Below are 144179 nucleotides of genomic sequence, written 5' to 3' on the forward strand. Positions count from 1 at the left end.
CTGTTCAATCAATACAACAAGTACTTATTTGCTGCACTTTTAACAATTATCTGGACCTTCGTATTTAGTGGCTGCACAGATTCTTGTCACAACTCTGAATCGAAATGCCCAGCCGATGGAGACTTCTTACATTGGAGACTCCTGTTGCCGTTAAGGTGATCCAGAAATTGTACATCGTTACATATTCAACCTGAGGAAAGAATAATACCTCAAATTTTGTGAGAGCAGAAAAACGCTATAACCCTGAATTTATCGTATTGGCAACTACTTTTTGGAGCTACATCCCACAGTTTTGTTGGAACATGAAACGTTATGTCTTTATCTCGTTAGTTAATAATGTTACGGAAATCTGTTGTTGGCCATTTTTTTGTGAACCTTTTAAATAATTACCGTAAAGTCTTGTTGTACAATCAAGTTATTTGACATCAATTTAAGTCTTTCATCGCGGTCAACAGAGAGTATATTGAATTGAACAAATTAAGGAGTCCATGAGATCAGAATCACTAGGCTACATAGCACACATTCTAATTATATGGATTCATTGTGAAAGGTGCCATGCAAACTTGAGGGCTTCGAACGTATTATTGTCATCGTAGATTAATGCCTTTTCTTAACAAACTCATATAGTATGTTAGAACGTCATCTAGCATATACACAGTTATAATATAATGGTACCACGAGGAACTATCGGGGAAACGGTAGAGAATAGCAAACTCCAAAGTGCTCTTCTTGTGTTAAGGCCATGACAACTTACAGGAAGATGCATTTAGTTCACAAAATTCCCCTGAGAATTTTTGTCGTTACAGTAAAGAACATTATTGCAGCATCCGTGCGAGATGCCTCATAGTGTATACGCAGGCGGTGAAGGCAGTTGGAGAAGGGGGCAGACATTACGATTAATTCGTTTTACAAGATCAGACATGGTGAAGTTTGTGGGGTGCGCGATCTTAATTTTCAGTAAAAGTGATTGGCCTTGACCGTAGATTTGCGAAATGATGGCCGGCTTAGAATGCAGAAGCAATCGTCTTCAGGTCTAAAACAGACTGAAAAAAGTGTTTGTAAAAAGTTCTACCTACTTTCAGTACGTACTATATAAAATGAAATGAAAGTGAGACAGAAGATAGGACTAAAATTTCGTTACAGTCACATGTAGTAGAAACACGTGCTATGTCATTCAAACTAGCGTGTGTTCACTGATTACAGTATTTATTATAGGAGCAAACGTACATATGGAAGAGGTTACAGTTGTGTCCAGAGTTATATCAATAAAATTATTGTATAAGCAAAGCTAATAAAAATACACTCAAAAGAATGTTGGTTGTTTGACTAAGGACAATACAAGAACTCTTCAGCTGACTGTTATGAAATACGAAATAATTTAACAAAAAAAAGTGCAAGGTATAAAATGACAGACGGAAAGCGTCGGGGGACAACGAGTTCATAGAAAGCTGCTGGGTCACTTTGTTCAGACGTGGTCTAGCTTTTTGCTGTCTTCAGTCGCTGATGTTGAAGTTTATGGCAGAGTGGCCATGTGGTTCCATTATGAGTTAGTAAGCGTCAGAATTACTCTTGTGTATAATGCATCATAATTGAACACACGACGATGAAATATCTGATCACTGCAGCAGTCCCTACTCATTTTGGTATAACTCATTTTTTTATTTAAAATCTCTTCCGGAGAGTCGGCCGGTGTGGCCGAGCGGTTCTAGGCACTTCAGTCTGGAAGCGCTCGACCGCTACCGTCGCAGGTTCGAATCCTGCCTCGGGCATGGATGTGTGTGATGTCCTTAGGTTAGTTAGGTTTAAGTAGTTCTAAGTTCTAGGGGACTCATGACCACAGATGTTAAGTTCCATAGTGCTCAGAGCCATTTGAACCATTTTTCTTCCGGAGAAACCTTCCTGTGCTTAAAGATTACTATCTCCTTTACGACACGAGCAGTCTTACCTTGGTTTCTGTATGTAGCACTTCCATTTTCCGTTTTGTGTTTGTTGTGGATTGCTTATTTTCATAAAGTAGTGTACCAAACGCCGATTTATTTTGGAAATATTAATGCTGTTCAAAATGTGTTTTAAATAAACGTCGTCTTTGAACTGTGAAACGCTGGTCGTAATCACTGCAGTTCGTATTATAGATACTTGAATTTAAGCAGTTATCACGATTAGGACCAGTTTTATGACGAGATATAATGCCAAAGTGTCATTTGTTTGGAAATCTGTTGTAATGTTTGATTTTTTGAAACATTACTCAATGTTTATCTATATTTGCCGTTATATGTCTAAGCGAAATACTAAATTTTTCTTTTTTGGACTCTGTAATGGCAGACGTACTAGGCAGTGAACCACCAAAAAGTTGTGGACGACGCGAATGAGCATTTATTATCAGGTCGGTGACCAGTTGCGTTTCTGTAAGTTTCCGGAAATATGTCAATCATGTTTTCGGGTTGCATATCAATTACCACGTTCAAATTAGAGAATGAAGTTGATTTTAGGATATATCGAATTCATCGTGTAAAGTTGATATGTCTGCCTTATTGTCTTTGAAAAACAGAATCGTAACACAAATATTTTATTATCGTAATTTTACATGATGCATTCACTTTTTAGGTGCTGCACTCCTTTTTTAGAAGTTACAAAAGATTCTCCGACAGATTAAGGTTATTTTCAAACGTGAAAACTTGTTCCAAGATACAAAATGGTCATGCAGCTAGGAAGAAATGTTCGATTGGAATTTAAAAGCGTTGCAATTGAGAATCTTGTCAACACTGTAAAACAATAGTCTATCTGTTGCATTATAACTGTACTACACACCAGTAATCTAGTAATCAGTAGGTAAAACCAAATTAAGAAGTGTTACTAAACACAATGTACACGTTCAAGAAAGGTAAAATTGTAAGACATTAATAAACCTCAATTTATGTATGTTTCAAGGTAAAAGATCTTCCTCTTTTTCACTACAAGATGGTACATGTCCGACGAAGTATTCCTTAACTGTACACATGTTATCTAAGTAATTCTAAAATATATAGCATTTTACTCAGCATGACATTCTGCATCTGAAGAATTAACAATATATTCCGAATATCTTTAAATATTATGCAGGATTTAAATGTGTACAACGCTAAATATTTAAAGTGCTGTGCAAAGCACAACCTCATGTCTAACAGCCCCAAAACTGTAGAAAACGGTGGAAATTACGTACGGCGTTCTCTAGTGGGCAATCCACCATGTGATTCTAAAACCAGACATTACATTGACGTACCGGCCAAAAAACATCGTGTGTTTCTGGGTACGCTATCCTCTAGGTAAAATAACTCATGCTATTTATCTGTTTCTGTGGTAAAAAAATTTCTTTTTATAGTGTGCATGGTTTCTTCGACTGCCACATAGCTCTATGTGCTAGAGAAAATAGAAACATTTAGCAACAAAATGGGCGCTCCAGAAGGGATTTTAAATGAACAATGCAAATTTAGTCAGAATGAGTATTGTATCATTTTTATGGTGCTACTGTAGTGATCTGACAGTGGAACGTCATGTCGTCAATTGTGGGAAGTCACGTAGCACTAAGTCAACAAAGGACAACGAACTATTGAGAACGGATGTGACCGAACGTTGATCGCCTATGCATTTGCGTTCGGCTTCGCATCCATACCAAACGAAAGGCTTGGAGCCAAGGCATTCGGCCGTGTGGAATCACAGCTGACGCTGATAACTTGCCGACGTTCCTCCCGCTCTGTTATTCTGAAGAAGTGACGTCTTGAACACAATTTCACCGAACGATATTATGAGGGAAAAAGTGGAATTAGCAATGGTCGCAGGTGCTGCATTTCTTTTATTGCAAGAAACTGATCATTAGAAAAAGAAGAAGAAGAAGAAACGACGCTGGTGGACGTCATTTAAAAACTAGGGAGCAATGTTGTGGACAAAATTTATACCTACCTTAAAGGTAAATAGGAATGTGGTCTATTTCGTACTTTTTCCTAATGAAAGGTACAGATTTCTAACTGTTATAGAATTGTGTAGGCCATAGAATTTCCAAGGATGACACACTTCTTAGGAGAGCTGTACCTGCAGATAAGATATTAATGGTCACTCTCAGTTACGTTAGTTTCTCTTTGTCGTTTACGGCAAATTGATGTGAACAAAGACGCCATTTTCTTTTCCACATCGTGCACATTTCCTTCTAACGGCTCGCTTATGTCCCACAAAGCGTCTTATCTTTTCTATTTGTTTTACAACATTCGCATTCACGATGAAACACTGTCAGCTTTAAAGCTATTCCACTCCATACTCTCGCATTTCGAAGCACAATAAATAAACACCCTTAGTCTGAGTGGGCATTGGCCTGCAGCGGAAGCAGTGACTGTTTAAATCAAGTTTTTCAAGACAGCCAGTTTCCGCACTTAGTACGATTAAGTGATCGGTTTCGCTCTTTAATTTAGTAGCTAGCTACTTTAAACTGCAAATTTCCGCGTTTCTAACGACGTCCTTCTTGAATTAAAGAGCGAAAGCGGTCTACAGAACGTTCTAATTGCGACTTGCGTCTTTACTAATAAACTTACACACACTCATCCTAGAGAAAAAGCAAGTTGCTGCTGAACCTAAGAACATTCGACCTGGCGTCCACACTAGGAGAGAGGTCCAGAGGCGAACTAATCGCTGGCGCTTTGATGTTACAGCCTGCAGGCCAAACTGCAACCGAAGCCAACCGCTTCGTTAAATCCGATTTAGCGCGTATGCACACTGTGCAAATCTCGGTCAACGAAGCGAGTGGCTTTTGTTCGTTGGCCTTCTTTTGCGTGGTGTATACGCGCCCTTTGAATCAAAGGTTAAGTGAGACAGCTTCCACGTGGGCCATCTGCGCTCGTCTACACACATCAGCAATTGAAGACAAGAAGTAGTTAGAGCGCTCCAGAACAAAACGTCGACAGTTCGCTGCAATACAGACTCATCCGCGTTGCAACGTTTAACCTCTGTCATTCGTATCTAGCCATTTATTTGCTAAATTACTTCATATTTTATAATTACCAATTGAGGAATTCCTTTACTGCCTTCAGCTGAGCTTCTAACATACTTTTCCATGTATTTTGTTTAATTCGTTTACGATAAATTTAATCCTACAACTCTGCACACTCATGTGCTGTCTAGCAGATGTGAGTTTGTCTCCATTTTAAATACTACCTTCACAGAACCTTTCGATGGTATGTTCTCCTTCACTTTCTTTTATTTCTATCCATACTGTAAGTAGGTAGAACTTTCTACAAACAGCATTTTATTCTATTTTAGATGGGAAAATAGTTGCTCGATTATTCGAAACCAGCCATTATTTTGTAAATGTACAATCAAGACAAATACATTTTTGGTTGATTAATCTGTTTGTTAGGACGGGAGCCGATTTTGTGAAGACTGATAGAATACGATGACATCCAGGGATGTAACAAACCATCATGTGACTAACGTTTACTGGAGCATCAGTAGCTCTACCTTCTAGCCTGTCTGCTTTGTATACAGACCTATAACTGCTTCTCCAGCTACAAAACTTGCATTCCTCCTCTGGGAAGAAACCTAGAATTAATTGATTAATTATTGGCCTTAACAAAGTGTAGACAGGTCATCAGTTACAGGTCGCCTCTTGCATTGTTCGTAACCTCCCAGTTACAAACATATTACTGGTATTTTCCACTGCACAGTTTTTCGTTCAACCCTTTGTGTCTGTACCAGAGGTATCTTGTCAATCAAGGGCCACTTTTCGCTCAGGAAATATACTGTTCCATGCGATAATTACAGCGCAGTGCAGAGCGTTACCTGTGGGACAAAGAATAAAATGTAGAGGGGCTCTTCCTGTAACACTGGTACCTGAACTACAAACGTGATCGGTAAATAACCCTTTTCTCAAGTACTGGTGCTCCACGGATCTCGGTGTTCTGTAGACATGTGTAGACTTGTCCAGTTAAATGTAGCATAATGTCATAACAACGTGATTTGTCGGAACCGGTGGCTCTTGACCTTATTGTAAGAATTACTATGTACAATTGAAGCACAAAGCTTCATTGGCACATACTAAAGGATATCAATTGCTAATACTGGAACATATGTTATATTCACATGATATGGCATCCTCTGACTTCCACCAGTTCCCCGTCCTAGAGCATCTGTGGTTGCGAAACATTTAAATTCTACTAAGATGTTATGGCAGCTGGAGACAGGTATTTTTCAGAACTTCAGTAACAGCACTGGAAGCGCATTGTCGTAAACAGAGACCACCTCGAAAGCTGGAGGACTTGAAAGCTTAGTATAGCACTGTGCACTGCTCTAAAGCGTAATTTTGTCCACTGTGAATAGTTCAAGATGCTATTGTACTTCAACGTTATAGCTCTGTCACATCGTTGACATGTCATTACTATTCATGACGACAGCCTTATCAGCATGTGTTTCCGACGTACACCGTCAGTTGGGATAGACAGTGCATAATCCGTGGCACCCCGGTGTTATCTATATTCATGGCTCATGTTATTTCCTCATAAAATGGATACGATACGAAAATTATGAGGAAGGACACGGTGTATGTTCACAGCTTGAGCGACGAAAACGTAAGACCAGTGCGCTGTATCTACAAGGTATGACTACATTTGTAAAATTATAAATCATTATTTATTAATAGCACTTATCACTCAGTCAGATTAATACACTCCTGGAAATTGAAATAAGAACACCGTTAATTCATTGTCCCAGGAAGGGGAAATTTTATTGACACATTCCTGGGGTCAGATGCATCACATGATCACACTGACAAAACCACAGGCACATTGACACAGGCAACAGAGCATGCACAATGTCAGCACTAGTACAGTGTATATCCACCTTTCGCAGCAATGCAGGCTGCTATTCTCCCATGGAGACGATCGTAGAGATGCTGGATGTAGTCCTGTGGAACGGCTTGCCATGCCATTTCCACCTGGCGCCTCAGTTGGACCAGCGTTCGTGCTGGACGTGCAGACCGCGTGAGACGACGCTTCATCCAGTCCCAAACATGCTCAATGGGGGACAGATCCAGAGATCTTGCTGGCCAGGGTAGTTGACTTACACCTTCTAGAGCACGTTGGGTGGCACGGGATACATGCGGACGTGCATTGTCCTGTTGGAACAGCAAGTTCCCTTGCCGGTCTAGGAATGGTAGAACGATGGGTTCGACAACGGTTTGGATGTACCGTGCACTATTCAGTGTCCCCTCGACGATCACCAGAGGTGTACGGCCAGTGTAGGAGATCGCTCCCCACACCATGATGCCGGGTGTTGGCCCTGTGTGCCTCGGTCGTATGCAGTCCTGATTGTGGCGCTCACCTGCACGGCGCCAAACACGCATACGACCATCATTGGCACCAAGGCAGAAGCGACTCTCATCGCTGAAGACGACACGTCTCCATTCGTCCCTCCATTCACGCCTGTCGCGACACCACTGGAGGCGGGCTGCACGATGTTGGGGCGTGAGCGGAAGACGGCCTAACGGTGTGCGGGACTGTAGCCCAGCTTCATGGAGACGGTTGCGAATGGTCCTCGCCAATACCCCTGGAGCAACAGTGTCCCAAATTTGCTGGGAAGTGGCGGTGCGGTCCCCTACGGCACTTCGTAGGATCTACGGTCTTGGCGTGCATCCGTGCGTCGCTGCGGTCCGGTCCCAGGTCGACTGGCACGTGCACCTTTCGCCGACCACTGGCGAAAACATCGATGTACTGTGGAGACCTCACGCCCCACGTGTTGAGCAATTCGGCGGTACGTCCACGCGGCCTCCCGCATGCCCACTATACGCCCGTCAACTGCACATACGGTTCACGTCCACGCTGTCGCGGCATGCTACCAGTGTTAAAGAGTGCGATGGAGCTCCGTATGCCACGGCAAACTCGCTGATACTGACGGCGGCGGTTCATAAATGCTGCGCAGCTAGCGCCATTCGACGGCCAACACCGCGGTTCCTGGTGTGTGCGCTGTGCCGTGCGTGTGATCATTGCTTGTACAGCCCTCTCGCAGTGTCCGGAGCAAGTATGGTGGGTCTGACACACCGGTGTCAATGTGTTCTTTTTTCCATTTCCAGGAGTGTAACAAGTTTACTATGCATTACCAGAGCTCAGATGGGACACACTGTGAATGATTTGACTTTCAGTGTGATCTATTGTCATACATTGCAGACATTTGTTACAGTACCGGTGCATCTACTATGACGGCCTCTAAGAAAACTGTTCGTCTGTTACTAGCGTCTTTAGAAATCCTGCTCGCTCTGTTCGCCCACGAAATAAAGAACCTAGTAAACGGCAGCGCCCAGAATGTCGCCGTATTCCGTTAATTTTGGAAGGCGTTTGATACAGCTCTAAATTGCTCCGTAATGAGGAAGTGTGAGCATAGCGGATATGAGACCACCTTTGGGACTGGACTGGTGAGTTGATAGTTAATAAACAACAGCATGTTATTCTTCAAGGAGGGGAATCTTCAGATACTCTCTTAGTATGTACCTCAAGAGAGTATTATAGAACTGTTACTGTATGTCCGGGATCTCCTCCAAAATCTCTGAATCGATTTCAACCAAATTTTGCAGACAAATAGTAAAGTTCACGAGATCATCTCTGTGGCGTTTATAACCTCGTATCTTCAATAGGAGCAGAGACAAGGTAAACAACTCTTTCCTTGGTGCCTGCCATGTAGGCTGCCTTGGAGAACAAGTGTGTTCGAGTAAAATTTGTCTCTTTTGCTGATCTGCTTCACACTTGCGAATGGATATGGCTGAACAGAGTAAGGCGTGGAGGAGATAGATAGTAAGAGAGGGGGCAAGGATGAGATGGGCTGTGAAAATGGCGAGGAGTGGATGGGCAGAGAGAAAGAGGAGGAGGTTTTGGAGAGAGAGGGACAAGGAGGAGATTGACAGAGAGAGTGGGTGGAGGTTGATCTGTGCAGAGAGAAGAGGTAGGGCGTGGAGGCAGATGGAAGATAAGGAGTGATTGTGAGCAAGTGGAAAAGGAAGTGCAGGGAGGAGGAGACAGAGAGAGAGGGGGAGGAGGATGGGAACAGAGGGAGGGTGGAAGACGAGATTTGTGCAGTATGTGTGGTGAATTGGTACACAAGCGAAGCTGTGTGGGTAAGGCAACACACACACACACACACACACACACACACACACACACACACACACACACACACAGCTTTGGCTTTCACAGGCAAGTGCTCTACCATCTGAGCTCCCAAAGCACGATTCAAGCCCCGTCCTCACAGCTTTATTTCTGCTCGGATGGTAGAGCACTTGCTCGCGAAAGGCAATGGTCCCGCGTTCGAGTCTCGGTCCGGCACACAGTTTTAATCTACCAGGAAGATTCATATCAGCACACACTCCGCTGCAGAGTGAAAATGTCATTCTGGACAAACATTCATAATTATATATATAGTGGATATTGACAGGTGCTCCATGGGGCTGTTCGCAGATGATACTGCTGTACACACAGGTGTCGTAACACCAGAAAGAAATAGAGATATTCAGGAAAACATTTAGATGCTTGACAACTGTTGGAGACATTGGCAGTTGAACCCTAAAGATGAACAAAGATAACGCGCAGTAACAGCTGGGAAGACTCATGACTGAACAATTATTGAAAAATCCGTGGAAGCAGTCACATGCATTAAATACTTTGCAATACTCACCCCAAGCGATTCAAAGTGGAACGAAAGTATAAGGAGGAATCAAAAAGTTTCGGTTTGAGAGCGTTGCTGTCTTCCCCAGGTGTGTGCCGTGCGGTAAATACTGAATCGTGAACTATGACTACGTTATTATCAGATGTGTCCAGACAGGACCAATGCGCTATTATTATTTTTTTGGCTACCGAAGGTCAAACACCAATAGACATCCACCTAATAATGAAGAAAGCGTTTGGGGCAGCACATCTGTCGGAAACCACCGTTGTTGAACGGTATTACAAGTTCTGTGCTGGTCGCAATACAACAAAAAAAGCCGCATTCGATCTGGGGTTATGCAGAATATATGTCAACTCAAGTAGGATACCTTCGAACACACGACCTAGGGTCCTGATCTGTCTCCATGCAATTATAACGGTTTTGGTCTCTTAAAAAAGACCTTTAAGGGTCGACTGTTTGTATCGGACGAGAATGAACAGCAGGCAGTTACAGATTTGCCTACACAGCAGAACACTCTATTTCACTAACTAGTACCTTTAACCTGGTACTTAGTGGCATGATTGCCTCAATTCGCATGGCGATTTTTCCTTGCTAGTGTACAGATTCTGCACTGTACGGCCTTTAAAGGGAAACCTTTTGAAAGCCTCTTATATAAATGTAATAGTAACAAACGCAAATACCAAAATGATATGCGTTGGAAAAATCCTCGGGAATTGTAGTTCATCTACGAAGGAGGCATGTTTCGAAACTCACATTAGTGTTCATCGTCAGTGAGGGACCATTTCCAGGAAATAAACAGAGAAGATCCTAAGAAGAGTATTGCGTTTCGTCACGGATTCGTTCAGTAAGCGCGGAAGCGTCAGAAGTGCCCATAAAACTACAATGGCATGTGATACCAGACAAGCGTTACTTGTAAAATTACAAGAGCGTACATTCCTGGAAGAGAGAACCAATGCATTCCATCCTCTGAATATCTTTCGAACACACCGTAAGGCTACAATCAAAGAGATTCGCGCTTATGTGGGGGCTTGCCAACAATCGGTCTTCAAGCACAACGCTAATCACTGCAAGATAAACGGGAGAAAACGACAGTGGTATATGAAAACTGTCAGCCACACACTCTAAGGTGGAAGGCGCCTTTCTGAGTATGGGTGTAGACTTACTGAACAGCTCCGTGCACATACGATTTTCAAAGGGCTTACAGTAAGCTTGTTCGCCCACTGCTTGAATACTGTTAAGCAGTGTGGAATCCGTACCAGATAGGGTTGATAGAAGAGATAGAGAACATCCAGCGGAGAGCAGCGCGCTTAGTTACAGGATCATTTAGTATTCGCGAAAGCGCTTCGGAGATGATAGATAAACTCCAGTGGGAGGCTCTGCAGGAGAGACGCTCAGTACATAGGTACGGGCTTTTGTTGAAGTTTCGAGAACATACCTTCACCGAGGAGTCAAGCAGTATATTACTCCCTCCTGCGTCTATCTCCCGAAGAGACCATGAGGATAAAATCAGAGAGAATAGAGCCCACACAGAGGCATACCGACAATCCTCCTTTCCACGATCAATACGAGACTGGAATAGAAGGGAGAACTGATAAAGGTACTCAAGGTACCCTCCACCACACACCGTCAGCTGGCATGCGGAGTATGGATGTAGATGTAGATGTAGATTTGAATGATATACAGTTCGAACAATTACAAATAGTGAAATACAGAAATAGAATGTGTAACAGGAATCGAGGCCATTCATCCTGTTAAAAGAAAGAAATGAGGCAGTATTTTTAGAAGGCATTAGGAACTCTCTCCAGAAGTCTGTGCCACTGTTTATCCAACATCCTACGTCGTAATTAGCGGTTCTCCAAGCGAGGACTGAGATAAATTTAGATCTCCATTTGGACAGGAACGGCGTAGTTGGGGCCGCGCGTGTCATCTGCTGCGCGTCACTTACCGCAGGCGTACCTCGTGCCGCTCAGTGACGTCAGCGCGAGGCGAGAGGGTGGAGGCAGGGCGCCGAGAGGCCTCGGCGGCGTCCTCTCGCAGGTGGGGGCGTGTGCGGAGCCTGAGCACCCGCTGACGTCAGGCGCGTTTTATTGGCTGCGCGCCCAGCTTCTATACCAATGCTCGCCTTCCTGCCACTTGCCAGGCTACAGCCACGCTAAATGGCTCAGCTGTCTTGCTCAGACGACAACAATGAATACCAGAACTGCTCGCATTTAATCACACACAAGCTACTTCCATGATGCTAGCAGCATCTCTAGCGGATGTTTTGGTAGCAAACAAGAAATTAGGAGCGCCGTTTCACCATATATTATCGATTTGTTCAAGTCGCAGCAAATGAGAATGCACTCACTGATAACAATGACACGATCCAGTCACATGCTCGACGTCAACATTCAATAATCACTCACAGACGCCAGGTGGCAGCACTAGCAGATGAGGACATATAAAGCGTGTCGGTGGTCGTGCAAAACAGTGCAGTCGTTGTTGTAATGCGGAATCGTAACTATTTATCTGATGTCCAAAAGGGCATGATCTTGGCTTTTGGGCCAAGGGCAGAAGCATTTCCGTTATAAATTGTTCGCGTGCTGCAGTGGTTAAAGTTTACCGTGCATGGCAAATTGGCCTATCCTAAATCGATGCTGCACCATTTGCTGCACTATGGGCCAGAGATGACCGGGGTCAACGATAGCTACGAAGATGTGTACAGGCGAAGAGACGTGTAACTGTTGAGCAGCTGACCACCCAGAGGAACCAAGGGGCTACCAACGGTGTCTCCTCAGCCCAGGGATCCTTGCTGACTACAGGCCTTCGTAGCTGGCGCCTGGTTCATTCAGCCATGCTGACTGCTCTTCGTCGACGACAAAGGATAGAATTTTATAGGCAGTACGGCAACGTCCACTAAGTGGAGTCAGGCGAGTTATTCAGATGAGTCGCCTTATATGCTCCAACCGACAACAATAGAACGAGGGAGCGTTCTCTTCTGGGTAATGTTTGGTGGCTTTTCCTAGGTGATCTCGTCATTCTGGAAGGCACTAATAGATCAACAGAAGCATGTATCTGCTCTTGGACACCATGTCTGCCCCTATTTTTTCTTCAGCACGATGGCATCTACCAACAGGACAATGCAGTGTAACCCAAAGCTTACAGTGTACGTGTTTGGTTCGAAGAACAGTAGAATGAGGTTAACGTAACCCCCTGGCAACAAACTTCCCGGATTGAAGGCTGTTGTGACTGATAATTCGCCATTTTTCACAACTCAACTTTTATTGATGTAAGTTCACAAAGTAGATGACTGAAAATATAAACGAAAGGTAACAATAACGAAAAGAAGTCACCTAATTGAGGCAAACAAAAGTTCACTTCTTATTTTCCACAAAGGTTCGTGGTAACATGCTCACACACTAGTAACGGTCCAATTCTGAGACGAAGGCACTGTCTCCAGCCAATCAGATTTCGGCGTAGTGGTACTTCCTGCAGGCCGTGGCTCGAGCTCCCTCTGCAGGAAGTAGTGCATGGAATGTCTGTTTCCATTATCTTGTGTGTAAATAGCCGGTGTTTACCATGATGCTTTTGGGTACGCCTTTGGGCATAGGCAAGCTCGTCCTCTGTAGTGTTATATGGGTTGCCGACCCTCAGGGGCTACCTTGGCTTTGGTATAACAAAGTCTAATCGAGAATCTGTGGGACAAACTCGATCGGGCTGTTCTTGCCATGGATCCTCAACCGAGACACCTAGTGGAACTAGAAATGGCACTGGAAACCGCATGGTTCCGTAACCCTGTTGGTACCTCCCAGAAGCTAACTGACTCTCTTCTGCAACGTCTCGCAGGTGTGCACGATGCAAAAGGTAAGGTTGTTATCTTGGCCTGAAAAGTAGTGGTCACGTTAATGTGACTGGACAGTGTAGATAATGTTCCTATAACGAATGACCCGATGCAGATACAAATACGAATTATCAGCGGATAGTAAATGCTTCCAATTACCTTCGATGCATAAAAGAGCCACCACAGAGCATTTGCACAGTCGCTATGTAATCTTAGCAACAGGTCTGCAGGAAATATCATACACTGCACAGTATCCGATCTCTGCTCTAAACAAACATAGGATTCTGCAAGTGTTGGCAAATGTGTGTGTGACACCGTTTTGATCATCCACGTATCCACCGTAAAGAAATGGCTCTGAGCACTATGCGACTTTACTTCTGAGGTCTTCAGTCGCCTAGAACTTAGAATTAATTAAACCTAACTAACCTAAGGACATCACACACATCCATGCCCGAGGCAGGATTCGAACCTGCGACAATATCGGTCGCTCGGCTCCAGACTGTAGCGCCTAGAACCTCACGGCCACTATGGCCGGCACACAGTAAACATCTCCATCTGGGTGTCACTGCCTATACGAACAACAAAATTCTCTTGGACCTCCCATTAGGTGCAGAAGTGCTTCACAGGGAATACTTATATAGCGAAATTACCATATTGTGATATTAGTTCGCAAATATTTCGATGGCTGCCTCGCTCTCTTTCTCTCATGAATCGAATTATTTGTTAGCAATTTCTGCACACCCGCGAAGAATGTTCATTCTCTCTCTTTTTGTTTTCACATGGTGTGCACGTGCTGTACCACAGAAGACTGACAAACTCCTTCAATTTTGGTGTCTATCTGCAGCCAGGTTCAGTCCTATTGTTCCTTCTTGGTTCTTGTACATACTGGATAATACCCGTCTTTGTCTATAACTTACCCTTATTTTTCTCAGAATTTCGAACATCTTGCACTATTTTACATAATCGAACCCTTTTTTATAGGTGGACAAATCGTATGAAGATGATTTTTCTTCAGTCGTTCTTCCGTTATTAACCGTAACGTCAGAACTGCCTCTCTCATGCCTTTCCCTTTCCTAAAGCCACACTGACATTCATCTGACAGATCTTCAGTTTTCTTTTCCATTCTACAGCGCATCGACTCTCAGACGTAATTATGCGAGCTTGTGCGATGTCGAAGGAAAACTTTTCTGGACGTGTCAATGCCACCGTCGCTCATTCGTCGTTGCTTCTTGCTGCAACTATGTTTACTTTGGTTAAAGGTGGACATATATGGGTGGATTGGACATTTGTTTGCGGATACCTTCAGAATGAGTGGAACTCTGATGTTACGAGAGCGAAGCAGTCACGTGTGACATCTGTGGAATATCGACTTAACGGCAGTATCTTTGAACTTGTGTATCTTTGGCTCAGTTGTACAGCGAAGAGTAGTCGAGTGTTGCAGATGGAGTTTGCTGGCAGAACTTTTATCGTGGTGCCTATTGGAGGAGGATTTTGCTGAAGAAAATTGTTAGGAATTATGAAGCTGGTAGAAGGCCTTACAGACGCAGCATTTATGGAACAGAGAGACTGGATTTGCATTATGGATAGCTTTTGAGGCTAATAATTTTCGCTGCCAAGTACAGATAATGTTAGAGATTTTTGCAACAGAATAGTCCGCTCCCCACCTCATTTAGGGTCATTTCAATTTAATTTATTTCAATTTCCAGAATCGTAAGAGCACTGCGTTGTAAGCCTTTTGTAACGAAAGTAAAGTTTTTGGTTTTCTGTGAGTTTCATTTTCTTGTGAAATAAGACTTTAAATTAAAGCATTGTCATTATGATGAACAGATTAGCATTTTCATTTCAAGTAAGAAGTTTTTTTATTATTAGAATATCATCCCAGTCTCTCTCGCAGCAGTTTAGTTTTACTTCAGTACATTATGGTTGGCGCGATTTCTTCATGCTGTGCTGCGGCTGCTGATAATGCAGTAGTTTTCGAGGTGAGATTCTTGTCATATTTTATTGGCTCCTTCGTCACTCATCTCGCGTTTCAATTGCGCAGATTCTAAGCATTTTCTTTATAATCCCGAATTTTAATGGGCCAGTGAAGAGCGTGTGTTTCGTAGTGCTACTACGTAATTTCAGTGTTTCAACTTTTTTGGGCAGTGCACAATTTGCTTTTGGTAGTGGTCTTTGAGTAACAGTTTTGATTTAACTTCTTGCACAGTAAACGCCAGTTAGTATTTGTCTTTAAGTGTAAGGTGTCAGGCAAATCCAACACCTTCCATGAAAACCCTGACATGATAAGGAAATCCTATAGTACGTCACATACCTCCGAATAAATCGTGACATTAAATTAACCGAAGTAATACGAGTAACGAGTGAGCAAATGGAATACCACAGACTAAAACAAGAATGCCTAAATGCATGTCGTACCTTCCCACCGACGCAGTTCCGAGGAGAGAAACGAGAACACAAGCCGAGAGCAGAACCGTGTTAAGCTAGAAGGTCCTACTTTAAGGGACGGACTGGACACCCACGCCGCGAAAAGGGCCACTACCACCCGCAAGTTTTAGCGTGAGCCTTTTCGCGTGTCTTTTACATTAGGACCACTCCCCAGCCCATGTTAAAAGATAGACGCCTCCAGAAGAACAGTATAGATCTTACGATAACGCTAAGAGGACCACACCAGCTGCAGGTTTTAGCGTGAGTCTTTTTAGCGTCTCTTTTACGTTGCAAACTTTAAAAAACATTGCCCCACCACGAAAAAAATAACGTTTCTCATTGGATAGACAGAATTTTTATAGGCGGAGCTTAAGGTTAACATTGAGACCCTGATTGGTCAGATGAAAACATAGCCAGATAGTTTTTTTATACCAACTTCGGTAAATTGTAGTAAGGAGAGGTTAGGAGAGAGTTGCTTCCGGGATGGCGAGGTGAGCAGAGCTGTGCTGCCCGCCGCTGCCCTGACGCTGCCTAAACACCGACAAGGTAATGAACGCACGTGATGCCGCATTTTGGAGCGCATAAGGCTTCAATCAGAACTGCAGAAGTCTCATCTGTTACACCCCCTTTTTGCATAATACTAGTGGCGATCGTTAATTAAAACTCATGGTGTTCACATTTGCCACTTGAAGAACAGATCTGTAACGCGATGATCTTTCTTTTATATAGTTATTGAGAAGCCACATCAGCCACTGTAATTTACGACATGTTAGATAAGTAATTAAAGATAATTGAGGGTCACTGTGGACCATTTTGATAGTTTTCTCTCTTGTGAAACTTAAATTAAACCTAGATTATAGATGTGAAATGGCATAGGTCATCCTTCCAACGATTGTATGACTTGGGAACCCATTAAGAGAATATTCGTTCACAGTTTTGTGGAACGCAGTTGGTTTTTACCATCCTGTATTAAAACATTTCCTTTTATCAATAGTGCAATTTATAAATGATGTTTTGTGAGTAGAATAAAATTTCCAATGGTAAACTTAACTGCTTTTTCGACGTTATTTTACCAGCTAACTAAAAATAGGAAAGCCTTGAACCCTTTCCACTATATTTAGTTAGTATTAAGATTCTTTTACAGGGAGTGCAGTGGAACTGACGCTGAGATCATTTAGTATTTGGTTATATCATCGCTAGTCTCACTGAACTCTTCTGAATTCTACATGTCATGTGTGGTCTGGCGTCTCCTTACCAGCAACAGGTCCCAGGTTCAAACTAGTAAATTCACTAAAAAACATGCTCAGAGCGTCGTTGCGCGAAAGTGGTAGGGAGACACGATATAGAACAAAGACACCACCATGAATGTTTAGAAAATGGCGACCCTGTCAGGACGGTAAAATACCATGATTGAAGGTCGGCCACATGCCTAACTAGGTCAGAAAAATATCGTGCTGAAAAATTTTCGTAGTAAAAATTTTTTTTCTTAAAGTTATACATAGTCGAAAACAGTAGCTGCAGTGATAGATAGTAAGAAAGTATTCAACAAATAGTGAGTCATTGTAGCAGACGCAGTACCATAATTAAGTTATGAATTTTAATATTGTTAGAATTAAGTTTTCTCTCAAATGCAAGCGCACAGGTGGCGGATACATCGTTGGCAAGTTGGTTCTGACCCAACAAGTAAGTGAATTGTTTGTCAAATCGTGTGAACAAGAAGTTTATGAAACGCGTGAGATCGTATGAGCGCATGTTGACGCGAAGTAGGGCGCGTGAATCGCTTTTAAAACAGAAAATAAGGGATTCGGAATGATTAGCAATGACAGATCGAGATCTTGACCAAATTGAGGTAGAGATCCAGCATGAAAATGCACAGAGAATAGAGGACAGTACAACAGACGATGCAGTATCGAGAGAAATAGGACAGATAACGCACCATAACGAGGATAATGTACATCAAGGCATAGAAAACATAAGTCAGCATACGACAGAGGAGCAGGTAAGTAGTGAGACAGGCGATTGTTGAAAACAATGTGTTACACAAACGTATCACAAAAGCAGTGCTGAAAACATATGATAACCGCATAGTCGCAATAGAAGCGCAAACGAAGCGACAATTTCAGAAATTGCGAACAGAGTTGTTGCAAACCATTTAAGAGCTTAGTGAACAGGATCGAACAAGCACAGAGTCTGCAACCACATCCGTATCTGTAACAGCACCGGAAAAAACAAGCAATTAACGAAGATATTACGCATTTGCGATTCCAATGACAGGCGGAAATTGACAATAGGAAGCCAGGTCGCGAAGAGTACAATGCAATGCATTCAGCTACACGTTCACAACGGACGCAAGTAAATTATTGCGTACCACTCCAACGATACTACGCAAGGATAGGCGAAAGTTACAGTTGGCAATATCCAATGTATCTACCACAACCGGAAAGAACGAAGGGAGAAATGATCAGAAACAAAAGTGGCGAAGAATCGCGAATTTCATATGGAACTATGACGAAGTACGACAATGATCATTTCCTCAAAGTCAGAAAATGTCGACACTTTCGAGAAGGAAACTCATTACATCCAAGACCTTTTATTGATCAATTCCGAGTAGGATTACTAGAACACTGGAGGCTAGCACACAAATTAGACTTAATATGTGCACACATGTCAGGAACAGTCGCAGAAACCATGCAGAATGTTGCAGCGACATGCCGATCGTACGAAGATTTCAGAGAGAAGTTTCTCTCACGATATTGGTCCAGCGAATCACAGAACAGAGTGAAGTACGAATTATTACAGAACCCATATTTTGAAAATTCAGGAGAGAAGAGTCCCGTGAAATTTTTCGAATTAATGGCAAACAAAAATCATTGCTTAGATGTACCATACTGTGACGGAGAGTTGATTAAATTATGCGCGATAAAGCTACCATTGAAATACCAGCAATCATTAGTAGGTTGCGGAGGCAATGACGTCGAAGCATTTAAAGGTATTCTAAGGGAACTAGAGTTCATATTTTCGGAAGATGACGCAAGAAAAAGACGAAGCGTACGTGAACAAGAAAGCAAAAAGCAGTGGAATTCACAAGACACAGTACGAAGAAACAATAATTACGAACCACGTGATAACTTCGCACCCAGAAATGACAATAGATTTCAACAAAGAACCGGTTATGGATTTAGAAGAGAATATGACAATAACTATAATTCACCCAGGAACGGCAACAACTATTACAGAGGGAATAACGACAACTGGAACGGGTACTGGAGAACCAATAGACCGTCAAATTATCAACAAAGAAACCACTATCTACAAGCTGAACAAGAAAAGCGAATACAGATAGAAGAGGTGGAGGTAAGGCCACCAAACCCCGATAAACGTTCGAATTGACAGCTAAGCGCCCATGCCAAAGAGAATGACGCACCGACCCAGGACAATTGCAGTACCTTGAACAGAGAAGTAAATACCTTAACACGACAAGAGAAGAAGGAAGAAACAAAACCGCAGGTAGCAGATAAAAACGAAGACAAGAAAATAACATTATCGTGTTGGGACGAAATTAACTGGGAAAATACTGACGAGGAAGATGAATTACCAGAGGCTTTCACAACGAATGTAGGAGGAAAGAACGAAGTAATGAGTATTGCAGAGCTATTTGAGATGGAAACAAGGGAAAGCGAATTCAATGTGGATAATGTTCAATCGACAGACGTTGAAAATAAGTTAGAAGTGGGCACACAACCGAAGGAAGTTATGAAGCGATAATTAGAGCATTTAGATGCGATTATGTGGAAGTAACGAAGAAGGAGAAGATAGAAGAGGATGAGGAAAAAGTAGAAGATGTTGAAGAAAGCGTAAATGGAGGAAGAAATAGAGAAGAGGAAATAAAAGAGAGAGAAGTAGCAGAAGAAGCTTATCCTACAGAAAGTTCGAATTCACAAGGGAAATTCCTAAAAAGACTCATGTATGATTCAGTGGAGGATTCGTTGATGCAAGAGGAAGAAGAACACAACCAACCCATTCAAATTCAACCAATTGTGAAGGCCCTGGTAAAGCATATCCCAGTCAAAATTGTAATTGATAGCGGAAGTGAACTGACTGCGATCTCAGAAAATTTATTCATGCTGTGTAATGCCCATGAGGAATTGCCAGTTCTGAAAACACGTAAGATTAAAGTAAGAGATCCTATTAGAAACAATGCTGCGGAAGTTACGAGACAAACAAGGTTAACTCTTTCGTGCCAAGGTCAAAAGATCGAAGCCAACTTCTTGATTATACCTAAACTAACTGTAGATTTGATTATAGGTGCAGATTTTTTAAATGAGAGACGAGGGAAAATAGATATGGGGAAAGGTAGCGTAACATTCGGAAATGTCACACTTCTTTTTGAGCAAAAGCTAAAATTAGAAGAAATACCAGTTATAAACAAACAATTAAGAATGACGCGAGATAAAGAGGATGAAGAATTAGTATGGTATGCATAAAAGGGGGAATCGCCTCAACTCATGTTAGAAGTCCACAAAGAATTCGACGAAAAATTGCAAGAAGTTCAAGGTATTTCGGAACACAATAAAAGAGAATTAGAGGGTATCTTACGAGATAAAGCAGAGGTATTTTTACCTACGACTGGCAGTCATAAACACTTTCAGGACACGTTTGAAGTAAAATAGCACAAACCATTTAGGGTGCCACGCTATATAATCCCATTAAGGTACAGGAATAAAGTATTCCTGGAGATATCTAAAATGTTAGATGACGATATTATTGAACCAGCTACCTCCACATATAACAGCCCGCCCCATATTGTACAAAAACGAGATGGGAGCATCAGGTTAGTGCTTGATTCCAGACAGATCAACACAATCATAATCACTGCGACAGATCGCCCAGAAAAATTAGAGGAATTGATACAAAACTTCCACGGTTCTAAGATATTTTCATCAACTGATTTACGGAGTAGTTTCTGGCAGATAGAATTGGCCCCAGAATGTAGAAAATTTACAGCATTTATCGTATTCGGTAGATGTTACCAGTTTAAACGATTGCCATTCGCTTTAAACATATCATCAGCAGTGTTTATTAGGGGATTTAATACTATACTCAGTCCTGAAATTTTACAAATAATTACTTGTTATGTTGATGATGTTATTATAGCAGAACCCTCTTGGGAACATCACAACGACACATTAAATCAGTTTTTACAGATCATGAAAGTGCATGGGGTCACGGTAAATATAACAAAATCCAAATTTGGAAGGCGAGAGGTCAAATTTCTAGGACACATAATTTCCGAGAAAGGGGTAATGCCCGACCCAGAAAAACTAACGGCAATCAAAGAATTCTGTACTCCATATAATAAGAAAACTCTCAGAGGATTTCTAGGTCTCACCGGATTCTATAAGAAATTTAATTGGATCGACTCTCTCGCAACGCCACGCCTATGTGCATTGACTGGAAAAAACACGCCATGGGTATGGGATCAACAAGCCAATGAAGAATTTTTAAAAGTGCAAAACACACTAAAAACAGCACCGATTTTAGCACATCTTGATCTAACACAAAATTTTTGTATGGCCACTGATAGCGCGAAAACAGGTTTAGGAGTTGTGTTATTCCAAGAATACGAACAGGCAGGGCTAAGACCATATAGAACAATTGTCTTTGCCAGTCGGGTGCTCACAAAAAGCGAGAAAAACTATTCAGTCACGGAGCTGGAAGCACTGGCCATTGTATGGGGCTTCCAACGTTTTCGATACTTCCTATTCGGGAGAAAAACAAAAATATATACTGACCACAAAGCATTAGAATTTCTGTTATCCGCCAAACTAACTCATTGGAGGTTAGCCAGATGGATGTTAATACTACAAGAATTTGTCTTCACTATAACACACATACCAGGACCAGCGAATGTATTGGCAGATGCTTTATCACGATGTCCACAGGGTGCATCCAATAACATAGGTTTGGAAGCAGCAGAAGACCAGTTTACGATGTACTATATGAAACAAGTACTTTTCGAAAACTACATTACGACAGCATTGAAAAACATAGGCAAAGAACAGGACAAGGATCCCGAAATACTAGGAATCAAACACAAGTGGAGAAGTAAGGATTTTCCAGACATTCGACAGCACTATCTCGTAAAAAACAATGTTTTATTTCTTAGACGAAATGTTGCAACGAGTGAATGGTTAATTTATATCCCAGATGAACTCATTAATAAGTACATATGGTATGCACATTTAAGTAATGGCCACTTTGGACCAAAGAAACGCTTTTTAAAAATAAAACAAACAAGCCATTTTCCTAATATGGAAAGACGAATTAGAACAGTATTAGTCAAATGTAAAAAATGTATGAGGGTTAAACACGTCACTTTCCAAACCAAACCACCTATGTTTCCAATAATCTCTAAAAGATTAAAACAAATAGCTGCAACAGATTTGATGGGGCCCCTACCACGCACAAAAAATGGATGTGTTTTCATATTTCTCGTTTTGGAACTTACTTCTAAATATGTTACCTTGACACCATTAAAACGGGCAACAGGTGTTGCTATAAGTAAAGTATTTAGACAAGATTTTCTCAGACAAGTAGGTCGAGTGGAACGAATAATTTCTGATAATGGCCCACAATACAAATCAGTGCAATGGCAGAACGCGTTAAAACAACACAAAATAAAACCCATTTACATATCTAAATACAAAACTTGCGTAAATCCAGCAGAACGATCTATGAAGGACATAGGCACTTTATGCCGATTATATGCAGGCAAAAGACACAACACTTGAGATATATACCTTAAAGATTTTCAAGAAGTAATAAATGAAATGCCACAGAGCACTACACTACTACCTGCAGTTACTGTACTTAAAAATATTGAACCCCCAAACATAACCAGAGAAAATATTAGATTTCCTATTGTACCACATAGACAGCACAAACAAGTCATAGCAACAGCACTCTCCAACATCAGAAAGGCAGCCATTAAAAGAAAAGAAAGAGGAGATAGAACAACAATTAAAAGAACATTGTCAGTAGGCCAGAAAGTATTTGTAAAAACACACCATCTCTCCAGCAAACAGAAACACAAAATAGATAAGTTTTACGCTGCATACAAAGGACTTGTCATAATTAGCCGAATTGCTCATTATAATGCTGTGGAACTAATGAACCCAAAAACAGGGAAAACCTTAGGACTTCACCATGTGAGCCATATTAAAAAGATTGAAGATTAGTTTTATTACTGGTAAATAATCAGCACAATATTGCAAGATTATGTTGCAGATAAGATCGTCAGGAGAAAGAAGAATGAAGAGAGAGGAAGGTGGGAAAAAGAAAGTAGTTTCAATAATAACACCAATAGTACCACAGATTAAGGTGAAGGGATAAAGCATAGATAGTCTAACAGCATGAAATACTAAAATGCTATACACCACGACACTACACAAAAATAAAAAACGAATTTGAGGATTCTTGAGTAGACGCTAAGATTCCAAATATCTTAGAATTGTAACATGGAAAGGGCGCCGAAATTTGTAAAGCTTTTTAAGAAAGCGTAAAACAAGTAGGTAGTAGATATATGTTAGATGATTATAAGTGAAACTTTTTGTAAGAACCGTTGTAAAAACTCCAGCAAGGAAGAGACGCAACGACCCAAAAGTTGCAACGCGAGATGTATCAAGAAAGAAAAGGACTTAGTTAGCAAGACACGATTCCTACATAGCAGGAGCGTCTAGAGAAGGGGAACGACAGCGGAACCAACAGAAGGTCCTTGTATAGAAAGTGGGCAATAAATTTGCCCGCTAGGGAGAACCCTGCTGAAACGCGATGGGACGTCGTTGGGACGGCGAACGCCGGAACGGTCTCTGAGACCCGAATGAACGGAGCGAGCAAAAAACGGCCCGACGAGAAGACCGCTTGGGCAAGCCACCACTAGCAAAATATATGCGTAAAAGTCACACTACTGCTATTAAACAGCACGCTGATGCTCGAAACTGAAGAAAACTTCCACAAAGTAAAAATGACACGCCCAAACAGTTTGTCAAACTGTTACTAGGAGGACAACTTCAAAGCGACTAGTTATCAATAAATATTTCCATATCCTGCCCAGAGAAGAACCAAGAAGCAAATAAGAAGCAGAGAAAAAGCAGGAAGAACAATAGTTGAAGATTCGCTAGATTGAGACCAAGAAAGAAGATGGATGAAGAATAGACGACATGCCTTCCCAAATCCCTATCCTATTGTAAACTAGTCGTCTGCGAAGTATTACAACGAAAAACGACCGCATTCAGCGACACATAACGATGACTTTCACGCATACAAAGCCAGGAAACCACGAGATTCTGCACTCACAGCTCCATTCCATTATGGGACCTCCGCAAGAGCAACACACACTTGCAAAGCCAACAAGGAACGACGAACGAAGCTGTACATCAAATACTTGCCCACATCCATCTCGCTCAAGTCCATCACCTTCGTGCAAAAACATTCGCCAACCTCATGCTTAAACATTCATAGGATTGTGTGAATGTGTGAAATCGAATTATGTGATGTAGGAATTGTGCAAAAGAAACGTGTGAAAAACTAAATAAGTTAGGCACACCAGACAGCTAATAAACTACAAAATAACAGTCACTGACTATGGACGTAAGTAAAAAAATAGACTATCGACAAAAATAAGTCATTAGTTCTGAAATGGACAGTATATAAAGAAACAATATGCCACTTATTTTCTCCTCATAAAAATAAAAGAATAACTATATTTCACTTATTTTCTCCTTATAAAAACAAAGAATAAAAAATTATCTTGTTGGATGTATTCCATTTTTTTTTACATTTGTCCCATTTGTTAGCATAATATCTCAATACTTGTGTATGTATATTTCTTTGTCAGAGCAATTCTTGGAAATAATTCTTAATTTGTTAGTGTAACAATGTTGAAATGAGTGTCTAGAAACAAAAACATTTTACTTGTACATGATATTTAGAAAATGTGTTAGGAATAGATTTTATTTAATTACTATATTTATAAAAAAAAATATTTCTAAGAAAATCGATGTCAAAGACTCCTCACTTTCGATAACAAACTTCTTAAAAAACAAACTTCACACTTAAATAAAGAAAGAAATGAATTAAAAATTAATAATAGCATAAAAATATTCTTCTGTTATCATTTTTTATAATAATAAGGGAGGAATATTAAAATATAAATCAGTAATACAAACTAGCATAGAACAGAAACAACATGGCTGAAAACTACGAAACAAAATTTAGATAAATTAGAAAATTTTTGACTGACTTAGACAACGATTCAATCATTGCCTACATTCAGTGCAAAAATTAAGTTCGAAGAGTGGTGATATGTAAGGTGTCAGGCAAATCCAACACCTTCCATGAAAACCCTGACATGATAAGCAAATCCAGTAGTATGTCACATAGCTCCGAATAAATCGTGACATTAAATTAATCAAAGTAATACGAGTAATGAGTGAGCAAATGGAATACCACAGACTAACACAAGAATGCCTAAATGCATGTCGTACCTTCCCACCGTGAGACCGACGCAGTTCCGAGGGGAGAAACGAGAACAGAAGCCGAGAGCAGAACCGTGTTAAGCTAGAAGGCCCTACGATAAGGGACGACTGGACACCCACGCCGCCAGCCTACCTGTAAGACTACCACCCGCACGTTTTAGCGTGAGACTTTTTCGCGTCTCTGTTACGTCAAGGACCACCCTCCAGCCCATGTTAAAAGCTAATGCCCTCTTGAAAAACAGTATAAATCTTACGATAACACAAAAAGGGCGACTACCACCTGTAAGTTTTAGCGTGAGCCTTTTCGCGTGTCTTTTACATTAGGACCACTCCCCAGCCCATGTTAAAAGATAGAGCCCTCCAGAAGAACAGTATAGATCTTTCGATAACGCTAAGAGGACCACACAAGCTGCAGGTTTTAGCGTGAGACATTTTAGCGTCTCTGTTAAGTTGCAAACTTTAAAAAACATTGCCCCTCCACGAAAAAAATAACTTTTCTCATTGGATAGACAGAATTTTTGTAGGCGGAGCTTAAGGTTAACATTGAGACCCTGATTGGTCAGATGAAAACATAGCCAGATAGTTTTTTTATACCAACTTCGGTAAATTGTAGTAAGGAGAAGTTAGGAGAGAGTTGCTTCCGGGATGGCGAGGTGAGCAGAGCTGTGCTGAACGCACGCGATACCGCATTTTTGACCGCATAAGGCTTCAATCAGAACTGCAGAAGTCTCATGTGTTACACCCCTTTTTGCGTAATACTAGTGGCGATCGTTAATTAAAACTCATGGTGTTCACATTTGCCACTTGAAGAACATATCTGTAACGCGATGATCTTTCTTGTATATAGTTATTGAGAAGCCACATCAGCCACTGTAATTTACGACAAGTTAGATAAGTAATTAAAGATAATTGAGGGTCACTGTAGACCATTTTGATAGTTTTCTCTTTTGTGAAACTTAAATTAAACCTAGATTATAGATGTGATATGGCATAGGTCATCCTTCCAACGATTGTATGACTTGGGAACCCATTAAGAGAATATTCGTTCACAGTTTTGTGGAACGCAGTTGGTTTTTACTATCCTGTATTAAAACATTTCCTTTTATCAATAGTGCAATTTATAAATGATGTTTTGTGGGTAGAATAAAATTTCCAATGGTAAACTTAACTGCTTTTTCGACGTTATTTTACCAGCTAACTAAAAATAGGAAAGCCTTGAACCCTTTCCACTATATTTAGTTAGTATTAAGATTCTTTTACAGGGAGTGCAGTGGAGCTGACGCTGAGATCATTTAGTATTTGGTTATATCATCGCTAGTCTCACTGAACTCTTCTGAATTCTACATGTCATGTGTGGTCTGGCGTCTCCTTACCAGCAACAGGTCCCAGGTTCAAACTAGTCAATTTCCTAAGAAACACGCTTAGAGCGTCGTTGCGCGAAAGTGGTAGGGTGACACTATATAGAACAAACAGACACCACCATGAATGTTTAGATAAGCAAATGTGTGTACCGAGACACACTGTTCACAACAGTAATTTCAGTTCAACATTTTTACGACGGAGGACAGCACATTCAATTTTGAGTAAAAAGAACGGGCAAACTTTTTAATGCTCTTGTACGAACGAACGATCGGGTCTGAGCAAATAACTTTCAGTGGTTCCATCGCGAGGCACTAACCACTGCTTCGTTCTTCGGACGACATGACAGTATTAAAAATACAAGTTCAGAACTTTAAAATCGTTGCGTAGATCGTTTGAATACGGCCGCCGCTCCACTGCGAGAAACAGGAAAAGTAGCGTGGCCAAATGCAGGAAGCCGTGAATACGAGAGTATAATACCACGACAATTTGCAGCGCCAGCGTGAACGTGTTGAAGCTGATAACAATAAAAGAGGACCTGGTAAACGGAACGTTAACGGCAGAAAAAAATTGTAATATTTCAACCACTACTTTGTTTATTTCGTTATTTAAAATATTTTTCTTCGGAGCTTTGCAACTAGGAAGCTGCAGCGTTTAATGTGATCAGCTATATACAACCGTGGATAAACAACACATCATTCATTCGTCTGTGTCACGTCACCATGAGTGGCGTTAAACTGTACTTTTCAGTAGAGCGCCACGTTCTCTTGCTCATACGATGACTTTGACTAGTTTCTCGGTTAGTAGCGCCGAGTTTTGTTATTCTTATAGCGTGGGTAAGCAATGTGCTACTTCTGTCATGTACGCATAAATGATGTACGATTACAGTATTTTTAACCTTTTCATTGCTGAGCGCGCCATAGCGTGTGGACATCCGTGTGCGGTCGGGACGCTGCATATCACTGCTAGGTCTTTCGTATTTATTCTCACGGGTAACAAATTAAGTTGTACTTTTAATGTTGGTTATTTCCGAATTTCTAAAAACTGGTTAAGATTACAAAGAAGCACGTTTCTGAAAGACTTATTGTTTGATATATCTTGAGACGAGGCTCAACATACAGTCCAACCTAGCATCGTTTACAGTAGTAGCGCGATCCCTGTCGTTACTTTGCATTTCATGCATATACGCATCTCTTTACAGTTCCTTTCTGTTTTACTGACGATGCAGCGGCGCTTGGAAAGTGCCTTTCTCAAAACGGGTATGAGCATTCGTCGTCTGATACACGGTCTCCTGATCCTTTCTTTCTTGGTGTTATATCTCTGAAATCTTACAAATGAAGCTGAGATGAAATTCGGTGACTGAAGCATTGTTTCCGGTATTATCCTCAGAAATAACGTGTGAACTTGGCACGCGCGAGTCTGAGGAGTCAACGAAGTGTGTCTCAAGGATTTTGTACCGTTTCAGTGTTTTGTAAAAACATTGCGTTGAGCTAAATGACATGTCGTATTTGTTCTCTGCACCCGTACTTTTGTAGTAATCCAACACACATTATGGTTTAAATTTTTCAGTATTAGTTTGGCGGTCCGTTTTCGTAGCTGATTTCATTGCACCTGCATGGCTGTCGTCAACAAACATAAGCCTCTTTTGCTATACAATTTCAAAGCCATCATAGTGACTGTTGACCTAAATTCCATCTCACCTCTAGGCAATCTGGCTTCACGTTTTGGCGTACCTTTCCTGTTCATGTGACTAACGCCTACCGCACCTGTTCTTATATACAAATAATAGAAGAGAGATAGACTTCATATATCAATTGGCCACATATTACGTTTGTTTCCTATTGTGAATTTACTATTAAACGTATACATCCGACGTTAGCGCTCCTGGCAGCTCAGCTCCTGTCGTATACATAATCTTTAGGACTGAGGACGCGAGTTGTGGCTGGTCCCGGAGGAGGTTCGAGTCCTCCCTCGGGCATGGGTGTGTGTGTTTGTCCTTAGGAAAATTTAGGTTAAGTAGTGTGTTAGCGTAGGGACTGATGACCTCATCAGTTAAGTCCCATAAGATTTCACACACATTTAAACTTTGGAAACGCGAGTACTGTGCACGGATACGTCGCCAGAAGTTATGTGGTGAAGGAAACCACCTTTGTTTACGTTTTCTACTGTGCACAATAAATACCAGAATACATGAAATCTCGAAATGGACCAACTGGATTGCACAAGCCTTTAAAAGCTGCAGCGTTCACTTCACCAAGAATAGTTGGGTTAAACCGTTTTAGCCGGCCGCGGTGGTCTTGCGGTTCTAGGCGCTGCAGTCCGGAACCGTGGGACTGCTACGGTCGCAGGTTCGAATTCTGCCTCGGGCTTGGATGTGTTTGATGTCCTTAGGTTAGTTAGGTTTAAGTAGTTCTAAGTTCTAGGGGACTGATGACCTAAGATGTTAAGTCCCATAGTGCTCAGAGCCATTTTTTAAAATCAGTTTTACAAAATAAGGTTCAGTTAATAACCTACTGACTTTGGACTTGTTCTGCATAAATCTAAAACTAAATACATTCAACAAATTCTATTCTCTCTCCAGTGACCATCGCTTCCTGAGCTGCCAGCTCCTTCTTCAGTGACAGTGGCACCTCTGGTGGGAGACTTGTCTGGTGTAACAGACGACAGGTGGTGTGTTGCATGCGCCATCTATCGCCCCTGGCCTAGCACAAATTGTAATTAAATGATAAAGTTGAGTTGCGGGTTAGGATTTGTTAGTTATGTGCATAAATACTGCGGAAGTATTTGGTTTTTATATACGCTGATAATTCAAACACCGAGCCAGCAACCGGCGCTGTCTTTCGTTGACGCGGCAAGTAGCGGGCCTCCACGGAGCAAACACAGTGAGGCTGATGACGTCGCTCCATCGAGGTCCAGAGTCGCGGCGGCGGGATACTCCAAGGCGGTTGTTGGACTTCGGAAAAAAACAAACTAAGACTGTATAATGAGGAACTTTGTGTGTAGCAGCGTAAGTAGGAAGAAGCAATTTAACGGCCGGTAACGCAGTAGGCGGTGCCTCAAGAGCCGACTGTACATAGGTATCAGAAATAAACCGCTGTAACTACTGTAAAAAGGGAGTTCTGAATAAGAGTTATTAGGAGAAGCAGTCAGACAGCGGCAGTTACTGGTGAGCGATCGCCACAGGCGACATTTTCTTCGTCAGCTGAGCCGTGCTTTCTTTCACTCGACGAATTTAGTCAACATTAAGACAGAGCCGAACTACTCAAATAACGAAACTCAACAGTGGGGCGCGGACAGCGCACTTGTACGACGCAGATATACTTTCACAGTATAATAAGTAAACCACTGAGCAGCGGTCAGAGTACCAGTCATTATTATCTTTGGTGTCAAACTTTTTCCACAGACGTGCAGAACCTAACTTCTATGCTGCTTCTGTGGCAACGGATCCATTTTCTTCATTGGGCTTTGAAACTACAGCGTCAGTTGGATGGGATGCTATTATACAGAAGACAGCAACAGAAAATTCACTCTGATCTAGGCTTTGGTACTAAAAGTTTGTACAAAGTGAACCTCAAGATACAGGTAGCGATAGTAAAAGAAAAATATGGCAGAATGCGTCCACAATTGCTACATTATATTTCCTTTGAATGATCACGTTTATTTACAGTGCATATGATAGTTCAACATAAAATACAATAACCACCAAATATGTTTGGACATGAGAGGTTGTTAAATAAAATAAGGTTTTTTTAAATTTTAACGGCAGATTGATACTACTAAACTTTGAATTCTTGCTACGCTGAGGAATCAGTGCCAGCAATAAATAAAACATAAATCATAATAAAACCTATATTAAACAATAAGTAAGTAAAAGATGACTGTGACACAATCTTCCTAAACAGTCACAGTTGTTAAGTTAAGAACTGGCAATTTAAAATAAACACCCAAGTTTGGGAGATCTGATAAATATTCTGACATCCATCGAATGGATATACTGACAATTTTAGCTCAAGCAAAGAATAGTAAATATAATTAAAAATAGAAATCTATCAAAAAGGCACATAGAACGTAAGTTACATTAAAATTTTGTTCAGCACACCAAGTGTAATGGGCGTTCAAATAGAAACGAGCTGGAGGCGTAATTACAAAAACCAATACTTGTATGTTATAAGTACTGATCCTGGCTGTGGACACACTTGTCCCTCTGTGACACAAGGCGGTGGATAGCTGCCTCATAAAATTCCCGGGGCTGCGATGTTAACCTGTTCCGCACGTACAGCTGGATGTCGTCATGCGAAGTAAATCGTTGGCCCCTCAGAGCCTTTATAAGGGGACAAGAATGGCGCAATCATGGGGAGAGAGTTCCAGACTGTCTGGAGAGTGGCCGAGAACCTCCCATTTGAGTTTATGCAGGAGTGCCACAGCTGTGTTTGACGTATGAGGCTTTGCATTGTCGTGGAGCAAAATGCCCTACGGGTGATATTGCCTGATCGTATTGATTTGATCGCTTGGTGGAGGATGGTCAAGGTTTGCGAGTAACGCTGGGCATTCACTCTTGCCCCGTCCTGCAGGAAGTTCCTGCAGGAAGTGAATCAGAAGGGGGCCATCTTGGTCAAAGAAGAACGTCAGCATAATCTTTCCTGCACTAGTGTGGACGACGACCCCTAGCTGTACGTGCGGAACTGGTTCACATCATAGCCCTGGGAATTTTATGAGGAAGCATCACTGTGTCACAGTGGGAGAAGTGTCTCAACTGCCCGGGTCAGTAATTCTGACATACAGGTTCTGGTTTCTGTAATTATGCCTCCGTCTCGTTTCTTTTTTAAAGTCCCTTATGTATATATACAAAATATTTGATAAAGCAAAAGAACTACCTCAAAATTTAATTACAATATCGCTCAAATGTAGAACTTTAGGCTGAGTGTTTAGAATTTGAAGCAAGTACATCAGAGCCTTAAGAAGGGGAAGGCCAAAAGTTAACTCGAAGACGGGAAGCAGCCGAGGTGAATGGTTCCACTGCAGCCTCCTCGGACACGCCTCAAACTCAGCCGGAAGACACGTGCACGGGCACAACAGCAACATGCCGTCGCTGCCGACAGCCGCCAAAATTTCGGGGCAGCATTTGACAAGACAAACAGCCAATGCTACCAAACACCACATATGTGAGGTGTAGGCTACAGAAATGCCAATGGCAGAAACAACAATCGCCACCTTTTTAAGGGATCACGGCTATAACCCCTAAAAACGCATCATACGGTCACAGGTTCGAATCCTGCCTCGGGCATGGATGTGTGTGATGTCCATAGGTTAGTTAGGTATAAGTAGTTCTACGTTCTAGGGGACTGATGACCGAAGAAATTACGTCCCATAGCGCTCAGAGCCATTTGAACCCATCATAATTTAAGGTAAGAAGTAGTACTCCCAAAAACTTAACAAAGGCTGTAGAACTTATATAACTGGTCACGAAGTACAAAAATAAGATAATTAATGTCTCCACAAACAATTTACGTAAACTTTCCTCGGAAATCGCACGGCTAGGTGCCTACTTGAATCAAACAGAACAAGTAAACGATCAAGCTTGCTCCTTCAACGGAATACTTAGTGACTAGGAATTACAAACAGTGTTTGCCTGGCTTGGGAACTATCTACAACCTAGTTTCAAAACATACATATTAATACAGGGAATTCCCCGTAAAATAACTGAAAGGTAAAATTACAAACTTTACATAATGTAAAAAAGTCTCAAACACAGTGAACAGGAATTATACCACACGACTCACAACTAAGTTAATAAGACTGAGTTAAGAAATTGATTAAATACTAGAGCAAACTGTCATACACAAGAGGCAAAGTTCCGCTAGGAAACCACTGAATCTGAATGTGCTGCACAGCTTACTGCGTTGGTAATCCACACCAAGTGAAGGTCTTAGAAGCACACTTTATCGCCAGTGCAGGGACAGTCACTAATTTACACCCAAAATTTACACCAGTGCAAGGATACAACATGGTTGCGGCTAAGATTAATCACAATAAATTAGGATATTCCAGTGTTCCACGTGGCACCAACAGCAGGGGCATTGATATCAGAGCGCGAGCAGTACTGATCGCAAAATTTTCCAGTAATGGTTCCTGCATACGTGGAAACAGTCCGGGAAAAACTGCAAGCGTCCATGATTGCACACCGTGAACAAACAGGGAAGTGCAAATCCACTGAAAGCCGTAGGAGCACACCAATGTGATTACTACTACCCAAACGGGCGACAAGTCGATATCGGCAGAAACAGAACTAACGTCCGAAGGAACCGTGGCGCGCGGAAATCCACGCCTGACACCTTTACCTTGTGCCCCCCCCCCCCCCCTACCCTTTCTCATCTCACGGTCCACTGCTGTCCTGTTTCAGATTCTCTGGGACAGAGATCGTCTACGAAAATTGCAAGGTAAATTCGCGCTGCCTATCGGGGTGCCAGTGAAAGAAGGTACCGGGAAGAAAGAGAGATAAAATAAATTGACACCTCCACGGCTCACAAAGCTTCAGTTGTTCTTTCGAAAGAGGTAAACATCATCACAGTGTAAACAATCTGTCTCCTCCACACAGCGGGAAGACACTTTTGTAGAAGATATTTAATCTTTCCCTTCTGTCCATTATAGGCATAGTTTGTCTCAAAGTTGATACAAATCGTGGCTAAATTTGAATCCTAACCCATACAGCTTCCACTATCGGCAGAAAGATGTTCAGAATCTGACACAATAAGGCAAAGTGATGTGCGCCCTAAACATGTTTCCTGTCTCTTAAAATTCCCGAATACAAAACTTCGAAAATGTCATAGAAGCTAAATTTACAAAGACCTCGGATCGAACATCCAATAAATATTGGTGTCCCTCCTTTAGCCAAACCTTGCGTTCCGTTCTCTTTCAACGTCATCTGGAAACCGTTAATGATCGATCGATTTATATTTCGCGGGGTTCAACTGAATACTACATTTAACCAGATGAAATGGAACCGCCATTTTGTGTGTGAGTCCACCAAGCCCATACAATGCAAAATATTTTGGTGAACCAAATTCACACAACACACTAACAGGGAATTCTGTAGATGTCGCAGCAGTCTTCCTTGCATGTTTTACGCCAACGGTATAACGCACGACGCACTTCCTAAAAGAAACCCAAAGGAATTTCCCTCCACAGCTTCTAGCAAAAATTGAAACATTATTTGGAACTTAGTACCCATTGAAACCTAGGTAGCTTATCCTGGTCCCTGTCTCCGACTACCACCGAGTTTGATCCCTGAGTTACGAAGGCCCGCATTTCCTCTCTTTCTGGAGGAAATTTCAGCGATATCAGACATCGAATAGTTACATGGTTTCTATGATCGAAATGTCATGTGCGGCAGACGAAAGAACTAAGAGCTGTCTGTATTGCTGTATTAATATGGCACTCACTTGAGTGCCAATTTTCTCGCATAGAGCGCTATCGTTCGGTACTAGCTACTTGAAACAATACTACATCTACATCTATATGATTACTCTGAAGTTCACGCTTAAGTGCCTGGAATTCATCGAATACTTTCAAGCTTTTTTCTCTACTTTTACACTCTAGAACGGCGCTCGGGGAAAACGAGCACTTAAATCCTTTTGTGCGAGATCTGATTTCTCATATCTGATCATGATGATCATTTTTCCCTACGTTGGTGGCCTCCAACAGAATGTTTTCGCAGTCGGAGGAGAACGTTGGTGACTGAAATTTCAAGAGAAGATCGTGTCGCAACGAAAAACGGCTTTGCTTTATTGATTCCCACGCCATTCACGTATCATGTCCGTGGCACTCTCTGCCCTATTTCGTGACAATTCGAAACAAGCTGCCCTTCCTTGAACTTTTTCGATGTCCTCCGTCAGCTCCATCTGATGCGGATCCCACACTGCTCAGAAGTACTCCAGAAGAGGGTGGTCTATCGTGTAACGGAAATTTGGTAGATTTCGTTTACAATGTATTTTCTTTTCCGTACTTCTGTTACTATGACGTAAACAGAGTGGATCTGCCGCTGCGTCGTAGACTATATTTCACCTAGCGGCCTAAATAAGACTTTCTAATATCGCACAGCAGAACCGCTGTGAACTCATTAAAATGATTAGGAAACGCAGTAATGATAAGTTCATCCACGTCTGCACGTACCGGTGCTTACGTGTAGAGGGCCATTGACAACTAGCGTGTGGAGGGCTGGCGTCTGCGGCCCTTCGCCCTTAATGAGCGCTTTCCCCTGCGGTCTGTCCGATGCCCTGGAGGCGACGACGTCGACGGCGGCGCCGTTGGTGACGTCACGCGCTGTGACCATGGGGCGTGCCCGACGGACCGGATGAAGCGATCACACGGCCGGCACCCACGTGGGTGAGTATTTTTACCGCCGCCTCACCCCTTCTCATCTTTTTTCGTTTCCACAAAAGACCCTGAGGCCAGCGGGCGCAGCTCTGCGATTTATGGCTGGCGCCAGGTCCCTGTATGTGTGTGTGGGTGTGTCTGTGTGTGTGTGCCATCGACTTCGCTGCTGGCGTCATCGTGATAATAAAAGACATGCTTTGATTCCCCTCACTTTCGCCCCAAAACCGCCGTCGCAAAAAGCTTTGTACAGGAACTGCGTCAATGAAGCGAACGAAGTACTTTTGTAAATAAATGAAATCAACAATTCGGTTTCCAGGATGCTAGTGGCCAATAGACCTGTATCCGAGACAAAAATCATCATTGAATCAATCATCAGTCAATCAACCTGAAATCATCAACGAAGCTGAGACTCTCGCGACATGTTCAGCGTAATTAAAGACGTGTTCTGATGCTTGTCTCACGAGTAATAACTTTCTTTATCGTCCTGTCTATGTGGTGGCTAAAAAGAGAAGCAATCTTCTCTCCGCAAACTTCTTACAAAAAGGTTAAGTTTAAATTTCATTCAGCCTTCAGCGTCGCAAGCTTAGAGGCACCTACACCCTCAAATATTCAAATTACAGAAAGAATATTATACCACCACTACTAGAATATGGGTTATATTTCCATACACATCTCGTGAAGTTCGGTTCTCTCTCTACTTCAGTGTAAAATTATGACTAGCTACACTAGTATTTGCCCCACGTAGATTAATGTGCTGCTCCGACTCGAAATTAATAGTATACACTTGACAGACACTCCATAAAAGATGCACCTTTCATACAACAGCGGTTTAGAATTTGTTCTACCAGAATATTTTGTTTGGTTCTGAAATGAATCTGTTCCATTTACGGTAAAACCAAAATCCTGTAATTACTCGTTAGCTCAAGAAATCATTATCTTCAAAGTCTACGAACGGAATCATCCAAAATAGCCGGTTGCATTCTCGAGAATAAATTTAACCTTTTTCAATAATGTACAATATAGTGCACTATAGAACAAATCAGAAGATTACAAAGCACCACTAGAAATTCTGACTAAAGAGAGTGTTTTATCGTTGCTCGCAACCCCTATATACATTGAAACTAATGAAAATACTTTGCTATAGGTCAAAGAGGCTTTCTTTATAACATCACCTATGCCGCAAAACTAAACTGTCTCTGGATCGCTTCCCAGAATTTTAATTTTCCATCGCTCACGGCCAAATACCACTCGCGCCTTTCTTTTGGGTCATCTGTCTCTTACTACGCATGACAGCAGTTTTTTGGCCTCAGTGAAAACAATAACAGAAAAGACAATAACTGACTTGGACTCCTTTAATTGCAAGCTAGCTTGTAGTGCAAAACTTTTAAACTTAAGTTATAGTATTTTCTTATATTGAGAATATACAATATCTGCTTACCGCACGGAGAAATACAGACAGATTAAGAATGAAACTCCCTAACGCTCACCAGAAAAAAAAGGCTTCTTGTTTACTCACCAGGAAAAAGAAGTCACATTTTCTGTATCCATAAAAGCCCGTACAGGACCTGCAATATGCGGTCGTGCATTATCCTGCTGAAATGTACGGTTTCGCAGGGATCGAATGAATGGAAGAGCCACGGATCGTACCAAATCTGAAATGTAACGTCCACTGTTCAAAGTGCCGTCAATGGGAACAAGAGGTGACCGAGCCGTGTAACCAATGGCACCCCATACCATCACGCAGGCTGATACGCCAGTATGGCGATGACGACCAACGCGAGCATCAATGTCGCGATACGATAAACCTCAATCGCGTTAGGCTACAATCCGACCTTTATCAAAGTCGGAAACGTGATGGTACGCATTTCTCCTCCTTACAAGAGGCATCACAACAACGTTTCACCAGGCAACGCCGGCGAACTGCTGTTTGTGTATGAGAAGTCGGTTGGAAACTTTCCTCATGTCAGCACGTTGTAGTTGTCGCCACCGGTGCCAACCTTGTGTAAATGCTTTGAGATCCTAATCATTTGCATATCACACCATCTACTTCCTGTCGGTTAAATTTCGCGTCTGTAGCAAGTCATCTTCGTGGTGTAGCAATTTTAATGGCTAGTAATGTAATTTCAGACCTGTTCGAAACTTTTTGTCTCTTACTTCCCACGCAAAATGATAAATGGAAACATTAATGGTTACCATATTCTCGCTGTTCATGCAGCAAAACTGTCGCATTAGGCGTGACGTTTTAATTTATTTATTCTTTACTATTACCTCTATTCGCAACACATATGGCAGGCAGCATCCACAAATAGCATTGAATTTTCTCACAAAATTATATCACTCTATGGCACATAGTTCTAGAGATAAGATGTTTAATACAAGAGAGTTCGATTATTTAAGGCGAGGGGTCGGATTTTACTGGTATCTGTCCAATTTATTACTTTGTGGTAGCTTATTTATTATGCTTCACACCCATATCAGTTGAAATGTTATAGAAAAACTACCAGCACGTTAACGAAATATCATTCTGTTAAAATATTCATATCGTCGAACGAGTCAATTCAGAAGAAAATTTGTACTTTGCGTTGTGTGGTCACACTTGCTTACCAGCTATACGGATGTCGCATCAAGAGTAAGAGTAATGTTACTTATTTGTTAACGTCCGTTTTGATCACACTAGTTTTACAATTCACAATTAACGGTTTCGGGTACTGCCATCTTCAGATCATAAAATATTCCAATGTAAGTATCAAAGTCAAAATCTATACACGAGGGTTGCCCAGAAAGTATTGCACCGCATTTTGTTTTCTCTGCTGAAAACAACGCTAAGAATCCGAAACATTACGTATGTATTATTTAAAGTCTCCTGAGTGAGCGCACAAAGTTTCCGTCACTTCCGACACATACCGAGCTGCAGAACAGTTTCAAAATGGCGTTTGTAGGTGACATGTGTTACAAGCAACGTGTTGTTATTGAATGTCTCACCGAAAAAAAAAAAAAAAAAAAAAAAGAAAAAAAAAAAAACAACCTGAGGGAAATATTCGCAATTGCTGGTGCAAAGTCTATGGAGCATCTGCCGTCGACAGAAGTACAGTTAGTCGCTGGACACGGAGACTGCGGTTATCAGAAGGCGGTTCGGCGGAACTCTACGATTTGTAACGGGGTTGGGGAGACCATCCACGGCTCTCACACCTGACACGTAGCAGCGAGCGGATGTTGTCATTCGCCATTAAAGGATGCCATTCGTGGAAGATATTTTGAAGACGATAAAAAGGTGATTTGACCAGTGAAGCACCGGCTCCGCCACCGGGAGAAGGACTGGTACCGACAGGGCAGACACGCCCTCGTTTCGCGCTGGAGGAAGGCCATAGAACAGGATGGAGATGACGTGGAAAAATAGTGTAGATTAAACACCATTCTTTCGTGTGTGTGTGTGTAATTCACATTATGTTTAATAAAGAACTGTTGAAGGAAAAAATGCGGTGCAAACTGTATGGGCAACCGTCGAATGTAGGTGCATAGTAAGTGAGCACTTAGTATGTAGCTACGTATGTAAGAATATTTTATGATCTGACGATGGCAGTAGCCGAAACCGGTAATTGAGAATTGTAAAATTTGTGTGTTCGAAACGGATCTTTACAAATAGAGTGTCATAACATGATTGTAGACTCGTTTACAGACTTTGTCTTCAATTGACAATGTTGTTTAGCATGATTAGACGATAATGAATTTGGTTTGTACCGTTACAAAATATTCACTGTCCACCATCAGCGGAAACGGATTGGATAATTCGGGAAAGAATTTCACGTGTATCAGAATCAAACGTTCTGGGAAGAAATAACTTGTATCAAACAGAATCTGTAGGCTTCCTCGAATATCAGCTCCTGCATGTATACATTATTAATGAGCGAAAGGGATAATACCTGTTTTAAGCTGAAGGAAGTATATCACCATTTCGTCGAAACTTGGATTGGTTGGTTTGTGAGATTGAAGGGACAAGACTGCGATGGTCATCGGAAATTTGGATTAATTGCAACTGTCGGGTTACTCGTCATTTCAGTTCATAGTGTAATTTATTTTGCATCATCCATAATTTATTATTATGTAAAAATTGTTAATCTTATTTCGTAGCTTGTTCCTTAACATCTTCTTTAAAAAACCCCAGTGAGGTCGGTAGATTATACTTCTGTTTGCTATCATCCACGTATCATGATCTTTTGCGTAATTATCTCAAACAGTAACTGAAATTTTATCTCCTTTCTCCGTGATAGCGTTTATTAGCTTTAGAATTTTGGAAAATCAGCTCATACATATTCTATTGTGAGCACTTCTTTGAAAACTGCTGTTAAATTTATTGTTGATATGTAACTTGTCAAAAGTATTTGCTGTTACCATTCTGTATTTATCAGGGCCGTGGAATAAGTAGTGCAACATTTTCTCTCCTCTCCCAATTTCGGTTTAAAAAAATGTGCAATTTGTTGTTCGACATGGTGGAATATTCCTGCATAGTTCCGATAGGTGGCAGCCGTATGCGTTCTCTTCAAAATGGCGTCTGTGATGTATTTTCGTTCCAAGCAAAGAACTGTTGTTGAGTTTCTTTTTCTGGAAACTCAGAACATCGCAAACACTGACAGAATGTCTCCAAGGCCTTCTACAGAACAAAACAACGGCGACTCGTTGGAAGAGGCGAGTGTCATCATCGCAGAAAGATCGCGCAAACCTGTGCCACCTCCCGCTTGATGATCGGCCGCACACAGATATGAGTCCTGCAAAATGTGTTGTGCTGCTCGCAGGAAACTGGAGAGACGACTTGTTCGTCGTCACAAAACTCAAACGAATTTTACCTTCTCCATGACAACGTAGGGCATAGAATAAATACGCACACTCGAGAGGCATACACAAAACTTCATTGGACTGTTCTTCCTTATCCATCCTACAGCCGGGACCTCGCACCTTCCGACTTCCATGGGTTTGGCCCAATGAAGGATGGATTCCGCGAGAAGCAGTACGTGGATGATGGGATTGATGCATCAAGACGTCTTTGACTCCGACGTCGCCCAGGAGAGTGGTACCACCCGGGTGTACGGGCCTTCTCAGTAAGGTATTGAACGAAGATTATTGTTGAAAAAAGGATTTTGTAGCTAAAAGAGTGGGCAATAACACGATGCATTGTAATCCGAAATAAAACCACAAAATATTGTTCCTCTTTTGCACTTTGCGCTTAACTGAATAGGTTTTTAGATGTTTGGAATAGTTTCCTGTTGATAGCGTTTCTATTTGAGTATGGCTTGAAGGCTTAGTTGCTTGTTCTGTATTGCTTGTTCGGTATCCCATTACAGATTGTTTTTATAGGCGAAAATAGACGTCTTTCAATTCTAAACTACGAGCAAGGGTGTTATTATTTGATTACATTCATTCTGTTGGCGGTTATTTACTCGTTCATTTACTTTCGAAATCCCGATTTATTGTCTGCACAGTAATATTGTACTTGGCGGCCTGGAGAGGTTTCGTCTTCTATTATCAGAGTTCGATTGTCGTCCCGGATGGATTGTATCTCGTTCTGTCGCTCCATTTCATTCGACATATAGAAGTAACAGACTTTTTGTTGGGTTTGGTGTGATTAGCCAGTGCGTCAGCCAGGATTATAATTCTTGAATGAGATGATCTGTTTAGTTTCCTTTCATCAGGAGGCCTGTGTTCATCATTGGGGCGTCACACCATTACGACACCAAGTTGATCAAATGAGGTAGAATACAGTACATATTCAAGATTTTGTATATAAAATGATAAACGTCGCACTATATTAACGATAAAGTAACCAGAGTGTAACAACACAAGAAACTGACAGAGGACGTGGCCGCGTCCCCTTTATGCTGTACCCTATAGAGCGGACTACTGTGCGATTTGTTTTGGACCCCTCCACTATCTTGGTATCTAACAGTTTATAATACATGACATAATATATTTCAGTGATGTATCGTCTTGGCAGACAACGAAAGTTTGGAAAACAGATTCTGAGCCTTTCGGCTCTAATGTTTAAATCACATGTTGACTTGAAGACGTGGCTTTTTAGCGCCACGAAACCGGTAGTGATACAGTAATAAAGGACCAAATACAGCTGAAGCGGTTGTTAATACCGAAGCCAAAAAAGTGTAAACTGCTCACGCGGAACATTTCAGACGTCGATGTCATTGGGGCCCGTCGATAGTTCACTGAAATTAGATGTGCTCGAGGGAGTATCTACATCTGTGCTCTGCAAACCACTGTGAAGCGCATGACAGAGGGTACGTTCGATTTTTAGGGTTTTTACCTGTTCCATTCACGTATGAAGTGTGGCAAAAATTATTTTTGTATCATGTGGCTTATGTTAATAATGAACTGACATGAAAGTATTTCCAATTTGTTCTCAGTAACTTCGCGCAATGTTCAATTTCTTTTAATCACTGGGTGAAGCTGAGACGAACTTTAACTCTCTGATTGTTGGTTCGGGCACGGCAGTTCGTTCCAAAAAGACGCCCGCAAAAAAACGATTTTTCGGAGGGGGAGGGAGTGTCATATATTAGGTTATACTGTTCACTTAAGGAGAGTCATGTCAGAACAATTTTAGAGGCATTCTCTTTCCGACACAACAAAACGTTAAATGTTAAGTTTATTCATAACGAGCATGATGGAGATACTTGAAATGCACTGCCAATTAATTATATGCATGAGGTACTCATTGTGACATGAGGGATACCAATTACAGTGTAACAGCAAAGAGAACGGCTAGTCCATGTTACTAACCCAGCTGAATAGGTGACAGAGGTCCAATCTAATTATCACCTTAGATTCTAATTGCCTAAAGCCTGATTCTTTTGCAAGCTGTTATCCTTCAACGTACCGTCTTTGTAATTTCAGTCAGCTAAAATCACGCAGTGTAATTTGCTGATTCTTATATAACAACCCCTATATATTCCTAAGAATTATTGACAGGTAATAGCGTCAGAAATTTTTTTACCATTCTGATGAAAATAACTGCAAACTTTAAAATTGAGTTTGCAATTACCTACGTTCATAAACGCTAAGCTGCATTGCATTGAAATATCAAATTCTATTTACAAATTTGGCACATAATCGCACATAATAGTTAATTCACGAAGCTCATTGGACTATTCAGTCTCACTATAACTGTAGCATAGCACATTCACTTACATTTATTCACCTTGCACGACTGTATTTGTAAGTAAACTGTGGAACTAGTGACATGAATCGAAAAGCGAGAAAGAGTGTATGGTTTGTGTGGTATCAATGTTCGATACCACACTTGTTTGGGGTTGTAGTTATCGACCGCGTTCCCTACTAGTATCGAACGACCCGCGAGTCGAGTCTAGGGCCGCTCCGCGGCTTGCAACATGTGTCTAGGGTGCGCTCGGCCACTCTTGCTTGGTACGTCAAGTAGGAAAGTAGTATAGCCTTCAGCTGATAGTAAGTAACCTCTAACAAGGCCCTCAGCTAATGTATGGCCTATGTGATGCCTCTATAGCTCTCTGTTTATAATTATATTCCTCCTGACTATGAAGACTCCTGTACCACCAGTCAAGTACAATGTATTATTTTTTACCCACGACTTCTGATGATTTTAGACGTTTCAGACCCAGACCATGCATCCAGTTCCTTATCGACTTCACTGACAAACCTGCTGTATATACAAAGAAGAGATCTGTATGTTTCTATTTAGCATTGGACACCAGCCATTCACATTGGCGACGATTCGTTCGTTGTCATCATAACAGTCTGTAGTTGTTTTCGTCTGCTTCCCAATATGTTGACTGACAAGAGTATTTATATCTGCATTCTTCATCTACATCTACATGCGTACTCACGGTGCAGCGTACGGCGGACATACCACTTGTAGTCAGTACCTTTCTGTTCCACTCTGAAATAGAGCGAGGAAAAATTGACCATCCACACGCTGCAGTGCGAGCGCTAATTTCTCACATCCTGTCTTATCGGTCCTTACACAAGATGTACTCTGGCGGCGGCAGAATCATTCTCCAGCCAGTTGCAAGTGCTAGTAATTTAAACTTTCCCAATACTCGTAAATAATGCGTTAGCTGTAACCTTCTGAAGACGGGCACCATTAAGTGTCTGAAACAGATAAAGAAATTAAATTTATTTTATTATTTCGATATATAGAACTACATATGCTAAAGAAGGATAAAATACTAAATGGTATGTACAGTCCTCCTACTGAATGATGTTTTTTAAACGTTTAATTTAAAATTTCGGCTTTGATTTTCGCCGTCTACTGATGCCACGTCTGACTGGTTGACGAAGCCATGGATCAGCTTAGCAATTTTAAGTAGGGCCAGATTTATTTTGGGTTCTAGACAAAATCTTTCTTTAATTTCAGACAGTGGAAGTCATTAAATGCTATGTTCATCGACAGTTTTCTAAATATTCGAATCTCTGTTAACTTTTACCTGTCGACATTTCTTCGAGCGTTTTTGAACTGAGAGCACAACACTCTCTATTTTCCCTGCATTTTCCGAATTTTGTTATTGAATCACAGTACCTCTAGTGCCTATTTAATCCACTTAATCTACACATATTTCTCCAGAGAGCGATTTTCAACCAGTTTAAACTGCACCAACTATTGCTCGGCGTCTATCGTATTGGAAGTAAGTGTTGTCCATTCATTGCCTAAGTGGGGTACTAACATCTCCTTTCTAGAAAAAAAATGCTCTCCTGGTGTTCTTGGTTGATTTATTTACTTTCCTAATCATCTTCGGTGTAATACCATGATCGCTAATCTCTGTTTCTGTGCTGACAGTTTCGATAAGATCAGACCTGCCTGTAGCTACAATAACTTCAATATTTTCATTGTAAGTCGTCGAAGCAGCTGCTCAAGATAGATTTCGGAGAAAGTATTCAGAACTACCTCATAAAAATGTCTGTCCGTATCTTTTGCGGTGGATCCATAGGCGGCCCATTTTGCTTTCCGTAGATACAGCATCATTGGGATACTCCCGTACGGCTGAGCATAGCCTTTCTTTGAATTATACAGACCTGTTACGGTGAAATCGGGTGCCTGGTGAAATTGTCTGATGATTAACTTGAATTAACGTTGACCCGTTATTCGCGCCCAAATAAATTCTCAGTAAGCTCAGTTTCGGCCTCGGTAGATGCTGTATGGTCGCTTGCTTTAAACACTCCCCCTTCTATGACGTCTAACATGTCTTTGTCATATGTACGAGTTCCGTTCCTAGTTTAATACTTCAGCACTTTCTACTTCAGATTTCATCCAGCTTTCCATTTCGAGTGTAATTAGAGCGCGACAGTCGGCCAGGGTGGCCGAGCGGTTCTAGGCGCTACAGTCTGGAGCCGCGCGACCGCTACGGTCGCCGGTTCGAATCCTGCCCCGGGCAAGGGTGTGTGTGATGTCCTAAGGTTCGTTAAGTTTAAGTAGTTCTAAGTTCTGGGTGACTGATGACCTCAGAAATAAAGTCCCATAGTACTCAGAGCCATTTGAACCATTTTGAGCGCGACAACTTTCCCGCAGGGCGCTAAATTAAGGGACTCTGTTATGATTCCCTTGGAAATTTACGGTTAAAATATTGACATTCTCAGTCTCTTCATGTCTTGTTTTTGTGCGCGGTCATATTACGTTCCCTGGGTATCGACTGGTGACATTTGGAAGAGGGCCTCAAACTATCGCTTAGTCCAAAGAAACTCCGTGCACTCGACCTCTGCTACGTGAGTAGCTGTTACCTTGAGCAGTGTACGCCTACCCTATCAAAAAATAGTTCAAATGGCTCTGAGCACTATGGGACTTAACATCTATGGTCATCAGTCCCCTAGAACTTAGAATTACTTAAACCTAACTAACCTAAGGACATCACACAACACCCAGTCATCACGAGGCAGAGAAAATCCCTGACCCCGCCGGGAATCAAACCCGGGAACCCGGGCGCGGGAAGCGAGAACGCTACCGCACGACCACGAGCTGCGGACCTTGCCCTATCATGGAGATTGTTACATTCTCTGCTGCATAACAAAATCCAGAAATCTACGTCACGGTAGCGACAGAGCTTTTGGTTGAGACCCTACACTAGGCTCCAAATCGAAAGACCCCGGTCGATAGTTGGCTCGATGCGGCAAATTGTAAGGTCTGTCTACACTCCGATAGAACACCTCATTACTACTTCCACCAGGCGCCAGCACGAAAATAAGGCGACCTCATAGCCCAAGCGACATTTGTCATTAGTGCCTACATGAACGACGTCCTGCAGACGACTGCACTCTGCACCCTCCACTGCCACAGGCTGAGACTCTTCCACATCTTGATACACCCTCTACCCCTGCCTCCCTACTGGCCAAGGGTTTTGAATAGTGTGTAACCTATAACAACACAAAGACAATGAATACCACACGTAATTGGAAAACACCATCAGGCACTGTGCGTAACGTGGACAAATTTAAATACATGGGAGAATATATAAACGGAAAAAGAACAGTTAGTACAGTGAGGGAGTAGTAGAGAGGCTGAAGAATATGAGATCAACCATTCGTAAGACTAGAGATATATACAATAAAAACAGTATAATGACAGACACAATGATCAGACATTACAAGGGCATGATGAGGACTATGGTACTGTATTTCGCTGCGACGATGAGTCTAGAAAGACATGGTGCAGAATATCTAGAGAAAGAAACATACTGAATAAAATACTGGGCCCTAAAAGAGGCATGATGACTGGGTGTTGTGTGCTGTCCTATGGTTAGTTAGGTTTAAGTAGTTCTAAGTTCTAGGGGACTGATGACCATAGTGTTCAGAGCCTAAAAGAGGTGGTCAGAGATGGACACTACGGCTGTAACTTATGCGCCGTTTTACCAGCAACATCTCTTACACCAGCGACATGCGGGTGGCCTACTCGTCGAACCAGCAAGGGCCCCACTAGCAGAGATAAACAGATGACCGCACGTGCTCACTGAGCCGAAAGGTAGCAGCGGGGGCGCCACCAAAGGTCACTGGCCTTGCGGATTTGCTTGTTTCCGTGGCTCATGTGGCCGCAAAAAGATCCAGCTGTATCCTGCCGGCGTCAGGGGCTTAATTCCGGTGCCAAGCCACTCTCGGCCAGTGTTTTCCTTCGAACCCTGTGGGCCAGATGCCGACCACACGAATAAGAGCTCTTGCTAAGGACACTATCGGAAGCTTCGACGTCACTAGGTGTCAACGTTGAACATTGAACCACCAGACATTGCCAGGAGGTGACCTCTACACTGAAGGTTGCGCAGGACTTCCATTCAAATTGCTCCGCTTCAAGGGAACTCAGAATTTGTCCGTTATTGAGGCCATCTATCCACTGAAGAACTTTTGCAAATGCGGTATTACCACGACCTGTCCAAACAGTTTTTGTCAATAACTTACTACAAGAAGTCCTAATTGTCTATATTCTTTTTGATAAACTTGTTCTGCGTTGTTTATATGGCCTGTTTTCTCGCCGTGCCCCCACCGACGTGGGACATATCAAAGATCTGGGGAAGAATAGTAGAGCAGTAGAATTTGTTGCATCTTGGAACAAGATTATATGTTTCCTTATTCCATTTTCAGATTATGATGCTCACTTTTTACGAGTGGTGGACTTCTTCTGAAATCTCAAAAATTACTACAAAACATTAAAGATTTCCCAAATGTGACAACATATTCAAAGATGCAACATGACCGTGCACTTAGGAACAAGTATTTTACTGAAAATTAGAAACGCTGCAATGGAGTAAATACTGTATTTAATAGTCTCTCCATTACATTATTAATCTTCTACTTCTTCTTCTTCAAAAATCTGTAAGTGAGATCAAATTAAGTAGTCATACTGTCAAAAACCATTTGTAAGTTAAATAGATTTCGTAATAGAAGCTATTGAATACCAACACAAATTTACGTTTTAAAGAAATTCAGTTGATTTGCAAGTATCACATATTCCATGGTAAAAGACCTGTTTCAAGCATCTAGATGGTGCACAACCGACAAATTGTACCTTAACTGTCGGCGTTAGATATGAGTCAGAGGGTGGAACGACTGAAGTTTGTACATGATGGTGAAGCTAGAAAATCTGAAAAGAGAAAAGTAAAGGCTCAGCCTAGCCATAGTGGGGGTCAGTGATGTGGAAAGGAAAGAAGATAAGGATTTCTGATCAGACGAATATAGCACAATACGATAAGCAGCAGAAAATGGTATTACAGGAGTAGGATTCGTTACGAATAGAAAGTAACGACAGAGACTGATTTAGTGTGAATATTGCAGTGGTACGATTGTTCTCATCAAAAAATACAGTAAAACAAGGCCGACAATAGCAGTTCAGGGATACATCACGACGTCACAAGCAGAAAATGAAGAGACAGAAAAAGTATATGTGGACTTGAAACGGGTTATCCAGTATTTAAAGCGAGATGAAAACCTAATAATAAAGGGGGACTGGAATGCCGTTGAAGGGAAGAAATAAAATAAAAGTTTCAGGAGATCATGGCCTCGGTAGTCGGAATGGGAGAGCAAAACGTCTCATTGGCATTCGGCAATAAATTTCAGTTGATGTGATAGAAAAAGGAATTGGAGTCGTTATGGAAGAGATAGTGTATCGAGCATTGGAATCAGAATTTAAAGGAGCTTTGGAAGACATGAGATTAAATAAGGCAAGACGTATAGATAACACTGAATCGGAATATTAAAATCATTGGCGGTTATTTAGGTTTGTGTGAAGAATCAATGAGATTTCAGACGTGTCATCAGACTTTCGCAAAAATATCATCTAATCAGTTCCGTAGATAGCAAGAGAAGATAAGTGCGAGAACTGTGGCACAATCCATTTAACAGCTAACGCACTCAAGTTTCTGACAAAGGTAAGACACAGAAGAATGGAAAAGAAGTCTGAGGAAGTGTTACATGACACTTCGGTTTAGGAATGATAAGATTCGCTGATGACATTGCTGTCATCAGTGAAAATGAATAACGTTTGCAGGTTCTCATGAGTGGAATGAACAGTCTTATCAGTACAGAAAATGGATTGAGAGTAAACCAGTAAAAGTAATCAGAAGTAGTACAATTGAGAGTAGCAACAAACGAATATCAAAATTGGTCACGTAGTAGACAAAGTTAAGGTATTCAGCAACTTTGGAAGCAAATCATGACGGACGATGCAAGGAGCACATATGAAACAGACTACCACAGCCAAAGAAGGCATTCCTAGCTGAAAGAAGTCTAGTAACGTCAATGGTAGGCTTTAGGCTGTGGAAGGTATTTCTGAGAACTTACGTCAGGAGCACAGCATTGTATGGTAGTGAATCTTGGAATGCAGTTAAACCGGAAAAGAGGGGAATGCAAGCGTTTGAGATGTAGTGCTGCAGAAGAATGTTGAAAATGAGATACACGATGTGATGAAAAGAATCCGGACACCACCAAAACCATACGTTTGTCACATTAGTTGCATTGTCCTGGCACCTGCTGCCAGGTACTCCATATCAGCGACCTCAGTAGTCATTAGACATTGTGGGAGAGCAGAACGGGGTACTCCGTGGAACCCGCGGACTTCGAACGTGGTCAGCTGATTGACTGTCATTTGTGTCATACGTCTGTACGCTCCTAAAAATCACCTAGGTCCACTGTTTCCGATGTGATAGTGAAGTGGAAACGTGAAGGGACACGAATTGCACAAACGCGTACAGTCCGACAGCGTCTGTTGATTGACAGAGACCGCCGACTGTTGAAACGTGTCGTAATGTCTAATAAGCAGACATCTATCCAAACTGTATCAGGATCCACTGCAAGTGCTACGACAGTTAAGCTGGAGGTGATAAAACTTGAGTTTCATGGTCGAGCGTCTGCACATAAGGCACACATCACGGCGGTAAATGCCAAACGACGCTTCCCTTAGTGTGAGGAGCGTAAACATTGGACGATTAAACAGTGGAAAAACCTTGTGTGGAGTGACCAATCACTGTACACAATGTGGCGATCCGATGGCAGGGTGTGGGTATGGCGAATGCCCTGTGAATGTGATCTGTCAGCGTGTGTAGTGCCAACAGTAACATTCGGTGGCAGTGGTGTTATGGTGTGGTCATGATTTTCATGGAGGGGGCTTGTACCCGTTGTTGTTTTGTGTGACACTATCACAGCACAAGTCTACATTGATGTTTTAAGCATGTTCTTGCTCCCCACTGTTGTATAGCAATTCGAAGATGGCGACTGCATGTTTCAACACAATAAGATACCTGCTCATAATGCACGGCCTATGGCGGAATGGGTACACAATAATAACATCCCTGCAGTGGACTTTCCTGCACAGAGTCCTGATCTGAAGCCTACAGTACACCTTTGAGATGTTTTGAAACTCCGACTTTGTACCAGACCTCACCCACCGACATCAGTTCCTCTCCTCAGTGCAGTACTCCGTGAACAATGGTGTGCGATTCCACAAGAAACCTTCCAGCAGCTGACTGAGCGTATACCTGGGAGAGTGGAAGCTGCCATCAGGGCTATGAGTGGGTCAGCACCTTATTAAATTCCAGCATTACCGATGGAGGGCGCCACGGTCTTGTAAGTGATTTCCAGTCAGGTCTCTGGATAATTTTCATCACATTGTGTAGTTTTATGAGGTAAGGAGTGACGAAGCGAAGAACGGAATGTATGGGAAACACTGACAAGATGGTAGGACGTGTGTAGCGTGATGAAATAACTGTCGTGGTACCAGAGGAAGTTGTAGAGGGTAAAAACTGTGAAGGATGACAGATATTGGACAATGTCGAACAAATAATTTTTGACGTACGTTGCAATTACCACTCCAAGATGGAAAGATTGGCACAGAAGAGGAGGTAAAGGAGGGGGGGGGGCGTTAAGCCAGTCAGAAGATTTCCTATTCAGGGAAGAGTCATGTAACTCAAAAATTCCATACACTAAATAACTTTAGTATACTATACAGCACAAAGTGTAGAACGCTAAATATTTACAAATGTGCAAAACACGACCTCGTGTTCAACAGCAGTAAATTTGTAGAAAATAACGTCACTACTACACATTAATTCCTTTGTGTGGTTTTAAAGTCAGTCATTGAACTGAGGTACCGACGTAAACACATCGTGTGTTCCTACTCACACTACCCACGGCGTACAGCACTCTCCCCTACATGAAGATAATTATCTGACTGAAAAAGGGGAAGATCTGCGGACATGTGATACTGTTGAATATGGAACGCACTTGCTTGTTGAACTCGGAAAGAATTGGTCGATATTTAGGGAGGTGGAAGAGAATGGATTAGCCGAGCGGTCAGAGGCGCAGCAGTCATGGATTGTGCGGCTGATCCCGGCAGACGTTCGAGTCCTCCCTCGGACATGGATGTGTGTTTTTGTAGGATAATTTGGGTTAAGTAGCGGTTAAGTAGTGTGTAAGCTTAGGGACTGATGACCTTTGCAGTTAAGTCCCATAAGATATCATACACATTTAAACATTCTTTTTGGAAGAGAAAGGAAAATATTGGAGAAGCAAATACACACCGACGAATACACCAGAGGTCAAGGACAGACAAGGATATAGGAGCAGGATGGAGAGTCATTAGCGATCAGGCAAAAGAAGACGATAATGAAGATCTCAGGCGAATAGCTTGATAAAAGAAGAGAAAGTAAGAAGAGGAAAGGATGAAAAGGCAAACCGTGGAAGGAATACCGGTGTTTCTACAGAAGCAGTAGCGAAAGAAGTTCATAACACCGTATCGATATCCTTCGAATGATTTCGAATGTTCGTTCGGTGGAGACTTAGTTAACCTTATTTGCACCATTGCATCGTTGAGAGGACGCGATCTAATGATACGATAACCGATTTCATCAGTTTAGTGCGACTGTCTTAGATTGCACGGTTAAGGTTCACTTTATAGACCACCAGGCGTTAATATGTGCTAAAAAATCGCATAACCTATACGGATAACAAATACCCTTCCTTCTATACTTGATATTTTATGATGGCTCTAAGTGAGCCGCGATTTGAGCGATTAGTTTTGAATTTATTATCGCATTTTGTACGCTGCCGCCCAAGAGAAACGTTGCAAATTGTATAGTAGGCAATAATACAAGACGTTTTCAAGCTGTATGAGTATCTTGACGTAACAGTTGATATTACGTATTAATAGCAAACCAGTTACATTGATGTACCGTTTATGAAATTCCAGATGCGAGTCAGGTGACGACCGGCAAGTAGTGCCATAGGAGGGGCCTTCCGTCTCAGAAGTGCACACTGCGGTCGTAACCGCTGGTTCGCGTAAAGACCTATAGGTTACGTCTCCCTAAGGAGTAATTAGTACCCTCGCATAGGTACGCCATAAAGAATGCAAATAGTTCCAGAAATGTGGGCTGTTGGAATGGGAGGGCCATAACTATTTACGTTCGCCATAAGGGACTTCCCGGAAAGCAGTAAATTTATGACGACTGCACGAGTGACGGACGTCCAGACACCATTACTACATACTATACCAGAAACAGAGAAGTAAACGACCACATATGTAAGCAACTATTTCTTCTTTGTACTCCAGATCCAGTAATCAACTTAAGAGTAACATTCTACGGGGAGGGGTGTGGCATGCAGAAATTTGGACGTGACAAGGAAGCTAGGAAATCTGAAAAGGGAATGCTCGATCTACACCCCTGGAAATTGAAATAAGAACACCGTGAATTCATTGTCCCAGGAAGGGGAAACTTTATTGACACATTCCTGGGGTCAGATACATCACATGATCACACTGACAGAACCACAGGCACATAGACACAGGCAACAGACCATGCACAATGTCGGCACTAGTACAGTGTATATCCACCTTTCGCAGCAATGCAGGCTGCTATTCTCCCATGGAGACGATCGTAGAGATGCTGGATGTAGTCCTGTGGAACGGCTTGCCATGCTATTTCCACCTGGCGCCTCAGTTGGACCAGCGTTCGTGCTGGACGTGCAGACCGCGTGAGACGACGCTTCATCCAGTCCCAAACATGCTCAATGGGGGACAGATCCGGAGATCTTGCTGGCCAGGGTAGTTGACTTACACCTTCTAGAGCACGTTGGGTGGCACGGGATACATGCGGACGTGCATTGTCCTGTTGGAACAGCAAGTTCCCTTGCCGGTCTAGGAATGGTAGCACGATGGGTTCGATGACGGTTTGGATGTACCGTGCACTATACAGTGTCCCCTCGACGATCACCATAGGTGTACGGCCAGTGTAGGAGATCGCTCCCCACACCATGATGCCGGGTGTTGGCCCTGTGTGCCTCGATCGTATGTAGTCCTGATTGTGGCGCTCACCTGCACGGCGCCAAACACGCATACGACCATCATTGGCACCAAGGCAGAAGCGACTCTCATCGCTGAAGACGACACGTCTCCATTCGTCCCTCCATTCACGCCTGTCGCGACACCACTGGAGGCGGGCTGCACGATGTTGGGGCGTGAGCGGAAGACGGCCTAACGGTGTGCGGGACCGTAGCCCAGCTTCATGGAGACGGTTGCGAATGGTCCTCGCCGATACTCCAGGAGCAACAGTGTCCCTAATTTGCTGGGAAGTGGCGGTGCGGTCCCCTACGGCACTGCGTAGGATCCTACGGTCTTGGCGTGCATCCGTGCGTCGCTGCGGTCCGGTCCCAGGTCAACGGGCACGTGCACCTTCCACGGACCACTGGCGACAACATCGATGTAATGTGGAGACCTCACGCCCCACGTGTTGAGCAATTCGGCGGTACGTCCACCCGGCCTCCCGCATGCCCACTATACGCCCTCGCTCAAAGTCTGTCAACTGTACATACGGTTCACTTCCACGCTGTCGCGGCATGCTACCAGTGTTAAAGACTGCGATGGAGCTCCGTATGCCACGGCAAACTGGCTGACACTGACGGCGGTGGTGCACAAATGCTGCGCAGCTAGCGCCATTCGACTGCCAACACCGCGGTTCCTGGTGTGTCCGCTGTGCCGTGCGTGTGATCATTGCTTGTACAGCCCTCTCGCAGTGTCCAAAGTAAGTATGGTGGGTCTGACACACCGGTGTCAATGTATTCTTTTTTCCATTTCCAGGAGTGTAGATACAGTTGTGGTCAGTGAAACGAAATGAAAAGAAGACAATGATTTCTGGACCGAAAAATGTAGGGTAATATCAACAGCAGCAGGGCGTCATATAATGGGAGTAAGATTCGTTATGAATAAGAAATGAGGGCAGAGAGTGAGTTATTGTGTATAGTTGAGTGACAGGGGTGTTGTCATCAGATTCGACAGCAAGTAAACGCCGATGTCACAACTGGAAAATGAAGAGAGAGTATTTGAGGATATTGAACGAGTATTTCAGTATGTAAAGGGAGATGAAAAAATGTCTGGGTTTGGAAAGCTTTTGCAACAGATGCAGCAGCAGAAAAGATTACAGCAGAATATGGGCTTCCTAATGTGAATGAGACGAGAAGCACTAATTGATTTTTGTAATAAATTTGAGCTAGCTAAAGGCGATACTCTGATAAAAATCACACGTGGAGCAGGTATAAGTGGAAAAGGCACAGAGACACGGGACGGTTCCAGCTGGATGACATCATGGTCAGATAGGGGTCTCGCAACCAGGTATTGGATTGTAATGCATACGCTGAAGCAGATATGGACTCAGATCAATATTTGGTGATGATGAAGGGTAGACTGAAGTTTGAGAGAATCGTAAGGAGCAATCAACGTGGAAGGAAGTGGGATACTGAGGAACGATGAGGAGCGTTTGAAATTCGCCAAGGGTATGGATACTGTGATACGGAATACTACAGCAGGGAGATCAGTGCTAGAAGAGTGGACATCTCTAAGGAGTCCAATCAGAGTTGTTGGAAAGCAAACATAGTTTCTAGAACAGCAAACAGCAAAGAAGCTTTGGGTAAAAGAAGAAATACTTCAACTGATCGACGAAATAAGAAATTACAGAAATGTTAGGGAAAGACAAGAGAGCAGCAATATAAGTCACCTACGAATGAGATAAATCGTAAGTGCATGAAATCTAAACCTAAGGAAAACAAAATCTGCGTAGGAATAATCGTTGGAAGGATTGAGTTAGCGTAAAAAAAAGTCAAAACAATATTCGATGTAATTGAAAACAAAGACGGCAACATTAGGAATGAGATGGGAATTCTACTGTTGAATGCAAAGAAGAGAGTGGACTGTTGGAAAGAAAACAGTGAAGGCCTCTATGAGGAAGACTTGTCTGATGACATGATAGAAGAAGAAACTGGCACCGATGAGGATGGCATAGGGAATCCAGCATTAGAATCAGAATTTAAAAGAGCTTTGGAAGTCTTAAGATCAAATAAGGCAGAAGGGATAGTGCACATTCCATCAGAATTACTGAAATCACTGGGGAAGTGGTACCTAAACGACTACTACAAATAGTGTGTAGAATCTACGAGACTGGCGACCTCCCGTCAGACTTTCGGAAAAACATCGTTCAAACAATTCTGAAGATAGCAAGAGCTGTTAAGGGCGAGAACAATCGCACAGTTAGCCTAACAGCTCATGCATCGAATTTGCTTACAACATCAATATACAGAAGAATGGTGATGAAAATTAAGTAAAGGCAAAGGCGGCAGTGAGACAGACATGACAATATGGTTGATAATGGAATCAAGAGTTAAGAAAAATTAAGGTACACTCGTAGGATCTATCGACCTGGAAAAGCATTCGGCAATGTAAAACGGTGCAAAATATTCGAAATTGACAGAAAAATTGGAGTGAGCTAGTAACGTTTATGTCTAAAGGAAGGTGTGATGATCATGTCTAAAAAAGAACAGTTATATCAAGTGGTGTGCTGACTGCGTATCTGATTACGTGTACCTGTATATTTACCTGATTCTGTTATAAACAATGTGTCTACTAGCAAGAAAGCAATACCGGTAACTTGAGTTTTAAAGTTTTGTGATGTGTCTGGACTCTGGCCTAAACTTTTAGGCTGGAGGTTTTAGTATATTGCAGACTGGCTGGCCCCTCCCTTTTTTCCTTGCGGTCAACCAGCCACTTCCGTCTGCTATATTGTTTTAGCTCCCTCTACCACTTTCTTCTTGTGTTGTCCATGTTTCACTGTTGGCGGCATCCTTCGTCTCACGCTTCGGTGTGGGTAGGCACATATTTTTCCACGTTTGTTACCTGTGTTTTACGTTCTGTTTTATCTTATTGTTCTGAGTATTTTCTTGACACCCGTCTCAATCTGTTACTGAGCGGGTGCTGAAGACCTTGCCGTAGTGTGCCCATACAACCCTCTCCAACAAGCAAATCCAAACTATTTAAAACCTGTGTGCGATGATGGCAAATTAGAGTAAGTACATTCAGTTCTACTCAATCGTACTACGGTCCTGTGTATCTGAAAAACTACAAAAGTGGTCTCAGTGGGAAAACTGTGTGAAATAAGTTTCTTATCTTGTATTGGGGTCGCCTCTGATAACTAGTCGTTCTGCTCTCAGCATTACGAAACTAACTGCAGTTGCAAAAACCAGATTGGAATATATTTAACTCAGACACATTTAGAATCTGTTCAAATAAAAACGACTTGGAACTGGGAGGCGCAACTTGACTTGGGATAATGACAGTAATATCTTACTTGAAAGTCTTATTATATTGTGAAACTGACTTACGATTGTTGAGCCATATCATAAAAAGTACAAATGATCTTTACAAAAAATACAATTAAAACTTGGGGCTACATACAAAGTTGGTCTCATTCAAATTCGTTTTACAGCAAAAGCGCATAAACACATGATATTAATTACCTTATTGCAGATCGATGTGAATATGTGTAGAAAGATTTTTCAACTAAAGTTCATAATAATATTTGTAGCTTTCTCTTAATTAATTTTACTTCAAATCTTATTTCTTCTATAATAATTTATACAAAACACTGAAATTATTACACCGAATATTTAACACCAAGCGACTGCCCATTCCGGAGCATCGCCACAGACACTGCTACCCTCTGGATCGCTACCCCTTCTACTTCCGATCAACCACTGCCTGCTACTGCGTGACCTAGCATAAGCTCTTTGATACACATAGTCTGCCTCGGCGATAGCTGCCTCGCAGCGTTCTTTCACACGTACATCTTTGTAATCGACATATCACTTATGCTCTTGGATAGTACGTTAAAATTTACAATTTTCCTTAAATGTCCCTATTTCAAGCCATAGGGAGAGACAGGTAAAACACAATATGTGGAAGAACCTAACGGGAATATTAACACTGGACGACCGAGAACGAAGCGTTCAGAATAATAAGGTTGTGAGACAGGTATGTAGTATATCGGCCCTTACTGTTCAATCTATGCATCAAAGAAACAACGACGGAAAAAATTTTCATGTACGGTATTAAAATTCAGGGTGAAAAGGAAACAATGATAAGCTTCGATGATGACATCGCTATCCTCAGAGTGAGAGAAGAATAGTTACAGAATCTATTGAATGGAGTTAAGTCTAGTGAGTACAGATTGTGAGCTGAGAATTAGCCGAAGAATGAAGAAAGAAATGAGATGTAGAGAAATGAGAATAGCGAGATACTTAGCATAAAAACTAATCACGGATTAGTCCCAGTTAAGGAATTACACCAAGTAGGAAGCGAAATAACTCTTGACGGACAAAACAAGGAGGACATAAAAAGCAGACTAGCAATGGCAAAGTGGGCATTCCTAGTCAATAGAAGTCAGCTGGTGTCAAACATAGACATCAATTCAAGAAATAAATTCCTGAGATGTCAATTTGGAGCACAGTAGTGTATGGCAGTAAATCGTTGACTCTCGGAAAACCGAAAGAGAAGAGATTCGAAGCGTTTGAGATGTAGCGCTACAGGGGAAATGGGAAAATTTGGTGTACTAATAAAATAAGTAATGAAGAGGTTTTCCGTAGAATCGGAGAAGAAAGGAGATATATGGACAACACTTACAAAAAGGAAGGATAGAATCATAGGACGTGTGTTAAGACGTCAGGGACTGACTTGCGTGGTATGAGTAGCAGAAGAAGCTGTAGAGGGTACAAATTGTGGAGGAAGACAGACACTGGAATAAATCCAAGAAATAAAAAAACTAAGGACATAGTTTTCAAGTGATATTCTAAGATGAAGAGGCTGTCACAGGAAATAGAAGTGCCAGATGGAGAACGAGTTGCCGTAGTCTGATTGCTCAGAGCCTAGTTGGTTCACTACGTAATTCGAAAAGGCGGTGGCTCATGTCTATGATGTAGGACGGTGTCAGCGACGGACTACTGTGCTGGTAATTTAAAAAACTCGTTTCGCATTTCTGTCTGACGATCTCCACCAAACGTTACCTACCTGCTCGCGTAGCGTAGCGTGCAGTGCGCCAGCTCGCGATACTGGGCGTTTAGTAAGACCCAAATTGCATGTGAGCGGTGATGGCTCTGAGCAATATGGGTCTTAACATCTGAGGTCATCAGTGCCCTAGAACTTAGAACTACTTAAACCTAACTAACCGAAGGACATCACACACATCCATGCCCGAGGCAGGATTCGAACCTGCGAACATAGCAGTCATGCGGTTCCCGATTCAAGCGCCTAGAACCGCACGACTACAGCGGCCGGCGAGCGGTAATTTAACGACTGTTAAACTGGTACAGTGACCTGGACAACAGTAATTTTTAACGGCTTTCCACCCTTGCTTTGGCAAATACTGGACTCTGCTTCAGATAGTACGGCACGCCAACAGATAAAAGACCGTACCACACGGAACGAAGTTTTTCGCTATCCACATACAATTGTCTCACGCGACTTTCCTCCATGAGGTAAACTGGCGACTATGGCAACAGGAATGGCATCCGACCATAGAATTAAAAAACGTTTGCCAAGCCATAAAGCAGAGAACTCCTGACGATGGGATAAATAAAACCAACCAGAATCTTAATATACACTACTGGCCTTTAAAATAGCTACACCACGAAGATGACGTGCTACAGACGCGAAATTTAACCGACAGGAAGAGGATGCTGTGGTATGCAAATGATTAACATTTCAGAGCATTCACACAAGACTGCGCCGGTGGCGACAACTACAACGTGCTGACATGAGGAAAGTTTCCAAACGATTTCTGATACGCAAACAGCCTTTGACCGGCTTTGCCTGGTGAAACGTTGTTTTGATGCCTTGTGTAAGGAGAAAGAATGCGTACCATCACGTTTCCGACTTATATAAAGGGTGGATTGTAGTCAATCGTGATTGCGGTTTATCGTATCGCGACATTGCTGCTCCCGTTGGTCGAGATCCAATGAGTGTTGGCAGAATATGGAGACGGTGGGTTCAGGAGGGTAATACGGGACGCCGTGCTGGAGCCCAACGGCATCGTAGCACTAGCAGTCGATATGGCAGGCATCTTATCCGCATGGGTGTAACGGATCGTGCAGCCACGTCTAGATCCCAGAGTCAACAGATGGGGACGTTTGTAAGACAACCATCTGCACGAACAGTTCGACGACGTTTGCAGCAGCATGGACTATCACCTCGGAGACCATAGCTGCGGTTACCCTTGACGCTGTATCACAGACAGGAGCACCTGCGATGTTGTACTCAACGACGAACCTGGATGGACGAATAGCTAAACGTCATTTTTTCGGATGAGTCCAGCTTCTGTTTAAAGCATCATGATGGTCTCATCCGTGTTTGGCGACATCGCGGTGAAAGTACATTGGAAGCGTGTGTTCGTCATCGCCATACTGGTGTATCACCCGGCTTGATGCTATGGGTTGGCATTGGTTACACGTCTCGGTCACCTCTTGTTCGCATTGACGGTAATTTGAACAGTGGACGTTAAATTTCAGATGGGTTACGCCCCGTGGCTCTACCCTTCATTCGATCCCTGCGAAACCCTACATTTCAGCAGGATAACGCACGACCGCATGTTGCAGGTCCTGTACGTGCCTTTCAGGATACAGAATATGTTCAACTGCTGCCCTGGCCAGCACATCCTCCAGATCTCTCACCAAAACGTCTGTCAATGGTGGTCCAGCAACTGGCTCGTCACAATACTCCAGTCACTACTCATGATGAACTGTGGTATCGTGTTGAAGCTGCATGGGCAGCTGTACCTGTACACGCCATCCAAGCTCTGTTTGACTCAATGCCCAGGCGTATCAAGGCCGTTATTAAGGCCAGAAGTGGTTGTTTTGGGTGTTGATTTTTCAGGATATATGCACTCAAATTGCGTGAAAATGTAATCACATTACTCTGCTATTCATAATAAAGTGCCTGGCAGAGGGTTCAATGATCCACCTGAAAGTTGTCTCTCTACCGCTCCACTCACGAATGATTCGCGGGAAAAACGAGCACTCAGATTTTTCCTTGCGAGCACTGATTTATCTTATTTTGTCGTTATGACCATTTCTCCCTATGTAGGTGGCTGCCAACAGAATATATTTGCAATTGGAGGAGGAAACTGGTGACTAAAATTTTATGAGAAGATACCTTCGCAACGAAAAATGCCTATGTTTTAATGATTGTCATTCCAATTCACGTATCGTGTCTAGGGCACTATCTCCCAAAATTCGCGATAGTACAAACCGAGCTGCCACTCTTTGAACTTTCTCGATGTCATCTGTCAGTCCCACTTGATTCTAATAACACACCGCACAGCAATACTCCGGAATAGACCGGACCAGCGTGGTGTAAGCAGTTTCTTTAATAGACCTGTTGCCCCTTCTAAATCTTCTGCCAATGAATCACACGCTTTCAGTTGCTGTACCCACAACATCATTCCAGTTTAGGTTATTTGTAATTGTAATCCCTAAGTGTTTAGTTGAATTTTCAGGCTTCAGATTTCTGTGAATTATCGCGTAATCGAAATTTAGTGGATTTCTAGTGGTACGCATGTGAATAACTTCACACTATTCTTTATTCAGGGTCTTTTGCCACTTTTTGCATCATACAGATATCTTATCTAAATCATTTTGCAATTCGTTTTGATAATCTGATGACTTTAAAAGACGGTAAATAACAGCATCATCCGCAAACAATCTAAGAGGGCTACTCAGATTGTCTCCTGTGTCGTTAACATAGATCAGGAATAACAGAGGGCCTTTAACACTTCCTTGGAGAAAGCCGAATATTACTTCTGTTTTACTCGATTACTTTCCGTCTAATACTACGAACTGTGAGCTTTCTGACAGGAAATCACGAATCCAGTCGCATGACTGAGGCGATATTCCATAGCCATGCAGTTTGGTTACAAGACCCTTATATGGAACGGTGCCGAAAGCCTTCAGGAAATCTAAAAATATGGAATCAATTTGGCGTCGCCTGTCGATAGCACTCATTACTTCATGAGTATAAAGAGCTACTTGTGTTCCACAAGAACGATATTTCCTGAATCCGTGCTCACTGTGTGTCAATAAATCGTTTCCTTCGAGATACTTCATAATGTTCGAGCACAGCATGTGTTCCAAAACCCTACTCCAAATGGACGTTAGTGATATAGGCCTGTAATTCAGCGGATTACTCCTACTTCTCTTTTTGGGTATTGGTGTGACTTGAACAATTTTCCTGTCTTTACGTGAGGATTTTTCTGTGGACGAGCGGTTGTATATAAGTGCTAAATATGGAGCTATTGTATTAGCATGCTCTGAAAGAAATCTGACTAATATACCATCGCCGGCCGGACTGGCCGAGCGGTTCTAGGCGCTTTACTCTGGAGCCGCGCGACCGCTACGGTCGCAGGTTCGGATCCTGCCTCGGGCATCGATGTGTGTGATGTCCGTAGGTTAGTTAGGTTTAAGTATTTCTAAGTTCTAGTGGACTGATGACCTCAGAAGTTGAGTCCCATAGTGCTCAGAGCCATGTGAACCAATATACAATCTGGACCGGAGGACTTGTCTAAGTGATTTCAGCTGCTTTGCTACACCGAGGATATCTACTTACATATTTTTCATCTTGGCAGTTGTTCTTTATTGGAATTCAGTAATATTTATTCCGTCTTCTTTGGTCAAGGTGTTTCGGAAAACCGTGTTGCATAAGTCTGCTTTAGAGGCGCTTTCATCAGTGACTTCACCGTTGTTATCGCGCGGTGAACGTATAGACTGCCTCTTTCCACTGGTGTACTTTATGTGTGATCAGAATCTCTTTGGTTTTTCTGCCATATTCCCAGACATAGTGTCGCTGTGGAAATTATTAAATGCATCTCGCATTGAAGGACGCACTATATTTCGAACTTCTGTAAAACTTTGAGAATTTTGCGGTATTTCTAATTTTTTATGCTTTTTTTTTTTTGTTGCTTCAGCAACAGCGGTATGACCCGTTTTGTGTACCATGGGGGATCAGTACCATCACTTATTAATTTATGTGGTATATATCTCTCAATTGCAGTCGATACTATCTCTTTGAAATCATTCCACATCTTTTCTACACTTACATGATCAGATCGGAAAGAGTAAAAACAGTGTTTTAAAAAGGCGTTCAGAGCATTTTTATCAGTTGTTTAAAATACTTATAGATATACCTGGCGTTTCCTTTTGATGGCTGTAAATATTATTGTATCCAGCCTAGCAGCGACTGCCTTGTGGTTGCTGTCATGATACTCCCTATTAGTACAGGATTATTTGTTGCTAGGAGGTCAAGTATGCTTTCGCAACCATTTACGCTTCGAGTGGGCTCAAGATCTAATTGTTCAAAATAATTTTCTGAGAAAGCATTTAGTGCAATTACGGATGAGGTTTTAGGCCTGCCGCCGGCTTTAAACGTATAATTATTGCAGCATATCCAGTGTAGATTCATGTCAACACCGACTACAATTGCATGGGTAGGACATCTATTTGAAATGAGACTCAAGTTTTCTTTGAACTGTTCAGCAACAATATCTTCTGAATCGGGGGGTCGGTAAAACGATCCAATTAATAGTTTAGTCCGATTGTCAAGTATATCCTCTACCTACGCTATTTCGAAGGAACTATCTGCTTCAATTTCCCTACAAGGTAAACAACTTCTGACAGCAATAAATACTTCACTACCAACTATATTTAATCTATCTTTTCTGAACACTGATAGATTGCTTGAAAAATTTCGGCTGTACTTATTTCAGGCTTTAGGCAACTTTCTGTACGTGTAACTATCTGAGCTTCAGTGCTTTCTATTAAGGCTTGGAGCTCTGGTTCTTTTCCAACACAGCTTCGACAATTTGCAGCTACAAAACTGACTGTTTTTACAACTATCTTACTGTGTTTTAGCTGCCCCTTTAAGACGGACGCCCTTTTTGTGGTTTCCTGAGACCCTCTTACCTAAAAAAAAAAACGACCAGTCCATTCCACACAGCTCCCGCTACCCGTGTGACCGCTTCCTGCATGTAGTGGACTCCTGACCTATTAAGCGGAACAAGGAAACCCACCACCGATGGCGCAAGTCAAGGAACCTCCTGAGCCTCTGATTCAGACACCCCAATTAGTTTTGCACCCAAAGGAACACGGTCGTTTCTATAGACGATGCTGCAGATGGTGAGTTGCGCCAAATCTCGCAAGCAAGACTGGCAGTCTTTACCATTACCGTTGATAGCCTCCCAAAGCCAGAGAAAATCCTCTGTGATCTAAAGTGACCCACTTCATTGGTCACGTTGTATTCTTCATGGAATCCGGAAGCACCCTTTCCACATCTGGAAGGACTCCCACCGGTACGGCTTCCTTTCCCGCCTTGGCAGTCATTTTCCTAAGGGGTCCCATTATGCGCCTAACACTGGAGCTCCCAACTACAAGCAAACCTACCCTCTGTGAACACCCAGACCTTGTGGGCTGAGAAGCTTCCTCTGAAACAGAATGGACGACGGCATCCAGCTTAGTGTCTTCATCAGCCACAGATAACGCCCGAGACGTGATGTCAAACGACCCTCGGAGGCCCTACTACAGGCCCCTTGCCTGCCAGACTTTGAAATGGTCTCCCACTCGACCATGGGTGAGGTGTCAACTGCAGTGTAGACAATACCCAGGTCGGCCACAGAAGTGAACCGATCGGAGAACACGTGGGGCGTGCTCGACGTCCCTCGCATCCCCCCATAATGATTCCCCTTGGCAGCACTCTCAGGCTGTGTGATGAAAGCCAGCACAGTCTGGAGCAGTGAGTGAAGGGTCACAAAAAAAAAAAAAAAAAAAAAATTGTTCAAATGGCTCTGAGCACTATAGGACTTAACTGCTATGATCATTAGTCCCCTAGAACTTATAACTACTTAAACCTAACCAACCTAAGGACATCACACACATCCATGCCCGAAGCAGGATTCGAAGCTGCGACTATACCGGTCTTGCGGTTCCAGACTGTAACGCCTAGAATAGCTGGGCTACACCGGCCGGCAATGAAGGGTCACCATCGCAGCTCATATCTGTACACAGGAATGACAGTTCTGTATTTTTATAGTTGTGATACATGACGTTCAGAAGTCAAATATCTGTCCCCCCAAAGCGCACGATGCAACTCTAAAAAAAAAAATCTGGAGAAAATTGTCTTAAAGATTTTCTGAGCTCCTTTAAAAGCCTAAAGACGATTTATTATTCGACAGGCAGCGTTGCTCTGTGGTAGAATGCTCACCTGCCATGGGGAGGACAAGGATTTTATTCCCAACCAATGTAAACTTTTAAACAAATCTACATATTAATCTTAAAATACACTAAGATGTAAAAAAAAAAAATCGGTATCGTTCGAGACTGGTAATGGCTTGCTTGATTCTTATTTCGGTCACAATTTCTTTTCGTTCAGTTCGGAAACCTACGTCATTTAAATATAAAATTCATCAAATATACAGGAATTAACACATATCTACGGTTTTTGTGATAACATATATCCTCTTATTTCTAAATGCATGTCGCACACCACCCTTTATGAAAGATCATTAATAAACGTTATTTAAATTAAAAACGTGAAGATATTAAATTATTTTTATCTCTGAGTATTTTACTCATGAGGGAAATTCAAGTAGAAGATCCAATTTCATTAAAAAATTTGCGGCAGTAGAGAATCAAACGTCGGCCACCCATCTGATACGCACACAATCTACCACAGACCCAAACTGCCTAAAGAAAAGTCGGCCTAACTCCAAGCTACTAAAGACGCTCTGAAAACTTCAAAACTGATTTTATCGAGAATATTTGAGTCTTGCACCGAACTGGTCTGTACAACTTCTTTTTTTTTTTTTTTTTTTTTGGTCATCAGTCTACTGACTGGTTTGATGCGGCCCGCCACGAATTCCTCCCCTGTGCTAACCTCTTCATCTCAGACTAGCACTTGCAACCTACGTCCTCAATTATTTGCTTGACCTATTCCAATCTCTGTCTTCCTCTACAGTTTTTGCCCCCTACAGCTCCCTCTAGTACCATGGAAGTCATTCCCTCATGTTTTAGCAGATGTCCTATCATCCTGCCGGCCGCGGTGGTCTCGCGGTTCTAGGCGCGCAGTCCGGAACCGTGCGACTGCTACGGTCGCAGGTTCGAATCCTGCCTCGGGCATGGATGTGTGTGATGTCCTTAGGTTAGTTAGGTTTAAGTAGTTCTAAGTTCTAGGGGACTAATGACCACAGCAGTTGAGTCCCATAGTGCTCAGAGCCATTTGAACCATTTTTTTCCTATCATCCTGTCCCTTCTCCTTCTCAGTGTTTTCCACATATTACTTTCCTCTCCGATTCTCCGTAGAACCTCCTCATTCCTTACCTTATCAGTCCACCTAATTTTCAACATTCGTCTATAGCACCACATCTCAAATGCTTCGATTCTCTTCTGTTCCGGTATTCCCAAAGTCTATGTTTCACTACCATACAATGCTGTCCTCCAGACGTACATCCTCAGAAATTTCTTCCTAAAATTAAGGCCGGTATTTGATATTAGTAGACTTCTCTTGGCCAGAAACGCCTTTTTTGCCATAGCGAGTCTGCTTTTGATGTCCTCCTTGCTCCGTCCGTCATTGGTTATTTTACTGCCTAGGTTGCACAATTCCTTAACTTCACTGACTTCGTGACCATCAATCCTGATGTTAAGTTTATCGCTGTTCTCATTTCTACTACTTCTCATTACCTTCATCTTTCTCCGATTTACTCTCAAACCATACTGTGTACTCATTAGACTGTTGATTCCGTTCAGCAGATCATTTAATTCTTCTTCATTTTCACTCAGGATAGCAATGTCATCAGCGAATCGTATCATTGATATCCTTTCACCTTGTATTTTAATTCCACTCCTGAACCTTTCTTTTATTTCAATCATTGCTTCCTCGATGTACAGATTGAAGAGTAGGGGCGAAAGGCTACAGCCTTGTCTTACTCCATTCTTAATACGAGCACTTCGTTCTTGATCGTCCACTCTTATTATTCTCTCTTGGTAGTTGTACATATTGTATATGACCCGTCTCTCCCTATAGCTTACCCCTACTTTTTTCAGAATCTTGAACAGCTTGCACCATTTTATATTGTCGAATGCTTTTTCCAGGTCGACAAATCCTATGAACGTGTCTTGATTTTTCTTTAGCCTTGCTTTCATTATTTGCCGTAACGTCAGAATTGCCTCTCTCGTGCCTTTAATTTTCCTAAAGCCAAACTGATCGTCACCTAGCACATTCTCAATTTTCTTTTCCATTCTTCTGTATATTATTCTTGTAAGCAGCTTCGATGCATGAGCTGTTAAGCTGATTGTGCGATAATTCTCGCACTTGTCAGCTCTTGCCGTCTTCGGAATTGTGTGGATGATGCTTTTCCGAAAGTCAGATGGTATGTCGCCAGACTCATATATTCTACACACCAACGTAAATAGTCGTTTTGTTGCCACTTCCCCTAATGATTTTAGAAATTCTGAAGGAATGTTATTTATCCCTTCTGCCTTATTTGACCGTAAGTCCTCTAAAGCTCTTTTAAATTGCGATTCTAATACTGGATCCCCTTCTCTTCTAAATCGACTCCTGTTTCTTCTTCTATCACATCAGACAAATCTTCACCCTCATAGAGGCTTTCAATGTATTCTTTCCACCTATCTGCTCTCTCCTCTGCATTTAACAGTGGAATTCCCTTTGCACTCTTAATTTTACCAGCGTTGCTTTTAATGTTACCAAACGTTTTTTTGACTTTCCTGTATGCTGAGTCTGTCCTTCCGACAATCATATCTTATTCGATGTCTTCACATTTTTTCCTGCAGCCATTTCGCCTTAGCTTCCCTGCAATTCCTATTTATTTCATTCCTCAGCGACTTATATTTCTGTATTCCTGGTTTTTCCAGAACATGTTTGTACTTCCTCCTTTCATCAATCAGCTGAAGTATTTCTTCTGTTACCCATGGTTTCTTCGCAGCTACCTTCTTTGTACCTATGTTTTCCTTCCCAACTTCTATGATGGCCCTTTTTAGAGACGTCCATTCCTCTTTAACTGTGTTGCCTACAGCGCTATTCCTTATTGCTGTATCTATAGCGTTAGAGAACTTCAAACGTACCTCGTCATTCTTTAGAACTTCCGTATCCCACTTCTTAGCGTATTGATTCTTCCTGACTAATGTCTTGAACTTCATCCTACTCTTCATCACTACTATATTGTGATCTGAGTCTATATCTCCTCCTGGGTACGCATTACAATCCAGTATCTGATATCGGAATCTCTGTCTGACCATGATGTAATCTAATTGAAATCTTCCCGTATCTCCCGGCCTTTTCCAAGTATACCTCCTCCTTTTGTGATTCTTGAACAGGGTATTCGCTATTACTAGCTGAAACTTGTTACAGAATTCAATTAGTCTTTCTCCTCTTTCATTCCTTGTCCCAAGCTCATATTTTCCTGTAACTTTTGCTTCTACTTCTTCCCCTACAAGTGCATTCCAGTCGCCCATGACTATTAGATTTTCGTCCCCCTTTACATACTGCATAACCCTTCCAATATCCTCATACACTTTCTCTATCTGTTCATCTTCAGCTTGCGACGTCGGCATGTATACCTGAACTATCGTTGTCGGTGTTGGTCTGCTGTCGATTCTGATTAGAACAACCCGGTCACTGAACTGTTCACAGTAACGCACCCTCTGCCCTACCTTCCTATTCATAACGAATCCTACACCTGTTATACCATTTTCTGCTGCTGTTGATATTACCCGATACACATCTGATCAGAAATCCTTGTCTTCCTTCACTTCACTGACCCCTACTATATCTACATTGAGCCTTAGCATTTCCCTTTTCAGATTTTCTAATTTCCCGGCCACGTTCAAGCTTCTAACATTCCACGCCCCGAATCGTAGAACATTATCCTTTCGTTGGTTATTCAATCTTTTTCTCATGGTAACCTCCCCCTTGTCAGTTCACTCCCGGAGATCCGAATGGGGGACTATTCCGGAATCTTTTCCCAATGGACAGATCATCATGACACTTCTTCAACTACAGGCCACATGTCCTGTGGATACACGTTACGTGTCTTTAATGCAGTGGTTCCCATTGCCTTCTGCATCCTCATGCCGTTGATCATTGCTGATTCTTCCGCCTTTAGGGGCAATTTCCCACCCCTAGGACAGGAGAGTGCCCTGAACCTCTATCCGCTCCTCCGCCATCTTTAACAAGGCCGTTGGCAGAATGAGGCTGACTTCTTATGCAGGAAGTCTTCGGCCGTCAGTGCTGATTATTTATCAAAATTTAGACAGAGGCGGGGATCACACCCGGGACCAAAGACGTTATGATTATGAATCAAAGACGCTACCACTAGACCACGGGTCTAGCATACCATAAATACACTGACGGCAAAGAAACCGCAACATCGAAAAGAAGAGGATGGAAATCAGGGTTGCTTTAAGTACCGGGTGATCAAAAAGTCAGTATAAATTTGAAAACTTAGTGAACCACGGAAAAATGTAGTTAGAGAGGTAAAAATTGACAACATACTTGGAATGACATGCGGTTTTATTAGAACAAAAAAAAAATACAAAGTACTGCTAGACGCGTGAAAGACCTCTTGCGCGCGTCGTGTGGTGGTGATCATGTGCTCAGCCGCAACTTTCGTCATGCCTGGCCTCCCATGTCCCCAGACCTCAATCCGTGCTATTATTGGCTTTAGGGTTACCTGAAGTCGCAAGTGTATCGTGATCCACCGAAATCTCTAGGGGTGCTGAAAGACAACATCCGACGCCAATCCCTCACCATCATAACTCCGGACAGGCTTTACAGTCCTGTTCACAACATTATTGCTCGACTGCCGCTATTGTTGAGGAATGATGGTGGACATATTGAGCATTACCTCTAAAGAACATCTTCTTTGCTTTGCCTTTCTTTGTTGTGCTAATTATTGCTATTCTGATCAAATGAAGCGCCATCTGTCGGACATTTTTTGAAAGTTTATATATTTTTTTGGTTCTAATAAAACGCCATGTCATTCCAAGCATGTGTGTCAATTTGTACCTCTCTATCTACATTATTCCATGATTTATTCAGTTTTCAAATTTATACTGAATTTTTGATCACCCGGTACACTCTGAAGCAGCTGCGAGATTCAGATACCTTTAGGATTGGACGTGGTGAGTTTATGTCAGTCGAGAATGTCTTTAAGGCGACAAAGATACCATTATCAGCATGTCGCTGAGTTTGAACGAGGTCGTGGAATAGGGCTCCGACAAGCTAATGTTCCTTCTGCGATATTGCAGAAAAAATTTGGAGGAATGTAGCCACTGTAGATGACGGCCGGCGTCAGTGGTCACGAGAATGAAAGTCCGCAATAACACCGGTCTCCAGACGGCTATGTGGTACTACCGAGAGGGAAGACAATAATGTCCGACATACGGCTCTGGCGCATTGTACTGCGTCTGCAATTGGCACCACACTGATACGAAGAACTGCTGTAAATCGGTTACTTCAAGGGCAGCTCCGAGCCACACGCCCTGTAGCGTACATTCCACTGACCCCAAACCACCACCATATGGGACTTCAGTGATGTTAAGCCAAAGTTCATTGGAGGGCAACGTGGAGGTCTGTCGTGTTTGTTGATGAAAGCTGGTTCTGCCTCGGGGCCAAGTGTGTTGGTTTTGGAGGGGGGCGGTGGGGGGACTGTAACCAATCTGTCTGCATGATAGACACACTGGAAATCCACCTGGAATTTGGTCTGGGGTGCAGTTACGTATGACAACAGGATCACTCTCGTGGCACAAACATGGTTCAAATGGCTCTGAGGACTATGGGACTTAGGCGGGCGGGGTGGCCAAGCGGTTCTAGGCGCTACAGTCTGACACCGCGCGAATTCTATGGTCGGAGGTTCGAATCCTGCCTCGGGCATGGATGTGTGTAATGTCCTTAGGTTGGTTAGGTTTAAGTAGTTCTAAGTTCTAGGGGACTGATGACCTCAGAAGTTAAGTCTGATAGTACTCAGAGCCATTTGAACCTGTCACTATTGGACTTCACATCAGAGGTGATCAGTCCCCTAGACTTAGAACTACATAAACCTAACTAACCTACGGACAGCACTCACATCCATGCACAAGGCAGGATTCGAACCTGCAACTGTAGCAGCAGCGCGGTTCCGGACTGAAGCGCCTAAAACCGTTGTGACCCAGACTGCAAATCTGTAGCCTAAGTGATTCTCGTCATTCGACCTGTTGTGCTGCTGTTCATGAACAAAAGCATTCCCGAACCTGCTGTTCTCTGCATTAATTATCTATGGTGTTGTGATATGTTGCTGTCAGTGTATTTAAAGAAAACCGATTTCTGTGTTGTCTCCTCGTGAGAGGGCTGACTGTGACGTCAGCATACTCCACATGATCGCCACCGTTTAGTCTAGTAACTGTGTGTTTGAGCACGGTCGTAAAAAGCAAAGCAGACCCTTGGAAGCCAGACGTAACGCTCCAATATTGTGGTGAAAACTAACACTCGATATTTATTTTCACGATCAATCGATGACAACAGACAGTAAAAGTGAAGGTCAGGCAACTCCTCCGTGTATCAGCAGACTGTCCTTGGGCGGGCACACACGCAGCGCGGAGAGCGGTCAGCCGGAGGAGGCGGTGCTCTTGAAGATGCAGCCCATGAGGCGGCGCCACCAGGCTTCGCGCCGCGGCCCCGTGCAGACGGCGCCGCTGCCGCTGTCCCTGGTGCTGCCTCCGCCGCCGCAGCCACCGCTGCTGGTGGCGCCTCCGCTGCCCCCCGCGCCGCCGCCGCCGCTCCCGCCCCCGCGCAGCCGCAGGTAGTGTCGCAGTTCGCGCTGCAGTAGGTAGTACTCCACCGGGTCGTACTGCCTGGCCGACAGCAGCAGCCGCTGCGTCTGTGGACAGCACTTCAGCCTGAGGTCGTTGAACACTGTGAAGGACTGTCCTGAACCCGCCGCTGCGAACGAACAAAACTGCAAATTAATTGACATGAGTAGGAAAATCAAACCAGTAGTGTCCGAACACAGTGAAAGGTCTCTGTTGGATTCGTTTCGTGTTAATTTTTTAACACTTGTCATTTACGGCATACATTCCACTTTATAGCGTCCCCAGCGCTACATTACAAAAAGACTTAATAAACAGTATTTATAAAGAGGAGACATTTAAAAATTGAATAATATATTTTTATCATGTAGCCATAAAATAATAATTTCTCTATTGATGTTTCGATTGCAAAAAATAATTTATGACAAAATGATATAAAGAGGTGACAAGATACGCTCTTTTGTCAATTTTTTTAGTCGTCTTCACTTCTTCTCTTGTCTTGATTGTGTGTAGACGGACATCTTGCGAGTTCTGGCAAATGTTAGCATATCTGTGTGAGTTAAGCATATAAAATACTCATTTACTATTATTGTGCACTTTTAATTTGTAAGAGGTGGTCCCGATTTCATGTCCGCCTTCCTTGAATTAACCTGCGTTCAAGTAATTTACAGTTCAACAATCGCAGCGGCAGATGCAGCCAACGGCGCCATTACGTGGCTATATTAAATTATGAAAAATAAGCGGAAGCGAAATACTCGCCTGCTATTAACACCATATTACTTTTTCTCCACAGCCGACCGACGTTGCAGAAATCCGTAGCTTTAAGATTCTTATTTACAGTACCATAGCCGACAGCCAGAGCCAGGACTCCGACTACGTGGCAATGGTTAACGGAGGCAAGAGGAAAAGCAGTCTCGCGAGTGTGTGGGCCGCAATTGTAATTAATAACTAAAGATCTTTTACTTTAAAGTGAGCTGACTAGCCGCGGAAATTAATATGAAAAGTTTAATCCAATGTTCAGCTTATATACTCATGTTTTAAGATTCAGCGAGTCTATCATTCATTACCGTAACAAATAATTTGAGTCTAATATTGTTAAAAAGGAGAACTTCAGGAAAGCATTTAATCATAAATCAAAATTAAATTAAATATCATTTTTATCAAGGCCCACCACGTAAGTCGGCCGACGGACGCGAGAACTTCTAAATTTACTGTGGTGTTTCTGACTATCTGGGAAGAATATGAGCAGTGGAACGTGTTACTTTTACACATTATCAAGATCCATCTGTCACACTGTAAGGTGTCAGTCAAATCCAACACCTTCTATGAAAACCCTGACATGATAAGCAAATCCAGTAGTATGTCACATACCTCCGAATAAACTGTGACATTAAATTATCAAAAGTAATACGAGTAACGAGTGAGCAAATGGAATACCACAGACTAACACAAGAATGCCTAAATACATGTCGTACCTTCCCACCGTGAGACCGATGCAGTTCCGTGGGGAGAAACGAGAACAAAAGCCGAGAGCAGAACCGTGTTAAGCTAGAAGGCCTTACGATAAGGGACAGACTGGACACCCACGCCGCCAGCTTACCTGTAAGACTACCACCCGCACGTTTTAGCGTGAGACTTTTTCGCGTCTCTGTTACGTCAAGGACCACCCCCCAGTCCATGTTAAAAGTTAGAACCCTCCAGAAAAACAGTATAGATCTTACGATAACACAAAAAGGGCAACTACCATCCGCAAGTTTTAGCGTGAGACTTTTTCACGTGTCTGTTACATTAGGAACACCCAACAGCCCATGTTAAATGATAGAGCCCTCCAGAAGAACAGTATAGATCTTACGATAACGCTTAAAGGACCACACCAGCTGTAGGTTTTAGCGTGAGACTTTTTCGCGTCTCTGCTACGTTGCAAACTTTAAAAACGTTGCCCCACCACGAAAAGTATAACGTTTCCCATTGGATTGACAGAATTTTTGTAGGCGGAGCTTAAGGTTAACATTGCGACCCTGACTGATCAGATGAAAACACAGCCAGATAGTTTTTTTTTATACCAACTTCGGTAAATTGTAGTAAGGAGAAGTTAGGAGAGGAGAGTTGCTTCCGAGATGGCGAGGTGAGCGGAGCTGTGCTGACCGCCGGTGACCTGATGCTGCCTAAACACCGACAAGGTAATGAACGCACGCGATACCGCATTTCTGAGGGCATAAAGCTTCATTCAGAACAGCAGAAGTCTCATTGTTACACCCCCTTTTTGCGTAATACTAGCTAGTGTCGATCGTAAATTAAAGCTCATGGTGTTCACATTTGCCACTTGAAGTAAAAATCTGAAACGCGATGATTTCTCTGTTATATAGTTATTGAGAAGCCACATCAGCCACTGTAATTTACGACAAGTTAGATAAGTAATTAAAGATAATTGAGGGCCACTGTAGACCATTTTGATAGTTTTCTCTTTCGTGAAACTTAATTTAAACCTAGATTATAGATGTGATATGGCATAGGTCATCCTTTGATCCATTGTAGAACTTGGAAACCCATTCAGGGAATATTCGTTCACATTTTTGTTGAACGTAGTTGGTTTTTACCATCCTGTATTAAAACATTTCCTTTTATCAATAGTGCAATTTATAAACAATGTTTTGTGAGTAGAATAAAATTTCCAATGGTAAACTTAACTGCTTTTTCGACGTCATTTTACCAGCTAACTAAAAATAGGAAAGCCTAGAAACCCTTCCACTAAATATAGTTAGTATTAAGATTCTTTTACAGGGAGTGCAGTGGAGCTGACGCTGAAATCATTAAATATTTGGTTATATCATCGCTAGTCTCACTGAACTCTTCTGAAGTCTACATGTCATGTGCGGTCTGGCGTCTCCTTACCAGCAACGGGTACCAGGTTCAAACTTGTCAATTTCCTAAAAAAAAAAAAAGAAACACGCTCAGAGCGTCGTTGCGCGAAAGTGGTAGGGAGACACGATTTAGAACAATCAGACACCACCATGAATGTTTAGAACACCACTACACTTTAAAACACAGTTTATATGTAATTCATGTCACACAGTCTCATACGGAACCTATATCCGCTTTCTTTTATATACTGTATATGATAAGATATTGTCATACCCCTTAGCTTCTGTGTGAGAGGATGAATGAGCAACTGTATTTCTAGTTGCATGCTTTATGGTAGCAGACAAGCCTGTCTGCTAGAGAACAGTAGGACCAACGTCGGAACAGGTAGCTACGCTTTCTAAGAGCAAAGAGGTTTCTATCCTTAGTAAGGTCCTGTCTGTCCCTTGTCATGTAGGTATAGGAAGCTGCCTCTCTGGTCACTTTCGTTTCATATCTGGAAGCACCCTTGGTAAGGGCCCACGACAATCCGTCCGCAGCGAGCGTCTGAAGTGGTAAGACCTCCGGCTAAGCGCGTCTCTGCTAAGTTCAGCCTAACTGAAAATTTAATCACCTTTATTTCAGGTTTAGATCTAAAATATCTATTGCTATCTTAAATAGCAACGCAGTGTAATTCGAGTGTGAAGTTCAGAATATCTTCCAGTAGCTACTTTGTCACTACTTTGTGAGTAAAGTGGAACCACGTGTCGATGATCAGTAACTGTAACTAAGATCATCAATCTTAAATGCGAATGTGAGTGAGATTGTAACACCTCGTCTTGACAATATTTTTCCATATAGCAACCTTTGTTTATGTTCAACCCACGTGGGGTGTACTTTGTGAGACCAGTACCACGTGCTTATACAATTGTTTGACCTATCAGGTTAATAGTAAGACGATAGTAGCCAGTTCGATGTTTTTTTGTAGTTTGTGTTTAGGTGTAATTTATTTTAATGATCAAAGTTATTGTGGAGTTGCACTCTTTGTGTAAACCAAGTTGACCACGTGAAGCGTGTAGGGTAATCATCAAAGTAGCCCTCAGCTATTCTTTTCGGGAAGATTTCACAGAGATTTAGTATGAATTTAGTATAACAGTGTGTGGTAATTTCATGACGGACGGGATTGCGCTACGAAAGTAACTTCATTGGGTGACAATTGAACCGGTTGGTTATGGTTAATTTCCTCTTGCATATGTTTCAACGTTATTCGTGTGTTTTATATGAATGCATTGTTGCATCTAGGCTCCATATTTCATGTGTTCCGTATGATTACAAACTTACATTTTCACAATCCTAAATAAGGCACCAGTTTAGTTATGAATCAAGTTTAATATACGGAAATTTTAACGGAAAACTTATTCGATTGTACACAGAGTACGCGAAAGAACTTGCCCCCCTTCTAACAGCCGTGTACCGCAAGTCTCTAGAGAAACGGAAGGTTCCAAATGATTGGAAAAGAGCACAGGTAGTCCCAGTCTTCAAGAAGGGTCGTCGAGCAGATGCGCAAAGCTATAGACCTATATCCCTGACGTCGATCTGTTGTAGACTTTTAGAACATGTTTTTTGCTCGAGTAGCATGTTGTTTTTGGAAACTCACAGTCACTCTGTAGGAATCAACATGGATTCCGGAAACAGTGATCGTGTGAGACCCAACTCGCTTTAATTGTTCATGAGACCCAGAAATTATTAGATACAGGCTGCCAGGTAGATGCTATTTTCCTAGACTTCCGGAAGGCGTTCGATACAGTTCCGCACTGTCGCCTGAGAAACAAAGTAAGAGCCTATGGAATATCAGACCAGCTGAGTGGGTGGATTGAGGAGTTTTTAGCAAACAGAACACAGCATGTTTTTATCAATGGAGAGACGTCTACAGACGTGAAAGTAACCTCTGGCGCGCCACAGGGGAGTGTTATGGGACCACTGTTTTTCACAATATATATAAATGACCTAGTAGATAATGTCTGAAGTTCCATGCGGCTTTTCGCGGATGATGCTGTAGTATACAGAGAAGTTGCAGCATTAGAAAATTGTAGCGAAATGCAGGAAGATGCGCAGCGGATAGTCACTTGGTGTAGGGAGTGGCAGCTGACCCTTAACATAGACAAATGTAATGTATTGCGAATACACAGAAAGAAGGATTCTTTATTGTATGATTATATGACAGCGTAACAAACACTTTTGTAAAATATCTGGGAGTATGCGTGGGGAACGATTTGATATGGAATGATCATATAAAATTAGTTGTTGGTAAGGCCGGTACCACGTTGAGATTCATTGGGAGAGTCCTTAGAAAATGTAGTCCATCAATAAGGAAGGTGGCTTACAAAACACTCGTTCGACCTATACTTGAGTATTGCTCATCAATGTGGGATCCGTACCAGATCGGATTGATTGGATTGACGGAGGAGATAGAGAAGATCCAAAGAAGAGCGGCGCGTTTCGTCACAGGGTTATTTGGTAACCGTGATAGCGTTACGGAGATGTTTAGCAAACTCAAGTGGCAGACTCTGCAAGAGAGGCACTCTGCATCGCCGTGTAGCTTGCTCGCCAGGTTTCGAGAGGGTGCGTTTCTGGATGAGGTATCGAATATACTGCTTCCCCCTACTTATACCTCCCGTGGAGATCACGAATGTAAAATTAGAGAGATTCGAGCGCACACGGAGGCTTTCAGACAGTCGTTCTTCCCGCGAACCATACGCGACTGGAACCGGAAAGGGAGGTAATGACAGTGGCACGTAAAGTACCCTCCGCCACACACCGTTGGGTGGCATGCGGGGTATGAATGTAGATGTAGATCAATGTTAAAAATAAATGTCCAAATATAAGCTGATTTATTTCTTTTTATTTAAATTTTCTTTATATATCAGTGGTTATCGTAAGAGACTACTAAAAGATTATAATTAATGTTAGTCTGGTTGGCAATTTGGTAAGCTAGACTGGATACCTGGTGAAACAGTTGCTTGATAATGGAAGGTTAACTTCCCCAGATAGCTCACAGCTTTAAACCCGCTTTAATTGTCTTGTATATCAGCACCGCTTTCAGAACAAATTAATGCATCAACATTACAACAACAGTCACGTCAGCGATATGAAATGGAACGAGCATGTGAGGATTGTAACTTCCTGGCAGATTAAACCCGTGTGCTGGACGGAGACTCGAACTCGGGACCTTTGCCTTTTACGGGCAAGTGGTCTACCAAGTGAACTATCCAAGGACCTCTCACGACCCGTCCTCACAGCTTCAATTCCGCCAATACCTCGTCTCTTACATTCCAAATTTCACAGAAGTTCTCCTGCGAACCCTGCAGAACTAACACTGCAAGAAGAAAGCATATTGAGGAGACATAGTTTTTCACTTTACAGCACAGTGTGCGCTGATATGAAACTTCCTGGCAGATTAAAACTGGGTGGCGGACCGAGACTCGAACTTGGGACCTTCAGTTGATGATTGTGTTAGCGAAGGCAAATGGTCGAATTCGGTTTATTGGGAGAACTTGGGGAAGTGTTGTTCATCGGTAAAGGAGACCGCATATAGGACGCTATGCTACCTGTTCTTGAGTACCGGAGGAGCGTTTGGGATCTGTAGGAAGTCGGATTAAAGGAAGACATCGTAGTAGTTCAGTGGCGGGCTCTTAGATATGTTACCGATAGGTTCGAATAACACGCAAGTCTTACGGACTGGAATGAGAATCCCTGAAGGAAAGGCAATATTCTTTTCGAGGAATGCTCCTGACGTAATTTAGAGAACCAGCATTTGAAGCTGACGGCAGAATGATTCTACTGCCGCCAATGTACTAACCGCTTGCGGACCACGAAGATAAGAGACGAGAAATTAGTACTGTTACAGAGGCATACAGACAGTGGTTTCCCATCGCTCTATTTGCGACGGAACAGGGAAGGACCTGACTAGTGGTGGTATATGGTACCCTCCGCCACCCACCGTGCGCTGGCATGTGGAATACGTTATGTAGAAGTAGATGTACGATCTTCATTCTGCCAGTGGTATCAAAAACATGGCCATATCGATGGTTTGGAGAGATAGCCCCTATCAATGGTGCATATACGAAGAAAGCTCAAAATCTAATACAGAAAAAGACTCTTAACGAATCAAGTAGAAGAACCACGTGAGTCCTCTTACTCTTCCTATTCCTGTCTTCCGCGTACAAGAAGTCTTTCCCACGATTCAGAGAGAAAAGCAAGTAATTGTCATGGTGTCATTCCTATAGCGTCAAATCGTCCAAGTAGTACCGTAAAGAAACGACTACTACCAAACAGCTGTCCATCGCTAACGTGGTTTATGTGGCAACAGTGCGCTCGGTTCAAACAGCTGGCATCTACACAACTCTCTCCTGTTCAGTAATGAACTTCATGCTCTACGCAGGTTTCCATATTGAGTTTCTGAAATTCGGCACAGCAGAGAAAAAAAAGAAGAAAAAAAAGAAAAATCTCCAAAATGATAACCTATGGCAATTTTTCCCCAAAATCTTAAACTTAACTATTCCTTTACACTGTTATGTTCTATCAACGTAAACACGAACCTAAATGTACAGTACCTCTTCAATTTCTTCGTGACCATATTTCCACTGTCGCATTTCCATGAGCTTGTCTGCTTTCGCCGCCTGACATTATTCGTGTGTACATAAACTTAAGAATTAAACGTGCCAGAACCACCTCAGACACGCACCAAATGAAGAAGCGAGATAGTGCAGACTACTATTAGGTCAGGCACAGAAGACTGGTGAAACTTTTGAAAACGAGCAAACATCAACTGACAATGTGTACTACCTCCGTGCTGTCACTAGATTATTCTGACGCACGACTACACTGGCAAGTGGTGTACTGCACGCCAAAGCAACAACAAATGGGATGCTCGGAGGGTGGTGGAGTACCCGAGTTTGCATGGGTCGCAAATCATAAGCAAGGCGAAGTGGTAACTGTGGCAGTAGTGGGAACTACGTTGGACACTTGACTAGGTAGAGCAAGGCCCTGGGCGACAGGCACAATGGGTCAAATAACGCATTAGATAAAACATATTTAGGGTGTGGAGGATAAATAAGACAACCTGACGGGTGTACACCGATCGGTACTGGTTCATACTGTGTACTTAGATACGTGAAACGTGCAAGAGGGAAAACATTATGTGCTTATGAGAGTTGATGACAGCAGACCGTATTGTTCGTTTCGGACCTCTTGATAAGTATGGAGGTGTGATTACACATGTCAATCACATCGCGATTCCGGGCATGGGGTTCACGCCAGATCCTCAGGACGTGAGCTAGCAGCGCATGTCGGGTGTTTCAAGCGTCAACTTCGCATTTCAATATCTCGGGATGTAATGGGAATATTGGGATGCAATTAACGCCGTTGTGTATGTGCTTGTCATGTTATGGATTGCTGAAGAAAAAATATAGGAGTTCCATTTAAAAAAAGCATAAGTTTGTGTTAAAAAACACATACGCTTTCGTTTTAGAATGTTTCCAAATATGTACATTCATGGGCCCCAGTCCTACATTGATACCGGTGGAAGTAGTTTTCCAATAGCTGTTATTGTTCCAGAGATATTTTGAGTGGACAAGATAGCTGGGGTACCCTTTATATACGCATAATTTTGTTTAAGGAAGAAGCATCGTTTACAATCCCTGGGATAGCCAATCTTCACAATATTCGCTAATCGTAAGTTGAAAATCCACCGATAAAAACAACGCTCTTGGTCTATCAAGGCCTGGTGCGTATTTTTTAAGATAATTGTGGAAACTGAATAAATGAATTAAAATTTGTGCCACGTCTGGGACTTGAACTCTGGTCTCCTTGCTTACTAGGCAGGCTTCAGTTCAAATCTCTATCTTATTTTCCGCCTAAATTGTGCCTACTGCCAGGGCTCTCCGGCACTGTAATAACACCCGAGAGTTGGACGAAATGGGGAAATCCTGTACCTCAGTTTTTCAAGACACGCATTATGAGTCCCTTTTTTGTTGATGGGAATCACTCAAGTACGAGTACACCGAGGTCCTGCAGCAATTATTGGAGGACCTCCCACTGCACATAGAGCAATCAGTGTGGTACCAACGAGAAAGATGTCCGTCCGACGCTACATACGTAATGACAAACACTCTTTAGACAACATTTGGAGAAGATTCGAAAGCTCGTCCAGGAAACGCAAAATGGTCTGCACACTCACCAGACTTAAAACCTCTGTATTTTTATCTGTGGCGAAATGTAAAAGAAGAGGACTATTAGGAAACACCGGGAACTACCAAAGGAATGAAATGTCTTGTAACACTGGCCTGTGCTGATAATAACTGGAGATGAAATTCAACTTGCAGCACAGCTCTGATAATAAACACATGAACCATATCTAGGCTACATGTTTGCTTACGTTATGTATAACAGCGTGGACGTTATTGGAACCTCTTCTACTGACGGCGGGACTTTGGTTTGCGAATCTGTTATCTTGTTACTATTTTATCAAGTCTCATACACGTTATACCATTGGAGGTCTCTTAGAAGCTTCTTTGAAGTGCTGTAGATAAAAGTGTATAGTTCCAGTAGGGGAAAAACGGAGACAATAATGATAGAAGTTTATTTCAAACGTCAGGAAATTTGCCATCCTTGGTGAAAGCCACACCCCGATATATTTTTTCATTCTGGATACATTTGGGGTGGCATCTTGGCTGTGGCAGCCCTGTGTATATGGTATGTCATTACCCTGTTGGACAATTTACTGTAATTACAATTGTGTTATTTCATATCATAATCATCAACAATATAGAAATAGATGGAATTATCAGAGGACTAGAATGAAATAGATCATTTCAGTAAAGATGGGTTGATATACTACTTCACACAAAGCACATCGTCAGAAAATGACTGAATAAAAGAAGAAACGAGCTGAAATTGTGACCGTTAGGAATATATTTTATAGCTGCAAGTTGATACTACTGAATAGCTTAAAAATTTCGTCTCGTAGCAATGATTTCCTTTCTTTGGTGCGTCATTTGACGAGTACAGCGATAAAAGGTTAACGTACTTTCGCTTTTTGTTGACCGGTATGGTACCTATGATACACTCCTGGAAATTGAAATAAGAACACCGTGAATTCATTGTCCCAGGAAGGGAAAACTTTATTGACACATTCCTGGGGTCAGATACATCACATGATCACACTGACAGAACCACAGGCACATAGACACAGGCAACAGAGCATGCAAAATGTCGGCACTAGTACAGTGTATATCCACCTTTCGCAGCAATGCAGGCTGCTATTCTCCCATGGAGACGATCGTAGAGATGCTGGATGTAGTCCTGTGGGACGGCTTGCCACGCCATTTCCACCTGGCGCCTCAGTTGGACCAGCGTTCGTGCTGGACGTGCAGACCGCGTGAGACGACGCTTCATCCAGTCCCAAACATGCTCAATGGGGGACAGATCCGGAGATCTTCCTGGCCAGGGTAGTTGACTTACACCTTCTAGAGCACGTTGGGTGGCACGGGATACATGCGGACGTGCATTGTCCTGTTTGAACAGCAAGTTCCCTTGCCGGTCTAGGAATGGTAGAACGATCGGTTCGATGACGGTTTGGATGTACCGTGCACTATTCAGTGTCCCCTCGACGATCACCAGAGGTGTACGGCCAGTGTAGGAGATCGCTCCCCACACCATGATGTCGGGTGTTGGCCCTCTGTGCCTCGGTCGTATGCAGTCCTGATTGTGGCGCTCACCTGCACGGCGCCAAACACGCATACGACCATCATTGGCACCAAGGCAGAAGCGACTCTCATCGCTGAAGACGACACGTCTCTATTCGTCCCTCCATTCACGCCTGTCGCGACACCACTGGAGGCGGGCTGCACGATGCTGGGGCGTGAGCGGAAGACGGCCTAACGGTGTGCGGGACCGTAGCCCAGCTTCATGGAGACGGTAGCGAATGGTCCTCGCCGATAGCCCAGGAGCAACAGTGTCCCTAATTTGCTGGGAAGTGGCGGTGCGGTCCCCTACGGCACTGCGTAGGATCCTACGGTCTAGGCGTGCATATGTGCGTCGCTGCGGTCCGGTCCCAGGTCGACGGGCACGTGCACATACCGCCGACCACTGGCGACAACATCGATGTACTGTGGAGACCTCACGCCCCACGTGTTGAGCAATTCGGCGGTACGTCCACCCGGCCTCCCGCATGCCCACTATACGCCCTCGCTCAAAGTCCGTCAGCTGCACATACGGTTCATGTCCACGCTGTCGCGGCATGCTACCAGTGTTAAAGACTGCGATGTATCTCAAACAACTGATGACGCTGTTACATTGATTTACATCTACGTTGCGTCCCAAACTGCGAGTCACCATACGTTGCATGGCAGAGAGTACCTGGTACCACAGGTAGTCAATCCTTTTCCTGTTCAAAATGGAGTGAAGGTCTGTCTATTTGCCTCAGTACGAGTCCCAGTTTCCGTCAGCTTCGCGGTCATTACGAGAAATGTACTGAGCGGCGACAGAAGAATCGATCTGCGGTTAGCCACAATGCCGGTTCTCTAAATTTTTCAATACTATTCCGTATAAAGAACGCCGTATTCGCTTGAAGGGTTCTCATTTGAGTTCACGAAGCATCTCCACAACACTCACGTCTCCACTGAACCTGCCGGAAACGTTTATACCAGCTCCGACGTCTTCCCTTAACCCCTCCTGGTGATATTCTGGCATTAAACTAAAGTCGACTATTCGCCTTCCGAAATACCTACCTTAGTGCTCCTTCCTTTTCATACCGCTCTATAACGTTTTGGCCTGATATTGAACCACCGTGATTGTAGTGAACAGCAAAACACCACTTTCTGTATTCGATCATTACATAGTAGTTTTTCCTACTCATGAACATTAACTATTATTTTTCTGCATTTGCAGCAAGCTGCCGTTCGTCGCACCAAATAAAAGTTTGGCCTCAGTCGCCCTGTATCCTCCTACAGTCACACAACGAGGAAACTTTCCCATACACCACACTGTCATCGGCGAACAGTGACAGATTACTGCTCACCCTGTCCACCAAATCATTAATGTGTATGGAGCACAACAGTGTTTCAGGATAAGGTGACAGTTATTGAACTATCTGAGAAATGTAAATTACTTACAAACTACGGCGTACACACACTTTATTCAGCATGTAAACCCCACTGCACATAGCCGAATTTAGGTCTCATGTTCGATATGCCTGCCACCATTGGCGACAATGTGGCGCAGATGAATAGCGAAATACTGCAGGTCTAGCTCCGTCTTGGAAGAAGAGCATTTTGTGGAAATCAGGGTCACTGTGGATAGTGGAGATGAAATCATCTTCCCAAACCTTCACATACTCTTCGGTAGTCACCGTCCCATCAAGGGACATGGCACCGATTATTCCGTGACTGGATATTGCACGCCACACAGTCACCCCTTAATAGTGAAGAGACTTCTCGATCGCGACATGCGGATTCTCAGTCCCCGAAATGCACCAGTTTTGCCTATTGACGAATACATCCAAATGAAAGTGGGCTTCGATGCTAAACCAAACCATGCATGCGCATACTAATTTTCGTCATGATCCGCGGCCAACCGTCCAGTTTGAACATCCTAAGGAAAACCGTTCAGAAGCTAAGACTACTCTATCCGATTTAGTTCAATAGTTGTCTCCCTGTAGTAACCCCATTTATTGTGATGCCGTGACATTAGATTTAGAAACTAAAATAATGATGTGTCGTGCGAAGGTAAGCACTTAGTTTACCACAGATGTGTACAACCAGAGTGTACATGGCATTTAGCAAAATGACACCTATTAAAACTTAGTTTGCAGATAATGTCCTCACAGTCGGTCCAATAATAACACGAAGGATGGTTTACATCATCTCTGAAACTGTCGAGTGACAGTGCATCATATTTGGCAAAAGGTTTTATACTATAGGATTATAATTTTTCCAGCAGTATCTTGCAGCTCATCGCCATTCATTGATATGTTCAAATAAGAAACAACCTTTGTATGTTTCCGTAAGATATCACGTATTCTACAGTGAAGGAGGAAATTACCAACGGTATATACGGTATGCTTTTCTGGGGAAAGAAAAAAATTAAATAAGCGTACGGCATTGTGGACCGGGAGTCCCTCCCTTCGAGGACAAGTACTTATTGCATTCGACGCCACAGTGGACGACTTGCGCGTTGGAGATGGAGGTGAAAAGATGATGAGGACAACACAGCACCCAGGGCCTGAGCGGAGAAAATCTCCTGTCTCAGCAGGGAATCGAACCCGCGCCCCTTGGCGTGGCATTCCGCCGCGCTGATCACTCAGCTAACGGGGGCGGACATGGAGAAAGAATAATTTCGACATTCTCGTAAGTGGCTCAAGTATATGATGGAACATGTAAACCAGAATGTCAAGAGAAAGGTATAATCCACAACACATATTCTGTATAAGAAATTGGAAGACCTTACAATTACAGTGCACCTCTTCTACAGATTAGATATATGTTTTAGAAATTCGCTTCACTTAATGCATACAAAGCCAAATTTATGAGACTGTTTGAGAGAAGTAAATTACCTGAAAATACATCTTACATATAATTCCTTTCTTAAGACATTAACGCAAATGAGTTTGCCTGAATACTATTCGGAATTTTTTTATATACCTGATGCAGGACACAACCACTTCGTTATCATGTTTTGATATGAGTTTTATTCAGCTATCACAGTCAGACGTAACAAGCGGCGTGTGTCACAGAAATTATATTCTGAACCGGACACGGTATCCAATCAGCACCAATACATCAGTAGACAATAAGGAGTTAATGCTTCGTTACCGAATGTTGCAATGCTGATTTAGTATTTGACGCATATTCGGACACTACGCTAATCATTCATTTCGCATATTAATTAGCTCGCTTTGAAATGTAGGCACAAATAATTATTCTCACCCGCAAAAAGTTCGTTACCAGAATTAGGACCGAATTGTTCCGGAAGACCAGAACGCAATTTACGCGTGATGGCGCCGGCTGTTCCACCAGAGGTCACACACGTGTCGGGTTACAATGGCACTGTGACAAGTGAGAGTGTTCTGTGGCCGATGGAGGGTCATGTGTCTCGTATCCAGCAGCTTGTGGGTAGCAGGAAACTTGGTAGCTGCACCCACAACTGAGATGAATAGAGTGTTTACAGTCACTTACCAAATCCCACAGACCTGACCACACAGAATTTTTAGGCAATGCGGAGAGGCGGAGTAGAGGGAACAGATTGTAGCTTCCCGGAATTATTGCTGTGCATGTGAAATTAAACCACACGCAACTAGAATAAATGAATCGACAGAAATAGAAACCCATCGTGTCCGCATTTTTTTTTTGCAAAATGAGATAATTGCGGATTATGTATCTTTAAAGGCCGCTACACTGATTGTGTAGAAATACCTCATATCGACCTAATGATTTCCGAGTTATGAAATGGTATATTTTACTATTTTCTTCAAAACCGCTTCATATCACTGGATATAAAGCGTGTATACACGTACTAAGTGGAAATATCATTCTCTTTGGTTTCTCGTTGGTTTCCTTCGTAGTGCAGTTTGTTTTCTACGGTTGTTGTATCTGACTCCTAAACAGCTAACAATCAATAATATACATAAACGTTATGTGGCTGTAATGCAACTAATGTTACATTTGGTTTTCATTACATTATTATACTTTTTGTCCGTTACCTGTGCACTATTAAAACATTTCTAATATGAGTGTTGTAGAACCAACACAGGAAACGTCAATGTGATATTAAAAACGAAGTGAGACTGAAAAACAGGAAGTACAGGAATTAGAAGCAGAAGGACATTTTGCCAAAAGCTCATGGTTTACATTGCAGCGCAATTTGTACACTATTCTGTTATTGATACTTTAATAAATGACACTAAAACGCAATTTGTTGCAATGTACTTGATTTAGAAAGCCTCATATCCACACTTTTGAGCAGTATCTCCTTATGTCGAATAGTTATACATATTAACATTTCGGTTTCTGTGAGAGGTACGTGCAACGTTTTGGATGTAGAATAATATACCATGTAGTAGAAAATGTGGGGTATTTCTCAATAACTTTTAATTATTAGTCTTCCTGATAATAACGTTTCTCTTCTCCTGATAAGTTTGTGCTGCTGGAAATAAGAGCTTTCTGATTTTATCAATTCAAACATAACTAGCCCCCTCGTAGAAACGATTTTGATTTCTATTAATATTGGCAGGAGAGGTTTGTGACCTGTACGGTCGATGACAGTAGCTTTCCTGATAATATGGACGTACAAGTGGTGCGCTTATCTCCGTTCTTTTACTGTTGAAGACAAAAATAGTGACATTCATAAGGAAATAGACAAATAAATTTGTTATTGCTTCGGGCAGTCAATGGAACCCTTCTCAGCAGGGCCATATTCTTTATATTTAAGATAGCACGTAGGTGTGGGGAGGAGGCGGTTTTAAATGAAATAAAACAATAGATGGGAATACACACACATACACACACGCACGTTTTAAAGAAATCATTGATATTAGGCACGGTTCTCACTGAGGCTATACAATATGCAATGTGACACCATACATGAAGAAGCAACCAGCTTTGGTGGATCATAGAGATACGTAGCTGAATCTGCTGAAGTGGTTCATAATGAGACGACAGCGAGAGAATACTAATACAATTAACTGTCTTATCGCCCGCTGCAACATCGAGTGACACTTGCTCCACACAAGTATATCGTTCGATATTGGGGCAGTGAAATTTCAAGTGATCTGATGTGCCTCAGAAAAAAATTATGTTATGTAGATGAAGCAAAGTTGCATCCATCTCTGTAGTTAGTTTCTCAGTAAAAACTTCACTTTTCGCGTAAAACATTAAAACCCACTGTAGTGGTATTCAGACATATTCTTTGCTATGCAACACTTCTCGTTCGATTTTGAGAAAACTATTCGGTAAAAAAAATTATATGTTTGCGTCCTATATTCTGTTATCAGAGGCTGATACTAAACTGAGTTTATTTCGTTACTGTCCATAGTTATTGTAATACTTTGAAATTAAGTGAAACATAGTGCATGTTTTAAACGCTTGCAGTGAAAAATGTAGTTGCTGGCTAGTTTACGTTTGGTGAATTTTAGGGCGTACAATGCTGCATAACAAATGTAGCTTACATATTGAAACTGTTTTGAAGTTGGAATGACAGCTTCAACTCTTTCCAGTCTCGAGTAAATGCGTGACATACTTGAAATCTGTCCCTGATGAGGCTGGCATTGACGCATCACAGGCGAGACTATCGCTGCCTGCTGTGCCTTGCTGCTTGCAGTATCGCATCCGTGGAAACGCTAGCGCCGCACGTATTACATCACGTCGCCAAACCTTTATGGCAACTTATCACCTATCGAATATCGAATCGCCTCGGTGAGAACTACGCCTTAGTGAGCTGGTTACCTGTGGAGTAGCTAAGACCTAACAGGAATTCAGAGAATTCAGCTGTACATCTAGATCTACATCTAAGTGATTACTCTGCTATTTACAGTAAAGTGCCTGGCAGAGGGTTCAATGAATCACCTTCAAGCTGTCTCTCTACCGTTCCACTCTCGAACGGCGCGCGGGAAAGACGAGCACTTAAATTTTTCTGTGCGATCCCTGATTTTTCTTATTTTATCGTGATGATCATTTCTCCCTATGTAGGTGGGTGGCAACAAAATGTTATCGCAACCGGAGGAGAAAACTGGTGATTGAAATTTCATGAGAAAATTCTATTACAATTGAAAATGCCTTTGTTTTAATGATTGCCACTACTATTCACGTATCATGTCTGTGACACTATCTCCCCTGTATCGGATAATACAAACGAGCTGCCCTTCTTTGTACTTTTTCGATGTCATCTGTCAGTCCCACTTGGTGCAGATCCCACACCGCAGAGGAATACTCCAGGATAGGGCAGACTAGCGTGGTGTAAGCAGTCTCTTTAGTAAACCTGTTGCACCTTCCAAGTGTTCTGCCAATGAGTCGCAGTCTTTGGTTTGTTCTACCCACAATATTATCTATTTGATCGTTTCTATTTAGGTTATTTGTAATCCTTAAGTATTTAGATGAATTTGCAATTTTCAGATTTGTTTAACTCATCGCATAATTGAAATTTAATTGATTTCTTTTAGTTGGTTGGTTGGTTGTTTGGGGGAAGAGATCAAACAGCGAGGTTATCGGTCTCATAGGATTAGGGTAGGAAGTCGGCCGTGCCCATTCAATGGAACCATCCCGGCATTTGTCTGGAGCGATTTAGGGAAATCACGGCAAACCTAAATCAGGATGGCCGGACGCGGGATTGAACCGTCATCCTTCCGAATGCGAGTCCAGTGTGCTAACCACTGCGCCACCGCGCTCGGCGGTTTCTTTTAGTACTCATGTGAATAACTTCACGCTTTTCCTTTTTCAGTGTCAACTGACACTTTCCGCACCATACAGATATCTTATCTAAATCATTTTGCAAGTCGTTTGTTATGTCTGTGTAAGCAGAAGAAACTAACAATCAAAGTCAGAAAACAATTAATTGGACTATTCAATTAACCAAAACAAATTCTCCAAGTCTAATACCAACAGAAAACAGTGATCCGTCTTCGAACCACAACTACATACAAGAATAAGATAGAAAACATTTGAAATAATTTCCTACTAGTTTCCGCCAGAGACATCTCCGATATACCATGCCTAATCCGGAGATCAGCGAGAAGATCCAAGTTGGGCTGCCGGGGCAGCAGCTATCCAAGTCTGATGGCGGTCGATGAACTGTCGATGTGCGGCTGACCGCCAGCCTTCTGTTTTCTTTTTTTTTTTTCCTTTATTGTGATTTCATTCCCTGCACCATAGGGGAAGGGGAGGGCTGTCAGCGGCACAATACGCCGCTCTTCAGCTGAGTGACATGACAACTTTAAATAACAATAAAATGTTACATACATAAGGCGAGAAAGGGGAACTTAAAACAGAATAATGGGAGAATAAATGGAGGTAAAATATAGACTAACACAGAAACGTTCATGGAAGACAGTTAAAGGTCACCAGAAAGTTAAAAAAAACACAGTTGGCGAGTCTTCAAAACTCAGGGAATTCACTGGATGGACATGCGCACGTTAAAAGTCGGCCACAGTAGTAAAAACATTCCAGAACAACACACTTAAAACCCACTTGGAGCACAAACGATGAAGAATAAAACTGCCAGGCGGGACCTGCCGAGGGAAAGGCAGAGAGGATGGAAAAGGAGAGGAGAGCATGGGGCAGCAGGGGATGTGGCAGGATGAAAAGAGGAGGGACATCAGTGGGTTCATGAAGAGGCAGGAGGCACGTGGGGCAGGAGAGGAAGAGGGAAGATAGGGCAGGAGGCAGCGCAGAGACACTGAAAGGAGGCACAAGAGATGGAGGGGGAGTAGGAGGGTGAAGCCTCTCAGGAGGAGGGAGGGGGAGGAGACGGAGCCCTGAGGAGGAGGCAGGAACATGGGTTTAGAGTTGGTAGGAAGGGTAGATGTCATGGCGAAGCTCATCATCCGGGAGGGGTAGATGGTAGAAGTAGTGTCGGCAAAGGAGATGGAGGGTGTGGAGTTGGGGAGAGGGTGGGACACAACGATAAAGGAGCGGCAACTGGTTGGGGTTCGAGCCGCCGGCCTTAATAGCGCTTCGGCGGGTGAGTACCTCGGAACTATTTTCCATCACATGGTTTGACTTGTGAAAATAGTTCCGGGATCTGCAGTGACCTCTTATGTGGGCCGGTAGTGGCCCCTGGTGGCCGCTGGTGTCTTTGCTGTGGTGTTGTTGTTGCAGTTGTTGCTGTGGCCGTTCATCAATATTGCCTGTCGGTTGTGTAGTGCTTCGGTGCGCCTGCGAGGCGGATAACCCGCGGTTTCAGGCTGTCAGTTTGGTTGCTGATATGTTAGGCATCGTGATGTCTGGTGGAGAAGGCCACAGCAGTTTTGATCATCTGATGACTTTAAAAGACGGTAAATCGGCAAACAATCTAAGAAGGCTACTCAGAGTGTCTCCTATGTCGTTAATATAGATCAGGAACAATATAGGGCCTATAACATTTCCTTGGGGAACGCCGGATATTACTTCTGTTTTACTCGATGACTTTCCGTCTATTACTACGAACTGTGATCTGACTGACCGAAAATCACGAATCCAGTCGCACAACTGAGGCTATACTCAGTACGCACGCAGTTTGGTTAGAAGACGTTTGTGAGGAATGGTGTCGAAAGCCTTCTGGAAATCGAAAAATATGGAATCAATCTGACTTGCCCTGTCGATAGCACTTATTAAATCATGAGTATAAATAGCTAGTTGTGTTTCACAAGAACGATATTTTCTGAATCCTTGCTGATATGTGTCAATAAATCGTTTTCTTCGAGGTACTTCATAATGTCCGAATACAGTATATGTTCCAAAACCCTACTGCAAATCGACTTTAGCGATATAGACCTGTAATTCAGAGGATTACTCCTACTTCCCTCTTTGGGTTCTTTGGGTATGGGTGTGGCTTGAGCAATTCTCCAGTCGTTAGGCACGGATCTATCTGTGAAGGAGTGGTTTTATATAATTTCTAAATATGGAGCTATTTTATCAGCATGCTCTGAGAGGAACCTGACTGGTATACACCTGGACCGGAGGCCTTGCCTTTATTAAGTGATTTAAGCTGCTTCGTTACTCCGAGGATATCTACTTCTATGTTTCTCATCATGGCAGGTGTTCTTGGTTGGAATTCAGGACTATTTAATTCGTCTTCTTTGGTGGAGGAGTTTTGGAAAACCGTGTTGCAAGGACGTCAATGTCGTGTGGGAAGGTTGGTGTGACTGTCCACAAACAGAGTCAGGTGCCGGCCGAGAGATACTGCAAGCGACTGAGCAGCTACATTTAGGACAAAGAGACGCTGGGGGCGGCATAGTATTGTAGTTCAAATATATTCGTTGAGCAGTTCTTCCACAAGTTGGCTCTGGCTACCAACTCAAGTGGGAGAAATCCAAAGAAGCCACATCTGAATGTGGCCTCTCGTAAGCTAAGGCATACATCGCCCCCCCCCCTCCCCGCATTACCCCTTTCCATTTCGCGGAAACTCAGCTACACTGTGTGCAGAAACATGCAGACGTGTCCTGGGCACAGTGCTCTTAGTCGCAGTCTGTTGACGAGCTTGGAAAACGGTCAAAACGATGACCCTTTCCTCGCACCAAGACTTCTGAAGCACCTTTTCCGCACATAATTGCTTAATTAACGTGAACGAAGATAAATGTGCTAACAAGTCCCACGTAATGGGACGAATGTACACTCATGCTCAGAAATTAAGGATAATTGCAGAATGTGGTGCCACACAACGTGGCACTACACAAAACTGGCGATAATAGCATAGGCACAGAGGGAACACACACGACACAGATCTGTAAGTCTACAGTATTGCTGATAATTGGAGGACACCGTCCCCAAACACATGTGCGCCACTGTTTACTGCACATGTGCCCCGACATCAATATGGGACATGATCACCATGCACACGTACACAGGCCGCAAAACGGGTTGCTATACTCTGGATCAGATGGTCGAGCAGCTGCTGCGATGTTGCCTCCCATCCTTACACCAGTGCCTGTCGGAGATCCTGAAGTGTCGTAGGGTCTTGAAGACGTGCAGCAGTACTTTGACTGAGAGCATCGTAGACGTGCTCGATGGGGTATATGTCTGGGGAACAGGCAGGCCACTCCATTCGCCCGATATCTTCTCTGTCAAGGTACTCCTCCACGATGACCGCTCGATGGGGCCGTGCGTTATCATTCATCAGGAGGAAGATGGGACTCACTGCACCCCTGAACAGGCGGACATACTAATGCAAAATGACGTCACGATACACCTGACCTGTTACAGTTCCTCTGTCAAAGACATGCACGACTAACGTACGCCAATCAGAATCCCACTCCCACACTATCAAACCACGATCTCCATACAGGTCCCTTTCAAGGACATTAAGGGATTGCTATCTGCTTCCTGGTTCACGTCAAATGAAAACCCGTTGAGAATCACTGTTCAGACTATACCTGAACTCTTCTGTGAACATAACCTGGGACCACTCTTCCAATGACCATGTACTGTGTTCTTGACACCAGGCTTTACGGGCTCTCCTGTGACCAGGGGTCAGTGGAATGCACCTTGCTGGTCTCCGGGCGAATAAATCATGTCTGTTCAGTCGTCTGTATACTGTGTGTCTGGAGACAATTGTTCAGGTGGCTGCGGTAAGATCCCGAGGAAGGCTACCTGCAGTACTCCGTGGCCGTCTGCGAATACTGATGGTGAGATATCGGTCTTCTTGTGGTGTTGTACACTGTGTACGTCCTGTACTGTAGCGCCTGGACATGCTTTCCATCTGCTGCAATCGTTGCTGTGATCTTGACATCACACTTTGTGGCACAAGGAGGGACCGTGCTACGACCTGCTGTCTTTGACGAGCCTCCAGTCACCCTAGCATTCTACCGCTCATAACGTCATCAATATCTGTTCTTTGAGCCACTTTCAACCCCCAGTGATCATTAGCAAGTCTGAAAACGTCTGCACACTCACTCGCTGCACCGTACTCTGACATGCACCAACACACCTCTGCCTATGTGGACTGCTGCCAGCACCACCGTGTGACGATCGCAGGTCTAATCCATTGCATGGTCATACACCGAGGTGATTTAAACCCGCAAACCGCCCACCAGAGAGTGGTTTCACATGTATCAGCATTACCCTAATCTATGAGCATGAGTGTAGAAGCAAGGGCAGTTTAGTGAAATGTGCAACTGTAACGAATGTTTACAGTAATTATGTTTAATTACCACATTCACGTTTAGTATTGGTAGGAGATGTCATTTTTACCAAATTCATTCACATGAAGAAATTCGTAGTACACCACGTCTTCATTTTTCTAAGTGAAAACTTAGACCGGAGGTAATCATCCCTATTCTGGAACACCTTCAAGTGCATAACCGTCGTTAATGTAAAATGGGAACTTCCACCTTTGTACGAAAGAAACATTGCTGCAGATAGTCAAACGAATGCATAATCTTTTCGAGTAGTTCTAACAGCGACACACAAAATACCCAGTGATCCTCTCTTCGACAAGATACACAAAACTGAAATCACAAGCAACATTAGCAAAATTCTAACAGCACCAGAGGTTTCAGATAAACCTCACAAGATAAAAAAGAACTTGCAATAGGAAAAGGGGAAAACTGCTCGTGGTACCGACGAAAGCTGCAGATATCACCTGCATTAAGCACCAAGAACGGAAATAACTAATACCTTACACTCCGTGTTCAACGAAGCCTTTAAACTTAAACAAGTGCAAATCCAACAGGAAACAGGTAAGGTAATGATGTTACCAAAGCATGCCAACTATTAGATAATCTTATCTCATACACACCAATCATTTTAATACACTCCTGGAAATGGAAAAAAGAACACATTGACACCGGTGAGTCAGACCCACCATACTTGCTCCGGACACTGCGAGAGGGCTGTACAAGCAATGATCACACGCACGGCACAGTGGACACACCAGGAACAGCGGTGTTGGCCGTCGTATGGCGCTAGCTGCGCAGCATTTGTGCACCGCCGCGGTCATTGTCACCCAGTTTGCCGTGGCATACGGAGCTCCATCGCAGTCTTTAGCACTGGTAGCATGCCGCGACAGCGTGGACGTGAACCGTATGTGCAGTTGACAGACTTTGAGCGAGGGCGTATAGTGGGCATGCGGGAGGCCGGATGGACGTACCGCAGAATTGCTCAACATGTGGGGCGTGAGGTCTCCACAGTACATCGATGTTGTCACCAGTGGTCGGCGGAAGGTGCACGTGCCCGTCGACCTGGGACCGGACCGCAGCGACGCACGGATGCACGCCAAGACCGTAGGATCCTACGCAGTGCCGTAGGGGACCACACCGCCACTTCCCAGCAAATTAGGGACACTGTTGCTCCTGGGGTATCGGCGAGGACCATTCGCAACATCGTGCAGCCCGCCTCCAGTGGTGTCGCGACAGGCGTGACTGGAGGGACGAATGGAGACTTGTCGTCTTCAGCGATGAGAGTAGCTTCTGCCTTGGTGCCAATGATGGTCGTATGCGTGTTTGGCGCCGTGCAGGTGAGGGCCACAATCAGGACTGCATACGACCGAGGCACACAGGGCCAACACCCGGCATCATGGTGTGGGGAGCGATCTCCTACACTGGCCGTACACCTATGGTGATCGTCGAGGGGACACTGAATAGTGTACTGTACATCCAAATCGTCATCGAACCCATCCTTCTACCATTCCTAGAACGGCAAGGGAACTTGCTGTTCCAACAGGACAATGCACGTCCGCATGTATCCCGTGCCACCCAACGTACTCTAGAAGGTGTAAGTCAACTACCCTGGCCAGCAAGATCTCCGGATCTGTCCCCCATTGAGCATGTTTGGGACTGGATGAAGCGTCGTCTCACGCGGTCTGCACGTCCAGCACGAACGCTGGTCCAACTGAGGCGCCAGGTGGAAATGGCATGGCAAGCCGTTCCACAGGACTACATCCAGCATCTCTACGATCGTCTCCATGGGAGAATAGCAGCCAGCATTGCTGCGAAAGGTGGATATACACTGTACTAGTGCCGACATTGTGCATGCTCTGTTGCCTGTGTCTATGTGCCTGTGGTTCTGTCAGTGTGATCATGTGATGTATCTGACCCCAGGAATGTGTCAATAAAGTTTCCCCTTCCTGCGACAATGAATTCACGGTGTTCTTATTTCAATTTCCAGGAGTGTACATTTAATAGGGAAATGTTTCGAGACAATATTAAATGCCCGCCTCCTACCTTTCGTTGAAGATCAAAAGACAATTTTTGTCACACAGATCCGATTTACAACTCAGGAGTCTACCTCCGATACTATACGAAGTATCCGTCGCAAAATCACAAAATCAATGAACAGCCCAGACCGCGCATAGCCTGTTCCCTCTCAGAGGTGCCACGTCGCCATCTGGAGTCCGGCCTTATTGCGACCCCACATTCTCGTGAGCATCGCCGCCAGAAATCACATACAATCGCTACATTCCTGGCAAGTCTTTCTGCATTATCGCTGAAGGAACATGCTTCTCGTAGCTCTACGCTACAGCCTCATTCAAACTCAGTGAGGTGCTCATAATGGCGTCTTTGTCACTTTAAAGGCATTCTAGACCAAACATCAACTCATCACGTCCCATGTAAAAGATAACTAACGCTCACGACCGTTACAGCCTGTATTGAGAGCAAACCCAATCCGCGTCCTCACGGTGGCGCCACTATGGCTGCTCTCGTGCTACTGGTGAGAAATCTGAAGACATCTTCCATATGTAGAAACACGCCTACCAACTCCCGTCTGTGTCACACATCTCCTGTGTTGTGTTGAGCTTTTTTCCCACCATTGTGTACAGATAATGCGTGTAACAGTATGGTATCCCGCAATATTATCATACAGTTACCTGTTTCTGCATTTCCGCTGAAACGGTACAACTACTCAACTCTGTTCTAGACTACAGGCTCACGACCGTTACCGTTCGTGACAAACATTCTGTGATTTCCATCCGAAGCTGGAGTAGAACAGGGTATCACATCATCTCCATAACTGTGTAGTATATGCACTGCCAGTATACCTCACTCAACTCATTGGAACGATAGCTTATCATTATAAGCATTTGGCATTGTTTATTGCTGCGACGAAAAGACAGTGTAAGTCTTACAACAAATGAACAGGCTGGACATCACCAAACTAAAGAAATGGCTGAGCCTTTAAAGTCGAATAGCATCTTGAGACATAAAAACTTTCTAACAAATAAAAGACAAATAACACCAAAAACGTAAGATGATTCAGTCGGATTGACTATAGCTACTACATAGTTGTGGAAAACTGAAAAAGCAAGACTTCGAGTAGGAGTCAAAAAACTGGTTATAGGAAGCTCAAACTACGCTTCAAACCGAAGGTTAGGACATACAAAGAAAACCTTCCTTAGAAATATTTTCGAACACGAAGCTTCTTTTTGGATGACTAAAGAAACCCAAACAAACAAGGTACTAAACACAGTAAGATAAATCCCAAGAACAGGTACAGGATGAAGCATGTATATGGGAAACAACGCCACATACAGTACAAAGAATTTTAAACCTTTAAAATACTGACCTATCCAAATTTCCAGAGTAATCGGACTGAACAAAATAAATAGCAATACACCGATGTCAGAACTATTTAAAAACAAAACCGTTATTTTCAATCTTCGAAGATTTCAGTAGAGTTACCTACCACATACAATAGCACGATACACAAAGAAGACAGGAGAAGAATACGACGCAACAGATCTCCAAAAAGGGAAGGTTTTGGAATTGGTTCCCTCATCTTAAGGTGAAACCCCAGATTAGAACTAACCCCTTCGATCTATATATATATATATATATATATATATATATATATATATATATATATATATATATATATATATAAACATAAAAAAGAAAAAAAAGACATATACATCAAATTTCTGCTTGCTTCCCATATACAATACAATAATTGGAGCCAAAACAAAATATCTAGGGCTATGGCTTTAATACATATACTGGGTGATCAAAAGGTCAGTATAAATTGGAAAACTGAATAAACCACGAAATAATGTAGATAGAGAGGTAAAAATTTACACACATTCATGGAACGACATGCGGTTTTATTAGAACAAAAGAAAAACCAAAGTTCGCAAAATGTCCGACAGTTGGCGCTGGACAGCAAAACATCAATGACTGCGCATGACAATCGTGTATAAAAGGAGCTGTAATAAGAGAGAGAATTCCTTTTCCTCGAATGGATACGGATCCTCTACACCTCCCGCAAGCTTGATCCTCCCCACCCGCTTGTCTCTCCCATCCTCTCCCACCACAACCTGCTGCTGCGCCTGTACTCCTGTATCCCACCTGCTCTCCATCTTCACACTCTCCACACCCTCTCCCAAGGTGGCTTCCGCCAACTCCCCCTCCCGGATGATGCCCTCCTCCCCTCCATCTACCCCTCCTACCAACTTTGAGCCTTGCCTTCCCTCTCCTCTCCTTATCCTGTGGGCACCCTCTCTCCCTTCTCTCCCTCCCTCCTTCCCTCCCCTCCCCCTCTCCCTGGGCTTCCGCACACCACCCCTCCCTCTCCCATCCTCTCCCCATTGGCACCAACCCCTTCCCCATTCCCTCCTACCCTCGCCCCTTCCCTCTGTCAGGTCCCCGGCCTTACTCGTGTGACAAGTACATCACCAACCGCCGGAGATTGTCACCGCAGTGCTTGTGTGTTTTGTCGTCCCGCTAGTGCATCCGTGCCTCTTGTTCCGTGCTCCATCGTTCACGTCTGCTACTTTGTATCTCTCCGTTATGTGCTGTGTGAATCACTTTTAACTTGACTGCTCCACAGTGAACGGCTTCTGTTATTTTACTCTGTTTTGTCTACTGTTTTTTAACCTCCACGTCTCTGTGTGTCTATTACTGCTTGTACTATGTTCATGTCTGTGCCTGAAGAGCGGCTTAGTTACGCCGCTGCTGGCCTACCTATGTATAGGTTTAAAATAACAATAAAGAAAAAAAAGAGAGAGAATCAGATGCGCCAGCAGTCGCAGCATGTTGACGTTACCTGGAAAGGCGCTTTTAGAGAAGCTGTTTTATCACAATGGGTAATGTGCTAGTTCAGCGTTACGATCCTATCGCCACAGGAAGGGGATTCGAACGGGTAAAGTTCCGCTGTCAAATGCAGCTGTGGCGGGAATGATTTCGAAGTTCGAAGCCACGGGCAGTTTCTACGATAGACCCCGTAGTGGCCGACCGAGCACATGGCGTAATGCTGTTGAGACGTTCAGGAAGAAATGGAGACTGTAGCGGTTTCGTCTGTGCACGTGGACGTTAGCGGTCCTGTAGTCGCACGTCCCACCGGCATTTCATACACTACTGTTTGGTTGGCTCTGAGGCTATCCGTACAAAATCCATCGGCATCATGAACTGTTACCTGGCGATTTAGTGAAGCGGAGGGCATTGGCGGTGTAGGCGTTTCCAAAGATGGTGGAAGATGACGATTGGTTGAGTAACGTGTTGTGGACCGACGAAGCTCATTTCACGCTCTGAGGGCCTGTCAGCGCCCACAACTGCAGAATTTGGGCTACCGAAAATCCTAGAACTGTCGTGGAAACTCCATTGCACGACGAGAAAGTCACGGTATGAATTGGATTTACCACATTTATAGTTTTCGGGCCTTTTTTCTTCGAGGAAATGGGTGATTCTGCTATTGTGACGGGTGAGAGGTACACCGATATGTTACAGAATCGCATCATTCCCAGCCTGGCTGATAAACACCTGCTGGAGCGTACAATGTTTATGCAGGATGGCGCTCCACTCCATATTGCTACACGCGTGAAAAATGTTTTGCGCACCTCGTTTGGTGATGATCGTGTGCTCAGCCACCACTTTCTTCATGCTTGGCCTCCCAGGTCACCAGAGCTCAGGCAGTGCTATTATTGGCATTGGGGTTATCTGAAGTCACAAGTGTATCGTGATCGACCGACATCTCTAGGGATGCTGAAAGACAACATTCGACGCCAATGCCTAACCATAACTCCGGACATGCTTTACAGTGCTGTTCACAACATTATTCCTGGACTACAGCTATTGTTGAGGAATGATGGTGGACATATTGAGTATTTCCTGTAAAGAACATCTTTGCTTTGTTTTACTTTGTTATGCTAATTATTGCTATTCTGACCAGATGAAGCGCCATCTGTGGAAAAATTTTGGGACATTTGTATTTTTTTGGTTCTAATAAAACTCCATGTCATTCCAATCATGTGTCTCAATTTGTACCTCTCTATCTACACTTTTACGTGAATTATTCAGTTTTAAAATTTATGCTGACTTTTCGATCACCCGGTATAAGCGCTCATTCTGATTAATGGTTTCAGCAGACTAAACATGTTAAGGGCATCAGCCTCCAATTCACTTCCAAGAATGGAATAAGTCTGCGCCGAGAATAGTTATATGTGCACGCGGGGGGACTGTTTTCTAAATGATTGTGCAAGGTGTATTTGAAGCGGGTCGTGGGTACCAGTCAGATATTTACCAGGTGGGATGTGGGAAACCGCCTAAAAGCCACATCCAGCCTGGCTGGCACACCGGCCCTCTTCGTCAATCCGCTGAGCGGATTCGAACCGGAGTGGCTGAGTTTCCTGTCCACGGACAGTGATCGATAGTTATTTATAATGTACCAAGGAGGATGTACGTGGAAATCGAGGTAACGAAGTGATATAGGACAGTGGTGGTTTACCAAGCCGGAAAACAGGCTCATATTGTGTAAATTGGAGGTGTCTGGGAGAGAAAGGAATGGTAATGAATAATGATATCAGCTGCATGGCGGCTTTATGCAGAATCAGTGGCGACAGAAAATGTGTGCCGGACCGGGACTCGAACACGATATCGTGCTTACTAAACAGTGGCGTTTAACACTGCGCCACCTGGGCAGAGTGTTTATTGCAGGTGCGTGGACTATGGACTATCTCGGAACGCCACCCAGCCGACCCACATTCCCACCTGGCGCCGCATGTCCTCAGACCCAGTCCGTGTCCTCCATGACCGCTAGTTTTAGATTTCTGCTGGAGGTCGAACGTAAATGTGCATCTGCACTGAAGGTTGTGAGCTCATTGCCCATCGATTATATGAGTGCGCGGTGTCTGTTCTTCCTAAAAAACAGATACCATGCGTTCATATAGGGGAATGTGGATCAGCCGGGGAACGCGCCGGGATAGTCTGCGCGTTAACGATAAACGATTTGTCCCGGTGTCGCACTAATTAACGCGCCGGCTGCTGTGGCGGAGCGATTCTAGGCGCTTCAGTACGGAACCGCACGCCTGCTACGGTCACAGGTTCGAAGCCTGCCTCGGGCATGGATGTGTGTGATGTCCGTGGGTTAGTTAAGTTTAAGTAGTTCTAAGTCTAGGAGACTGATGACCTCAGATGTTAAGTCCCATAGTGCTTAGAGCAATTTGAACCATTTTTTTTACTAATTAACGTAACTTCCTGGTAAACAGGAGATCCCGTATGCGAGTCCCAGGACACCACACGTCTCCACTCGTCGCCACAGATTCCCAATAAAGCCTTAATGCAGCTGATACCACGAGTTCCTTCCTTTTCCCTTCTTTTCTCCCCCTTGCACCTTCAATTTACGCAGTATCATAGATGTGGATTTCGCAATGTGTCTGGTCTTTCGGAGATACCAGGAAGAACGGACGTCACGCATTCATATAACCTCATTTTGGCGTGCAAGCTACGGCGCATGTGCTCCATGTGAGTCGTGACTGCCCGCCTCTCGTGTTCGTGCGGTAGCGTTCTCGCTTACAACGCCCAGGTTCCCGGGTTTGATTCCTAGCGGGATCAGGGATTTTCTCTACCTCGTGATGGCTGGGTTTTGTTGTGTAATGTCCTTACGTTAGTTAGGTTCAAGTACTTCTAAGTTCTAGCGGACTGATGACTATAGATGTTAGGTGCCATAGTGCTCAGAGCCATTTTTATGAGTTGTGGCTAAAATGGTCTTTGAATAATGAAAACCCTTTGTTCCTGACTTACAAAACGTAAAATTGACACTTGTGAAAATTTTAACCTGAAATATTACGAGTTTTAAAAGCATGAAATTAACAATTAAATCGTTTTGTTTCCCTTGCTTTAGTATTACGGAACTACTTCTCTTTTAAGGGTTAACGTAATTAGTTTTGTCATAAAATTTACAGAATTCCCTTTTGTTTCATTATCCTCACGGGAAAGTTTAAATTAGTCATATTAACGAAATAGGAGACGTAGATGGCAAAGTAGGAGACTTTGTGGATACTACGAATATCACGCACCGGCCAATTTAAAGTTATTTTCGACTTGATACACCCTAAGTGTCCTGTATAAACTGACAAACTTTCCGTAGTGGCAGTATAGACCACAAAAAAGTACAGTAAACTTTCATCAACAACTTTGAACACATATTTATTTTCGCTACTGTGTAACACACACTTCTGCTGAACTAATGCTCAGAGCTCTTAACGTATACGTTGCAGACCCCACGTTTACCGGACATTGTGTTCTTGTTTTGAAGTATACTTTCTCCTCCAAAAATAGGGAGAGCAAAGAGCTTGTACTAGAACAAATGTGTTTCGTAGTACTGAAGATGAACAAGTGTTCATAGATGTTAAGATTTTTACACTGAAGTGTCAAAGAAACTGGTATAGGCATGCGCATTCAAATACAGAGATATGTAAACAGGCAGAATACGGCTATGTGGTTGGCAACGCATATATAAGTCAACTAGTGTCTGGCGCAGTTGTTAGATCGGTTACAGCTACTACAATGGCAGGGTCTCAAGATTTAAGTGAGTTTGGACGTGTTGTTATAGTCTGCGCACGAGCGATGGGACACGGATTCTCCGAGGTAGCGATGAAGTGCGGATTTTCCCGTACGGCCATTTCACGACTGTGCTGTGAATATTGAGAAGCTGGTACAACATAAAATCTCCGACATCGCTGCGGCTGAAAAAGATCCTGCAAGAACAGCACCAACGTCGACTGAAGAGAGTCGTTCAGCGTGACACATATGCAACCCTTCCGCAAATTGAAGCAGATTTTAATGCTGGACCATCAACAAGTGTCAGCGTGCGAATCATTCAACGAAACATCATTGATATGGGCTTTCGGAGCCCAAGGGACACTCGTGTACCCTTGATGACTGCACAAGCTTTACGCTTCGCCTGGGCCCGTCAACATCGACGTTGGACTGTTGATTAATGGAAACATGTTGCCTGGTCGGAGGAGTCTCGTTTCGAATTGTTTCGATAGGATGGACGAATACGGGTTTGGAGACAACCTCATGAATCCATGGAACTTGCCTGAAATCAGGGGACTGCTCAAACTGGTGGAGGCTCTGTAGTGGTGTGGAGAGTGCGTTGTTGGAGTGATATGGGACCTCTGATAAGTCTAGATACGACCCTGACACGTGACACGTACGGAAGCATCCTGTCTGATCACCTGCATCCATTCATGTCCATTGTGTATTCTGACGGACATGGGCAATTCGAGCATGTCAATGCGACGTCCTACACGCCCAGAATTCCTACAGGGTGGCTCCAGGAACACTCTCCTGCGTTTAAAGACTTCTGCTGGCCACCAAATTCCCCAGATATGAACATTATTTAGCATATCTGCAACGTGCTGTTCAGAAGAGATCTCTAGCCCCTGGTACCCCTACGGAATTATGGAGAGCCCTGCAGGATTCATGTCGTCAGTTTCTCCCAGCACTACTTCATACTTCAGTCCAGTCCATCGCATGTCATGTTACGGCACATCTGTTTGCCCGCGGGGGTTCTGCTCGATATTAGTCAGGTGTACCAGCTTCTTTGGCTCTTCAGTGTATTTTAAACCATATGGTCGCTGGCCATATTTTATTGTTTCGGTGCAGAGTGCCACCTCTTAAAGCAAGTGTGACAGGGTGAGTCGGGCGAAGTGACGGTATTAGTGATTATGAACAAAAAAAAGTCTTAGGAATATACGCCTTGCTATTAACAGTTTCCAACGAAACTAATGAGAAATGTGGGGAGCAGAACAACTGCATGCGATAGTAAATGAAACATTGCGATCTAATGTGTTTAGTTGTGGGCATTTACTGATAAGAGATATACGAATAGTCCATCATCATATCCTAAGCATTTTGCATCTCTTGTAGAGAGCTGCTGTGTTGCTATTCTGCGCTCATTCGTACGGTTCTTAATGCGAGCACACGCATGTAAAATACGAGCGAAAAGTTCCTGCTTTGTGTCCACTCTGCGCTTGTAGACTTCGCTCTTAAGCCAAGCCCACAAACAGTAATCTGGCTGAGTAAGATCGGGTGACGTCGGTAGCCAAGAAATGACTCCAAGGCTATCGATCCAAAGCCCATGATACGTTTCAGTGAGGTACTGTGTAACTAGCCGTACGGAATACGCAGCCTCTCCGTCGTGGTTAAATTAAATACTACGTTACGTAGCCAAAGGAATTGCCTCCAAGTATTCTGATAACAAATTTTGAAGGAAATCGAGATACCTTACTCCGTTAAGAGGGTTATCTAAGTCAACTGGACCGAAGAGTCGGCCATCAGTAATAGTGCACCACACGTGCATTAAGAAACGTCGTTGAAAATTTATTTTCACAGCTGCGTGCCGATTTTCATCTGCCGACACTTGAAATTGGCGCGTGTTATTGATGCCGTTGCGGATAAATGTTGATTTGTCAGTGAACAGAATACGTGGAATACAGCATTCATTCATTCATTAACTGGGGTCATATGGGTCTAAGTCAAAACTACGGAACACGAAGACAGAGAGGAATTAAAAACTGACTATACATCAACCCCAATAGACGTAAGTGAAGACAGCTAAAAACAGGGACGAGGAGAAAGGGCTGCAACAGACCTTGTTCATGTATTGTCAGCATCATAGTATATGAATGGTGAATAGCCCTTCAGGTCTTCTGGAGCTGGTAGTTGTGCTGCGTTCTACCATTTAAAGAATGTTCTAAACTTCACTAAGCTCTTTTTGGACGGGATGATCAGACACAACATGTGCGGTGGCAAGTATACCACGCTCGCGCAATCTGTGAAACCCGCTGCTTAATATCTGCTAACTGGAACTCGGCCATTAGAAAGTGGTTTTACGTATGCTGCAAAGTCTTCGAAGAAGACACTACACAAAACTTTCATGGATTCTAGATGCTGAGGGCTCCAGTTACGCATACATCGATGTGTGTAGTTGTCTACACATGGAGTGCATAGGGGCCCGAAGATGACATTAATGAGATGCCTAAACTGGTCGTCTAACTAGCTCTGAAAACGTGCGGCTGTTTGGAGTCGTTCTTTGGTAAATATAATAAAGTTCTCCCACTTATTGTATATCACAGAAAGTAGAGCTTTCTTGTAACATTCGTTTTTCCCGATCAAAAATTAGCAATATTTGGCACACGAAGCCGGCCGGTGTGGCCGAGCGGTTCTAGTCGCTTCAGTCTGGAACCGTGCGACCGCTACGGTCGCAGGTTCGAATCCTGCCTCGGGCATGTATGTGCGTCATGTCCTTGTGTTAGTTAGGTTTAAGTAGTTCTAAGTTATAGGGGACTGATCACCTCAAATGTTATGTCCCATAGTACTCAGAGCCATTTGAAGCATTTGACTCACGAAGTGAAAGAAACATTAATTTATTTCGTTTGGTGGTGTAGTCCGCTAGAAAGAACCGGGACATTGTAATGAGGCGGATTTGAAAAAGCCCTCTCTAATCCTTTGAGTGGAGAATTGGGAAATATAAAAAATTTTATCGTCAGTATCTCAAGAGAGATAATCGATGGTTTTCCAAGTCTGTGGTGTCATTGTACGGGGCTGTACGTTAATAATAAAAGTTTTGAAACGACTAATAAACACATTGACTACGAGTAGCACAGTAACTGTACTGACAGAAGCTGATTGAAAATTATAAAAATTACCATGGAATTAGATAAGAAAAAAACATTACGTACGAAGAGTGAGTCTCTTCACAACCAACTGTACCTTGGTACCTTGGTTTGTGGGACTAAAGGGACCAGAGTACTAGGTCCATCGATCCCTTTTTCCATGAACTTGAAACCCCCACAAGGAATATAAACAAACACTGGAGATGACAAGAGAGGAGACAGGACAAGAAAGACACAGACAGAGACTAGACAAAAGGAATTAAAATCACACCGAGTGTGACAGTGGTTGGTCGACCATAGAAACAAAAAAAAGGGAAAGCCAACCACAAAGAAAATCACAAAAAACCGCAGCCTAAAATCGTAGGCTGAAGTCCTGACTCAACACAAAAAAAGGACAAACACTTAGATCAAGCGGTGAAAACCGCCTGCACGAATAAAACTCGAAACTAAATCTGCCATGGCTATGTCATATCTTCAAATGTGTGTGAAATCTTATGGGACTTAATTACTAAGGTCATCAGTCCTTAAGCTTACACATTACTTAACCTAAATTATCCTAAGGAGGGAGGATGAATCGGTTGAAAATAAATAAATCGCTAGGTCCTGATGAGATTCCAATTCCGTTTTACAGAGAATACTCTACTGCATTGGCTCGTTACTTAGCATGCATTTATCGCGAATCTCTTGGCCAACGTAAAGTCCCGAGCGACTGGAAGAAAGTGCAGGTGACGCCTGTATATAAGAAGGGTAGAAGGACGGATCCTCAAAATTAGAGACCAACATCCTTAACATCGCTTTGTTGCAGGATTCTCTAACATATTCTCAGTTGGAATATAATGAATTTCATTGAGACAGTGAAGTCTCCGACTATGCATCAGCACGGCTTTAGAAAGCATCGCTCCAACTAAACGCAAATCACCCTTTTTCCACATGATATCTTGCGAACCATGGATGAAGGGTATCAGACGGATGCTATATTCCTTGACGTCCGGAAAGCGTTTGACTCGGTGCCCCACTGCAGACTCCTAACTAACGTAGAGCATATGGGATTGGTTCGAAAATATGTGAGTGGCTTGAAGACTTCTTAATTAATTGAACCCAGTAAGTTGTCCTCGAAGGTGAGTGTTCATCGGCGGTGAGGGTATCATCTGGAGTGTCCGAGGGAAGTGTGGTAGGTCCGCTGTTGTTTTCTATCTACATAAATGATCTTTTCGATAGAGTAGGTAGCAATGTGCGGTTCTTTGCTGATGATGCTTTAGTGTACGGGAAGGTGGTGTCGTTGAGTGACTGTAGGAGCATACAAGATGACTTGGACAGAATTTGTGATTGGCGTAAAGAATGGCAGCTAACTTTAATATAGATAAATGTAAATTAGTGCAGATGAACAGGAAAAAGAATCCTGCAATGTTTGAATACTCCATTAGTAGTGTAGCTCCTGACATAGTCACGTCGATTAAATATTTGGGCGTAACATTGCAGAGCGATGTGAAGTGGCAGTTGTGGGGAAGGCGGATAGTCGTCTTCGGTTCGTTGGTAGAATTGTAGAAAGATGTGGTTCATCTGTAAAGAATACCGCTTATAAATCAGTAATAGGACCTATTCTTGAGCTCTGCTCGAGCATTCGGGATCCTTATTAGGTCGTATTGAGGGAGGACATAGAAGCAATTCAGAGGCGGGCTGCTAGATTAGTTACTGGTAGGTCTGATCATCACGCGAGTGTTGCAGAAATGCTTCAGGAACTCGGGTGGGAGTCTCTGGAGGAAAGAAGGCGTTCTTTTCGTGAATCGCTACTGAGGAAATTTAGAGAACCAGCATTTGAGGCTGACTGCAGTACAGTTTTACTGCCGCCAACTTATATTTCGCGGAAAGACCACAAAGATAAGATAAGTGAGATTAGCGCTCGTACGGAGGCATATAGGCAGTCATTTTTCCCTCGTTCTATTAGGGAGTAGAATAGGGAGAGGAGATGCTAGTTGTGGTACAAGGTACCCTCCGCCACGCACCGTGCGGTGGATTGCGGAGTGCCGGGACCAGGCGCACAGTGCATGACTGGCGCGCCCTAGACCGCTCGGCTAATCCCGCGCGACATCGCTACGTCATGTGATATCAGGCAGCGCAAACGTGTGCCTGAGTGGAGTTAAAGGGGAGCAGTCCAACAAGATGTGGACCACACTCAAAGCTGACACGCAGCGACATAAAGGTGGGTCCTCGCAGCGCAATAAATAGCAGGTGTGGTCAGTGCGCAGACTGCGTGTGGAGAACGTGAGGATGCCATCACCGGCATCAGCGGCATCCCTCTGCCTCGCGTAGTGGGCCAGTAAACACCGAACACCCAACACCGAACACTGGACTCTGGACCCTGGACACTCACCTGGAAGAGCGCGAGGCGGCGCCGCCGCTCCTCCGAGTCCTCTCGGCTGGGCCTGCCCTTTTCCCTGTCCCTGACGTGCGGCGGCCTCTGCGTCGACTCCTGCTGCGGCTGCGGCTTCTTCCGCTCGTCCTTCGCTGCCTCCATCTCACAGCTGGCCGACTCACCTTCTTGGTGCACGATCAGCTGCGACACGACAGTCACGTTGGCGCACAGGTGCTACAACTGACGTAACAAAAGTCGTGGGATGGCAATATGCAAGTGTACAGATGGAGGTAGTGTCACGTACACAAGGTATGAAAGGGCAGTGCGTCAGTGGAGGTGTCCTTTGCGCTCAGGCGATTCGTGTGAAAACGTTTCCTACGTCATTATGGCCTCACGGTAGGAATTAACAGACATCGAAAGGGGGAATAGCAGTTGGAATTAGACGCTGGGGAGGCTCCATTTAGCCGACAGGGGTGGCCGAGCGGTTCTAGGCGCTACAGTCTGGAACGCTACGGTCGTAGGTTCGAATCCTGCCTCGGGCATGGATGTGTGTGATGTCCTTTTGTTAGTTAGGTTTAAGTAGTTCTAGGGGACTGATGACCTCAAAAGTTAAGTCCCATAGTGCTCAGAGCCATTTGAACCATTTGAAAGCTCCATTTCGGAAATAGTTACTGTAAAGAGTGTGGCGAGGATATCAAATTTCAGTCATTACCTCTCACGACGGACAACGCAGTGGTTCAAAATGGTTCAAATGGCTCTGAGCACTATGGGACTTAACATCTATGGTCATCAGTCCCCTAGAACTGAGAACTACTTAAACCTAACTAACCTAAGGACATCACACAACACCCAGTCATGACAGCGCAGTGGCCAACGGCCTTTACTATCTTTTGGTTCAAAAATTCGATTTTTTTAAAACTGTATTTTTTGATCCATAAAAGGGTTTAGAATCCACCCAGATACGGTTTTTCCGAATACGGAAAGGAAATATTTGTTATTCGCCGTTGAACAAAAAAAAATGCACCTGCCTGAGGTCGGTCTTTTTCACGCCCCCGTTTTTTTCCTTGACGCGTTTTTTTACCGGTGCTTGGGAGGAAATACCCAAAATCCTAATAAAAGTTTGAACGCATGTGTTTGGAAGATAGCCCCCAAGCATTTGAATTCTGGTGCGAAGACTGTGGAGATGCCGACTTCCCTGGCAGTGAGCAGCTTCAACGAAGGGTATTCAACAATTCTGAAGACCATGACAACGATGGACGTCACTCTGGGACTCTATTCGACGCAGTTCGCCAAGCATTCAGACGGCCGCCGGATTCAAGAGGCCAAAACTGCTTGTCACCAGCCGTACGAGCGGCTCTGGAGCAGCGCAGGATGGCCCAGATCGAGCAGAACGCCCTCTGTGAGGAAGAGAAAGGACTAGTTTATGTACCCCGAAAAGCATATTGAACGTACGATGCATAATATTCCATTTATATGTTGTCAAAGCTTCTAACGCGTTTTTCTCGAAACGACGTATTTTTGACGTCCGGAGTGACCGGGCGTTTCAAGGCGCTACAGTCTGGAACCGCGCAACCCCTACGGTCACAGGTTCGACTTCTGCCTCGGGCATGGATGTGTGTGATGTTCTTAGGTTAGTTAGGTTCAAATAGTTTTAAGTTCTGGGGAACTGATGACCTCCGAAGTTAAGTCCCATAGTGCTCAGAGCCATTTGACGTATTTTTAATCGAGCGGTATGATTCTTTGTATCAGACGAAGCTAACCAAATTGTCTAGGAGCTGTACCACTTTTTGTCTGGTCCATCAACTATAAATATTTTTACTTGGCCGACGAATTCGGAAAATCGATGAAAAAACCCTATTTTTGGCAAATTGCCGCCATTTTCTTTCCTATCGTCCAAATAACAAGCGAGGTACAACTGCTGAAGAATCTTATATACTTCACTAACGTCAACTCAGTTTTGATTTCAGACGAGCCGGCTAACCTGTGACATACCACGCATGAAGGTCTACATCGAAATTTTGTTTCGGTCCCACTGCACTTCTGATTTTGCTCTTTGACATTTCCAGTCGAAAAAATTCCAGTTCGTAAAATTTACACTGATATCTACAACACATCCTTTGAAAAAAATTCTCAAAGGACATGCTTTTTTCGGGGCAAAGATAGTAAATCTCCCCTTAACAACTGAGAACAGCAGCGCTTGCATAACCAAGTGTCAGTGCTAACGGACAAGCAACAACGCGTGAAATAACATCAGAAATAATTGTGAGACAGACGAAGAACGTATATGTCGGTACTGTGCGGCGAAGTCTGGTGTCAGAGGACTATGGCAGCAGACGACCGACGCGAGCGCCTAGCTAACAGCACGACATTGCCAGCAGCGCCTCTTCTGGGCTTGTGACTGGAAAAGCGGGGCTTGGTCAGATGAGTCCCGATTCCATTTGGTAAGAGTTGATATTAGAGTTCGAGAGCGGCGCAGAACCCACGAAACCATGGATCCCAGTTGTCAACAAAGCATTTGGTGACCTGCGCGCCGGATGGGGATGAAATGATGATGAAGACCAAACAATACCCTGTCTCTGAGCGGGGAAAATTCCCGACCTGGCCGGGAATCGAACCCGGGCCCCTTTGGACGGCAGTCCGTCACGCTGACCAGTAAGCTATCGGGGAGGACTGGGCCATCTGATAGAAATGATTATGTTCAGATATTTGGAGGGAAGCCATTCGTAAACTTCATGTTCCCAAACAACGATGGAACGTTCACGGATGAGAATGCGCAATGTCACTGGGCTACAACTGTTCGCGACTGGTTGGAACATCCTGGAGAATTCGAGCGAATTATTTGATCACCCATTTAGCATTTATGGGACATGATCTATAGGTTCGGGAACAGAATCCTGCACCGGCATCCAAATCGGCCGTGTGGATAGCTATAGAGCCAACATGGCTGAATATTTCTGCAGGGTACTTCCACACAATTCCGAAGACGGCAAGAGCTGACAGGTGCGAGAATTATCGCACAATCAGCTTAACAGCTCATGCATCGAAGCTGCTTACAAGAATAATATACAGAAGAATGGAAAAGAAAATTGAGAATGCGCTAGGTGACGATCAGTTTGGCTTTAGGAAAAGTAAAGGCACGAGAGAGGCAATTGTGACGTTACGGCTAATAACGGAAGCAAGGCTAAAGAAAAATCAAGACACGTTCATAGGATTTGTCGGCCTGGAAAAAGCGTTCGACAATATAAAATGGTGCAAGCCGTTCGAGGTTCTGAAAAAAGTAGGGGTAAGCTATAGGGAGAGACGGGTCATATACAATATGTACAACAACCCAGAGGGAATAATAAGAGTGGGCGAACAAGAATGAAGTGCTCGTATTAAGAAGGGAGTAAGACAAGGCTGCAGCCTTTCCCCCTACTCTTCAATCTGTACATCGAGGAAGCAATGATGGAAATAAAAGAAAGGTTCAGGAGTGGAATTAAAATACAAGGTGAAAGGATATCAATGATACAATTCGCTGATGACATTGCTATCGTGAGTGAAAGTGAAGAAGAATTAAATGATCTGCTGAACGGAATGAACAGTCTAATGAGTACACAGTATGGTAAATCGGAGAAAGACGAAGGTAATGAGAAGTTGTAGAAATGAGAACAGCGAGAAACTTAACATCAGGATTGATGGTCACGAAGTCAATGAAGTTGAGGATTTCTGCTACCTAGGCAGTAAATAACCAATGCCGGACGGAGCAAGGAGGACATCAAAAGCAGACTCGGTATGGCAAAAAAGGCATTTCTGGCCAAGAGAAGTCTACTAATATCAAATACCGGCCTTAATTTGAGGAAGAAATTTCTGAGGATGTACGTCTGGAGTACAGCATTGTATGGTAGTGAAACATGGACTGTGGGAAAACCGGAACAGAAGAGAATCGAAGCATTTGAGATGTGGTGCTATAGACGAATGTTGAAAATTATTTGGACTGATTAGGTAAGAAATGAGGAGGTTCTACGCAGAATCGGAGAGGAAAGGAATATGTGGAAAACACTGGTAAGGAGAAGGGACAGGATGATACGACATCTGCTAAGACATGGGGGAATGACTTCCATGATACTACAGGGAGCTGTAGAGAGCAAAAACTTTAGACGAAGACAGAGATTGAAATACGTCAAGCAAATAATTGAGGACGTAGGTTGCAAGTGCTACTCTGAGATGAAGAGGTTAGCACAGGGGAGGAATTCGTGGCGGGCCGCATCAAACCAGTCAGCAGACTGATTACCGCCAAAAAAAAAAAAAAACTTCCAACGACCTGTTCAGTCCATGCCATGTCGGGCTCCTGCACTAGGCCGGGAAAAAGGAGATCCGACACGATACGTGTGGAGGTATCCCATGACATCTGTCGCCTCAGTGGACAGCCATACTAACATTGTAAGATATGAAAGTGACGCTGTCTGTTACAATACAGAACTAAACCGCCGAACTGATTTTGACGATATTTTGTATGGAGGTAGCCCGAACCCTGCGTAAGACCATAGGCTACTTAAGAATGAAAAAAAAAGTGACTCACCGCTAAGGCTGTCAATGAACATCAACTACGTTAAAACGTTATTAAATTTGTTGTACAGTAAACACGTTGTACAATGTGCAGCTACTTCAGTAGCATGCTACCAGCAGCACACGCGTTTCCCTTTGTTCTCTATTTGTTTATATACACAGTCAGTATTCGTTTCATACCATTAAACAGTGATCTAAACTATATTGTATGATGTGAAACCTTCGTAACACAAAGCCGTCACACAACGATAAACAAAACAGCTTTACTAGCAACAGCGATTCGTTTCCCTCAATGAACACTTTATGCAAGGTAAGGCTTACAAAGAAGAGATCATTTCAATAAGAGGAATAAAAATATCGTTACCTGTAGAGTACACTATTACTTTGATTCGTATAAAGACTACTAGGAAGAAAATTACTGTTCGACACTCACAGTCATCAATCGACAAATTCACAGACTGCTCTTTCAGGCGTGCCATCAAGAAATGTAAGATAAAGTGAAAAACTCTGGTACCAGTCATCGGCTTTGAACAATGACACACGGGCGGCACTCTCACTATGACAAGAATTGTCAACGGAATCCGTCGCAGTACTAACACCCAGACGACAGCCATGTTTTACGATAAAAAAGAGTGATAAACCGACGAAATGTTAGAATTTACACCGAAACTGAAGAGACAGTACTTTGGCTCTCATACATAACAGATATCTTTTTTGGTAATTTCCAGGAATGATTGCCTATCGAAGTTGGAGCGCTCCAAACGATACATATTGAAGTTGCGCTAGTTAATCGGTTATCGAGGTCTCGTGGCGCGCGTTACGAGTATGTTTGAAGGTGTCACTACAGAACAAGAAAATAAGTTAGAGAAGAGACTTACCTTATTAGTCGTCGGTGTTATCGTCTTGTGACAGTCCGCGTGGTGTATAAGCTGCAGGGAGAAGTCTTTTTGTCCCATACCCGGGGTAAACTCTGCCGATATGGCGTAGGAATATCGGCAGAGTGTCGAATGCCTCGACTTTCCCCTGCAGACGGAAGTTGTGAAACTGGTACTGGAATAAATAGGGTTCGTCCCTCTGTCCTGGACGGCCTTCTCTTTTTGTGGTTGACTTGACAGATTTCCACAGGAGTTCTATGTTCTGGGTATGGACACTGGCGTCATCTGAAGAGACAAACTCGACAGAGTGGTTCACAAATTCGTGCTCGAACCCTTCAGCTTTGAGACGCTGGTACGACTGAAACCCGTCGGTTATGACTTTTTTTCCTGGCAGTATGAAATGCTTTATAAGACCCACTAGTGTCACCTTGTCTTGCGACAATACCCTGACTACGAAACACTTGCGTTACTCCCTTTTTATGCCACCAAAAACCCAAATATGGTCTACTTCAGTTTTAGTTGGCCACCCTCTCTGATTCTTTCGCCTAGCAATGTGAGACTCGTCTACTTCCACTATTTTATTCGGTCCACCAATTGGCACACTGTCGTTTGTCACTATGGCGTAGCACACTTCTCGGCAAAACCCGAAGTAATCACAGACGACATTCGCCGATAGCTCAGTTTCTGATGCTGTGGCTTGGAAAGTGTAATCACGAATCCAGCACGACATAAGAATTATGCCCGTTTCAATCAATAATTTAGAGGACTCGAACCACGTATTTTTCCTGATGGTGGTTCGCTTTCCACAAAGTCCTCAATGAAATTGCAATGGAATCTCAGTATCCACGCATCTCTTACGCACTTTCACAGACTTCGCAGCACCACAGTCAATACAGTCTGTCGTGTCGTCATCGGGTAGAAGTCCATATTTCCGGGAAAAAGTCAAACATTTGTCTACACTGCAAATGCATGGAATGAGAGTTCTCCATGTGAGGCAATCCGCGAACGAAATTTGAGAAGCAGTATACATTACAATCGCTATGAAGGGAAAATGTCACAAACAATTATGGCCGGAACGTAATGTACTGAAACTGAAGAATCAACGCAAAACTGATACAAATGACGGTCACAAGTAATTTATCATAACGCGCCCCACGAGACCTCCATAATTGATTAACTATCGCAACTTTGATATCTATTGTTTGGAGCGCTCAAACTTAGATAGGCAACCATTCTAGGAAATTACCCATTTTTTAAACATCCAACTCAAAAGACTCACCAGGTAGTGACATCTTAGCAGTCTTCCATTACCTTGCAAATCCGACGGCTGGTTATATAAATATCTCCTGATCCAAAATGTAGAGACTAAGGATACTATGGACCTAAAGCTATGATATCTTACACATTGTCTCTCTCTCTCTCTCTCTCTCTCTCTCACACACACACACACACACACACACAGTGCCAGCATGCTGCGCTGCGGCCCCACCTCGTGTACCGCCGCGATCCCGCCGCCAACTTCTGGCTGGCAACACGCATCTGTCAGAGGGTCCACCTTCAGCCTATTGTGCTTCCTCATCGCTCTGCCTCGCGAGCGCTCCCCACGTGCTCGTTTACCGCAAGACCAGAAGCTGTCCTCGGTCACAGTGTGCAGCGGATACGATCGAATTTGGAATCGGCTCGAGACAGTCTTCGGTTTCGCGTTACTCCCGGCATGCCGTTGCTACGCAACGTGTACCTCACAGGATCCCGGAGCTCAATTTCTTTGTATCGTTTACTTTATCAGCGTATGAGCTTCCATTTCCTTGCGTATCTTTTTCTTGAGCTTACTGCATTTAACCACGTTAAGATCGTCATTTCGTTACTAGACATATACGGCTTATGCAAAAGAACTCCAAATACAGCAGCATTTAATACAATCTTGTTATAATATCGTTTAAGGTTTACAACGGTTACTTCCACAACGAATTTCTCGGGCTTCCGTACACTCCTTCGGCAGTATTTCAGTCACGTGACTGCATTCAAACGTTCAAATGTGTGTGAATTCCTAATTGCCCAAACTGCTGATGTCATCGGTCCCTAGACTTACTCACTACTAAAATAACTTATGCTAAGAACAACACACACATTCATGCCCGAGGGAGGACTCGAACCTCCGGCGGGAGATACCGCGTAATGCGCGACATGGCGCCTCTTACCGCACGGCCAATCCACGCGTCCGTCACTGCATTAGTTCCAAATGAACGTAGGTGCTACGTTACTGCCATGGACCATGTCATTTAACCCTCGCAATAGCAAGGGGTAGGAGGTGCTTCATGCGCACCTTTTGAAACCATTGTAATCTAGTCTTGTACATTATGTTTTAAAATTTTGAAAAAAAAAACTATTTATTATATAAGTCTGCAGGCTTTTCTGGCCGTTGTTACTGAAGTTAAAATCTTCTGGGTTATTAGGTCGCGTCATGTTTCTTCTAAAATGATCGGCGTTTCGACCCCTCTGCTGGGATCTTTTTCAGGATATTCTGGCGTCCAATACTGCTGTCCTAACAGTAAACGTCGATCATTTTAGAAGAAACAGGTAACTTCCAAGAATGATTGCCTGTCGAAGTTGCGGTGTTCAAAGGATACATATTGAGCGTGCGTTCGTAAATCGATCATGCGACTCCGGTGGCGGGCGTTGTAATCAATTATTGGTGATCGTCATTTTTATCCGTCATTCCCTTAGTAGCTCTAAATTACATGGCTCCGCGAATTATTTGTGAGTTTCTAGGGAATCCTAGACGATGTATGTGGTTAGTGAGTGCGATGTCTGGTGTTCCTGACGTTTCTTCGACGGATTCTCTCACATGGAAAAATCTAATTCCATGTCTATCCAGCGTAGAAAACTGTTAGACTTTTTGTCACAAATGTGGCGTACTACCGGATGAGGAAAGAAGACAGTGTGTAGACTGTGGTGGTGCTTAGTGTGTAAAACTTCGTAAGAACTGTTTCGATGCTGAAATACTGTTTACAATTTCATTATCAGGAAGAATACATGGTTCGACTCTTCCAAATTATCAATCCAGACCACAATAATGGACTTCCACATGATTCCAACACCGACGACGATTAAGGTAAGTCGTCTCCTTTGCAATTAAAAGTATTTTGATAACGCTCTCCTTTTGTCGTTGGTGTAGCGACCACCGTAAACATACACATAACGCCCGCCACGAGACTCGCATGATCTATTTACGATCGGAATATATCGAATCAACCCCACGATTTCGATAGGCAATCACTCTTGGAAATTAACAGACATAACGCGGCCTAATAACCCAGGATATCTTAAATTCAAAGAATTTATTGTTTTTATTGATTTCTTATAACAGATTCCGCAATTATTTAAAATTTTTTAGTAAAACGTAATCCGAAAACTTAAGTCCGTGCAATGAATGTAACTTCTTGTAACAAATATCACAATCGTATTTTCGAAGTCAGGATCCTTCTTACGCATCTATATATTTTTATGTTGTTCATAATACTGCACGACAGTTAACGAAAATTGTATTTGTTAAAGATATTCTGTGGTTGTCATAAAGCGCCATTCCCCTCTGTGTAACAGGCCCAACCATTAAGGAAAGCATTCGGTCTTGCAAAGATAGTGTAGAAAGATAATTTCAGGCTCTGGACCATATTTATACGTAAGTGCGTATTTAAAAATCATTTTGTTAATAAAACATAACAGTTAACGAAATGTTTCTGTTTTTTAATATTTTTTCTCATGGGCAAATAAGCCCCACCCTTCTTGGTAATATGCGTTATGGAAAATTCCTTGGTATTGCTAGGGTTGATATACTCTTGAAACTGAATGAATACTCAGCGAAGGAAGCGATAGTGTGTAATTCAAGGGAGCCGTCAAGTTCAAACATTTTTACTACTGCATCTCTAATACCGTACACACATGAGGAACCCAGTAATTTTATATCACTTATTCCCATATTTTCAACGCTATAGGAAAATTACTTACTCACTTCGAAAGAATTACTGCTGGATGAATTACGTAGCGGTTTGACCTCACCATGCCTGCTGTAAAATTGTTTTTATTAGAAGGCGAAAAATACCACTCTGGCTGTAGAAAGTTTCTTTATTAAAACTATGAACGGTTTCACCAACTAACGTTTCTCCAACTTACGTGCATCTTCATGTGATACAAATTTTGCCTACAACACTTATTTACGTTGTCCTGAAGCCTTTCCCAGTCCTCCACGCCATTAATAAATTAACGCCTGCTGGAAACATTAACTATCAATCTGACAAATGCCTAAATCGGCATGACACCGGTCGCGGTATTAATAGAAAACTTTCTACAGCCACAGTGGCGTTTTTTGCCTTGTTATAAAAATGTTGACATTTGGCTGCGGTTGCCCTCAACTTAAATTAATGTAGAAATATTTTGTATTACAGCCAGTTTGAAGTTATACCATCGTAATGTGTTCGAAACGGTACTGAAAACTTCTATGTTTTCAATTTATCATCTGAATTTAAGTAACTTAAAAACTTATTCTGAGATATTGTTTAGGTCATTAACAGTGTCGTAACTTAAATTACCTATTAAAATATACGTAAATAATTTACTATTAGCCACTGTTATATCTCTACGGCATTTAATAGGTCCAGAAATCATCTGCATCTTAATTTGGTAGCGGAGAAGTATTTCAAAACTTTATTCCTGCTATGTGAGAAGCTCGATCCGTTTCGCATTTTCGCAGGAAAATGCTGGTTACCTCGCTGTCCACAGAAGAGCAAGTAGAGAGTCCTCTCAGCGGACATGCGGGCGCAGGAAACAGGGAGTTACAAATTCCGAACTCTCACATTAGCGGCCAGCATCCTCTGGGACTGAAATTTAATTTGCTGTTAGACTTCACGATGCCTACACCCAGCTCTCCTTCCTCGTTTCTCCCCCTACCCCTTCTCTCTCACTATAATTTTACTTAATCCGTTTAAAATGTTACAGTTACAGTAGTGGTACAATATAGAAAAATAAAATTTCATATTTTACATTTTTTGTGCTTAATCCCAGATTTAGTACGTGACATATTTACATAATCTACTTTAATATCTCTACGTTACTGTTTCAAATGACAAATGTAATGTCACCTATGACAGCGCAAATAATTCACAAACAACCATAGAGAGAGAATTCATACGAACTGTATACATTTCGAGATATGATGTTCTTTTTAATAACAGATTTTCGTTTCTTCATAACATAACAAGACCGACATCACATCACCTCCGGTGGAACGAAGAACACATAGAAAAATGGAATTTTTGCGAGGTGTTCGCCATTCACAGTACTGTTTATGAGAATATCCACTATTACAATTGTGATCTTAAGTTATTTTCAATGTTAACAGCTGCAGCGAGTATGTACATCAACCCTATACATACCGCTGACAAAATTTGTATCTATTTCTCTGTGTATTCATGGATAATTTTGACTTAAAAATAACGTAAAATTACTTACGTGCTATGAAAATACAGCAGTAATTACATTGGTAAAAAATAAAAATTATGTACGCCTCAATGGCTTGCATCAACTTCCCTTTTTTTTGTCTTCAGTGCTCAGCCACAAAAACATCTAACAGGTTAACGCACAAGTGTTCAGTCTAACACCTGAACACGTGTGTGTTAACATGCTGGATGTTGTCCCTCAGCAGTGGGGCCGTGTACTCAGTGCTGTTACATGTTTTCATGTTTAAAAAATTTTCTGCTTGCTTAAGCCGGTATTGTGGCGTTAAGTACCATTTTTCTGTTTTTCGGTCAGCAATGGCGTATACTTTTCTGGTTAACAAGTATGTGTGACATGTGAAGTTGTCACAACAGGTATTCTTCCACTACCCCTGAGTAGTGAATAAGTATACTGTAAGATAGCGCAGTGTGTATCACAAATTTCTCCAAGCATACTGATTATGGAAAATGTAGATAGTGGCAAGTGTTATTGTGAGTTTTGACAGAAAAAAATGGTGAGGGTGAGGTGATCATGGGTCATTTACGAGTGATTGGGGCGATTGTGCTCCCTGCAGCCGTTGGATAAGCAGCTGCAGCAGCAAGTCGTATAACCCTAGCTTACTTATTTGTTAGATAGTTTAATTAATTTCTTTGCGTGTTTTTGGGTACTTGCATTGTTTAATTCATATATTTCTGGCGTATTATAGTATTTGACAGTTGTAGCATCTCGCTTTAGTGTTTACTTGGTAGATTCTTATTTAAACTGCGTGTGAGTTTCGTACAGGAGGTGCAATTTCGAGTTTTAGTTACTGTAATCGTAAATTCAGCAGATTGTAACGCAGTCGTCAGGCATTTGTACAGGTTAGTTGATACATTCTTTGCGTGTTTCGCTTGCGTTATCTAGGCACGGACTCGTATTTCAGTAACTGTTTTTCAACATCGATTAGAATGGACAGGTACTGCGATTGCTGTGTTCGGATGAGGGCTGACTTGGCATCCCTTCGCTCACAGCTGCAATCGGCGCTGACTTCGGTCGCGCAGCTTGAGGCTGTTACCAATGGGCACCACTGTGGGGAGCCGGACTCGGGTATCACGGGGATGTCAACCTCGTCCCGTCTGTCCTCAGATCGGTCTGCCGCTGTGGTTGCCCCGGTTGCTGCCCGCAGTTGGGCTGATCCCTCGCCTGTGGTTGATTGGGAGGTCGTTCCAAGGCGTGGCAGGCAGCGAAAGGCGTCCCCGGAGGCTGATCAGAAAGCCTCCCCGGTGCGTCTGACAAACCGGTTGCGGGCACTGTCTCTGGCTGAGCCAGATGCAGCTGCCTGCCCTGTTTCAGAGGATCATTCTCAGCCTTCAAGGTCCGGGCAATCGCAGAGGGTGGGCTTACTGGTAGTTGGGAGCTCCAATGTTAGGCGCGTAATGGGGCCCCTTAGGGATACGGCGACTAAGGAGGGGAAGAAATCCAGTGTGCACTCCGTGTGCATTCCGGGAGGAGTCATTTCTGATGTGGAAAGGGTACTTCCGGATGCCATGAAGAGCACAGGGTGCAGCCAGCTGCAGGTGGTGGCACATGTCGGCACTAACGACGTGTGTCACTTTGGATCTGAGGAAATTCTCTCTGGATTCCAGCGGCTATCTGATCTGGTGAAGGCTGCCGGTCTTGCTTACGAGATGAAGGCAGAGCTCACCATCTGCAGCATCGTTGACAGAACCGACTGCGGACCTTTGGTGCAGAGCCGGGTGGAGGGTCTGAATCAGAGGCTCAGACGGTTTTGCGACCGTATTGGCTGCAGATTCCTTGACTTGCGCCATTGGGTGGTGGGATTTTGGGTGCCGCTGAATAGGTCAGGAGTTCACTACACTCAGCTGGTGGCTACACGGGTAGCGGAGGCTGTGTGGCGTGGACTGGGCGGTTTTTTAGGTTAGAAGGCCTCGGGAAAGTGCGGGATGGGCTGCAATGTCAAAGGGTGCTTGGCAATTACAGGACGTGCTTGGATCAAGGAACAGTCGGAATTATAGTTGTAAATTGTTGTAGTTGCGCTGGAAAAGTCCCTGAGCTTCAAGCGCTAATAGAAAGCACAGAAGCTGATATCGTTATAGGTACAGAAAGCTGGCTAAAGCCTGAAATAAGTTCTGCAGAAATTTTTACGAAGTCTCAGACGGTGTTCAGGAAAGATAGGTTAGGCAGAATTGGTGGTGGAGTGTTTGTCTCTGTCAGTAGTGGTTTATCTTGTAGTGAAGTCGAAGTAGATACTCCGTGCGAATTGGTATGGGTGGAGGTTATACTTAACAGCTGAATTAAGTTAATAATTGGCTCCTTCTACCGACCCCCAGACTCCGATGATACAGTTGCGGAACAGTTCAGAGAAAGTTTGAGTCTCGTAACAAATAAATACCCCACTCATACGGTTATAGTTGGTGGGGACTTCAACCTACCCTCGGTATGTTGGCAAAAATACTTGTTCAAAACCGGTGGTAGGCAGAAAACGTCTTCCGAGATTGTCCTAAATGCTTTCTCCGAAAATTATTTCGAGCAGTTAGTCCACGAACCCACGCGAATTGTAAATGGTTGCGAAAACACACTTGACCTCTTAGCCACAAACAATCCAGAGCTGATAGAGAGCATCATGACTGATACAGGGATTAGTGATCACAAGGTCGTAGTAGCTAGGCTCAATACCATTTCTTCCAAATCCATCAGAAACAAACGCAAAATAATTTTATTTAAAAAAGCGGATAAAGTGTTCCTAGAAGCCTTCCTAAAAGACAATTTCCATTGCTTCCGAACTGACTATGCCAACGTAGACGAGATGTGGCTCAAATTCAAAGATATAGTAGCAAGAGCAAATGAGATATTCATACCTCATAAATTGGTAAGAGATGGAACGGATCCACCGTGGTACACAAAAATGGTCCGAACGCTGTTGCAGAGGCAACGGAAAAAGCATGCGAAGTTCAGAAGAACGCGAAATCCCGAAGATGGGCTAATATTTACAGAAACGCGAAATTTGGCACGTACTTCGATGCGAGATGCCTTTAATAGGTTACACAACGAAACACTGTCTCGAAATTTGGTAGAAAATCCGAAGAAATTCTGGTCGTATGTAAAGTACACAAGCGGCAAGACGCAGTCAATACCTTCGCTGCGCAGTGCCGATGGTACTGTTATCGACGACTGTGCCGCTAAAGCGGAGTTATTGAACGCAGGTTTCCGAAATTCCTTCACCAGGGAAGACGAATGGAATATTCCAGAATTTGAAACACGAACATCTGCTAGAATGAGTTTCTTAGAAGTAGATACCTTAGGGGTTGCGAAGCAACTCAAATCGCTTGATATGGGCAAGTCTTAAGGTCCAGATTGTATACCGATTATGTTCCTTTCATATTACGCTGATACTATAGCTCCCTACTTAGCACTCATATACAACCGCTCGCTCACCGATAGATCTGTACCTACAGATTTGAAAATTGCGCATGTCGCGCCAGTGTTCAAGAAGGGTAGTAGGAGTAATCCCTTTAACTACAGACCTATATCATTGACGTCGGTTTGCAGTAGGCGTTTGGAGCATATACTGTATTCAAACATTATGAATCACCTCGAAGGGAACGATCTATTGACACGTAATCAGCATGGCTTCAGAAAACATCGCTCTTGTGCAACGCAGCTAGCTCTTTATTCGCACGAAGTAATGGCCGCTATCGACAGGGGATCTCAAGTTGATTCCGTATTTCTAGATTTCCGGAAAGCTTTTGACACCGTTCCTCACAAGAAACTTCTAATCAAGCTGCGGAGCTATGGGGTATCGTCTCAGTTGTGCGACTGGATTCGTGATTTCCTGTCAGGAAGGTCGCAGTTCATAGTAATAGACGGCAAATCATCGAGTAAAACTGAAGTGATATCAGGTGTTCCCCAGGGAAGCGTCCTGGGACCTCTGCTGTTCCTGATCTATATAAATGACCTGGGTGACAATCTGAGCAGTTCTCTTAGATTGTTCGCAGATGATGCTGTAATTTACCGTCTAGTAAGGTCATCCGAAGACCAGTATCAGTTGCAAAGCGATTTAGAAAAGATTGCTGTATGGTGTGTCAGGTGGCAGTTGACGCTAAATAACGAAAAGTGTGAGATGATCCACACGAGTTCCAAAAGAAATCCGTTGGAATTCGATTATTCGATAAATAGTACAATTCTCAAGGCTGTCAATTCAACTAAGTACCTGGGTGTTAAAATTACGAACAACTTCAGTTGGAAGGACCACGTAGATAATATTGTCGGGAAGGCGAGGCAAAGGTTGCGTTTCATTGGCAGGACACTTAGAAGATGCAACAAGTCCACTAAAGAGACAGCTTACACTACACTCGTTCGTCCTCTGTTAGAATATTGCTGCGCGGTGTGGGATCCTTACCAGGCGGGATTGACGGAGGACATCGAAAGGGTACAAAAAAGGGCAGCTCGTTTTGTATTATCACGTTATAGGGAAGAGAGTTGGGATGGAAGTCATTACAGCATAGACGTTTTTCGTCGCGGCGAGACCTTTTTACGAAATTTCAGTCACCAACTTTCTCTTCCGAATGCGAAAATATTTTGTTGAGCCCAACCTACATAGGTAGGAATGATCATCAAAATAAAATAAGAGAAATCAGAGCTCGAACGGAAAGGTTTAGGTGTTCGTTTTTCCCACTCGCTGTTCGGGAGTGGAATAGTAGAGAGATAGTATGATTGTGGTTCGATTAACCCTCTGCCAAGCACTTAAATGTGAATTGCAGAGTAGTCATGTAGATGTAGATGTAGAAGTATTTCGAAAGGTGGACAAATGAAAGGCACCTAGCTACTGGGAAAAAAACAAACGCAGATCATTTTCGTTTTCAAGAAGAGTCGCAGGACAGATGAATATGATTATGTACCTGCAGCGTAAACATAAATCTGTTTTAAAATTATGGAACATGTTTTATGCTAATGAATTATGATGCTTTTAGGAAACGAGATTCTGCTTCGTAAAAATCAACAGTGGTCTTGTGAAACTCCGCTCGTTCCGTTACTCTATAGGATCCAGTCTGCTTTAGACAAAGACGCTCAGGATATGCAATGTTCTTTCTACATCTACATATATACTCTGCTAGCCACCAAGCGGTGTGTGGCGGAGGGCACAATTCGCACCAAAGTCATATTCCCCCCCCCCCCTTCCCTTCCTGTATTCCACTCGAGGATCGCGCGATGGGAAAACGACTGTATGAACGCCTCAGTATGAGCTTGAATGGTGATCATTGCGTGATCTGAAAGTTGGTGGTAATAATGTATGCTCTACATCCTTGGCGAAGGTCGGATTTTGGAATTTAGTGAACAGCTCCTTCCGGTTAGCGGGTCGTCTGTCTGCAAGTGTAACCCACTTCAAACTTTCTATGAGATTTGTAACGATCTCGCAATGGCTAAATATACCACGCACGAATGTTGCCACTCTTCTTTCGACCATCTCAACCTCTTGAATCAGACCAAACTGGTAAGGATCCCAAACAGACGAACAATACTCTAAGACTGGACGAGCTAACATATTGTAAGCAATTTCCTTTACTGTAGTAGTGAATCACTTCAGAATTCTACCATATAACCGAAATCTAGAGTTCGCCTTTCTCGTTACTTGTGTAATCTGATCATTCTATTTGAGATCATTTCGAATAACCACACCCAGATACTTGACGGGAGTCACAGCTTCCAAATACTGGTCATTTATTTTGTACTCGTACATTAATGGGGATTATCACCTTGTTATACACAGTAGGTTATACTTACTAATATTGAGAGACAACTACCAGTCATTACACCACTCATATATTTTCTGCAAATCCTCATTGCTTTGTTCACATCTTTCGTGTGATACTACTTTAATGTAGACTACAGCACCATCGGCAATCAGTCTAATGCCGCTGCCAATACCATCAACCAAATCGTTTATGTAAATGGTAAAAAGCAGCTGATCTATTACGCTACCCTGGAGTACACCTGAAGTTACGCTTCTTTCTGTTGAAGTCACCCTATTCAGGGCGACATACTGCTCTCTGTCTGTTAAGAAACTTTCTATCCAACCGCATATGTCATCGGATAGACCGTAAGCATGCACTTTTGGGAACAAGCAACAGTGCGGAACTGAGTCGAACGCCATTCGAAAGTCGAGAAATATGGCATTAACCTGGGAGCCGGTATCTAGAGCCTGTTGCTTGACATGAGGACGGCATTTTGCACCGTCCTGTACAGAGGTTTGTAAAAACTACGTGCTTACCGAGTATCGGACCAGATTTGCAAAGGGATTCAAGACTTCCTTGCAGACAGGACCCAACACGTCGCTCTTAGAGAAAAAAATCCATAGATGTAAAGAGAATTTCCAGAGTTCGCCGAGAATGTGTGATCGGACAATTTCTGTTACAATGTAAATACAGGGTGTTTCAAAAATGACCGGTATATTTGAAACGGCAATAAAAACTAAACGAGCAGCGATAGAAATACACCGTTTGTTGTAATATGCTTGGGGCAACAGTACATTTTCAGGCGGACAAACTTTCGAAATTACAGTAGTTACAATTTTCAACAACAGATGGCGCTGCAAGTGATGTGAAAGATATAGAAGACAACGCAGTCTGTGGGTGCGCCATTCTGTACGTCGTCTTTCTGCTGTAAGCGTGTGCTGTTCACAACGTGCAAATGTGCTGTGGACAACATGGTTTATTCCTTAGAACAGAGGATTTTTCTGGTGTTGGAATTCCACTGCCTAGAACATAGTGTTGTTGCAACAAGACGAAGTTTTCAACGGAGGTTTAATGTAACCAAAGGACCGAAAAGCGATACAATAATGGATCTGTTTGAAAAATTTCAACGGACTCGGAACGTGACGGATGAACGTGCTGGAAACCACAGAGGGCAACGTGCAGCTAGTGCAGCAGGTGATCCAACAGCGACCTCGGGTTTCCGTTCGCCGTGTTGCAGCTGCGGTCCAAATGACGCCAACGTCCACGTATCGTCTCATGCGCCAGAGTTTACACTTCTATCCATACAAAATTCAAACGCGGCAACCCCTCAGCGACGCTACCATTGCTGCACGAGAGACATTCGCTAACGATATAGTGCACAGGATTGATGACAGCGATATGCATGTGGCCAGCATTTGGCTTACTGACGGAGCTTATTTTTATCTGGACGGCTTCGTCAAGAAACAGAACTGGCGCATATGGGGAACCGAAAAGCCCCATGTTGCAGTCCCATCGTCCCTGCATCCTCAAAAAGTACTGGTCAGGGCCGCCATTTCTTCCAAAGGAATCATTGGCCCATTTTTCAGATCCGAAACGATTACTGCATCGCGCTATCTGGACATTCTTCGTGAATTTGTGCCGGTACAAACTGCCTTAGACGACACGGCCGATGTCTTTAATTTCCTGAATGAACATTTCGATGATCGTGTGATTGCTTTGGGCTATCCGAAACATACAGGAGGCGGCGTGGATTGGCCTCCCTATTCGCCAGACATGAACCCCTGTGACTTCTTTCTGTGGGGACACTTGAAAGATCAGGTGTACCGCCAGAATCCAGAAACAATTGAACAGCTGAAGCAGTACATCTCATCTGCATGTGAAGCCATTCCGCCAGACACGTTGTCAGAGGTTTCGGGTAATTTAATTCAGAGACTACGCCATATTATTGCTACGCAAGGTGGATATGTGGAAAATATCGTACTATAGAGTTTCCCAGACCGCAGCGCCATCTGTTGTTGACACTTGTAACTACTGTAATTTCGAAAGTTTGTCTGCCCGAAAATGTACTGTTGTCCCAAGCATATTCCAACAAACGGTGTATTTCTATCGCTGCTCGTTTAGTTTGTATTGCCGTTTCAAATATACCGCTCACTTTTGAAACACCCTGTAAATGGTCTAGTAGAAAGCGTCAGAAGCTCTTGGTTTGCTCGCAGAATATGCAGTTATCTATAAGAAAGTAGCAACGCCAGAAGAGAGTATTCTCTGCCTCGTGATGACTGGGTGTTGTGTGATGTCAGCTTAGTTAGGTTTAAGTAGTTGTAAGTTCTAGGAGACTGATGACCGTAAATGTTAAGTCCCATAGTGCTCAGACCCATTTGAGCCAGAAGAGAGTATCGATTTGCAAATGATGTGCAGACGATTTGTGAATGATGCAGCGTGTGATAGTTGACTCTGAACGTGAATAAAAGTAACATACTACGCATACATAGCAAAATAAATCGATACTGCAGAGCTGCCCTATTGATGACGAAGTGCTGGAAAGCGTATCTATCGTAAAACATCTAGGAGTAAGTATGGAGAGCGACCTCAAGTGGGATGACCACATCAAGGAAACACTAGGAGTGGTAGATAGCAAGATGATATTCATTGGAAGAATCTTAACGAGATGTGACTCATCGACGAAGGAGGCTGCATACAAAGAACTTAACTGACCGAGTGTTGCCTACTGTTTATCTTTCTGGTTTCATTAGCAGGTAGGACTGATTGACGAGATAGATAAGATACAATGAAGAGCGTCACCGAGGTCGTCTATTGGCGCGAATGCGTTACAGAGATGCTCCACAATCTCCACTTGCATACCTTATAAGAGAGGTTTACTACTATTAACTCGAGAGAGCACTTTTCATGAAGAAACAGACCACACATTACTTCCTCTTGCCAAATGAGCACGATGAGAACATCCGAGAAATTAGAGCTAATACAGAGGCTTACCGACAATCATTCTTCCCGCAGGACATTCGCGAGTCTAACAGGGCAGGGGGGACTAGTTAGTGGTGCCGAAGGTACCCTCCGCCACACACCGTTAGATACCTTGCGGTTTATGCTGTAGATGTGCATGTTTCTGAGATGAGGGATGACTACACAGCGTGCAGTAAGACTGGGGTTCTCAGTGCTGTGCACGTAGGATGTTGGGAGACATGTGTATGGAATGGTGGCATTGGAGGATGGTTTCCTTGGGAAGGAAGGGATAGATTTCGCGTTGTCAGAGGGTACGAGTAAGAGGATAGTTACTGCAGCTGACGGAACGGATGTTTAAATGTAGTATATTCCACGAGGTCCATTTTCAGTTACAGACGGCTCGGATGAGAGTTAGGTTTAAACGAGTGTTTCGAGGCGATCAGAAATGGAATGGATTTTGGAGACATGTGACATATCCACCGAGATGAAAGAGTGTACAGGAGGGTTATTTGATGTACAATGTGTGTTCTTTCAAATGTGTGGATACTTTAGGGTTTCGAATGGGATGATACTGGAGCACAGGTGTTCGTTGAAGGGGTTTGGACTTACACTTGCGGTGGTAGGAATGTAGAGGGAGTAGTAGCTAGGGCTGAACCTACGTAGAGATTTTGCATTTGTGTGTTGTTTGTGAAGGTTTTATTGCTTGCACTGATGACAGGCGCTTGCGTTATTCCAGTTATTGCTCAAGTGATCGTTATAAATGGTGTAACTATTAGGTGTGGTCAGAGACGGAAAATATGTTACATAAAGATGGGACCGAAAACGCTTTATTTCCATATCAGAGTGCAGGTTCTACCACTTTTCAACACGTTAATCGTAGGAAACACGCAGGGGAAGAACATACAAGCACGGAATGAAACACTTTCCTATGTGTCGTGTTCAAAATGGCCCCCGTCAGCAAGCATACATGCATGCATCAAGCCGCAGTCGGATCGAATCCTTCGTGGCCTGGAGACTGTGTTTTATTGCGTATTTCGCAACAAGATCACGAAGACTCTTGTCAGGAAGAGAGGCCTGCGAAGTTCAAAGATTTGTGATTCTTGGACGTCATCGTTAAAGATGATTTATACACATATCAGCCAGAATATTATGACCACCCCGGTATCTACATCTACATCTACATTTATACTCCGCAAGCCACCCAACGGTGTGTGGCGGAGGGCACATTACGTGCCACTGTCATTACCTCCCTTTTCTGTTCCAGTCGCGTATGGTTCGCGGGAAGAACGACTGTCTGAAAGCCTCCGTGCGCGCTCGAAACTCTCTAATTTTACATTCGTGATGTCCTCGGGAGGTATAAGTAGGGGGAAGCAATATATTCGATACCTCATCCAGAAACGCAGCCTCTCGATACCTGGACAGAAAGCTACACCGCGATGCAGAGCGCCTCTCTTGCAGAGTCTGCCACTTGAGTTTGATAAACATCTCCGTAACGCTACCACGGTTACCAAATAACCCTGTGACGAATCGCGCCGTTCTTCTTTGGATCTTCTCTATCTCCTCCGTCAACCCTATCTGGTACGGATCCCACACTGATGAGCAATATTCAAGTATAGGTCGAACGAGTGTTTTGTTAGCGACCTCCTTTGTTGGTGGACTACATTTTCTGAGGACTCTCCCAATGAATCACATATGAATGAATTACCAACAATTAATTTTATATGATCGTTCCACTTCAGATCGTTCCGCACGCATACTCCCAGATATTTTACAGAAGTAACTGCTACCAGTGTTTGTTCCGCTATCATATAATCATACAATAAAGGATCCTTCTTTCTATGTATTCGCAATACATTACATTTGTCTATGTTGAGGGTCAGTTGCCACTCCCTGCACCAAGTGACTATCCGCTGCAGATCTTCCTGCATTTCGCTACAATTTTCTGATGCTGCAACTTCTCTGTATACTACAGCATCATCCGCGAAAAGCCGCATGGAACTTCCGACGCTATGTACTAGGTCATTTATATATTGTGAAAAGCAATGGTCCCATAACACTCCCCTGTGGCACGCCAGAGGTTACTTTCACGTCTGTAGACGTCTCTCCCATGATAACAATATGCTGTGTTCTGTTTACTAAATACTCTTCAATCCAGCCAAACAGCTGGTCTGATACGCCGTAGGCTCTTACTTTGTTTATCAGGCGACAGTGCGGAACTGTATCGAACGCCTTCCGTAAATCAAGGAAAATAGCATCTACCTGGGAGCCTGTATCAAATATTTTCTGGGTTTCATGAACAAATAAAGCGAGTTGGGTATCACACGAACGCTGTTTCCGGAATCCATGTTGATTCCTACAGAGTAGATTGTGGGTTTCCAAAAACAACATGATACTCGAGCAAAAAACATGTTCTAAAATTCTACAACAGATCGACGTCAGAGATATAGGTCTATAGTTTTGCGCATCTGCTCGACGACCTTTCTTAAAGACTGGGACTACCTGTGCTCTTTTCCAATCATTTGGAACCTTCCGTTCTTCTAGAGACTTGCGGTACACGGCTGTTAGAAGGGGGGCAAGTTCTTTCGCGTACTCTGTGTAGAATCGAACTGATATACCGTCAGGTCCAGTGGACTTCCCTCTGTTGAGTGATTCCACTAGCTTTTCTATTCCTTGGACACTTATTTCGATGTCAGCCATTTTTTCGTTTGTGCGAGGATTTTGAGAAGGAACTGCAGTGCGGTCTTCGTCTGTGAAACAGCTTTGGAAGAAGGTGTTTAGTATTTCAGCTTTACGCGTGTCATCCTCTGTTTCAATGCCATCATCATCCCGGATATGCTGTTTCGAGCCACTTACTGATTTAACGTATGACCAGAACTTCCAAGGATTTTCTGTCAAGTCGGTACATAGAATTTTACTTTTGAATTCACTGAACGCTTCACGCATTGCCCTCCTTACGCTAACTTTGACATCGTTTAGCTTCTGTTTTTCTGAGAGGTTTTGGCTGCGTGCCCCTTTGGGATAGGTAACAGCTGCGACGCATCGTGACATGGTAGCAGTGAAGCCTTGGTATGTCACTGGAGAGAGTTGGCACCACATGTGCACATGCAAGCCACCTAACTCCCAAAAATTCCGGGGAGGGGATCGATGATCTCTGACGCCACATTCAGTCACATCCCTGATGGATCGGCTTTAGATCTGGAGACATGGGGGGTCCAAGTGGAATACGGCACTGTGTTCCTCGAACCACTCCATCAGACGCCTGGCCTAGTGACATGGTGCATTATTTTGTCGAAAAATGCCACTGCTCTCGGGGAACATGATCGCCACGAAGGGGTGTACGTGGTCTGCACAAGTGTACGATACTGCTTGGCCGTCATAGTGCCTTGCATAAGCTCCACGGGACCCATGGATACTCACGTTAGATTTCACCATACCTGTATCATCTTAATTGGAGCTTGAGCTAGAAGTGGAAATACAATCACAAAAATAAAATATGACAAGAGCAGCACATTGTAGTACTTACGAAGCTGGAATAAAAGCACCTCACGTATTACGAAAATGGAAACAGAGGATTGCAGTATTGACACAATCATTGATTAAAACACATCAGTCAGGTTCATACTGAAAAGTAATATTACAGCTTATTAGAAACCGACAGGAAAAGCTGCATACATATAGACTGCACAGCATTGTGAGCAAATAACACGGAATACAAAACGCAACAACTGGAATGCAGAGGTTGGCACTAACAAGACATTTCAGCCAAAGTACATTCCGAAACAGATCCACCATAGCGATGAAACAGAAAAAAAATTAGTAAAATCGAAAGTTACGGAGTAGAGTTTTTTGAAAACTGTATACAAACTGATGCGTCAGAGAAACTGGTATAGGCATGTCTATTGAAAAACAGAGATGTGTAAACATGTAGAATACGGCGCTGCGACTGACAACGCCTATAAAAGAAAACAAGCGTGTGGCTCAGTTTTTTGATCGGTTGCTGCTGTTATAAAGGCGGGTTATCAGAATTTAAGTGAGTTTAGACGTAGTCTTATAGTAGGCGCACAAGCGATGGGATATACCATATCCGAGGTAGCGATTAAACGGGGATTTTCCCGTCCGACCATTTCACGAGTGTGCCGTGAATATCAGGATTCCGGTAAAACATTAAATCTCCGACACACCTGCGGTCGGAAAAAGATTCTACAAGAACGGTACCAACGACGGTAAACAGAATCAATCATCGTGACAGAAGTGCAACCCTTCCGCAAATTGCTGCAGATTTCAGTGCTGGACATCAGCAATTGTCAGCGTGCGAACGATTCAACGAAACATTATCGATGTGGGCTTTCGGAAGGTCCACTCATGTACTCTTGATGACTGCACGACACAAAGCTTTACATCTCGCCTGGGCCCGTCAACACCGAAATTGGACTTTTGATGACTGGAAACATGTTGCCTGGTCGGACGAGTCTCCCTTCAAATTGTACCGATCGAATGGACGTGTACGGTGTGGAGATAACCTCTTGAATCCATGAGCCCTGCATGTCAGCAGGGGACTGTTCAAGCTGGTGGAGGCGTGTACAGTTGGAGTGATGTGGGACCCTAGATACGTTTAGATACGATTCTGAGAGTTGACACGTACGTAATCATCCTGTCTAATCACCTACATCCTTCCATGTCCATTGCGCATTCCGACGAAATTGGTCAATTCCAGCAGGACAATGCGACACCTTATATGTATAGAATTTCTACAGAGTGGCTCCAGGAACAGTCTTCTGAGTTTAAACACTTCCGCTGGCCACCAAACTCTCGACATGAACATTATTGAGCATATCCGGCATGCCTTTCAACGTGCTATGCAGAAGAGACCTCCAGCCCCTCGTGCTCTTATGGATTAATGGACAGCCCTACAGGGTTCGTGGTGTCAGTTCCCTCCAGCACTACTTGAGACATCAGTCGAGTCCATTCCACGATTTGTTGAGGCACTTCTGCGTGCTCGAGGGGGCTCTACACGATATCAAACCAGTGTACCTGTTTCTTCCGGTCTTCAGTGTATACAGAACATGGCACAAAACAACTTATTTTAATGAACTATCAGCGTTCGAAGATGAAAGGCACTAAGAGCTGTATCAGTGCGGATAAGAGTAAAATTCCAGCATACTATTGTAATTATGGAACTGCGAAAAAGACTTCTTATGGAAACTGACACAATTTACTTCTGGAAGAGAAATAATAATTACTGTTGTCAAATTAGATGAGTGCATCATCACAGATGATTTTGTCGTAAATACGAAGGACGGTGAACAGAAATGACGTTGTTGGTAAATTGCATATGTACACTCCTGGAAATTGAAATAAGAACACCGTGAATTCATTGTCCCAGGAAGGGGAAACTTTATTGACACATCCCTGGGGTCAGATACATCACATGATCACACTGACAGAACCACAGGCACATAGACACAGGCAACAGAGCATGCACAATGTCAGCACTAGTACAGTGTATATCCACCTTTCGCAGCAATGCAGGCTGCTATTCTCCCATGGAGACGATCGTAGAGATGCTGGATGTAGTCCTGTGGAACGGCTTGCCATGCCATTTCCACCTGGCGCCTCAGTTGGACCAGCGTTCGTGCTGGACGTGCGGACCGCGTGAGACGACGCTTCATCCAGTCCCAAACATGCTCAATGGGGGACAGATCCGGAGATCTTGCTGGCCAGGGTAGCTGACTTACGCCTTCTAGAGCACGTTGGGTGGCAAGGGATACATGCGGACGTGCATTGTCCTGTTGGAACAGCAAGTTCCCTTGCCGGTCTAGGAATGGTAGAACGATGGGTTCGATGACGGTTCGGATGTACCGTGCACTATTCAGTGTCCCCTCGACGATCACCAGAGGTGTACGGACAGTGTAGGAGATCGCTCCCCACACCATGATTCCGGGTGTTGGCCCTGTGTGCCTCGGTCGTATGCAGTCCTGATTGTGGCGCTGACCTGCACGGCGCCAAACACGCATACGACCATCATTGGCACCAAGGCAGAAGCGACTCTCATCGCTGAAGACGACACGTCTCCATTTGTCCCTCTATTCACGCCTGTCGCGACACCACTGGAGGCGGGCTGCATGATGTTGGGGCGTGAGCGGAAGACGGCGTAACGGTGTGCGGGACCGTAGCCCAGCTTCATGGAGACGGTTGCGAATGGTCCTCGCCGATACCCCGGGAGCAACAGCGTCCCTAATTTGCTGGGAAGTGGCGGTGCGGTCCCCTACGGCACTGCGTAGGTCCGACGGTCTTGGCGTGCATCCGTGCGTCGCTGCGGTCCGGTCCCAGGTCGACGGGCACGTGCACCTTCCGCCGACCACTGGCGACAACATCGATGTACTGTGGAGACCTCACGCCCCACGTGTTGAGGAATTCGGCGGTACGTCCACCCGGCCTCCCGCATGCCCACTATACGCTCTCGCTCAAAGTCCGTCAACTGCACATAAGGTTCACGTCCACGCTGTCGCGGCATGCTACCAGTGTTAAAGACTGCGATGGAGCTCCGTATGCCACGGCAAACTGGCTGACACTGACGGCGGCGGTGCCTAAATGCTGCGCAGCCAGCGCCATTCGACGGCCAACACCGCGGTTCCTGGTGTGTCCGCTGTGCCGTGCGTGTGATCATTGCTTGTACAGCCGTCTCGCAGTGTCCGGAGCAAGTATGGTGGGTCTGACACACCGGTGTCAATGTGTTCTTTTTTCCCATTTCCAGGAGTGTATTAGTGGACATCAGTTGAGTGAAAAATAAAGAGCAGTAGACATAAGGATACAGAAAATTCTCAAGGTCACATGCAACGTAGAACAATGTTCTTAGGTATAACGAAAGTCAATATATTAAGAGTCACATATAGTCAAACATTATAAGGGTGATTAGTACATCATTGCATAATAGTAATTAATAAGTACAATTTGGTGATAGTTAAAGGCTGGAGACTTACATGATGAAATAGAAATATGTGAAAGTAACACATTACTTGTCAATACACCAATAAGGAATCAGTACATATATGTCAGGGTAGCCGTATATCTGCTGTATGGGCATTTTTGCTACCAAAATCCAGGATAAACTAGAAATTAAGAGAGATCAGCCACAAAACAGAAGTGAAGATGCTAAGGGACAAAGTTAACAATACAACGGCCCACACATAAAAAAAATTAAACATACATTCCTATAACATTCATTATAGGGTGTATGGAAATATATGGCTTAAACTAGTACAGAGCTAAGAAGAAGTTAAAGTGAGACACGTTCATAATAATGTGCATAGGCGGAGTGACATCCTAGAGTCAAACATAAGTGTCATGATGTTCCAGAATTTTTATAATATGTAACAATATACATATTACAAAGTTTGTATAAAGATCAGTGTTCAAATGTCCATATCACAAAGAGCCACAAGCAAAGCACAAAATTCAGCTCACAATTAAAACAATGAATTGACACTACAGTGCATAAGTATTTCATACCATCACAATTAGTGAATGCCAAAAATAGAAGAGTGCTACCCCATTTCTTGTACGAAACACAATGACAGGATTCATTTTATTTACTCATCTAGGGAATATGTCAGAGTCATATAGACAATCATAATACTATGAAAATGTCTGCCCTTGTACCTGAGTGAACAGCACGACTGCCTGACATGTGGAGGACGAGGATTCGATTCCCGGTACTGGAAAGTACTTTTCCTTGGTGGGAGAACTGGTACAGCATGCACTCAGCAACGTGAGGCCAACTGAGGAGCTACTTGACCGATGGTAGCGGTACGAAGGTCAAGAAATCCAAGAACGGCCAGAAGCGCAATGTGCTGACCACTTGTCCCCCCATACTGCATCCGGTGCCGTCATTGACAACGCTACGGTCGCAGGTTCGAATCGTGCCTCGGGCATGGTTGTGTGTGATGTCCTTATGTTTGCTACGTTTAAGTAGTTCTACGTTCTAGGGGACTGATGAGCTCAGTAGTTGAGTCCCATAGTGCTCAGAGCTATTTCAACCATTTCTTTTACGCCATTGACAAAGGATGACAGGACGGCCGGTCAGGCACGATTGGCCCAAATAATATCAGATAGAGTAACTCTGCGTTACTGAGGAAAATCGTTGCTCAGTTATAAATGCATATAGTGTATATTAGTATTCTTTTATCAGGTTACCTTCCATTTCGAGAGTTGTTGCACTCAGCGACTCGTAAGTTGACTTCTAAGTTGCAGACTGCAGCAATCAGTCGTCCTTATTAAATTTTATTTGCAGATCTAGATTTCAGCTAGAAGCTAGCCATTCTCAATGCAAACAATACAAGAAGTACATAGTTAGATGATGTCATAAAAAGTTACAATTAATGGCTTAACTCATGTGGTTTGTATATTACAAACCACTATTATTTTTGCTCAATGCATGTAATGCCTGTTGGTCGCGCTTCATCCGCAGTTCATTGAATACTACTGTTTTACGGAAGGCGGGCTGTATGGAGGACACATTTGTTGCTTACATGGCGTCACCTATGTGAACTACGTATATAAACTTCAAGGGAAGTAAACTACTTCAAATTTGCATGAGAATTACATAAAATGAAACATAAGTAAATTCTTGCATTGTTGTCCAACTTATTTCATATTTGCCATCAAGTAATAAAATTTCCGTGTTCACTCCTTGTGAGTATGTTATTATTATTAAAACATTTAAATTACGTCAGGTAAGTTAAACTCTTTTAAAACTTAAAATATTTTTTTTTTTGCAAAGCTTATGAAACACAAGGAGACACGTGTTGTATACACCTATTAGTTGATATGTCTTAAATATATTTATCTTTATGTTAAAGCTCCCTTTATTAAAACATAATAAGTACATTGTTCATCATATTTACTAAATAGTTCATAGATGGCGCCACGGCCACGGTGGCTCATCGATTATTCCCCTACTCGGTATGGTGGAGGAATACAGCGTTCCGAATGGGGTATCCGACTATAAGTTACGAAATACTGGCCCGTCCTACATTCGCAGCGTGGAGTTGGTGTCCCACGTGCTATGACTGCGGACCCATTTCTATGAACTTCCAGCATACTTGAACAACTGTGTATTAGCAACTTCTACTAATCAGTACAACGAAAAACCAGTCTAAAGTAGCAAATTTTACTTTCTTTATTTACTCGATTAAGCTCGGGCCCAGACTCATTTTCAGATCATCTTAATATGTCCAAAATTATATATCTCAGGATGTGTAAACCATGCCAAAATCTGCAATGAACAGCTACAGCGCGTGCAGATCGTCGAGTGAATATAATTTGCAACTTTGGACTGATTTTTTGTTGTACTACCCATTTCTGTTCCTCCGATTATAGCACCATTTGTGGCGAAACGAAGGAAATGCTTCAGACAAAACGTATCTAGATTTTTCCGCAGTATCGTAATCTTTGAAAAAAAAACCGGTGGTTCCCATTAGAGATTTCAAGGTCTCCCCTCTCCCCGCTTGCACTTGTGGGAGGGGGCGGGGCTCTAATGTGGTATCGTTGGATGTCCCCCTCTGAGAAAAACAAATTGGAATTATAACTTGTTTTGATCAGATGTGTAGTTGCTTTTAATGTCTTCAGTTAAAATAAACACCATACATAGATTTTACTTCGCTTTGGGGCGGTTTAAATGTTAATACGAATTACCGTATATATAAGAATTACCATATAAGTAATTCTTATGAACATTTAAGACACCTCAAAGTGACGTAGATGTCACTGAGCAAGTAATTTAAAATGAGACAAATGGGGCCATAAATGTTGGGAAATATCTGAGAAGTGAATGGCAAATGAGGAACATGTGACGTCACCAGATGACGTACCTCACACGTAGCAGTCGTGTTCATCTATGCTATCCTCGACGGTACGTTACAGCGCTGCACGTCGCTCCTGCTAAGCTACTGTTTTTTGTAAATGTGATCTGTTCTAAATGTAGAACTTACTAAATTATTGATCTCGCTCTACCAAAGCAAAAGTTCTGTTTATTGGCGTTTGCCCCTTCATTTTCGTTGTTCTTTTCAGTAAATCTGCAGGGTCTGCGACACCGATAAGTGAGATAATAAGTGGTATCTAAATGTTAACCCATAATTTTCGAACCGAGTGAAGAAAATACTTCTTGCCACGTGTGAGATTCGAACCCAGACCCTCACACGCTATAGTGAAGCAATCAGATCAGGAGGCGCACCGACGTCAGTACTTGACTTGGTGTGGTGTGCGGCACTTCCCCCTACCCGCGAAGTAAGGTCGACAGACACAACTGGAGCACGGGCGGCGAGGTACGTCGTATGGTCACGTTCCGTGTGCAACATCTTTCATCCACTTTTCGGGTATTTCCCGACATTTGCGGTCCCGGGTGCCTTATGTTAAATTACTTGTCTCAGCGTCTAAAAGTTAATGCATAACAATTCCGATCAAGATAGTTGTGATCAAAATTACGTATCTTTCCAAATACTAATTATAAAACATGATAAACTGAGGCTGAAATAAGGCTGCCAACTATGGCTTTTCTGATCGGTAACAATCTGGAATTAAACTGAGATGTATTTCATTTCAAAATGCAAAATATATTTGAGAAACAGTGTACGTACGTCAAAGACACGCAACAAAATGTGCAATACAAGAAAACTTTCCCATCACTGCAAACAACAGCAAGCGGAGCTTCATTCAGCGGCTTTCATTTACACTACCGGCCATAAAAAAACTGCTACACCACGAAAATGACGTGCTACAGACGCGAAATTTAACCGACAGTGAGTGGGATGCTGTGATATGCAAATGATTAGCTTTGCAGAGCATTCACAGAAGGTCGCCGCCGGTGGCGACACCTACAACGTGCTGACATGTTGAAAGTTTCCAACCGATTTCTCATACACAAACAGCAGTTGACCGGCGTTGCCTAGTGAAAAATTATTGTGATGCCGCGTGTAAGGAGGATAAATGCGTACCATCACGTTTCTGACTTGGATAAAGGTCGGATTGTAGCCTATCGCGATTGCATTTATCGTATCGCGACATTGCTGATCGCGCTGGTCGGGATCCAATGACTGTTAGCAGAAGATGGAATCGGTGCGTTCAGGAGGGTAATACGGAACGCCGTGATGGATCCTAACGGCCTCGTATCACTAGCAGTCGAGATGACAGGCATCTTATCCGCATGGCTGTAACGGATCGTGCAGCCACGGCTCGATTCCTGAGTCAACAGATGGGGACGTTTGCAAGACAACAACCATTTGCATGAACAGTCCGACGACGTTTACTTGCTATCTTGTAGCATCACTGGACAGTTAACGTTTTCTCTAAGTATAGTTTGAGGCGTTTCTGTAGAAGTCCTGTTTCAGAGCCTTCTCTGTCCTGGGACGCCGGACTCAAAGGATGCACTAGTGTCATCATCCGTGGCAACATAAGTGCAGTGTAAGTGGTTTCTCCAGTTCTCATTCCATCCACACCTTTTTGAAGCGCTGCAAGAGCCCTCATGTTTTAAAGGCTATAAAATAAATGATAACGTGTAAGAATTAAGCAATACAACAGCATACCCAAACAGGAGAAATTACACTACTGGTCAAAAGAAGAAATCCAGATGATAAAGGGGTATTCATTGGACAAATATATTATGCTAGAACTGACATGTGATTACATTTAAACGCAGTTTGGGTGCATAGATCCTGATAAATCATTACCCAGAACAACCACCTCTGGCTGTAAAAACGGCCTTGATACGCCTGGACATTGAGTCAAACAGAGCTTGGATGGCGTGTACAGGTACAGCTAGCTGCCCATGCAGCTTCAACACGATACCACAATTCATAAAGAGTAGTGACAGGCTTATTGTGACGAGCCAGTTGCTCGGCCACAATCGACCAGACGTTTTCAATTGATGAGAGATCTAGAGAATGTGCTGGCCAGGGCAGCAGTTGAACATCCAGAAAGGCCCGTACAGGACCTGCAACATGCGGTCGTGCATTATCTTGCTGAAATGTAAGGTTTTCGCAGGGATCGAATGAAGGGAAGAGCCGCGGACCGTAAAACATCTGAAATGTGGCGTCCACTGTTCTAAGTGCCGTCAATGCGAAAAAGAGGTGACCCAGACGTGTAACCAATGGCACCCCATACCATCACGCCGGGTGATACGCCAGTATGATCATGACGAATGAACGCTTTCAATATGTGTTCACCGCAATGTGGCCAAACACCAATGCGACCATCATGATGCTGTAAACAAAACTTGGATTTATTCGAAAAAATGACGTTTTGCCATTCGTGCACCCAGGTTCGTCGTTGAGTACACCATCGCCGGCGCTCCTGCCTGTGATTCAGCGTCAATCGTAACCACAGCCATGGTCTCCGAGCTGATAGTCCATGCTGCTGCAAACGTTGTCGAACTGTTCGTGCAGGTGGTTGTTGTCTTGCAAACGTCCCCATCTGTTGACTCAGGGATAGAGACGTGGCTGCACGATCCGTTACAGCCATGCGGATAAGATGCCTTTCATCTCGACTGCTAGTGATACGAGGCCGTTGGGATCCAGCACAGCGTTCCGTATTACCCTCCTGAACCCACCGATTCCATATTCTGCTAACAGTCATTGGATCTCGACAAACGCGAGCAGCAATGTCGCGATACGATGAACGGCAATCGCGATAGGCTACAATCCGACCTTTATCGAAGTCAGTAAAGCGATGTTACGCATTTCTCCTCCTTACACAAGGCATCACTACAACGTTTCACCAGGCAACGCCGGTCAACTGCTTTTAGTGTATGAGAGAAATCGGTTGGAAACTTTCCTCGTGTCAGCACGTTGTAGGTGTCGCCACCGGTGCCAACCTTGTGTGAATGCTCTGAAAAGCTGTTAAAGAATCATTGCAAACTCGACTGTTTACGATCATTTGTGAAGACCTGGGTTCTCTCCATCAAAATCTCCTTTATCACACAGAGGTCAGGTGGCTTTTCAAAGGAATACTCTTGACGCGAGTTCTGGAACTAAAGGTAAATTGTAAACGTTCTTACAAGATTCTAAATTTGGATATAGGAATTACTTTTGTGACCATGTTTGGATGTTAAAATTAGCATTTATCGCCGATCTTTTCAACCACCTAAAGTTTAAAACGAGAGCCTCCGTGGCAAAGAAGAAAACGTTATAACAGCTAAGGATGAAATCAATGGATTCCTCGCAATACTTAGTTTGCAGTCAACGTTTTTACAAAATATGATGTTTGAGTCTTTCCCTCGTATTCAGACGATTGTCGAAGAAAGTGCAATGGACCAGTAGGTGATCCTCAGCTCTCACAATCATTGCATGTCACGGAGCTCGCATAGTTTGGAAGAGAAACTATTATGTTACATTTCAGAGCTGAAATCTGGCGCTGACAATGGCAATAGATAAATACTAAATTCTTTTTTAGATATGTCAGTGCAACTGGGTGATCTGATACGATGATGAAGGAAACACATAGATTTTGCAGCTGACACGATGCTGAAAACCCAATTTAATTCACAAACGATTGACTACTTCTAAATGAAGAGAAAAGAATAGTATCCACAGCTGGCAAAAGAAGTTTTGAAAGTATTGGTGCCATTCACCTCTTCCTACCGTTGTGAATTAGGGTCCCTTTGATTAAACTAAACTTAACTCCGCCCGAACAGGCCACGAAGGCCCAATAATACCGACCGGCCGCAGTGCCATCCTCAGCCCACAGGCGTCAGTGGATGCACATGTGGAGGGGCATGTGAGCAGAACACCGCTCTCCCGGCCGTATGTCAGTTTACGAGACCGGAGCCGCTACTTCTCAATCAAGTAGCTCCTCAGTTTGTCTCACAAGGGCTGAGTGCACCCTGCTCGCCAACAGCTCTCGGCAGATTGGATGGTCACCCATCCAAGCGCTACTACAGTTCTCTTCAATGATGAACATAAAGCTAAGAAGAGAAATAGACTTCAGCTAGAAAATAATTTGGTGATTTTTGCGTCAAAATTAGAACCATGATTTGACAAACTATTAATAAATAAAGAGGCACAGTCTTCTCATTGAAACCGTTGAATTTTTATTGTAGCCTAGGACCTATAACATGCTTTTTAATAATACAAATGAGAGGCATTATTCATCAGGCAGCAAATTGCAGTTGTGCCAATAAAGCGCTGTGTATCTGAGTATAATTGTGGGATTGTACCATTATTGTTATTGACTTTACTCCTGACCGTATGGCTTATGCTCTGGAATGGAATAACAGAAAACGCGGAGAAAAAAAGAGAGTTATGTTTTACATCAGTATTATTCTTATTATTATTACGATGAACCAAGTACACTCCTGGAAATTGAAATAAGAACACCGTGAATTCATTGTCCCAGGAAGGGGAAACTTTATTGACACATTCCTAGGGTCAGATACATAACATGATCACACTGACAGAACCACAGGCACATAGACACAGGCAACAGAGCATGCACAATGTCGGCACTAGTACAGTGTATATCCACCTATCGCAGCAATGCAGGCTGCTATTCTCCCATGGAGACGATCGTAGAGATGCTGGATGTAGTCCTGTGGAACGGCTTGCCATGCCATTTCCACCTGGCGCCTCAGTTGGACCAGCGTTTGTGCTGGACGTGCAGACCGCGTGAAACGACGCTTAATCCAGTCCCAAACATGCTCAATGGGGGACACATCCGGAGATGCTGGCCAGGGTAGTTGACGTACACCTTCTAGAGCACGTTGGGTGGCACGGGATACATGCGAACATGCATTGTCCTGTTGGAACAGCAAGTTCCTTGCCGGTCTAGGAAAGGTAGAACGATGGATTCGATAACGGTTTGGATGTACCGTGCACTATTCAGTGTCCCCTCGACGATCACCAGAGGTGTACGGAGAGTGTAGGAGATCGCTCCCCACACCATGATGCCGGGTGTTGGCCCTGTGTGCCTCGGTCGTATGCAGTCCTGATTGTGGCGCTCACCTGCACAGCGTCAAACACGCATACGACCATCATTGGCACCAAGGCAGAAGCGACTCTCATCGCTGAAGACGACACGTCTCAATTCGTCCCTCCATTCACGCCTGTCGCGACACCACTGGAGGCGGGCTGCACGATGTTGGGGCGTGAGCGGAAGACGGCCTAACGGTGTGAGGGACCGTAGCCCAGCTTCATGGAGACGGTTGCGAATGGTCCTCTCCGATACCCCAGGAGCAACAGTGTCCCTAATTTGCTGGGAAGTGGCGGTTCGGTCCCCTACGGCACTGTGTAGGATCCTACGGTCTTGGCGTGCATTCGTGCGTCGCTGCGGTCCGGTCCCAGGTCGACGGGCACGTGCACCTTCCGCCGACCACTGGCGACAACATCGGTGTACTGTGGAGACCTCACGCCCCACGTGTTGAGCAATTCGGCGGTACGTCCACCCGGCCTCCCGCATGCCCACTATACGCCCTCGCTCAAAGTCCGTCAACTACACATACGGTTCACGTCCACGCTGTCACGGCATGCTACCAGTGTTAAAGAATGCGATGGAGCTCCGTATGCCACGGCAAAGTGGCTGACACTGACGGCGGCGGTGCACAAATGCTGCGCAACTAGCGCCATTCGACGGCCAACGCCGTGGTTCCTGGTGTGTCCGCTGTGCCGTGCGTGTGATCATTGCTTGTACAGCCCTCTCGCAGTGTCCGGAGCAAGTATGGTGGGTCTGACACAACGGTGTGAATGTGTTCTTTTTTCCATTTCCAGGAGTGTATATTAGGCGCTCCTACAAAGACAACGCCGCCGGCACTGCAGTATTCAGCTGTACTCTTAACGACTCTCCTCGTGTTGCAAATACTGTAACCGATATCTCCGCTCGGGTCTCATCAACGATGTTGCCAAAATCTCTATGACGATGTTGCAAGCAGGACTTACTTCATGGGCTCTAAATACCTGTATAAGGATTCCATTTCAGATATATAGTCGTTAACCACCACGGATTCAATAAGGCTGCGCAGCAACATGGATACAGATGTTTGATTCAGCTAGTTGTCTTTTGTGTTTATGAATCGTTTTGAAGAGAAGGTAGGAACAGGTGCCTTTAGACGACTTCTTATAAAATAGGTATGTACGCTTTAGAAACTGTTTTAGTATTTTTTTGCATGGAATTCATTATCCATTTTTACGCGAATTCCAACAGAAAAACATGTTTCGTTTAACGAGTGTTTTGCAATGCAGGTAAGACTCAGTAGTGAGTTATCCTCGTTAAACGAGATTCCACTGTACAGTCAATTTGTCACCATGAAGATATATTTTCGAATTTCTCACAGTTACTTATTGGATCTTTTTCATTTAGTTATCGATCGGTTCCTGAAAATAGTTTTCCAGTTTTGCGATTATTTATCGTTAACATGGTGTATTTGTTATAAAACAGCCTGCGTTATGCTCAATCTAGAATTAATGTTAAATAAGGAATTACTTAATTTTAATAAAAAATCAATACCATTTTCCACAGGCCAATGTTTTTGTATTACAGAACACCTAGTTTTGAGACATGTAGAAAGATGGCTATTTCATTTACTTCCATTCAGTTTCAAGAGAAGACAAAATTTCTTTTTAATTAATGTCGAGAATATGTAGTATCTATTTTTTCAAAAAATGGTACTAGTTTTTTTATAAGGTATTTTTCAACTATTTTATAAAGCACTATCAAGAAAACAATGATTCACTTCACGGCTATCACTACAATTAAGTACACGAAAGAAATGGGATTAATCAGACGAGCAGAAACGACGGTTTTGTGGGAAAGCCGATGAAGCTACAGATCTAGGAAAATCGAATCAACGTCAACATGCAGTGTGTGAATTAAAGTCTGAGTTGAGCTCAGGCATCCTATATCCGCCAGGTAGAAACTGCTGTACTTCGTGCCTTGTTTCACTGCTTCTAATATTAGCGATTTATTGTTAGGTTCGAAGCTTGTTACTGAAATGCATTCTAATAACCGCGGTGCCAAAAGTTTCACGTGAGCTGTGTGCGTGTTTTTGCAGACATTTTGTATCACATTTGAAATTGAACATCTATTAAGTGCGCTTTTATAAATTGTTCTCATTCTGTGTGATATTTTTATCACAACAGATGAATGGCATATAAACTTAGTTTTCAGTAATACACAAGGCGCTGCCACTGCACCGCCGTTCCAGCCCGGAAGTTGATGTGGCCCTTTCCCTCGCCTGCAAACCTCTCAGAGGTAAATAGTACCTGAACAAGACCTACTGACTCTCGCCGCCCTAGTTCCATTCCGCAGAAGTGGGAAGAGACCGATAGACATCGTGTTGTTTCTCTCTGCTGCAAGTGTTTGTGTATTTGAACTGTCCAACAGGTTTAAATTAAATTCGTATTCATTATTATAAATAAGCACCAGATCTGAACGTAAGCGAATTTGCAAGGTGCTTTCAGAAAGCCTTGTCACTTCCATATGACATTTACACATTAGCAGATGATTCTCATGTAACATACGTTACCAGCCATGCTGCAACTGCTTTCTCCTGCTACAGCGACCTCCTGAGCAAGGCTTTGCAACCTCCCTTCCTCCACCCCTCCCCCCTCCTCCCACAAGGCGGTCACGACCAACAGGTTGAAAAGCACTAAGCTAAAATATTATGACCACTGCCCACCGCCACGTTGGATACGGTAACAGAATTATGTTAGTGGAGCATACAAGAACGGGGGACAACCCTAGCGAAGATATGGGCTCAGATAGAAAATTCCATTGAGATAAGTGACTTTGATAAAGGGCAGATTAATATTACTCAAATTCTCTGAAGAAGTATCTCGGAAATGGCGAAGATGGTACAATGTTCACGTGCTACCGCTGCATCAACGGATAGAGGCGGATACACAGTGCAACTCAAAAGACGAGATCTGAGAATCCATTCAAAGAAATAGGAGAACTGTCCGCCATGTTTTCCCCAAGGTATAGTATATTCGTACTTGTTTACAAATGAGTCACGATGCGACGGGAGATTTATAATTACATGTGTTGAAGAATTCATCAGCTGTGATTTGCACTAAGCACTGCAAAAATGGTTTACGCTTGTTTAGATTTGCAAGTGACCCAGAATGGAGAAAAAGATCGGTCGTAAACTGCTGGAAAGGCAACTGGAACCGTGACCTGGCACTCAGTTGAGTTTTACAAATATACGTTAATAAAAATAATTGTAAAAATGAAACCAGTTACATTACAACTTCGTTTCTTCCCCCAGCCAAAAACAAGACTGAGGTTGGATTCCTGGAAGTGTATACTTATGCTAGTGCGATTCCGCGTCGTACTATTATAGTTTTCACCGCATATCAGCGTTGTGTCCCTGTGTTTCAGTCCGTCTCAGATTTTTTCGATTCTTGAGATTTTTCACAGTTGACAAAGAGGAGGAAAATGTTTATGAAAATTAAAGTACACTCCTGGAAATGGAAAAAAGAACACATTGACACCGGTGTG

General features: G+C 43.4%; 1 pseudogene; it reads right to left on the bottom strand.

Moving 5' to 3' along the window:
• Positions 1-33329: 33329 nt before the first annotated feature.
• LOC126335647 (phosphate carrier protein, mitochondrial-like) lies at positions 33330-106261 on the bottom strand (annotated as a pseudogene).
• Positions 106262-144179: the final 37918 nt, after the last annotated feature.

Source organism: Schistocerca gregaria, chromosome 2, assembly GCF_023897955.1.
Source record: "Schistocerca gregaria isolate iqSchGreg1 chromosome 2, iqSchGreg1.2, whole genome shotgun sequence".
Taxonomy (NCBI): Eukaryota; Metazoa; Arthropoda; class Insecta; order Orthoptera; family Acrididae; genus Schistocerca; species Schistocerca gregaria.